Source organism: Marmota monax, unplaced genomic scaffold (genome assembly GCF_021218885.2).
Source record: "Marmota monax isolate L192 unplaced genomic scaffold, Marmota_monax_Labrador192_F-V1.1 WCK01_AAM20220418_F8-fsc00202, whole genome shotgun sequence".
Taxonomy (NCBI): Eukaryota; Metazoa; Chordata; class Mammalia; order Rodentia; family Sciuridae; genus Marmota; species Marmota monax.
Genome location: NW_026695005.1, coordinates 1953022 through 2097200, shown reverse-complemented (window position 1 = coordinate 2097200; position 144179 = coordinate 1953022).

The following is a 144179-nucleotide window of genomic DNA, read 5'->3' as shown; positions in this document are numbered from 1 at the left end:
CTGCTTCACCTCCTGGGAGATTTCATTCCTGGCCTCCACTTCCTCCTCTACTCCTTAAAGCATGTCACATGTTGTAGGAACAGTTTTTGCAGAACACTGTGGTTTTGGCTGGTCGAGAACAATTTTCAGTTGAGTAACTAAAATAGGCTACCCTGCTGTTCTAAAGAAGTTTTCTTTGTTAATAACATGTTTTTACTGTTAACTACCTCCTAACATCCACAAACCCTGAGGACTTTCCATTTAAGTTCTTCATGTTTATTTATGCACTGACTCTAGTAAGCACAAACTCTATGTCTTTATCCTTTTAATGATTTACTTAATATTTAACCTAAGGGATAGAAGCTCTCTGATTTTTATGGGAATGATAGAATTAAACTGCCTCCCACAGAGTCCCTACAGGTGTAAGAGATAAAAGATGCACTTGGAGAATGCGTCTCAGAAGGATACATTGTTATGTCCTATGGAAAATAATATACAGAGCCCAGACTAATTGGGATTAAAATGCCCACTGTTATTGTGAGAGATAAGCACCAAAAGTACATTCCCAGGATAAAATATAGAGAATAAAAAGAACAATATTGAAAAATAAAGAAGTTAAATGATGAAATTTTAAGCATCTGGACAAAATCAAATATCACTTTTTATCATGAGCATCTTCTATAATTAAAATTGAAAAACCCTGTTAATATTGAAGCTTGAATGCTTTTTACAAGTTCTTTTGTTGAATCATGTTTTGTTAGATAGATATTTAAGTATCTGATTAATCAAATATTTGCTTCATATATTAAAATAAATGTATAATGAGAAAAATTTTTTACAATAACATAGTATTCTATATTAATTTATCTATGATTATACACAAGAAATTTATAAACTTTAAAGGCATTAAACAGTAAATATTATTTTATTTTAGGAAAGCAATATTCTAATAAAATACTAAATGAATTCACAAAGTGATAATGCTATCTTATAAAATATAAAGACTCTTAACACATTTTTAAACTTGACAAAATGCATTTGGTCAAAAACTTTCTCTAATCTGAAGCTTATATTACATTTGTGATTCAGTTGATTTACATTGATATAAAATGTTGACTTCAGTTAGAGTGCTTAAATAGTATGCGGAAGACCCTGAACACAATTCCTACCACTGGAAAAAAAAATGCAAGTTTATCAATCAATATGAAAATTCTCTTTATAGTAGTATTTTTTCAACATGAGAGATGCAAATGCTCATATTGCACTTATCAGCACACTTAATTTCAGAAAATTGTAGTGCTTTAGTTAAACTCTGAAGGGGTAGAAGATCTTTCTAGAATAAGATAACCTTGATGATTTTAAGTTTCAAATGTAAATTCAATACATATTTTTTAATTGGTAATTATAAAAATGCAGAATTTTGTATTATGTGATTGTTTCCTTATAACTATTTAACCTGGGACAATTCAAAGTTTTGTGTTTTTATGTATCTCTAAATACCAGAGTTTTCATCTGAACTAAAATTTTCATGGAGCTAAATTGAGCAGTTTTACTGTTCATCTGGATCATAAAAAGCTTCAATTTACTATGAATGTCTCAATAATGCCCCTCAAAAGATCCAGGCCCATAAATGTAATTATGCATTTCTAATTATTTTATAGTGTAATTTTTAGGAGGAGACAATGCTCCACTAATATTTTCATGTTTCTAGACAATTAGGGCTGACCAAAATGTATAGTAGTAAGAGGTTTAAAGAAAATGTGTTGGAAGTAAAATGCAGCAAATTTTTCCAGAGAGCATTAAATTATTATCTCTTCTACTTTCTGGAAAGGTTAAAAAACAAAAACAAAAAAAAAATGAGGGAATTTCTCATATTTTCTCTAGAGGATTTATTTATGTTTAAATCTGAGGTCCCTTTCTCTCTAAACAGAAGAAGAGACACTCTGACAGCTTCTCTAAATAATCCTTCAGTCTCCTAACCTTGGGATACTTCCTCTGGGGTTTAGCCTCAGTGCATCTGTAGTTTAGCACCAGGCATTTTTTTTTTCTTTTTTCTTTTTTTTTTTTAATTTTTTATTGTTGGCTGTTCAAAACATTACATAGTTCTTGATATATCATATTTCACACTTTGATTCAAGTGGGTTATGAGCTCCCATTTTTACCCCATATACAGATTGCAGAATCACATCAGTTACACATCCATTGATTTACATATTGCCATACTAGTGTCTGTTGTATTCTGCTGCCTTTCCTATCCTCTACTATCCCCCCTCCCCTCCCCTCCCCTCCCCTCCCCTCTTCTCTCTCTGCTCCCTCTACTGACATTCGTTTGTCCCCCTTATATTATTTTTCCCCTTCCCCTCACTTCCTCTTGTATGTACTTTTGTATAACTCTGAGGGTCTCCTTCCATTTCCATGCATTTTCCCTTCTCTCTCCTTTTCCCTCCCACCTCTCATCCCTGTTTAATGTTAATCTTCTTCTCATGCTCTTCGACCCTACTCTGTTCTTAGTTACTCTCCTTATATCAAAGAAGACATTTGGCATTTGTTTTTTAGGGATTGGCTAGCTTCACTTAGCATAATCTGCTCTAATGCCATCCATTTCCCTGTAAATGCTATGATTTTGTCATTTTTTAATGCAGAGTAATACTCCATTGTGTATAAATGCCACATTTTTTTTTATCCATTCATCCATTGAAGGGCATCTAGGTTGGTTCCACAGTCTAGCTATTGTGAATTGTGCTGCTATGAACATCGATGTAGCAGTGTCCCTGTAGCATGCTCTTTTTAGGTCTTTAGGGAATAGACCGAGAAGGGGAATAGCTGGGTCAAATGGTGGCTCCATTCCCAGCTTTCCAAGAAATCTCCATACTGCTTTCCAAATTGGCTGCACCAATTTGCAGTCCCACCAGCAATGTACAAGTGTACCCTTTTCCCCACATCCTCGCCAGCACTTGTTGTTGTTTGACTTCATAATGGCTGCCAATCTAACTGGAGTGAGATGGTATCTTAGGATGGTTTTGATTTGCATTTCTCTGACTGCTAGAGACGGTGAGCATTTTTTCATGTACTTGTTGATTGATTGTATGTCCTCTGAGAAGTGTCTGTTCAGGTCCTTGGCCCATTTGTTGATTGGGTTGTTTGTTCTCTTATTGTCTAATTTTTTGAGTTCTTTGTATACTCTGGATATTAGGGCTCTATCTGAAGTGTGAGGAGTAAAGATTTGTTCCCAGGATGTAGGCTCTCTATTTACCTCTCTTATTGTATCTTTTGCTGAGAAAAAACTTTTTAGTTTGAGTAAGTCCCATTTGTTGATTCTAGTTATTAACTTTTGTGCTATGGGTGTCCTATTGAGGAATTTGGAGCCCGACCCCACAGTATGTAGATCTTAGCCAACTTTTTCTTCTATCAGACGGCATGTCTCTGATTTGATATCAAGCTCCTTGATCCATTTTGAGTTAACTTTTGTGCATGGCGAGAGAAAGGGATTCAGTTTCATTTTGTTGCATATGGATTTCCAGTTTTCCCAGCACCATTTGTTGAAGATGCTATCATTCCTCCATTGCATGCTTTTAGCCCCTTTATCAAATATAAGGTAGTTGTAGTTTTTTGGATTGGTTTCTGTGTCCTCTATTCTGTACCATTGGTCCACACGCCTGTTTTGGTACCAGTACCATGCTGTTTTTGTTACTATTGCTCTGTAGTATAGTTTGAAGTCTGGTATCGCTATACCGCCTGATTCACACTTCCTGCTTAGCATTGTTTTTGCTATTCTGGGTCTTTTGTTTTTCCATATGAATTTCATGATTGCTTTCTCTATTTCTACAAGAAATGATGGATGGCATTAGAGCAGATTATGCTAAGTGAAGCTAGCCAATCCCTAAAAAACAAATGCCAAATGTCTTCTTTGATATAAGGAGAGTAACTAAGAACAGAGTAGGGTCGAAGAGCATGAGAAGAAGATTAACATTAAACAGGGATGAGAGGTGGGAGGGAAAGGGAGAGAGAAGGGAAAACGCATGGAAATGGAAGGAGACCCTCAGAGTTATACAAAAGTACATACAAGAGGAAGTGAGGGGAAGGGGAAAAATAATATAAGGGGGACAAACGAATGTCAGTAGAGGGAGCAGAGAGAGAAGAGGGGAGGGGAGGGGAGGGGAGGGGAGGGGAGGGGAGGGGGGATAGTAGAGGATAGGAAAGGCAGCAGAATATAACAGACACTAGTATGGCAATATGTAAATCAATGGATGTGTAACTGATGTGATTCTGCAATCTGTATATGGGGTAAAAATGGGAGCTCATAACCCACTTGACTCAAAGTGTGAAATATGATATATCAAGAACTATGTAATGTTTTGAACAGCCAACAATAAAAAATTTAAAAAAAAAAAGAAGTCTTGTGTACTATCTCAGTAAATAAGTAAATACAAATATAAAATCTAAATACTAAATAAGAATTATTTAATAGGTCTTTGATCTCTTTCTTTTTTGAACTATCATGAATTGAATATTTGACTTTTACAGAACATTCTTGAGTTCCTATATGTTCTTGGAATTATGCTAAATATTTTTATATGTGTTCCCTTAATTATTTTGAAATTATATTAGTGAATTTACTATAAGAGTCAAGGCCCATATTAAAATAAGGCAGTAAAATGCATACAATTTGTGCTTGTTCTGGAATAACCAATCCCTAATGCATAGCAAACAGGTTTGTGGTGCTGTGATACTAAAAAAAAAAAAAAAAAAGAGAGAGGCAGAGAAATCTGGGATTGCACAGAGTACAAGTCATCAGGGGACTCAATGACAGAAGAGGGGCGTGACAGTTACAATTTTAGATTGTTACAGTCATGTGAAGCTGAGTCCATATGATACAGGTTAGGAATAAATTTCAGAAACCATAAACATGATTATCACAAAACCCTCATGTTTAAAATGTATTATTTATATGTCTGTACCCATCTTTAAATCCTCTGTCTTCTACTAAGTAACACATCAAAGAGTTCTTTCTTTCTTTTTATCTGTACCTAAGCTAAACCCATAAAAGTATGCCAGAAACATTTTAGCTAAGAAATGTCAGGGGCCCATACACTGAATAACCAACAGAAGAGATAGTCAGTTTGTGGAAAACAAACATTAATTTGCAAGCTAGTGAGCTTCACTGAAAAGTTAGCATGAATGCATTATTAGATTGAAGCCCTGACAATATTTACATAGTGAAGCATACCTTTTCATGAACTCAATATTATTATGTTATATAAAGAATTCTAAGTTATTTGATCCTGAGTAAAGTATGTCTTAGTTGCTAGAAATATGCAAATAGTTTTAGGGATAAATACTTTAAGATAGACTTTATCCACTTTCTGAATTTGAGTGATAATGATCAATTTAATGTGAGGAGCATTCAGTGAGATGATTTTACATTTTACTTTCCCTATTTCAAGATGAAACATGTCAGTCACAGAGAGAAAACAGCCATCAGGATTCACATGCCAATCCAGTTCAAGAAACACAATTTTGATATGAAGTTATTAGGTATTAATTTTTATAGCTAATTTATCATATTGAAAATAAAAGCTGAAAATTTCAAAAAGTCACTAATACCTGAGTCCACATTCCATTTGCCTTTGAAGAAATGAAGTACTCACATGGCTTGTACTTAAAAACCATTCTATTATATGTTTACTAGAAGATGAGCGACAAAAGCCTAATGATATCCATAAGAATTATCAAGAAAATAGTTCTCTTTTCTCTTATGAACACCTGGAAAAGATCTCAGGAAATCTACAGAGGGTCCCAGGCCACAAGATGAGAGGTGCTAATTTGAAACATAATTATGATTTGTCCGTTTGCATTTCTTCACAGTATTTTCCCTCAAATCATTGATTCTTTCTACTCATGAATGCATATTTGGGTGTTTTCAATTTTTTGCTCATATGAACAAGCCTACTTATAATGACATTTTAATTCCAGGTACTTATTTCAAGTTGTCTGCAATATATGGCTAGCTGTAGAATTGGTGGGTCACACAATTATAGTAATAAAATTAGCCTTCAATTTTTCAGAGTAAAGGAAGTCTCTTTCCTAAAATGGTCTTAGTGATTTAAACACCAGCCTACAGATGAAGAGAATATCATCCTTTTCTTTAGAGCCTCAAAAACATTTTCAGAATTTTAAATTTTGTTACTAGGTGTGAGAGAAAATTAGAAACCTCTAAATTGTGGTGGCAATTTACATTTTTGTTACTCATGAGCTTGAAAATGTGTGTATCAGTGTGTGTGTGTGTGTGTGTGTTTCATGTATTTGTTATCTATTTTCAATGCCTATTTTATGAAGTATAGATTTTTTTTCTAGTTTGGATTAATTGTAAGCTATTTTATTTTGTTTTATATTATTAAATCTATGCCAATTTTTTTATGGCTAGTGCTTTTGCATGACACCCTATTTCTTTTTTGCATGACGCCCTATTTCTCCTCACATCAACTCCTCTCTGGCCTTAAGAATTAGGTGTGTGTTCATGTAGACAACTCAGTTGGATTTTCATTAGCATGGACATTTAGGCTTTTAACTAGATCTCTAGTCCTTCAATAGTTATTTAAATAGATGTTTGGGGGTCACATCTACCAAATTTGTTTTTGACTTTACACTTGTATCACATGTTTTATTTAACTATCCCTATTTTCTTGATATTTTCAAGGATCAAATAAATTTCTTCTCTTTATCCTTCTCCTTTTTACTGTCTGGAATATTTATACTCTGTTTCTGTCCTAATGATGAAAACAGGAATGACAACATTCTTATATAACATAACATGGTATCAATGAATCAATTTAATCAATATCATTTCACGTCCTCCTCAACAATCAGTTTCTTACACTTTACTTTTGTATCTATTACCTTATGTAATTTTATTGTGTAATATAATTCTATTTTTTAAAGCAAAAACACAGTATTACTTTTTATGCTGGCAGTAGTCAGTAGCCATAAAATACACAAGCATTTTTACCACAGACTTTGCTCTCTATTCCATCTTTTACCTTTGAATTTTCATCTAGAATTTTCTTTGCCTCCTCCCTACATGTGGCCCCATGTGACATGTCTGAACTTTGATAGATAACTATAAAACATGCCAAAAGGCAAGAAAAGCGAACAAATCTCTGTCTGAAAAGAGAAAGCAATTATTATAATCAGACTCAAGAATGATACAAATGTTGGAATGATAAGCCTGAGAGTTTGAAATATCTCTCTTTAGTATGTTAAATACTGATAGAAGAGGTAAGCCACATGTAAGATCAAAGAGACTTAAGCAAAGAGATGGAAGCTATCAGATTGAATAAATGGAAATACCAGATATAAAAATACATTTTTACATAAGAAGTAAAGAACACTTTCAACAGTTTCATGGTGAGATTAGGCAAAACTGAAGAAAATCAACAAATCCAAAGACAGGTCAGTAGAAATTTTTCAAACTAAAATTCAAGGAGACCAGAGTAAAGCTATGAAAAGAAAAAAAAAGTCATTATCATTGATAATATTAAATGTGAAAACATTTGAGTAATTACAGTCCCAGAAAGAAAAGAAGAATAAAGCACAGGAAATGTAATAGTAAAAATGACTAAAATTTCACCAAAATTAGCTACAGATGCCAAAGCACAGATTCAAGGATCTCCAAGAACATAAATTAGGATAAGCAGGATAAAAAATTTTTTCAACTTTAATAAGATAGAATGGGAACTTATCTACACATGGTCAAAAATAAGAATTATGGTAGATTTCCTATTAGCAATTGCGGCAGTCTGGCTGGCTGGGCAAACTAGCTGGGGGGTGACGAAGAACTTGTGCACCTTGATACTGCAGGAGTGGAAGCCGTTTATTGCAGGACAGGAGCAGTATTTATACATTCCACACAGCTTATCTAATTAGCATAAACTAGATACATCAGTCAACCAATAAGAAATCTCCATACTTAGTGGCTCCCTGGCATTACTTTACAAACCACTCCCTCTGGCATTTTGCCAGGTGCCATCCAGACTTGTTTACAAACCTTAACATTTTCCAGGCACCATCCTGACTTGTTTACAGACTCTAACAATTCCCCCTTTTGTTTAATTTAAATAACGACCATAGTGGTTTTTACATAAACACCATAAATAATCTGCTATAAGCAGAAGGGGAAGATACAAAATGTCACAATACCAAGCCACTTGATGGCTCCATGTAAGAAGCCCTTGGAAAAATTATACCAGCAATGACACTATTAGCAAAGATACCGAGTTACAATTTGTTGTAGATTACAGTTTGTTGTCTCAGTCCAGGTAAAGCAGTGTCTCAATAGATTAACTCACAGTCCAGGTAAATCACAGTCCAGGTAAGTTCTGCAGGCAGCTAGCTTAAATCACAGTTCAGGTAAGTTCTGCAGGCAGCTAGCTTAAGCTGTAGCAGCAGAAACAGCAACAGCTCCGAAGTCTTGTCCGTTTCTCAGCCGAAGTTTTGTCCAGTCCTCAGCAACACTGGAAATATTTCCAATTGTTAGAGTCTGTAAACAAGTCTGGATGGCGCCTGGCAAAATGCCAGAGGGAGTAGTTTGTGAAGTAACACCAGAGAGCCATTAAGTGTGGAGATTCCTTATTGGTTGACTGATGTATCTAGTTTATGCTAATTAGATAAGCTGTGTGAAATGTATAAATACTGCTCCTGTCCTACAATAAACCGCTCCTACTCCTGCTGTAGCAACGTACACAAGTTGTTCGTCACCCCCCAATTATTTTGCTGCAGCCGGACTGCGGCAAGCAATCACACTAGAAAGAAAAACATAGATTGCTAAAGGAACAAACAAAAATTTATCAACCCAGAGATTTATAACTAGAGAAAATATCTTTCAAAAGTAGAGAACTAAATATGTTCTCATTTAAAAAAGTGGTAATTTCCAACAGATGGGCCTTGTAAAATATGTTAAAGCTCTGCTGACAAAATGATTGTTATGGCTTTAGAAAGGATCTTTACAAAGAAATAAAAAACATTTAGAATGGAATAAGTAAAAGTTTGAAGGGTATATATGATTTTTGTGTCTATATATATATATATATATATAGTGTGTGTATATATGTATGAGTACACACCCATATATACATACAAGCAAACATATTTTTCTATATGTATCTATTTATTATATGTATGTAATATTACTTTAAAAATAACAAACTTTTTATTGATTTTTTTATATATGATAGGAGAATGCATTACAATTCATATTACACATATAGAGCACATTTTTTTCATATCTCTGGTTGTATATAAGGCATATTCACACCAATTCATGTCTTCATACATGTACTTTGGATAATGATGTTCATCAAATTCCATCATCATTTCTAACCCTCTGTCCCCTCCCTTCCCCTCCCACCCCTCTGCCCTATCTAGAGTTCATCCATTCCTCCAATGCTTCCCATCCCTACCCCACTATGAATCAGACTCCTTATATCAGTGAAAACATTCAGCATTTAGTTTTTTGGGGATTGGCTAACTTTACTTAGCACTAACTTCTCCAACGCCCATCCATTTACCTGCAAATGCCATGATTTTATTCTCTTTTGTTGCTGAGTAATATTCATCTTACTACTGTCAGAATGGCAGCTATTATGAAGACAAACCACAATAAGTGTTAGTGAGGATGTGGGGAAAAAAGGTACACTAAAACATTTCTGGTGGAACTGCAAATTGGTGCAGCCAACATGAAAAGCAGTATGGAGATTCCTTGGAAAACTGGGAATGGAACCACCATTTGAATCAGTATGCCTCTCCTCTTTCTATACCCAAAGGACTTAAAAACAGGATATTACAGGGACACAGCCACATCAATGTTTATAGCAGCACAATTCACAAAAGCTAAACTGTGGAACCAACCTAGATGCCCTTCCGTAGGTGAATGGATTAAAAATGTGGCATATATACCCAATGGAAGATAACCAACTTTAATTTTCAAAATTACTTAAAGATACTGCTTTTGAGGCACACTAATGGTAATGCTATTAATTGAGGGAATTGAATAATGAGGTAATAATAGTAATGATAATAATGATAGTAATAACAGTAATTGGCTAGTCTCTTATAATATATAAATTATAATTACATTTAAAATGAGATAGATGATACAATTTAAGAGATTAGTCATCATTCATATTAAATAGAAAAGTGGCAACTTCTATTTCCTTGTCCCATTTTCTTAAATGACATCCAGGAGATTGTAGGAAGAAGGGAAACCAAGGAGTCTGTAAACATGTGAGTACTGACATGCACTTATTTCAATTTATTTAATGTGAATTGTAAAGACTGTTCCATGTTATAAACTTAGAAACTCCCCCAGCACCAAGATATTTTAACCTTCTGGGACCCTCTACTCATCCTTTTTTAAAAAATCATATAATTATGCAAAAAATAAATTCTCAGATACAGTTTTCAGGAGTTTTTAGTTTTTTATATCTGGTTAAATGGTCACTGTTGTAAAGAAAAGAGTCATGTACAATGGTTTTATTAAATGATGGAAATAAATTCTTTGGACAACTATGCTGCATATTTTTTCTTTAATGCAAAGTTACCTAACAAAAGTTATAAAGTTAACATGAACATAAAATCTTAAAAAAATCTTAAGTATAATGCATATCATGTACACATAAATATTTAACCTCGGCTATTATTTAAGCATTCAATCTGACATGTTAGTCATTTACAAAGGCAAACCTAAGTCATAACTATACTTTAATATAAAACTAAAGGAAAATGTACAGTCAATAATAGGTTTCATTTCTCTGGGTAATTATATTCACCGTCTTTATAAAATAAAACTCCAGAAAAATTATCCTTGTCAAAATTTCTTTTTTTCTTTCACTGTAGTGACTTGCTGCTAACAACTAAACATTGTTATTTTCCTTCATCTAATTTAATAAGGAACATTAATCATCCATTAGTTGGTTCTTTAGCTTAACATTATTTGCTCTAGACCACAAATAAGACAGCTATGGCTTGAAGTTGTTAGCATTGGAATTCTATTAGGATATAGCATTTATCTTGTCCCTTCATATTAGTTCAGTTAATTGCATTTGATTTTTTATTATTATATTTAATGAAAAATATACACTGCTACATGCAGGACCAGCCCCAAGCAAAATACTTAAACTAATTAATGTATGTCTTCAATTTTTCTCTGTTCATTGCTCTTTCATATTTTGGAAGACTCCTATATAAAAGTTATTAAATTAAATGATTGATTAGACTGTTGGCTTTTCAATCATCATTGCAAGCAACCTGAGAGTATGGAAGAGCTGAACCTTTTATAAGACTTTTGTCAAAGTATCTTTACACTAAATGATCACAAATATAAATAATCTGGATGAACTAAACATGCTGATAATATGATTCAAGACAAAACCTGATGCACCTAGTCAGTATTTGAGAAGCTAAAGACAATGGAGGAAACCAAAGGTTTCTATCATGCATTAGCTAATCCCACAGTTTATATGAGATTGAATTACCCATTAATTAGTGACCATATGGTTGAAAATAAGTCATGAACAAACATAGGGATTATGGAAATATACAGGGAAGCATTCCTCTGGTGAGCAAACTCCCTGCGGGTAACTGCACCCTATTTCCCATGCTTGGAAGGCACTTCAGTTTTCCTAGAAGCTATTAAGATAACTAATACAGCTACAGTATCTAGTTACTATAGTAATGTTCGTTGTGAAGAGGCTCTGTGCTAGAGTCTTATCAGCCTGGACCTTGATTTCAGTCATTCAGCTCCTGGGAATAAAGGAACACCAAACAATAATGTAGTTATTGCACTAATGACCTAAAGTAACATATATATATATATGAAAGGCTTGGCAGTTTGACCTCTCTGCTATTCTGCCATCTTTCCTGACTCTGCATCTTGTCTCTGTGCCTCTTTTTATTTTCCTTACAAACAACCCTTCTTTGAGAACATTTAGACACAAAGTTTATGTTGTCATAAAGAAGGAATTTGCAGAGGCTAGTGGGAGGTAAACAATCAATAGACAACTTTTACCAGAGACTTCTTACAGATGCTATGTCTTAGTTCAAGTTGCTAGAACAAAGCTGAGGAGTAGCTTAAATAGCAAAAATTAATTTTGAGTTGTTTGCCTTGATGTGTGTGTGTGGGGGGGGGGTGGATTTTTTTTTCTCTTTAGTGTAAGTTGTTTCTGCTAAGTGACACTAAAGATTGAATTTTCCAATTTTACAATGTAGATGCCTAAATGATTTGTCTGCAGACTCACAGTAATCACTGGCCTTCTGTGAATAGATGCCTGTAATCATAGTCATGGCTACAATCTTCTTCTAGAAAATGTCTCAACACTCCAAATACTGTCTAACAATTCATCCAAATGGATTTTTCTATTCTCACATGGAAATCACAAAATTGTTTCATTTTTATAATGTTGTCTTCATATCCACAAGTAAACAGATCACTTTTCCTTCCTTTCTGTAAATGCAGTTCTGTGTGATATGCTAAGGCAATATGTCCCTTTTTTCAGATTAAGAAGCTGATGGGAATTATTTTCACTTACTTTGTTTGTTTCTTTATACAGACCATTGTTTTATATGTTATTTTACACTGAGTAAAGTATATGATTTCCAGAAAAAACTTAGCATATCTACTTGTCATAACAGTTTTCATTCTTTATAAAGACATAAAATTTATTCAGATAGTATTATGTAATTTCAGGCAGTAGACTTTGCATATTTATTTAGTTGATTTGTATTTCAAATTTTACACATATATACATACATTCACGTGTGTATAAAGGAGGGAAGATTGGTATTTGATACATGTATTATACAAATTACCTTAAATTTAAATTTCAAATTTCTTCTTTGATTTTTAAATTTATGGGTTTCTTTGTTCTTTCAGTTTTTCAAATATAGTTCTGTAAGATGTGGTTCTCAGAAATAAATATAAAAATGTATTTAAAATGTATTGAATTAACAAGATGGTAATTTTAATTTTCTTGTTTATCTTTTTTTCAGATACATTTATCATCCCTCTCTGTAGTGTTTCTCAATTTTCTTTTTCACTATTGTTCTGAGAAAGAGCTTTCTTAGTTCCTAATCACACTCCCTTAGTTACATTCATCTGTCTGTCCCATTTATTCTGTTAATATATAGTGTCCCTATGGAGGAACAGGAAGCACAGTAATATCAAAATATTTTCCCTTTTTCCAAAACCAGTTGTCACCTGCTTTTGATTTTCACCCCCACTGCCAAAGAGTGCCTGAGACAGAGTCTAATGTTTATCTGAGAATTATTTCGACTAGGGCCCTTTCAAGATCTTCACAGAAGACTTATTTACTAGAGGCCTTTTCACTAATTTTTTTCATGACTCTCTTGTTTTAACAATAATCATGTGTTTTGACTATAGTTCACCATATACATATAATAATAATGAATTGTTCTATTTAATTATATCCCAGGACATCAAATTTTAAAAGTAGTATAATGAAGATATGGAATGATATCTAAAAGTTGCAATAAATACATATTCTTCACATATACATCTGGGAAAAAAGAGGTAAACACAGATACACACAATAGATACATTGCTTTTTAATTTTATATAAAATTATTACCTTTTTTTTTACAATCACATCTTATTCACATAATTACCTTTCTGATACTTCTGTTAAGGGCAAGTTTTTCATGCAATTTTTGCAATAGGAATTTATGAGGATACTAAACTTTATAATATATGTTCTTAATCATATTTCCCAAATTCATTTATAAAATTTGACAGTGTAGAGAAGTGTGGGATTCCTTTAACTTAACTATAATTATGGTAATCAATCTATTTCTGTGAAACTACTTGGTTTTTCATTATGAGATTCTTTTTCCTCTCTTCTTTCTAAATAATTGTTTATTCATGTTATATCTACATGGCCTTAAATTTTCACATCTTTAAATTTAATCTAGCTGAAAGTTATTTTAACTAATTACATAATTATAGGATCATTTAATTTTGTCATCTGTGGTCATTACAACAATGGTAGGAAAATTAAAAAATCAAAATTTCTTGTGCTATCATGTAAGAGACTACATTTTCAACATTGAGTGGAGTCAGTTAACTTAACCAATGTCTTTGTATAAAAAATCATTCTACTTCACATGTACTTGAATTAATTAATTCATATAGTTATATTTATTTATACACCAAACATTTATCAACTATTTATTTGGTTAGAAAGTGTTTAGGTTGTAGAGATACAGGCTTGAGTTTAGTACAGCACTGACTCTTTAGGTTGACACAGCTTAGTTGGAGGGATAGATATGTGCATATTTAAAGCAATACAACCAAATAGTTGTCTTTGAATTACTCTGCACAGGCCAACAAATATCAAAGTACAATATACAAGGCACAAATTTCACACAAAAATTCTGATTGTGACAATGAAAAATTATTTAAATATTTTTCAAATACTTAGAAATGCTAATCTATTAATTTTCATTATCAAATATGACAATATGTATTTTCAACAGATTTTTAGAAAATTTTTTACTATCTAGAAATATCCTCAAGTATAATCTGATCACAATATTATATGTTCATGTCTTTAAATCAAGCTTAAACAAGGAGTGTCATGAATTAAATTTTTGGAAGCATAATCTCTTTAATTTTAGTTATATTTCTTCCAGGTCATCTTCAGATACTCTTAATTTTATTTTATTTTCTTAAGAACTGAGACCATTAAATATTTTTAGTTGTAAAAAAAATCTTGAAAAGCAAAACTGTTTTAGCTTCATAAGCATTGACTTTGATATTTATTTATTTTAAAATAATATGAGAAAAATCTCATTGCAATAGCAAGGTAGTCTCAATATATCCAACCAAGGGAAATTTTAGGTTATAATTTTGTTGGTGATATTGCAGGAAACATCCTTTAGTATATTTTATATTATAGAATATTACAAATAGTAGGTAGAGTGTTCCACTTTTTTAATGTATGTACTTAGAAAGACTTTACATTTCAAATATAACCTGATGTTAGATTAAAATTAAATGTGGTAATAAGGGGCACTCAATGCCTATAAGGGATGGACTATAACATTTCAATGAATGTTACAAATGCAAAGACTAGAACTGAGGAACACACCAGAGGCTATTTTTGTTATTCATGTTACCAGCTCATATTTGGAGATGTAATCTCAATCTCACTTTCTTCATTATTCCATAGCACTTTCTATTTATACCCTGTTGTGAGAACTAATGAGACTAAATCACCTCCTAAAACCTTATAAAGCAGAGACATTTTATAACTCACTGATACATAACTTGTAAATGTTTTTGACAAATGCACTATGGAAGAAAGCAGAAACTTAGCTTTAGACAACACCATGGTCAGAGACAACCGAAGCACCCAAATCCAGAAACCAGCATCCAAATCAAGAAGCTAAACATCATCAGCAGTCAGATAAACTGACCGTTTCTTTTTAACTCAGAATTTACCACCCCCAAGATGAACTGTCCTGTCATTTAACAGTACAGTTTAAACTTACCTGCTTTAGTATTTTATATAAATGGGATCATTCTGTAGTGGTGTCCTTTGGGTGATGCAGTTGTTTTTCAATCATTCTCATCACTGTATAATTTCCCCTAATGTGAATAACCACAATTAATTATTTATTATACTATTGATGGGCATTTGTTTGTTCTCCTTTGAGGGGCTGTTGCATGTCCTGCTGCTCTGCTATGATTATTTTCTTATATATCCTTTGGCAAAGTTACGAATGCATTTCTCTGGGAGAGGGACCTACAGATGGAATTATTGGGTTGTACACTTTGCTCATACTCAGTTCTGGTAGACAATGCCTAGAGGTTTGCCAAATGACCTTCCTACTTATGCTCCCACCAACGGCGAATGAGAACTCTGGCGGTTCCTTATACTTTGAAACTTTGTATCCTTTGAAAACATCCTTTGATATTTTCCTGCTTTTAATATTTGCTATAGTACTATAATGTTACAGTTCTTAGAACTTAAGTTTTCATGAAATATGATGAAACTTTTTAAAAAGTATATTCACATTTTTAGAAAGAAATATCTATATCAATGTTTTAATTATTATGCTTAATTTTTTTAAACAGGACAGGTCTTTTCCTATCATGTTCCATCACTGCCACAGTTAGTGAGTTAGGGAATTGTAGAGTTATGTCTGACAGTTTCTTGAGATTAAATGTGACTACTTTGTTTCTTACAGTACAAAACCTAATTCTAAAATTTCACGACTAGAGTAACTAGAGTTTTTTCAACTTAATCTAGCTCTCATTTTTCAATTTTAAAATAATGAATTCTGGGGGATCCTACAACTAGTTCTGTATAAGTTTCAAATGCTGGCATCAGGAAGAACAGAGTGATACAGTCTTCATATTTAAATGTATTATTTGCATAATTTATCAACTAAAGTTCAGAATTTGGAGATCTAAGCACTAATATTAGAATATATGTTTTTGTGTACACACAAAATCTTCTTGTTGAATATTAGGTGAATGACAAAAATTCTGATGTACAGTAGACCATAACTACATTTGCTACTAACATAAACTTCTGTTTGATAATTAAGTGTAAATAAATACAAAGTAAAATAAAAACGTGTAGTAAAACAAGAATGAATACAACTCATTTAACTTACATTTCCAGTGCTACTTTTCTTTGCTCTATTTTAGTAGTGCTGACATAAAATCAATCAAATGTAATATTAAGACCAAATTTGCATGGCCTTCAGATTTGCTAACGTATTATATATTACAAAATAGAAATTGTCTTCATTTTAAAAATTGTTTTATCTCTTTTTGCCAGAAGAGGTAAGAATATGTTCAGGTATTCATCTGCATGGATAACAGGGAGGAACCTTATCGTAACTAAAAAAAATCATATTCTTGATTTTGTTGTATAGTAGCAAACCTGACTCATTGGTTCCCCATAGCTTTACTGTACTGATTGTGAACATGCCTGTGTAGTCATGAAGATGGTTGTGTGCTAATTTTTTTCCTTTAGTTCAAATAAAATATTTCTCATAGTATCTGAGAAGGCATTGTAACTCACATGGAAGACGCAGAAAGTGATAGAAGGAAAAACAGGGGGATTGAAAGTTTCAGGGAGAGTGTCATCCCTGATATTCTATTTAACAAAGGGAATGAGAAATGTGTGAAATCATGGAAGAAAAACAGGGTAAAATAGCAAAGAAAGAAAAAAGTAAAAGAAGGGATAAGAAGAGATGAGAAGGCAAGGGAAGGGAATAGAAGTTTGGGAAAGAAGAGATGAAATAATGGGAATTCTGAACGCTTATGGGACTTCTACCAAGCCTATAATTATCTTCACATATCCAAAACTCTTTCTCCCCTCTCTGATAAAAACAATGAAATGTGTTCACCAAAGTACCACATGAAGTGCCAGGGCTTGGTCGTATTTTTCTAGATATTTTAATGTTATGAATTAATTTCTATGAGACCCAGTCATAAACAATACAGCAAGAACTGCAGTATTAATTGCTTAGGAGACTTGAAGTCCTATTCCATTACTCTTATCCATTAACTTCATTAACAGTAAATGAAGACTATATTCACCAAGTTGAAAGATTCGTTCAAATAAATATAATCAGGAATTAAATACTATACCAAGAACATCAGTAATTTTGTGAAATAAAATGGTTTCGTTTGTATTTTACCTTCTTTGATCTTTCAGCAAGGTTCAGTGAAATCTTCAACCATCTATATCTTCAAAGACTTTCTTCTTCTGGTTTCTATGGTGGCTCACTCTGCTACGTTTTCTCTTACTTTATTGACTAGTCACTCTCTCATAATTTCCGTTTCTTAAGAATTTTCTTTAAGCTCTGTCTGTTACAGACCAGAGAACAGTTTCTTGGTACTCCCCTCTTCTCTATCAAAATAGGGTAAGTAAGTGATTTTACTAATCTTTTGAATTTAAACAGAATATACTAACAACTCCCAAATCTTTATCTCTGTAATGACTACAGGGGCATATCTACGTCTAGAGATGTAGGAAAGTTTTCATACACTGTTTTCATTGTTAAGGACTTATCCCAAATAGTTAAGAAAATAATAGGATTCTTACTGAACATATTTTATGGAGGAGTGAATTCAAGTCACTTCTCATGTTTCTTAAAGAAAAAGGAAAAAATAGTGGAGTACAGAGTTTGTTTGTAATGTTTATAAATTGGCAACCACATTATTTAAAGTAGGGAAAAATTAAAGAAAACTTAAGTTAAAAAAAGGGAAAGCAGGATGGAATTCCCTTTATTAATATTAATGTCTTTGAAGAATATTTAATGGTATTCTACATCTATTAATGTAATATTACATTACAAAAACAGGAAAACTGCAAAAATTATTTTCTTCAGCTGAACATGTTCTAATGTTCTAACAATAGATCAGAAATTAGAATTGCTCTTGGGTAAATATGCCAAAATAGTTTTGAAATGTTCCATATAATTTATAGAATATGTGTGAAATATATTTTAACTTTTGCATATAAAATAGTGAAAACATAGTCATGCTCTGAAGAATGATACTTTGGTCAAGGGATTACTATGTAAACAATGATGATTCTGTGAGATTATATCACCTAGCTATGTCTTGGTCATTGTATTCTATGAAAGTGCACTTTGTCATATGCTAAATAATGAAACTATCTAACAATGCATTTCTCAGACAGTGTTTCCACCATTATGTGGTGCATGGTCCTAAGTGTGTTGAACACCAAATACATTGGTTGACATAGAAAAAATGTATTATGAACATCATTTCATCCTGTTTTATGTAAAAATCCATTCATTCATATTCTATGTTTTCATGACTTCTCACCATGAAGACATCAATACATACATACTAAGTTGAATATGTCTTCCTTTTTGATGTCATTTGATCACATATTGAGAGAAAAACACAGATTTTTAAATCTAAATTATGTGGGTTAAAAATAATCAAGAGCACTATTAACTGACCTGAAGATAGGCTCAGGCTACAAATTACTTTTAATATAGGTGTGGAAGTGGGGTTAGAATTGCCAGGTGGAATGGCCACATGGGTCATTCTAGAATGTGTTGGAAGGAGGTTGTCCAAGTGAGACTTACCCCAAATGGCTAGGAGATAAAAGTAAAAAGAATACCCAAATTTCCTTCTAATCCTGTCATAATGACTATAGAAAATATGCTTCCAATAATTTTTATGTGTGCCTGGGACAGGTAGTGAAGGATTTGCATTTACATTTGGTTCTATATTGCATTTTTTTGGGGGGGGGTATTTCTTTGTTTTCCTGAGGAACTTATATTTCTTCTCTAAGGTACGAATACTTTCCAAGTATTAGGAGAAGAATCGCAGTGCACTAAACTAAACATCAGGTGCACCTTTCAGTGAAGGTCTTAAAAATAGCATGAAGGAAACTAGTGCATCTAGAAAGTGAGAGCACAACAGGAGCTCCATGGAGGAGCAGAAGTAGTACTAGGGGATTAGACAGCATCACAGGAAGAAAGCATGGGTATAAAGGGAATTCAATGAGAGGCCTTAGAGAAATAACAAGAAAGCAGAGTAAAGCCATCTGCAGAGCAGAAAATAAAATGTACCTCAACACATAAAAGAGAATGGCACACGTTAAGAGAAAATTCGTGAAAACAACTGAAAGGGTCTATGAGACTTTTTAGTGGGGTTATTAAAGGTCAAAAGAAATAATGATTGCTGAACCCTGAGAAACTACAAAATGATAATGGAAGAAAATAGAAGAAAACAGAACAAAGTGGTCAAGAGATCAAGAAAAGCTGCCTGTGTTGAAGTTTGCGCTATCTCTGGCTATGGAACATATGACCTCAGAAAACAATGCACTAGTCTTGTAAGTCATAAGATGAATGTGCACCATATCTGCCCATATTTAATTCTTTTCACCTACCTTATGCATTTATAATATGATATAGTTAACTTGAGTAAATATGTTGATGAAATTAAATTTTAGTTTAAAATCCAAATCCTGACAAAAATATAGATCAGGGTTATTTAGCTATTTTGTCTTCTTGCTTACTTATAAAATATATTTAAAGGAAGAAATCCTCTGTACAGAAAAGGTTATATTTGGCTCAGCAACTTGCATGAAAGTTAAGCCTTTAGTTGGTTTCTACTATTTATTTTTTGTAACCATCTTAATTTTCTACATTAATATTTTCAATTGTCTCTTTTTATGTCTTACTTTTCTGTATTTTATCTTGATGCATAGATAATTTATATTTTTATTCGTACATTATAATTATACAAAATGATGGCGTTCATTGTGACACGTGAGAGAAAAGATACTTCATAAGTCAGTACAACCACTATAGATATCAGTACGTAGATTCCTCAAAAGACTAGGAATAGAACCACCATATATCCCAGTTATTCCACTCCTTGGTATTTATCCAAAGGAAATGAAATCAGCATACTGTACTCATAATTGCATTCCAATTTATAGCAGCATAATTCCTGATAGCCATGTTATGGAATCAGCCTAGGTTTCTTTCAACAGATGAACAAATACAGAAAATGTGGCATATGTATACAATGGAGTTCTATTCATCTATAACGAATGAGATTATGTCATTTGCTAATATATGGAGGAACTGGAAACATCATGACCAGTAATATAGGTCAGTCTCAGAAAGTCAAGGGTCAAATGTTTTCTCTCATATGTAGAAGCTTAAGTGAAGAAAAGAATTTAAAAGGGGGATCTACTACTTATTTTGATGACAGAAAATATCCAAGTCTCTGAGTAGATATGTAATAGTATCCAGAATTATTCATTGTATGGCTTACTTTTGCAAGGAAAGAGTGATTTGTGTCAATCAAGATTGAAGTTAATCTAGGTTCTTTACAATCTCCTCTGCCCAGTAAAGCCACCATGTCAAGTTGAGCATCATAGAGCTTATATTTATCAGCATTTAAATGACTGTGAATGAATGTCTAAATATTAAGATTATCTGAGCAGGTCATTTGCCTACATTTCATCTTTATTCTATTAGTTAAATCTTTCATTATTCTTCTCAAAATACTTTAATTCTGTATTGCATTACACAATTAACTATCTACAATAGTTTTATCAATTAGGCTACATACCTCAGGGATTTAGTCATATATTTTGGTAAAACAAAAGTTTATGATGTGTGTTTTCTTTCCCATAATTAGTGAGATTCATTGATTAAATACCTTTGGGGCTTAATTTATAATTAAATTGTCTTCCCATATTTAAAAAAAAATTCCTTATGGTACAGATCCAGCTATGTATGGAAATGATTCCACTGAGTAATAGAGTCTTATCTGCAAAGTCTTTCATTTTAGAGATGTACTTTACAGAAAAAGCCCTAGTATACACACTAATCAAGCTGAAGATATTAGAAGCTCAATATTTCTTTTCTTTATTAATCAGTATAAACTTTTGGCATATTCAGAAATCTATGTTAAAACTTCCTCATTGCCACTTTCATTTCAAGTCTTAAACAGATAATTTTAGAATTTATAAGATTATAGCACAGTATAATTTTATTATAAGTAATTATATTTTTATCAAAAATGCATAAAAATATTTATTTAATTCTACTCTCATTAATTTAGAGAAAATAATTATTGTATTTTTAAATGTAGACAAGGTCAAAAATATATTCAGATGGTTACCTTCCACTTAGATGTTTATAGATTTCCCAGTGTGGAGGTCAATTTCCCAGGAAATCTTCAAGAAAATATCTCTTCCTTATTTTTGTGACACTGGCTACCAAAAGCTTTGTATTTTATGCTTTCAATTTAATTTTCTGAAAAATAAGAAAGTTTTCCGATGTGTACGTTCTATGAAGTCTATGAGATACATAAATGATTTTCTTGAGAATGATTGTTCTGATCTGTAGCTATTTATACATATTTAGTATGGATAATGTCATGTCATCCAACTGTCTCTCACCTTTCACTTTATCAGTAATTATCTATCTAATCATTCCCTTACATATTTATTGATCCATATCATTCTCTATGTTTATTATTGTGATTCCAGGTAAATGAACTTTTAGAATTTTTGTTGAAAGTATAATGCTTGTTTGTTTTAGGACATATTTTTTTTAAAGCAGAAGCAATAACTAAAGCAGACCCAAGATTAAAAGGTAGTCATTTCTTGGAAACAAAACCAAGCAGACTAAAATAAAAGCAAAAACACTATTATAGATGCAGTATTTTTCAATATTTCATTGAATACATTTTACTTAATTTTCAGATAAGATTTTAATATTGAGGCTTGCATATGATTTGTTTCTCCCCAAAGGTCCATACTTGGGACTTGGTCCCCAGGGTTGTTGGGAGATTGTGAGGACCTTTAAGTGATGGGGCATGGTGGGAGGTCCCTAAGTCATTGTGGTATGAGTGGTTTTCGTTTGCTCTGCCCCTCCTGTCTTCTGTTTGCTCCTGTAAAAGACATATCATTTGCCTGCTTTCACATGTTCTCTGGTCCTTGCTATCTGGGCCATGAGGTGATGCAGTCACAGGGTGATCCTCACTGCAGAGCTGGCACTATGCTGTTTGGACTTTGAAATTCCAGAACTTTGAGCTAAATAAACTTCTTTCTTTTCATAAGTAGCCTACATCAGGTATTTCATTATAGTGACAACAAGATGACAGAAACAGAGTGTGTAACTCATCAAGCAAAGAAATTTTCAAATCAAACACTCAGAACTTGAATTGTAAAACAATTATGTTAATTAGACTCCATGTGTTGAAAAAAAGAAGACTTATCTAAATTTCTTTAAGTACAGGGGATTGAATACCATATGTCATTGAGTTGTCATGTCCCTATAGGCTTCACTCTTGTATAACAATTTCTTTGACTTTCCTTGTGTTTGGTGATCTTAACAATTTTGAAGAAGTATTGGTTAGATGTTTTGTAAAACCCTAACCCTAATCCATCAGATAATGGCAAAACCAGTGGTGGGGAGGTAGGCATTACAGAAGGCTTTGAGGAGGGAGACAATTACTTTTTCTGTCAATTTACTCTGTGTCTGACATCAGGTTTTATATCAAGAGCTACTGAGCTTTAATCTCTGTTCCGGTGGTTTTTTTTTTGTTTGTTTTTTTAAATATATTTGTTCATCATTAGATAATTGCATATAGCTGTTTACACTAAAAAAGATATCAAAGGAAAAAAAAAGGTTTTTATATAGGAAACTTCTCCACCTCTGAATATAAATCAAAATTGGGAAAATATATTATCAAAAACTTGTACGTTCATTTGCCAAATAAAATGACAGAAGCACTGACTCTTGCATATCAGAAGTATGAGTTGGCTTCTCTTACCTGTTTTCACTTCCCATATTTCCTAATATTATTTTATTCATCTGTAGAATGATTTTTTATTCAGCAGGTCTTTTATTTTCTACCAGCCTACTTCTTATGTATTATTTTTAAGATATTAAGCTATTTTTTGTTCAAATATTTCAACACTGCTCATTACTTATTATCCACATCTCACATAGCTCCTGGAACATGACAGAATGTCAACAAAAAACATATTAAATAAATAAGTGTAATGCCATTACATATTTAAAAATAGACACAAGGTGACAAACAGTATTACTAAAATAGTACCCCAACACAGACATGTCCACATAGCAGGAAACCTACTTTCTTATTGTTCTAACACTTTAAAAGTATGTATGAACAGTTGAAATAATGCTATCATTTCATCGAAAACTTATTGTGTAGGTACCAAAGGATTCACACTAAAGTGATACTCCATCGTAAAGATACTAAACCTCGATTATACCATATTAAAATGTTTAAAGAAAAACTGAAATAGTATTTAATGACAGCAGAAGTCTTTCCAAATAGAAGCTGCATTTGGAATAAATCAATACTGTAGGAGGGAAATAGAAAGGGAAGCCTGTTTTTTTTCATTGAAGAAATATATATTTTCTACTTTCCTATTAAAGCATTCTGTCAGAGTTATGAGGAGCATGTAATAAAATGTTAAACAACACACACACACACACACACACACACACACACACACTCCTAATCCCTCAATGATTCAAGAAAGAAGACTACAAAAGGAAAGAAGACTGGTAAAAAAGCAATGTGGGTATTTTAGTCTGAGCAGCTGGTAAGACCTAGGAGAAAGTGCTAATCTTTGCTTCCAGTCTTGGGTTAAATTGAAGTGTGAAACAGATTTATTTGGAAGACCTTAAACTCGTGGAAAACCTCTGGAGAAGACAATATTTTATTTTGAGCCTAACAAATTAAAGATCAATCTGGGCCATCTGGGTCTGTAATAAGAACAAATACCAAAATCATGGTTAGCAAATATCATAGCATGGTTAAAAGATGTTGCAAACATAGCTGACTATAGATGCCATGATTTACAGACATTTTCTGTTTCCTTGGATAATACTTGTGATTTATTCCTTTGATTCTTTATTTTAGATAATTTTTCTCTCACTTCATCAATATATTTTTCAATGCTAGATTTATCATGATTCATTGCTTTTCGTGTGTATGGGTATGGTGCTGAGGATTGAACCCAGGGCCTTGTGCATGTGAGGGAAGTACTCTAGCAACTGAGCTATATCTCCAGCCCCAACAAATAAAAGCTTAAGTAAATTGTAAATTTAATGTTTTTCGTTTATCCATTATCTGTTAGGTTAGCTTGGAAGGATTTTTTTCACAGGATCACAGGTAATTTTCATGAGACAACACTAACCATATGAAATATTTCAAGAAAAACAACCTATTTTATGTTACATCATAGGATCACATTTTCTTTAACATAGCTTTTTAATCTACCAGTATTTTATTTTTCTCTTTTCAGTCAAATATTTCATTCTTATTAGAAATTCAATCTAATGTGTAAATCTTAGGATAAGAATGTAATGCAAAAACCCCCATAAATTAACAACAGCAAATTGGTAATGAATAGCTCATGCTCTATGGAAACTAGCATCTTCTTTCACAGGGATTTTCAACTCCAATGGTATTTGGAAATTGATAAGGATATTTTCTGTAGCTTAACAGTGCTACTTGCAAGTTCTGTATGAATGCCAGAGACTTTAAAAGTCCCACATTTGTGGGGGAGTAAAGTGTCAAAAAATGAAGAATATTTCCAACAAAATTTTAAATTCTATCCACTTTTAAAAATTGTTTTGTTTAACTGTTCTAGAAAGGCCAGCTTCATATTTCTTCTGTTGTCAAATCCTAAATATCATATATTTTCTTGTTGTCAAATTCCTAAAACATTTGATTTATTTGAATGAAGCAGCTTTATTTTAGTGATATGAGGATCAGTGATTTAGTTTATGAACTGCTGCATCAAAAAATATTTAGTATCTAGGCAATTTTATTTAAAAAAAACTATTTAATTTACAGGTAAATTGCATATACTCAAGATGTAAATATGATATTTTGGTATATATATGCATTCTATATTGATTACCACAATCAAAGTAAATAGTGTATCAATCCCCACCCATTGTTATAATTTGTGTGTGTGTGTGTGTGTGTGTGTGTGAGAGAGAGAGTGTGTTAAAGGTGATAATAACACATCTTTTCTCATCAAATTTTAATATTTCAGTCACCATACTATACATGAGATTCCCAGAACATACCCCCCTTTTATGTACATATATATAATGATATATATGCTTATTCACGTTGACCACTGTGTTCTTTCTTTCACAGGTAATAAACATTCTACTTTCTTGTTTTTAAGTTTCACCTATTTGCAAGCATCTCAGTCAGGTAAAGTGTGTACCTAAAGGTACACTGAGAGGCCTAGCGCTATAATCCTTACCTCCTTCTCTATCTAGAGGTAAAGAAACAGTATACAAATATAATTGAATATAGCTGAGATTAGGAAAAGAATTATTGATATTATGTGAGTTTATAAGTAGGGCACTGAATATGATCATCTATACCATGCCTCTTATTTGTTTCAGGTTTTTCTTGAATTTTTATTCTGTATAATCCCCTATTAAGCATATTTTTTGAGTAAATTAATATCCAATGTAATTAATTTTCTAATCCATATATTAAAATAATAGCAGCTTTCTAACCTTTTTGATTTGAGGGCTGTAAGGGAACATAACTTGTAAGAAACAAGTGAGAAACAAGCTTTCAGTGTCCGACAAATGAACTGTCATTCGATGTATCTTCTTCACACTATGCCTTAAAATTTTCCTTTATGTTATCTAATGTATTTGTTGAAAGAGAGAGACAAAATCCCATGCCACTAATTTTATTTCCATGATGTGAAAACTCACATATTATTCTTTCAATGTCAAAACATCAACATTTTTTAAATAGTGATATTTCCATATATATACATATGTTATATGGAAAAATATTGTAAAATGTATAAAGCATTTAGAATAGGGCCTAGGAGAGAGAAACATTCACTGTCTGCCTACTATGATTTCAATGTATTAGTATATGTGTATTGTTATAGTTTTAAGAATATGACAGAATTTAAGAATTCTATAAAAATTTATGCAAATGTATATTGATATAATGTGTTCTAATAAGAACAAAGAAATATTTAAACCTCCCCCCAGTATTCTTTCTGTATTCAAATTATTATTTTAACATCTAACCATAATGCTGTATTAGTTTCTTAAGACTCTCATAAGAAAGAACCACAACATGGTGACTTAAAAATGATAGAAATTTATTCAGTTATATTTCTGGAAGGTAGAAAGCAAGGGATTGATGCTATCTATGCTTTCTGAAGGTTCTAAGGGAGGATGCTTATTTGGAACTTCCTAGATTTGATTGGCTGCCAGTAATTACTTGCATTCTTTGTTTATTGCTACATTATTCTGCCTTGATTGTCACAAGGCCTTTGTTCTATGTCTTCTGTATTTTCACAATATGCTCCTCTATCTGCATGAATTTGGTTCTGTCAAAATTTCCTCTTCTTATCAAGGAAATAGTGTTTGAATTTTGCTAATCAATGATGGTCTTGTTACATATAACTCGATTATATCTGGCATACAGTTCCAGTAACTGGCATCTCTTTATTCCTGGGGTTTTCTTCCCAGTTTTGACTGCATCTTCATAGATTCATGAATTGTCTTCTCAGAGGCATCCCACAGGTATTCTGAACCTGCTACACTTTGTCCCCTCAAGGTCTTCCTTTGGAATGTCAGTGGAAGCCTTCATAAGATCCCTTAATGGGAGCATCCCCAGAATCTCTATCAAAGGAGTTTGGTTCTACTCCTTGGCACCTGCAATGGGTGTGGTTTTACAAATTCCTGAGGTAGCCTAAATGCATATTTCCTATTGTCTCCTTGGCAAGTACTTAGCATCTCTTTTGTGACTGTGATCTCTTCAGAAAGTACAGCTTCCTTGGACCCAGCTTTGCATGTACTTATCTGGCCAAACAGAGTTTATAAATTCCTTCTTTTCATGCTCTTGGTTCTTACAGTAAACCTGACCAAATACTGCCAGCAATATTCCTGCACTGACTGAATGCTGTACTGATTTGAAATTCCTTCGCAAGCTTAATTTGCTCATAATTTTAAAATTCAGCCCACAGGAAGTCTCAGGATGTAGGCAAAGTGTAGCCAATTTCTTTGCCAGAATAGCATGAGTGACTTCCAGTTTGAAATAAAGTGATCCTTTCCCTCTGACTCTTCAAGACCACAGTTCACATTTCCATCTCCATTCTAGTTTTCTTAGCTTCCATCAGAATTGTCCATTAAGCAATGCTTACAGTATTCTAAAACTTTTCCAGCTTGTGTCCCTAAACTTTTCAAAATTCCTGTTGCAACTAGCTCCAAAGGCATCTGTACTATATGGTCAGGACAGTCTTAACAATGAACCCACTTCTTGATACCAGTTTCTCTTTTAGTTAGCTTTTTAATCACCGAATTTAGAATACTGACAAGAACAATTTAGAGGGAGTAAAATTTATTGGGGGCTTACAGATTCAGAAATCTGAATTCACAGATGGCTGATTCCATTGTTCTGGATCCAGATTGACACAGCACATCATGGGGGAAATGTACAATGAAAGAAAGCTGCTCAGATCATGAAGGGGTCAGGAATCAGAGAGAGAGAGAGAGAGAGAGAGCATGGGAAAAGGGCTTCAGGGAAGATACATGCTTCCACAGCAAGTCCCAAGTGACCTATATCCACCAGCTATGCACCATCTACCTAAAGATACCACCCAATCTATTCAAAGTAGGATGAACTTGTTAGTTTACAGCAGCCATGATCCAATTATTTGACTCTTAACATTCCTGCATTAATACAGGAGCTTTGGGGATAAAACTCATTTCTAAACCATAGTACTGTGACTACCAAAATATTGTAATTTGCAAAAATTGGCATGTCTACCAAATTGGAAATTATGGTCTTCCCTGATACAACAAATTTTCAGAATATTCAACAATGATGGACAAACCTAGAATTCATTAGACCACCACCATCATAAACAGCTTTTTGATAGCTATCACTGTCATAATGCAAAAAGCATGATCCTACTATTTTAAATTTTAAAAATAATTATTCATTATTTTTCAGAAAAGTAATACTTAATTTTCCTTAAATGTAAATTAGAGAAACAAAATATGCTGATAGTTGATGGTTTTACAGCATTGATTTTTAAAGATGACCTTGTTATCTTTGTTATTTCTATTATTTAATATTTTTGTTGAGCCAAACATTTGGTTAAGAAAGTATAACATTAAAGATGAACTAGATTTTGAGGAATTTTCATTTCCAAAGTAAAAATTCTCCCTGATTACACAGGTTACTCTGTATTAGTGAATAATTTACTTTCATTTCAAAAATTTTTTAAAGTCTTTTTTTTAATGAACTTGCTTTTAGTTCATATGCAAAACATGAGAGTAGAATAGACCATCATGTCAGAATGACCTAGAAATAAAGAAGGATTTTTTTTTTTGTACTTTTTGTATTTAGTTCTATTGAATAACAGATGGTCTGGAAAGGTAAGATAATGTTAATGAGTCTCAAGATATTGCGTGAGAATTAGTGCAACAACCAAGGTCAAACTGCTATCCTTCGGCTGTATAAAGCAGTTTGATTTATAAATAAGTTTATTTTCCTAGAAAAGGAGAAGGTTGTAAAATATCACTAAGCAAGTTTTCTGGAATAGTCCACACTATTTTGTGTCCTCTGTTGGTCAGGAAAAGATTAACTAAGCAAGTTTGGGTTAACTAAATATTGCACATTACAAGGAAGTTTTTATCATTGTAAGGGTCCTGAATATAATCTCATAGCTCTTGAACTTCCTGAATATTAACAGAGTCTTTTTACCTGAGGCCATAGGCAAAGTCAGTAAATGTATGGCAATAATGGGATTTATGGAATGTTTCTTTGGCAGTGTTAGTTTATGTTAGCTGTGTGATCAGTAATGGGACCTTGGATATGAGGTATCAGTTCAACCTTGGGAGAGGCTAGAAACTGAAGATGAATAACTTGAGAAATCAACCATATCTCTGAAACTGAATCCAATATATCCTTGGACTTCAAGATTTGGGTGAACTTCCTTGGTTGGCAATGGTCCATCATGTTCACACTCAACTGCTTCACTTAGCACTATCTGTGTGACTCCAGTTGGAGAGGACAATTGGAAGCCTGTGGCAGGCATCTCACAAATCCTAAGGACATTTCATTGTAGTAGACCATAAGCCTGAATTTCACAGCTTTTCTGAGTGATGTGAATGTTTATAGAAAAATCATTGATTATAAATGTGGTCTTGGGAACTCTAAATCACCCCTATCTATTAATCTGTTCTTTTTCTTTTCTTGACACTGGTGAGAATAAGATAGCATTTTATATGTACATGTTATAATTATTTGTTAAAGAATGAAATTATTTTTTTCAAGAATAACAATTGTTTGATCTATGCTGTACAGTAAATATTATTAGAATTGATACTGAAAAGGAAACACCAAAATAGTTCTCAGTAACATGTTATCTTTTGTCATTGAATGTAAGATACCAGCTCTAGGTATTTTTACAATGTAGATATCCTTAATCTTGATGAGAAATATACCTCATACTCCTATATTAACAATTTTTTAAGCACTTTACCATAGTTGACTTATAGACAATGATCTTGGGTCATTAAATTTTCTGGTGTGAACTACCCTAGATCACCTTTAGAAACTGTTTCATGTGTTCCTGTGTAGTGAATATATGAAATTGCCCAACAAGCTTTATAGCACTTTTGTATCTCATATAAATCAGGTATATTCTATTATTTTCAAGATAAAATAATATTAATTAATTTAAGTGTCAACATCATCCTCATGCTAGATTATAAATTTTAAGTAATTTTACATGAATCATAATGGTTACATACCTTGATAATTGATGGAGCTAAGACTAACAATCAGGAGTCTATTTGAATGCATCTATACTATTTAAAATACTAGATCAAATTGCATAAGAGATGTCAGGATAAATATACTCAGTTCTTTCTATTAAGGAAGATATATCACAGTAAGTAAGAATAAAGATGTAACAGGGAGTGGTGGCACACACCTGTAATCCCAGCAGCTTGGGAGACTGAGGGAGGAGGATCACAATTTCAAAGCCAGCCTCAGCAATTTAGTGAAGCCCTTAGCAACTTAGCAAGACCCTGTGTCAAAATAAAAAGTAAAAAAAAAAAAAAAAAAAACAAACTTAGGGACCAGTTTCAGTGGTTAAGCGCCCCTGGGTTAATCCCTGATGTGAAAAAAAAAAATTAAAGATATAAAAAAAATAATTTTATATGGAATGTGTCAAGTTTCAACAATGTGGTATAAAGACAGTGTTAGTGACTGAGTTTGAGAATTACCTGTTGTAGTAATCAATTTCCTGTCAACTTAGCTAGGCTACGGTGCTCAGACATCTGGTTAGGCACTATTCTGTATTTTCTTTGCAGCATTTTTGAATGAGACTTATATTGAAACAGGTAGACTTTGAGGAAAGAAGCAGATTGCCCTTCATAACATGGATAAACCTCAGCAACTCAGCGTGAAGTCCTGAATGGAACAAAAGAGTAACCTTCCCAAACAAGAGGGGATTCTGCAGCACATGGCCTTTGGGCATGAACTTCAACATAGTTTCTTTCCTGTGTCCTTAACCTGCTGACCTGTTCTTCAGAATTTTTCCGTGCCTGCTTCCATAATTATATTAACCAACTCCTTAAAATAAATCTCTTCATATATATCTAAAATCTGATTCTAAAATATCTATATATTTAATATATCTGTATGTAGATGCAGATACCATTTTCTCTGAAGAAAACTAAAATACATATTTTAGTTTAATGCTTTACTTATATATTTCAATCATTTGGCCTGGATTTTTATTTCATTTGCCTAAATTCTAATATCATCACTGATTATTTTTTCTTTTTCTTTTTTTTTTTTTTGATACTATAGATTGAAATTGTTCAGGGTGTTGCTAAATTGCTGAGACTGGCCTTGAACTTGCAGTCCTCCTGCCTCAGCCTCCCAAGCCACTGGGATTAGAGGTATAAACCATCATGCCTGGCTCTGTCACTGTTCTCTATAAATCAACACTTATTTTTCCTCAATCAAGACAATAACTGTATTAGTTTCCTTTTTGTTGCTTCAAAATCAAGAAATAAATAAAACACAAAGATCACGGGTTAAAAATGATAGAAGTTTTTTTTCTCACAGTTCTTGAGGCCCTGAATTTGAAATGAATCTTACAGGGCTACACACTCAAGGTTTCAGAAGAGCTAGCTCCTCTGGAAGCCTCCAGGTGAGGATTTCTTTCACTTTTTCCTGATTCTGTGGCTGCCTCATTCCTTCACTTGTGTTCCATCCCTCCAATTGTTATACTCTTTACATCCTTCATTGTTACACTCTTTTTTCCTCTTCAATGTCCCTCTTGTAAGGACGCTTGTGGCTACATTTAGGACACATCCAGATAGCCAACACAATATCCCTAAGATTCTTTATATCTACAAAGTCTTTTTTTCCCCTGTGTAATTAACATTCATAGATTCCAGGAATTAGAATCCAAATATCTTTAGGAATGTCCATTGCTTAAGGTATTCTAACCCCCCAAACTGTCATCCATCCATGTTGATAAACATAAATAAGTTTTATCCATTAAAATAAAGGTCTAATACAAAGATTATATTTTTACGCTATGAGCGAGTATTTTAAACATAAGTTGTTTGAAAAATATATTTCCTATATTGCTACTATGACTATTATTTTTAACTCTGATTGAATTAGTATTTTATTTTTTACAATCTTAAGGAGTCCTTTAGACAATGAACAATTAAAAAATAGTGGAAATACCTACATTTACCTAATCTCTTTTTAAAGTGCAAAAAAATTGAAATGATTTTTCATAATTTATCTCTGATAAGTGGGTACAAGATGAAACATTTTTATATCCAGCCAAAATGAGATGCTGCTCATCACTCAGATCTTTAGGTAACCTTGATTACCTATTAGTGTCTTCTTGATTTATAGGAGTTATTTGACAAAAAAAAAACATTTTATTGAAATAGAAAACATGAAAAATTGAATCCTAAAGAAATGTGTATTTCAAAATATTTAATTATAATCTATCTTGACAGAAATAATGATTATAAATTATCTATTATTCTTAAAAATAGCTAAAGCATAGGCAATGAATAAATATAGCTTTGCTGTATTTAGAATCCCAAAAGATTTCTTTTTTGTATTTGCTTTCTATTTCAAATTTCTGTTCTTGTGTCAAATTTTATATAGTTTTCTCCTCCCTCGCATTATTTAATTTAAAATTCAGAGTAGATATGCTCCTGGAAATGATAGATTGGTGTTTTGGTTCATTTTTCTCACACAGAACTACTGTGAAAGCTACACAAATATTAAAATACTGATTTATTAATGAAACTAAGAATGGTCAAGTCAAAGAAAAATTATGGAAATCTGTGGATTTCTCTTGGCTCTTTTTTGATTGTTTAAACAGTTATTGAATCTCCAGTGTTTTCAAATAAATGCAGCAACACCAGGAAAGTTAGAATACTCTTAAATTTCAAGAAAAGACTTTCCCAGAAGCACCTTAAATAACTTCCCCTCAAATCCCATTGAACACAATCTTTTATTGGAGAAGAGGTTGGGAATTTAGTATAAAAAACATGAACTATTAGGTTAATCATGTGTCATACCCCAGGGAATGGCTCATTGAGTAATGAACAAAATAGTGAATCTTCTTGTAGGCCACGTAGGATGGGATGGTAGGCAATTTATGTGGCTAAGAGCATATGGGTAGAGGTTTTCTTTAATATTTATTTTTATATTTAAGGTTGTATAGAATTGGTGCAGGGCAAGACATAATGAACTTTGTGTTTTCTGAAAATATTTTAGCCATGTTTTATATCTACATTTATTTATACCTACAAAAATATAACAATGCTTATGAATTGAAAATCTAGACACATTCTTTTAAAGACAGGAAGAAGAAAATGCTATCAGTATTGTGTGGTGTTATGATTTTAGGCAAGATAAATGAAAGCTATACAAATGGACAGAAGTTGATGAGATTATTATTTTTGATGATTATTTTTACATTATATATATGCTAAAACCCTCTGAGCATTAATAATTATAATTCAATTTATCACATATATTGTACATGATTTCATTGGCTTCTAAATAAATACAACCAACTGAAAAACAAATGCTTACAAGAAGGAAGTTAAAATACGACTTCCTCGAAAGTCTTAATTTACCAAAATATCTGACCTCTAGCTATAACAGAAATCTTATTATAAAAGAAAGCACAAAAAACAACACATAATTCTAGCACATTATTGCCATTGGTAATAAATAAAGGTCTATAATAATTTGTAAAAATTAACTATAGTTACTAAAGAATACCAAAAATAAGTTAGAAATTATTTTAAATAAAGTTATATAAAATTTGAAAATGCATATATTCTTTTACCAAAAATATTTACTTCTATGAAATATTCTATAGCTACATTTGAGTGTAAAGATAAAGTGCTAGGCAATGAAATTGTCTGTTTAACAGTGTGTCTGTGTGAATAAATATAAAAACTAATATCTGCTTATCCGGAGATCTAACATAGAATATTACATAGTTGTTACATTGTATGTGATAAACTTCTGTAAAAACACATATGGATATTTCCATGATATATTTTGGGGATGAAAATAACCACATAAAATTGTAAGGAAATATAATTGTCTTTTGCATCATATTTGTGTTTATTTCATTTTAAATTTCTCATGTTTTGTGATTGCCCCAAAAGATACACTAAGGTTTTAATGAATAAAACCATGTTTTGGATCTCTTTGTATTGCCTAGATAAATGACTTCTCAACAATTTTTTGCAAGTTTTACAGATTACTTTGTTTATCCACTTCAAATATCAAATAAAAATTACAAAATATAGTGCAGCTTAAAGTTATGGCAACTTTTCAAGTTGAAGTGCATCATTTACTTTGCTAAATCTCAATTTAATTTTATGCACAAGCAATTGTTGCTCTAAGCATTTGTTCAATAAAATAAATACTTTAAGCATCACAAGTCACTACTGCATGAATAATTTTTATATCACTATCTAAAAGTGGTGAAAAAGCAAGTATAATGAATGTTATATCAGCAAACTCTATACCAGTAAACTATAACTTATTTAACATCATTTTGAAGGCAAGTTTATCAAAACTTCTATTCTAACATGATTTTCTTCAAATTATCACTGTATAATTGTAATCGTCATGTTGTGTTTTTAATTTGCCAGCAAAATACTACTGTGCAATATTGTTTTCAAATGCCAAGATACTGTGATAGAAACTAATATCATAGAGAAACCCATTTATTTGATAGTGTCAATATCCTCAATGGGTTCAACTGAATTATATTTTCATTTTACCATTTTATTTGTATATATAAAAATGTATATCTTTGCATCTCCTGGCCAAGTTGAAATTTGTGTTTTTTTTCATTATAAGTTGAAATTTTAAATTTATTTTAGTAACATGAGATTTAAATTCACAGTGTGATTTATTTTTCATTGTTAATATTATCTCTATGTAGTTCAATTATATCCTTGAATAGTAATATCCTTTGAAACTGAATAAATGAAAATAAATGTTATATAACATTTTTAATAAAGCAGTTTTTATAAAGAACCAGATTAAATTAACCTAAATCAACCTGAGTTGAGTTTAGTGAAAAGGGACCTCCACATATTGTGATCTATAACTTAGCTTGATGTACATGCAGAATGTAATCAAACAAAAGTATGCTCTTTAAGCTGAGCAACTGAGTCTCCGCTAATCACAATGGTCAATCCTTCAGCCAGTTGGCTAAAGGCAGGCAAACAATGGCTAATATGTCAATGCCAAGGTGAGCCAGCCAAGAAATTTCTCTATCTTCTCCTGCATTTCTGGTTATAAAGGTAGCTCACACAACAGTAAGAGAGGCCTTCTGAAACTGATTCTGGAAACATTTTTTTTTCCTTACTTAAGTACTTAAGTTTGTTAAATTAATTCAGTCTCAGTTTCTGTTTTAACACCCTTGGCTTGCAATGTCATTAAAGAGGTTAGTTTTGTAATGTAAACATTTCTACTTTTGTGAAAATAAAACCAAATGTTGAATATAAAGATATTGCCAACAATATTTTCAGTTAGCATTTTATTAACAATTAGAATTTACTAAATTATTTTTATGTTATCAAAAACATAATTAGTTCTTACTCCACATTTATGAAAAAAGAGTTAATATTAATCTATAAAGTAAGATTGTTATCATTTGTCCCCTTTTTTTGTATATGTAGAGTTTTGTATCCCTTCTTTTTTTTCCCCAAGGAAGTGGCTGATAACAACTAGAAATACTGTAAACTAAGCTATATACTGTGCTTTTGTCAGTCATATAGACAATTTCTCCAAATATACAAGCAAATAATTATAATAATTAATAAGACTCAAAGTAAGCTGTTTCACTGTAATGCTAATGTGTGTGTGTGCGCGCGCACACACACTCACACACACACACACACACACACACACACACATATATATATATATATATATATTTTTTTTTTTTCTTTTGTACCTGAAATTGAATCCAGGTTCAATTAACCACTAAGCCCCAACCCTATTTTTATTTTTATTTTGAGATAAGGTCTCACTAATTTTCTGAGGTCCTTGCTCACTTGCTGAGTCTGGCGTTGAACTTGTGATCCATCCGTCTCAGCCTCCAGAGCCTCTGAAGATATACAGACCGATGCCACTGGGCCTGGCCTGATATACACTTTTTTAAAATGACATCAGACCAACCTGTTTCTGACAGTCTCTGACTCTTGGATCTAGATAAATTGAAAGACATTTCTTTATTTTTCTTTAAAATTTTTTTTGTCTTTTTAGATATACATGACAGTAGAGTGTATTTTGACATATTATCCATACAGGGAGTGTAACTTATTCTAATTAGAATCCCATTCCTGTGGTTGTACATGATGTGGAGTTTTAATGGTTGTGTATTCATATATGAACGTAGAAAAGTTATGTCTACTTCATTCTATCGTTTTTCTTATCCCCATGTCTTTCCGTTTCCTTCATTCCCCTTTGTCTAATCCAATGAACTTTCTATCTTTCCCTCCACTACCACTTATTGGGTGTTAGTATCCACATATTAGAAAGAACATTTGACTTCAGGATTTGGGGAACTGGCTTATTTTATTTAGCATGATAGTCTCCAGTTCTATCCATTTAATGGCAAATGTCATGCTTTCATTTTTTTTTTTTTTTATGGCTAAGTAATATCCCATCAGTCATCTTTTGAAAGTCACCTATATTGGTTCCATAGCTTTGCTATTGTGAATTGAGTTTCTATAAACATTGATGTGACTGCATCACTGTGGTATGTTAATTTTAAGTCTTTTGGTTATATACTGAAGAGTAGGATAACTGGTTCAAATGGTGGTTCCATTCCAAATTTTTTGAGGACTCTCCATACTGCTTTCCCGAGTAGCTGCACTGATTTGCAGTCCCACCAGCAATGTATAAGTAAACCTTTTCCCCACATCCTCAAAAACACTTATTTTTACTTGTATTCTTGATAATTGTCATTTTGCCTGGAGTCAGATGGACTCTCCGTATGGTTTTAATTTGCATTTTTATAATGGCTACAGATGTTGAACATTTTTTTTTCATCTTTTTTTTTTTGACTGACCACATTTCTTCTGTGAAGTAACTGTTCAGTTTCTTTTTACAATTTATTGACTGGATTATTTGTTTTTTTGTATTAATTTTTTTTTGAGTTCTTTGTATGTCCTGGATATTAATGCTGTATGTGAGGTACAGGTGGCAAAGATTTTATCCCATTCTGTAGACTGTCTACATATTTGATTGTTGCTTTTTCTGTTAAGAAGCTTTGTAGTAGCTGGTCGCAGTGGCGCATGCCTGTAATCACAGAGGCTGGGGAGGCTGAGACAATAGGATTGTGATTTCAAAGTCAGCTTCAGCAATGGTGACATGTTAAGCAACCCAGTAAGACCCTGTCTCTAAATAAAATACAAAATAGGGCTGGGGATGCGGCTCAGTGGTTGAGTGCCCCTGAGTTTAATCCCTGGTACCAAAAAAAAAATAGTGTGGAACCATCCCATTTATTGATTTTTTATTTTACTTCTTGTGCTTTAGGAGTCTTAGTGAGGAAGTCAGTTCCTAAGATGACATGTTGAAGAGTTAGACCTATATTTTCTTCTAGTAGGCACAGGATCTCTGGTCTAATGTCTAGATCACTGATCTCCTTTGAGTTGATTTTTGTGCGGGTTGAGAGACAGGAATTCAATTTCATTCTATACATATGGATTTCCAATTTTCCTAGAACAATTTGTTGAAGAGGCTATCTTTTCTCCAATGTAAGTTTATGGTGCCTTTATCTAGTATAGATTAACTGCATATATGTGGGTTTGTCCCTGTGTCTTCTATTCTGTTCCATTAGTCTTCATGTGTGTTTTGGTGCCAATACCATGCCATTTTGTTACTACGGCACTGTAGTATAATTTAAGGTTTGGTATTGTGATGCTTTCTGCTTCACTTTTCTCGATAATGACTGCTTTGGCTTTCCTGGGCCTCTTATTTTTCTCATATATCTTATATTATTGGTAAATTTTTTCTACACTGTCTCACAAAAATTTAAAAAATAATAATTATCACTCAGATTTTTACTGTTCTTTTAACTCTTAGACTATTTTTTACTGCTGTTCATCTAAATGTTAGCCTACTTTAAATTCCAGTTAGGTATCAAGCTTCTATATTAATTTTCCTTAAATTTGTTAACTATTGTTGATTTTACATACTTGTCAAATTCAATTAAAGTTCTCTAGCTTTGCTATTTTATTGTACTATTTATTATTGGAATTTTAATCTTTGTAGGTATTTTCAATTTTCTTTGAAAGTTCATTGTCTAATGTGCATTAGGTATATTAATATTACATTAAAAAGTACAAAAAATAAGTAAACAATCATTAAGGTAGTTTATGTTTAGATAAAACAGTTATAGGTTGGTTTGTGTATTAGTTTGTTGGAAAAAATAAACTGACATATCACAGATATTTGAAGCTCAATAAAATTTTATTATGTATTTACTAAAATATAGTAAAACCATTTCTAGGGGAATATAACAAGCATTCTGTCTGTTTAGAGGCATTATGTGTAAAAACATTATATTATGAATTTTGATAGCACATATCTACTAAATATACTATCAGTATGTAGTCACTGAAATTGTATGTAGTATATATGTAGTCAAATTAGATACTTTATTTTACCAAGGAAAAATGTTTCTCATATAAAAGGATAACAGTACAGTAATCATTATAAAGGTCATGACTATTATACTAGATGAGAGATTAGAATAAGAATATGCATGGCAGAGAAATGAATATGGATTGACAATATCCCTGGTCAACACTTTAAAAAGAAAATAAAGCTTAATTTTATAATCATGAACAGGGAAGAGTTTTGCCAAAAAAATTAGATAGATCAAATCAGCCTTTTTCATGGTATTGGATTTTGACCAATCCCTCATGAATGCATTATATTTTTCAGGTCCAGCTAAAATGTTAGGTCACAATTTGAGCTAACCATTAATTGTGAATGTTTTTATTTTCCATTTTTGAGAACATAGCAAACTTGATTTTTATGTTTTACTGAAATAAAGTCATTGGATAAGTATAGAAAGACTTAAGTTTCTTAATATATGTAAGCATATATACATATGTTTATCCATACACTTCAGTTAATTATATAAAACTTTTATTATATCATTCAGATACTCTGGTTCAAAAGACCAGCTTGATTTTACATTTTAGGTACCTCTCTTATTTATTAATTATTTTTAATATGTAAAATTATCTACATTAAATCTCTTTTTCTACATATTCTTCTTAAATAGAACAGTTGATATATACACTATTGCTTTTTTTGCAATATAATTCTTATATTTCTTATAGTACAATAGGAAGCCCATGTCACAAGGGGATTCAGCAAATTTAGAGAATATGGACAATGGGACTACAGTAATTTCACTGTGGTTAAAATTAGTTGTGTTAGGTTACCAACATTTATATGCATTAAACATGTACTTACTTTGTTTTAAAGTAACTTGTTCAATTATAGTTTTGTATAAATCCTTCCAGTACATTTTAATTCCCCAGATAGAACATGATACAGAATAAATATTCAATATTTTTGATTAATGAATTAATAATATGCTTTTCCCAATATAAGATCATTTTAAAGCACTAATCTGAATTTATAATCACAAGGTTTGCTGTGAATATAAGTGAGACCCTGTTGCCAATAAGGGTACTTAATCAAGATTTCAGCTGTGGACTAGTCTAATTGTCTTAGTAGGAACAGTGTAGAGACATAGAGTATAATTTGCAAAAGGCATATATTTTTTGAAATCACAGGAATAATTCAGTATTTTGTATTATCAATTTATAATTTAAAAATTTTTTTCTGTATTTGGCTTTCAGTCATTTATAATCATCATCATCATTCTCTATGTAGTTTTCTCTTCAAACTGAGTCAGATTAAGTTACTTATTGACACTGGAGTAAGATGGGGTGAGTTATGTTTAAGAATTTCAAAGTTAATGGCATGTAAATATGAGAGTCTGATATACCTACATACTTCATAGAAATTAATCAATAAAAACCTCAACCTTATTAAACAACCTGGAAGCATTTGCAATGAAAATTGGGGATACTTTCTTAGTCTATATTTTCTTACTTAATGTTACCTCTATTATCTAATTTATCAGTAAACATTTAGTCAAAGAAGGTGAACCAATAGGATACTATCTTGACACTATCTTGTCAGGAGTTGGCTACACAACTCTAGAACTAAGGAAACCCAAATTATGTAAAGGAAATATTTCTGGAAAGGAAGGATGCCAACTAGGCTGGAATTCCATTGATGGGGCTCAATATGGTTGTCCACTAGTGGAATTTTCTTGCTTTTATGCCTTGAGGAAACCTCAGCTTGGCTTATAAAACCTCTCACATGGTTAAGTTAGGCACATTCAGAATAATTTTCCTGATTTAAACTCACCTAAAACTTGAACTATAAATATTAAATTATTTTTACAACAGCACTTAGATTATACAACTGAGGAAGACAAGCTAACCAAATGGACCATTAAAAACCATCATATCTATCCATCAGTTTGTTTCTATTACTGCAGTCCTACATTGTAAAATCATGTTTTTGTTTGGCTTATTAATGCAATTATTTTTCAAGTATAATATAATTTGTAATGTCTCAATAAACATCATATGGATAGACCATTATTTGGTTAACCATTTGTTTTACATTGTATCAAAGTAGTAGTTTTAATTTTTCACTATCATAAATAATATCATTCTGAATATGTTTTTGTATGAAACTTGATCAGCTTTCTCATTGTTCAATAAAATATGTATCTAGAATGGCATTATGGGGCAAAGATTATGGGCATGCTAATTTTGTATTTCATATTTTGCTACCAATTTTGAATCTGTACTCAATATTCTGTAGAAACTCAAGGCTTTCTCTTCCCCACATCTTTGTCTCTTTTCTTAAAAATGTCCTACAGCAAGGGCTACAGTTATATGCTCTATTGGGATGAAGAGTACAATTTTGTTTGGGAAGATCTAAGTGGGTGTAACCTTTTACATATGTTGGACTATTAAAGGATTTGTTCTTCTGTGACCTCTGTACTTTTATTGCTCTTCGTGCTTTGTGTTTTTCTATTTCCTCTTTGAGCCACAAAGAAACAAAGCAAGTATTGTAGAAAATTAGCTGAAGGCTCACATTTTGGGGAAGGGTCTTAGCCTTTCTAGTTTCCTAGAAAGTCAGGAAGGATTGGAGTAGCTTTTAGGACTTGTTTTTGATGATTAACACAGTTTTAATCTTGCTTTGGAAAATGCCATTTTTCTATTTGTTGTTTTTATCATACTTATAAGAATTAAAACAAACAATTTTTAAGAGTCAAATTTTAATCAAGTTCCCTTAGTTCAAGAGAACCACTGAGGCTAGAGTACTTGTCTCTATAGTTCATACAAGGCCCAAACATTTCCAAATAAGGAAACTATTTGGAATTTAATTGGAATTAAGCATGCAGATAAGATTAAAGAATATTTGTATGACTAAAATGTGTTCTGTTCATATATCTAATAGGGTTTTTTGGCTCATGGTATGCAAGTGCCTGGATACAGAGATACAAGAACCCTACTGCACTTGTTATGAGCAATATCAATGTAATTAGTTATTGAAAATTTATTAATACTAGACTCCTAAAAGAGTGAATGAGAACTTCCAATTAAAGTAAATGTTAAAAATTTTAATCCATGTCCCATATAAAGACTTAGTTAAAAACATATGATAAGGAGGAATGAGAAAGAGTAGAAAATTTCTTAATTAAAAAACAAGCACAAATTTCAAATAAACATGTAGACAAGTGTTTGTATTAATAATCACATGCAATAAAGATTAAACACAAGGATATCCTTACAGGTATGACAAAAATTAATGATATCACATGGAATGAGATTGGATTCCATGTTGTACATTTATAATATGAGTAAATATTGCTAAACCATTTTAGAAACTATTTAGTAAACATTACTAATGTTGAGCTACCCCTGGCCTATGTATGATACAACAATTTCATTTATACATATATATCCAACTGAAATCTTCATACATATATATTAGAAGACATATGCAAGAATATTCATGACAATATTATTTAAAAGAACTACAAAGTTCAAAAACAGGTAAAACTAAAGTCCAGTTTCATAGATGCATATTTATGTGAATTAACCCTAAAAATGTAGACGCATAGTCAACATAAATTAGTAAAATAGTTAAATTCAGTGAGGAAAGGATCCTGCTAAGAGGAAGGATCCTGCTAAGAGGAAACAAACGGAAAATTCTTCATTGTTAACCATATTTGATACTTTTCTTAGAGTGAAGATTTTATGAATGCTCACATTTAAAAAATTTAACGTATACAATTGTCTTGATAGGTTTTCTATATGTGTGCTGCATTTTACAACAAAAAGTTATATATCGAGCAAAACTTTCCTTAAAAGTCATTTATATTAAGTATATTATTCAATTTAAATAAGTCTCATTTATTTTCCATGTAATTATTTGCTGAGGAGTGTTAGCTTATGATGAGGAATTCTTTCTACATCCGTTAATGTAACACTTATTTTAAAGTTTGCTATGATGATCAAGTGTGGTTGTAGGTAATCAAGATTTAACACTGAAGAGTTAATCTCTATGCTCATGGAGTTTATGACTATTCTTTCTACCTAACTTGGTCTTTAAAAAGTACATTGTTTGATGATATGTTATTTTGCCTGTTGAGAATAACATTATTAAACTTGTACTGGTAAAAATAATAAAATGATTTGTGTTGACTGATTTTTTTTTCAGATTCAATACATTGAAAAACTAGGAAATATTACTATTATCTATATGTTAATTTTTCAATCTTTTAACTGGTGATTGGAAAAAGCTCCTTACCCTACCAAAAGATCTAAAGAAAGGCATATCTATTTTTCTCATGCATTTTATTTTCTCTGCAAGGAAAGAAATCTTTATATAGCAAAATTATCATATCTATGTGATATGTTTTTGGTGTAATCATTTATAAAAAGTCTCTGAATAAATTAGGACAAAGTGGAGGACACTAGGAAATCAAATTGCCTATATGATGAATTTCAAGTGACTTAATAGTAATACCTTTTATTTTTTATTTTTTATTTATTTTTATGTGGTGTGAGGATCAAACCCAGGGCCTTGCACATGCGCGAGCACTGTACCGCAGAGCCATAACCTCAGCCCTGGTAATATCCTTTCGACTTTTTCTTTATCCTTGTAAAGCAATGTAGACCTGTGAAAATGAACATTTTATGTTACTTGTCAATGGTGTATATTTTATAACAAGATAGATAACTTGCTCTTTAAAACTTTTTTCAAAAGTTTGGATTTCCATTGGAGCTCTAATGCAGAAGATAAAATTTTGATCACTAAATTGTAATAATAAAACTATTATTTTGAAATAAAAAATTTTGTTCATATAAACCCATTGAAAAGGACTATTTTTTGAAAAAGCTTAATAAATGACAGATAATACACCAATTACACCAATTACTCTAAACCCTCTTTAAAGTAGACAGAGGAATATCACCTTGTTATGTAATGAGATGCACTATATATTGATTATTAAAATATCATGCTGCTCATTTTTGACTGATAATAAAACTCATAGTATTTAAAAAAAAACAAAGGTTTCTATGATGGTGTGAGTATAATTTTTTAAAAAACCTATTTCCTTCTACTATTTCTTATAAAATTAACCCCAGGGTGGTAAGAGAGGTTTTTTTTTTTTTTTTTTTTTTTTTTTACAAAACTTGTAGAAGATGTCTGCACATCTAAAACCTTAAGATTTTTTTCCACATTATGTAGTGCCTATTTCAGAATTACCTTCGCCTATCTCATCTTCACTGTTTATCAACTCACCTCAATTACTATGGAGATATGCTATAACACCATTCACCGGCTCAGAGGAGCTAGGCCTTTATCAGAAAAAGTAGCAGGCATGTTTTATGTTTTGGCATGATGCTATGCTTGGGGAACTTTCTTGCTCAAATGAGCGTGTGGCCAGTCTTGCCGAGAGTGACTTGAGGAGAGATCTAAGGACATCTAAAAAGGATAGATTATCCCTAAGAAAGAAACCTACAACTTCCAGCCATCCTCTGGATACTGTTATATAGGGATGTAAACTGTTCAACTATCTGGAAACCATAAAAAAGAGATTGCCTTGAATGAATGTTTGTCAATGATAAGCATCATATCAACTGCTTTAATCTTCAACTAGTTTGTCCAATGATCTTACTCTTTAAACTTGTCTTTTACATATACTTCTTATATTTTTATTGTACTTTTCAATTTATAAATTTCTTAAGCTGACATGAATAATTATTTTTAAGTTTTATTGCAAGAGAAATTGAGGCACATTTAATTTTTATTCCTTTATATAAAAAAATATTTATCGAGTGTCTGTGGTTTGCCAAGAACTCTTCTAGACAAAAGAAACAGAAGAGAACAAAGTATACATGAAAATCAGTTAGGAAAAATATCAAGCCAATAAAAAATAATACATTTTTATGCAAAGTACGAAAATCTGAAATATTAAGTGACATTACTGTCATTTAAAGCATTATATTTCATATTAGAGCATTATGGCAATAAAGTAACATTTATACTTCTAATATATATTAATCTTTCTTTCTTTATGACAAATCAAAATTGTTGGGCAAAACATAGAATAAGAATTCAGCTGGAATTCAGTCCAGAAAGTAGACTAACTAAAAACAGGTTTTGAAATTTAAGTAAGAATAATCAATAAGAGAAGAATGATCTGGAGCATTTTAATGAGACACTATAAATAATATTTTAAAATTCACTGAACCAAAAATAGGAACATCTGATTTTCTTTCTGACATAGTAGATTTTCTCCAACTGTTTGATATCATAATGATTTTATCTCATATAAAATATTTATTTCAGAATGTTAGGAAAATAAGTTTGCAGAATAAGGAAATTCTTTGAAAACTGTATAAAATAGTGTAAGTATAAGGTATCATTAAGAAAACCATCAGAAGGACAAGAGGCACTGATTTAGAGCTAGTTAAAAGGGAATAAGTAAGAAAAATGTTAAATACATTCACCTATGAAGGTGACAATTTTCATGCCTCATTAAAATCACTCATATCCTACAAGGAAAAAAAATCCCATCTGGCTACCACTTTCCATGGTCTACTTAAGGTTTGTGTACTCAGGTGATAAAATGGGAGAGAGGGTTCTGTGGCTGCTACAGAGAGCTGGCTGTGTTGCTGATGTAACATGTGCCCCTTGCTCAATCTACTGAGGTGTGTGAAAATGTATTCACAATTATGTAATTTATATCACTGTAAATAATCTCATTTACACATCTCCAAGCCATCTTTCATTTCATTTGTTTCTGATATTATTTTTTCACACACAGTGGTGCAGAGTGTAATAAGATAATCAAACAAGAAACTTCCAAATGAGATCAGTAATAGAATTAGAGAGGACAAAATGATATTGTAGCAATGCCAAAAGTTGGAATACAGGAAGGAAGCCAAGGTCAATTAACAACAAAAACACCAAGAGCCGAGTAAGAATCAATGATCAAAAACCCAGGCAGACAGAGGAAGCAAGGAAGGAGAGTGGACAGGAGCGGGGAGAAAATGTTGGCCTAGTATGATTAATTTTGCTAAAGTGAATTTATTTTGGCTTGAGGCTAATTTAAGAGTTCTGGAGTACATTTACATCCCTGGTGGTTCATAGTTTTTGTTTCTCTAATGTATGCGTCCCATGAAGACACACATCTATGAATATACAAACCCTAACACTAGAGTTCTTTCAATAGTCAGCTAATCAGTAAAATTGCTTTTTGTTCCATATTAATCCCTTTAGTGTCAATTGTTTAAAAAAATATAAATAATGTGAAGCATTTTAAATATATATTATAATAAAATTTTGGACCAAATCAATTACTATGTAGCTCATAATCTTGTTGGTATATTTTTAAACCAACCAAATACATTTTGAACACTTTTTTATGTATTAAAATATTGTATTTTCAGCTTATAAAAATAAAGATTGAAAATGTAATGTTTAGTTGTGTTAGCTCAGACAAGGAAAATAATAGGATGGATGCTATATTATTTTAGCAGAACAATATAAAAGAAATGTATAGGCAATAGAGTATAAGAATACAAGAAAATAAGATAACAACCATTTATTTAAGATTAATATAATTTCCCTATTGGTCATTGACATAATCAAAAAAGGATAGATGACACATAGGGATATGGAAATAATAAGTCCGAATTTAGAAATGGTGATTGTTGAATGGATGCGTAGGTAATCAGAAATTGTGACCAAATTACAAGGCTTATAGCAAAATATACACTTGGGGATTATTTGTTCTACAAATGTTGATTTCATGATTCTTTCTCAATTTTCTTTTGCATATTAATATTAGATGGTATCAAGGAGATAACAAGGCAAATGAGATATAAGGAAATTGAAGACATGATAATCTAAAATGGTATGTCAGGATTTTATCTGAATTTATTTTACAATATCTCTGTATCTTCAATTTCCATGGATTAAAAACGTTGACTGGACTATCTATATACAGGTTTTCATTTCCTCTTGCTTACTCTAATGAGTCGCAAGGGCATCCTTGGGTTATTAGTTTCCCAGCTATTAGAGACTTGATTACTTCCTTTTCCATTTATTTTATTTTCCTCCTTAGTCCTACTGGAATACAGCTCTTTAAACAATTTTCCATTTACATGGTGCCTCTTCCCTCCAGATTTGATTATTTTTAGAGTAGTCAGATAGATGTTTGGCAAACAATGTGTTACCTGAATTTAAAAAAAAAAAAATCAGTTTTGTTCTCATTTTAACTTTCTGCTAGAAGGATGTATCAATTGCAGAATCTCCGATGCTTATCCTTATGGTAATTTACTGAATTCCTTTATGGGTATGTTATTAATGATGTCACTTACACAGTTCAAAAACAAGTACCCTATTAACATAATGTCCCAATCTCTTTCACTTTATGTCTAGCTGTTTCTATCTCCTGCATCTATAGATTTGATTTAGTAGTTTTGTTAGCCTTTAGCTATTCTTTAGTTGAACTACAGATTATTTTGGCCCTTATTGTCTCTTTAAAGAAGCATATTTGTATATGTGAAAAATTCCTCTTACCAAATTTTTATGCTTTAAAGAGATATAAAAACATTTCAATTTTAAAATATTATATCATTTTTCTCATGCTATATTGAAGTTATTATTTTCAATAATATTAGTGACTCGTGGGGATATGGAAATAATAATTCCAATATTTCAGATTCACAGCGAGAAGGGGAACACATGTAGAAAAAAATAAGTGTACCACTTAGTGATTAAGATATACATTTACACACATCTGCATGTGTATTCATACATAATCTTCATACCACTTTCAATCATCAACAATATAGGTAATGAATTTTAATATTTAGTGTGAAGCATCTATGTGACATTTCTAGGCTAGCACTTATGAAACACACATTTTTGCACATTCTGCTAGGTTCACATGAGAAATAGCACAATATAATTTGTAGGGGAAAAAAAAAGCTTTCTCTTAAACAGAACTTTCCACATAAAATTTAAACACATTTAAGAAAAAGTTTAATGATTTAAAATCATTTAACAATTTCCTTTGGGTATTTGAAGTTTTCTTGTTTAGTTTCCATCTTTTTAAAAGATAGGATATTTCTTTCACATCAAAATTATATATAAATAAAAAATCCTTTGCTTTCTAGAATTGTTTACTAAAGATAAATAATATGGCAATAATTACATCATAGCCTCTGGACCTTTGCAAAACAAAAATACATACAGGAACCCGTGTATAAAATACTAATAGTTTTATTTGCTATTTATTTTCCACTACAGATTCTTTGAGAAATAGCTTACTCTTTGGCATAATTTAGACATTGTGTAAAACTATGAATATATGCTACTCTCAAACAATGGTAGAATCATAACTTGATATAGTGTTGTTTAATAAAAACATCATTGTCTTTGTGGATAAGGATGTGTATGATACAGTATTTGCAAAGAAATGGCAAACAAGACTATGTCCCAAAACTCTATAGCATTCCTTATATTTTTTTTGAAAATTAACCAAGATTTTATTGACAATCAGATGCTGTACTGTAATTGTTAATGTGAGTTATATTGTTTACAATAAAAATAATTTTACTTTATACCCAAGAATGTGCTTTAGCAAAACTATTTAATATTTAAATTCCTATGACCTGAAAACAGGTTAAACAAATAATTACAAACATATGAATGCACAGATATCATAGCATAACAATATTACATCCACAAACTTCACACTGGATTTGCTACATATTGACAATGATTTTATCTGCCTTTTAACAGAATCCATATGATAATATTTCCCATAAACGTGGCAATAGTATTGAGCACAATCTCTAATCTTTCATCAATGCCTCATATATATAGAATTGATGTAAATCATGTTGAAGGGTGAGATGTTAAACAGGCAGTATACGTCAATTTATTATCATCATTACAAGATGCTTATTTATTATCCTAGTTTGTGGGGTAATCTATAGTACAATGAATTGACAGAGAGCAAAATCTGCTGGGTAGAGGATCTCTTCCTGTTCTTTACAGATACTCAAATCTTATTACTTTTTTGTGAAGTTTTCCATGGTCATTTTTCTTCCATTTTCAAGAATACTCTTTTGCAGATATCTTTCCATAACTTACTCCATTTGCTTAAAATAGGCAATCCCCTAAGTCTCTATCCTCTTGTACGTTTCTATGTTTTTATTTATTTTTTTAGTTATACTTGATAGTAGAATCCATTTTGACATAATTATACAAACATGAACTACATCTTGTTCCAACTCAGACCCTCTCTTTCCCCGCACCCCACTCCCTTTGTTGTCTTTAGGGAACCCCACATTTCAGAATGTAGATAAGGAAGAGAAGGACGTGTCAGTAATGGAGCATGCGGATGTAAACATGGGAAGAACTTACATTCTAATTATGCTAGTTTAGGCTGAAGAGTATATCACAGTTAAAAAAAAAAATGAAAGCCAAAAAAAATATTAAGTAGGATTATAACACTGTCAATTTACAATGCTGTGCCGGAAAGTTACATAGAAGACAATAGGTTGTGCAAATGGAGGCCGAGGATTACTGAACATAGCATTGAACACTTGAAGAAAGATTTTATGAAAACCTAAAGTATGAACTGAATGATGGAATGGAAAGCAAATGCAAGCATTTCTGAATGGCAGCAGCATAAGCACATAGATATATCCCCCTGTACCTCTCACCTGTCTATAGGGAAGCAACCCACAGTTTGAAGGGACTTTTGGAACATTAAAGAGAAACAGGTTTACCTAGAATATTCAGATCTCATATTGTGAGATGAAATCAAAGAATATAAAGTACCAGTCATCTCAGGAAAATTATTCTCTTCCTGCAGAAGAATATAAGGCAAAAGATCCTCATTGGAATGATGAGGTTAATGGTTAACTTTATACCAAAAGTTTATGGAAGGTAGAAGACATTAGAATAAGTATTCAAAGTGCTGAGGAAAAAAAAAATTCAAGAATTCTGTGTCAAGCCATATTTTCATTTAAAAACATTGAATTGAAAAGGATTTTTTCAAATGAATAAGAACCGAGTTCCTATGAACTAGAAGAAATGAAAAATGGATTTCAGACAGAGGTTTTCCAGTTCTATATTGAATAAAAGTGGTAAACATGAGCATCTTTTGACACAAAGCAAGTTAGTGTTTGAGTCCTCCCAGGGAGGAAGCCAGGAAGGGAAGATCAAAGGCTTGAGGACATTTTCTGGGGGTTGTAAATGCCATACACACTGACTGAGGTGGTTGTTTCATGGTTGTATAAGTCTTCCAGAACTAATTGCATTATGAACTCTATACGGATGCAGCTTGATGTACATAAGACTGATGAAAATTGCATCAAGAAAAATAGAATTCTGCAGGAGTGTGTTTTCACATAATATGTTTTTAGAGATGTATATTAAGTTAGCCTTCATTTATAAATTAGATGTTTGCTTCAAATTTCTGTATTCATCTTTATTACTGGATAAAGTAGAAAGATATAAAGCTATTTAATTTAAAAAATGATTTTGATTATTTCACCAGTTAAATCAGCCTTATTTTCAATAAAGTCCCACTCTTGCTTAAAAATAATAGATTTATTTATTTCAAAAAACTACATATCCAAAACAAGTGTAAGAGAAAATAATATTATTTACACACACACTTACAAAGACACACACAAAAAATATAGATAAAGTGCATGCCCTAATAAGAGAGTAGTCTTTGCCTCTTTTGATACTTGCATATGCCTTAAAATATTTATAAAAATATTATTAGCTTTAGTAACTTTTTTCATAGTGGATGCAACACACTGACCTTCAAGTAGATGAAAGGTAGAATTCTTTGTTACTTACAGCCCAAAAGAGAGAAGGCAGGGTCATGGAATGGGTTGTACCAGGGGGACAGGTCAACAGTAACTGGGGCAATTAGGGAGCAGCTTATGTATCGCAAGCAGGATGGGGTTAGCAAGCTTTCTTGGGATCCCTGTGTATTAATTTTAATGAGGTCATAGGCTCTGAGGTATAGGAACCATTCCTGGTTGCCTAGTACCAACCCCAGGACTATTAGGGTAAATGCATAATGGCTCAGAGTATCACAGTAGAACAAGGAAAGTGGGTTTATTTAACTGCTCAAAAAGAGCAACTGACCAGCTTCTAACCAGGGCCTCAAAACTGGGTCAAGAGAACATCTTTTTTTTAAAAAAAGTTCTAACTAATAATTACCTATCCAAAAAATCTAAATTATGAAGTTCAGGTATAATAAGCAGAAAATTTCAAATAACAACCCAAACTAGTATAAACAAAATAAGTCAAAGCTGTGTTTATTAGAGAAAATATTTTCTACCAATAAGCTATCCAATGTGAGATTCATGGAGCTGGAACATCATTTAATATTCATGATTTTATATGCACCTCTAAAGGTATTATTTATAGCATTGTTTTCAGTGAGTACAGCAAATAGTACATAAAACATTTTGCAGATCATTTTGTTGACTACTTAGTAATATTTGGAAATAAAACCCAGCCATTTGCCTGGATCACCTCTGGCTAAGCTGTTTATACTCTGGCTCAACACAGACCATGCCAGGGACCACCGGATTTATCCCTGTGTGGGAGAGAGACTTTGTGCTTAGCAAGGGGCCTATTTCATCAAAGTTTTTATCCTCCACTTCTTCCAAAGAATTTTATGCAGCTATACTCAGATACCAAGTATAAAATATCTATAGCACAATATTTTTGTCTTTATTGAACATTTCTACTCTAAAAGTATTATAATTTGGAATATAATACTTTTATTTTTCTAAGACCATTTGGTTCTGTGTTAACCATTTATAAACTGTTAATAAAATTTGATATATTATTATTGGTTAACTGTATACCTTACAACTATAATATGCATAGTATAATGTATAATAATTTTGATAAGTAGCTATTAAACATTAAAATAAAATTTATTGGAGAGAGATATCAAAAAATATGTGGGAGTTATTATTTTCAATTAATTCATGAATCTCTAGATGACCATTACTTATTGGTAAAATAAGGGATTATTAGCAATTCTGTTCCTTTTTGTATTAGCTTAATTACTGTGAAACTTTCATAAATTTAAATAGATATAAATTAGTTTTTCTAGAGAGACACCAATTACTTGCAACCTTTCTAATTTATATGCTGAAGTTCACATAATTACTCCTCATCAAATTCTTTATGTGCTGACAACTTGAGTTAATGCTTCTTTTGTTGATGTCATGAAATTCAACAGGATTTAACTTGAACAATTTTTTAACTTAATTATTGGAAAATTCACATTCTAAATTATTAGGAAGTACACAAACAAAGCTTTATCGGAAGTTGACAATAACTGAAGTTCTCTGATACTTTTTAACTTAGAGTTTAATTGAGATAAAATTATCTGAAACAGTGTAAAGCTATTTTTAGAAACTGAAAGCTGCACAATTTCATATTTTTATACAAGCATGATAAAAATCTATGCATTCACCTCAATTTCAATTTTATTTTATGGATCTTCCTTTTCTCAGCCATCACCTAAAATATTCATTGAGTCCTCCATTTTTCTTAATCCCTGTATCTGTGCATCAACAAATCCCGAGAGTCCTGTCTTCAAATTATATCCAGAAACCAACCAGTTTCTTCCATTTACTGTTGAAACACAGACCCAGTCACCATCATTTCCTTCCTAGCTTGCAGCAAAGGTTTTCTAAAGAGTCATTCTCCTGTTGTCTTGCAGTTTGCATTAGGAATATCTCAAGGTCAGAATTATTCTGTTTAACTCAGAACCAGTCACTGCTCTGCTCAAAATCCTCTAGTATCTACTCATCTCAGAGTAAATGTCAATCCTGCTGTCACTTTGGTCTCTTGACTTTCTTCTCTAAACACAACATATATATTCCAATTATACTCCAATAACAGCACATGAGTTTATTGTGGAATTATTATGTAATACTAATTGGTGATATTGGTATCAGATGTCTATCTTATTACTCCTTTGATGACATTGTTCTCTATCTTAATGTTCTGTCATCACTTTTAAAAATTTACTACTGACATATCTATCAGGTTAGGTTTTTTCTGTATTTATCTTCCTTGGAATTTGTGGAAGTTCTTGAATATGTAATTAGATGTCTTTAATCAGTTTGGGGAAACTCGTAGTCATTATTTTTTTAGATATTTCTTCTTTCTCATTCCCTTTGTGTTATTACTTTTCATACTCTAATTATATGTACATGAAAACTTTCCATAAGGTCCCATTTATCTCTTAATCCTTTCTATATCCTCATTTGTTTATCTGGTTTTTCAATCTTAGTATTTTTACCTACCTCACCCCCAGATCATTAGTCTCTGATTTACTGTACCTAATATTTTAAAAAGTCATATACTGAGTTCTTAATTATAGTTTTAAAACACATTAGCCCTGAAATTTATATATTATTCTTTTGGATTCATTTCACTTTTTTGGAAATTTTTAAAATTTCGTTAAACGTATTTATACTAGAATTTTGAAGTTCATGACTTAGAGCTTTGATATTTGAATCCACTATAGATCCTTTTCTGTTGTCTGTTTTAATCTTGTCTTTAGCAACATGGTTCTCATTTTTGGTGTCTTAAAGCTTTTAATTGAGTGCCATATATTTCTCATTAAAACTTGGAGACATTTTACGAACTCAAGGAAATATTGTTCAGAAAACATAGATTCAATGAAGTTTCCTCCTTCCTGGGTTTTAGGTCCTCAACTCCGACCAGTTTTGTCATCCCTAAAGTCTGAACTGCCTCCTCAAGCCCAGGTAAATATTACTTCTTTTGGATTTTGTTCAGAGTTGGTGACTGTCCTCCTTGAAAGCGCCTGGTGACTATATTGTTTACAGTATCTGTTCTCAAGTCCTGCTTATTTTAGTTACCCTTGAGTGTCATCAGAGGTTCTGTGTTTTTTGTTTGTATTTTTATACAGGTCTAGCTTATAATGTTTGGGAGTTCATTTTTTGGTTTTAGATGAGGAAATATTTTGGCCAGAGACAAATATTTATCAATTTTATTTGTAAGCAAAGAAAAGATTTTGAGGAATGTACCAGAGGAGAAAGATTTAACATGAAATTTTACTGTAACAAGTCTTCATGGAAAGGAGCTTTCAGAAACCAACAAATACTTGAACACTGGCTTATAAAATATGCAAGTGGAGTTTTTAAAGTAAAGATCTCCAGTTTACTACACTGTCATATATATTTTTTATTTCAACAAAATTAGATTTTTTAGTACAAGATATGCATTGACTACCTTGTTAATATAGTGTATAGTAGCATTTTTAAAGATGGAGATAAAAAGAATTAGAGAGAATAGTTCAACACAAATAGGATAAGAATGTTTTAGTTAGGAAGAAATGCTCAAACATTAGCTAGACAAAATGGAAATAAAAAGTATTTAATATTCTATATTTAAAGCTTGAAGAGTGATACATACATTTTTACCTCGGAATCATCCTTTGAAAGTATAAATGTACATGTATAATTTAATAAATCATTTAAAAGAAAAGATAGGCCAGTCACTATGTCACAAGCCTATAATTCCAGTGATGTTGGAGACTGAGGCAGGAGAATCACAAGTTTGAGGCCAGCATAAGCAACTTAATAAGGTCCTAAGCAACATATTGAGACCCTATTTCAAAATAAAAAAATGAAGAGGGCTGGTGATGTAGCTCGGTGGTATAATGCCCTGGGTTCTATCTCCAGTACCAAAAATAAACAAATAAATAATAGAACAATAAAAGCAAAGATAAAATAAATTGGCAATATGAAGTATTATTTTAGTTGTTTAAGCATTTAAAATATGATTATTACCTGATATAGGACATGCATGCTATAATTTAACATTATTTAGCTTCTACATAACGTGTATTATATAGCTTCTACATAATGTGTATTCAGTTATAATTATTTTAGCTTTTAATTCACTATAGAAAAAAATAAAAGATTTCTATGATAACTTAAAGACAGGCTTTCTAAAGATGAGAAAATTATATTAATCAGATTCAGTAATTTTTTCCAAAGAAGTCTGACAAGTTATAAAAGTATAATTTCATTTTACAGAAGACTTATACCTCATTCTAACTAGTCTGTGTTTGCCCAGAAGCAATAAAACTCAGCTTCAATTAAATATCTTCCTCCAATTTCCCTGATTAATATCTCAGTCCTTCAATGTTTTATTAACATATTTTCCTGAGCACTCTTTTTATAAATTTGTCTAGTTTGAAATACATTGTGTTAAACCATATTTTGATGTTTTACACAGCCAGATAACCTAAAAGTTGTGGTGAGTACTTGTAGTAAACCTAAGTTTTTACTGTGCTGATTATTAATATAATAAAAAACAAGCATTCACTGAAGATAATAAATCCAGTATTGGTGGTAAAAATAAAAATTGAAGCAGAACAGGTTAAACACATGACATGCGAAACTTCTACTATCAGGAAGTCAAATGAGCATTTTCATGATTGTGTCTCAGGAATGTACATTGAAAAATAATATTAAATTCTTTGCATAAAAACAGACTACAGCATTTTCTCCAGAACTAAGAACAACAAAAATCTCTCTGGAAGTCCCAGGAGTAGTTAAGCTCTGTGTTTATATTACAAGTCAAAAAAAAAAAAAAAAACTTGTCACACAGGTGTCAAAATAGATCAAAAACCCAGATTCATATACTGCATCAATATATAAATGCTGTTCATGGTCTGTGTCTCTCTTCTACCCAATTTCTAGAAAAAAAAAAAGACATGTTCATTAACAGTTCTGAAATATGACTAGAATGTCAAGAAATTAAGAGAAAAGACAAAGAGTATGGGTAGTTTGAATTGGCTGGGAGAACTAATACATAGCCCCAGGAAGATAAGCAAAGTATTGCTACAAAGGCTCATGGAATGGAAGGACACCACGTTTCACTTTTAGGAAACATTCTGGGAATTTCCCAATGAGGAGAAAAAGACTGAGTATTCAGAAAAATATTTGGTCTTCCCCATGGTTCTTCTTTCATATGGTAGGTCTTTTCTATATCCTTTCTTTTCTTTCTCTTCTCCTCCTCCTTCTCCTTCCTTTCCCCCACTTTTTTACTCCTCTCTTTCTCTTCTATCTCCTTCTTTGTTGTTCGTTTTTTTTTTAATTCCAAGTTGAAGAAACCACTTTGATTGTTCAAGCCTCCAATCCAAGGATGATATATATGTGTGTATATATATATATATATATATATATATATATATATATATATATATATATATAGGCTTCACAAATTATTAAGTAGGATGTGGGATCCTTCTAAAGAGGGGAAGGATTCTCCATGCACAAACAACTACCCTGAAGAAATCCCTCTAATATGAACCACATTCTGTTAGATATTGATTGTAGCATGGATTGTAATACAGGATGCAAAAACAGAAGAGGGAGTAAAGTGGGTAGAGGGGGAAAGAAAATAGGGAAAAAAGACAGAAAGACAGGAGAGGGAGGAAAGAGAGAAAGAATAAAACAAAGAAGCCTAGATAATCACTAATAGATTGCTAAATAAATCATGATACAGCCATAGTGTAGAATTGCTATGTTACAATTCAGATCAGACCTACTATGGAAAAATTTTTCAGAAATTTATAGAATAACAAATAGGTTTTTAAAATGTAATAGATTTTACATTCAAAACATTTAGTTTTCAAGTTAATGTATTTAAAATATTATATACCTATCTATACATTTCACTTTAATGCAAATTATCCTCTATTATATACCTCACTTTATTATGAGTACACAGGAGAGAGAAAAATAATTGATGAAAATGTAATATCTGATGTGGCTTTCAAGTAGAGCAAGATCAGCAAAATTTCTCTGTAAAAGTCAAGATGTAGTTAATATTTCTGGTTCTTTTTTGATAAATACTCTCTGGTTACAACTTCTGAAATTTTTCCTTGAAGCAAAAAAAAAAAATAGCCACAGACAATAAGTAAATGAATGACTGAGTTTGTTTCTATAAAACTTTATCTATAAAAGAAGGTAACAGTCTGGGTTCGGTTGCGAACTTTTACTTACTGAGCTCTCAAGTGCAGTCTTAAACAAACTAAAAAGGAAAAGTTCTAAGGATAAAATACTGGGTCACTTTACCGAAAATGATCCAAAAAAATCCATATTTCAATATAAATTCCTTCTGTAAGTAAAATTGCTAAGCAGGATGATAGTACATCTAAAGGTTATTTATGTTTTTGAAATGTTCAGCAAATGTAAAGAAAAGTAATTCAAAGTGTTTAAGATCACAGACTTTACTTTTTTTCTGGTAATACAAAGTTTTAATTTTTTTCTCTGAGTTAATATGTTTTTAAAGTCAATATGCTTGTGGGGTGTAGCTCAAATGGTAGTGTGCTTGCCTAGCATGCGTGAGGCACTGGGTTCAATCCTCAGCACCACATACAAATAAAATAAAGATATTGGGTCCACCTTAAAAAAAACACTAAAAAATAAATATTTAAAATAAAATGACACAGTGCTTATTTAAAAAAAAATAAAGTCAATATGCATATCTTGTGAAAAATAAGATATAATATTTATGTTTATCTAAAACAGTGTTAAATACTAGAATCCCTACTTTACATAGGTACTTGTTGTCAAGAACTGTCCATGGGTTGCATGTGGGTCACCACATATGGAAGCCTAGTGGATAGAAACATCTGGTGTCTGGGAGTGGCCAGTGTACATTTTCTCTGGTCAATTGCCCAGGAATAATGTGAGTTTGTTTCCCGTTCTGCCATAGCCCATACAGCAACTGAGATGGGTGTGACCTGCCAAGATGTCAATCAATTTGCTGACTGCAGAACATCATGAAGCAAGACTCCACCCTTGAAACCATATCCCTGCCTTAGATGTATCCCCTTAAATCAACCACCGAAGCCATCTTTTGTCTAGTTCCAGTACCCACATGGACTAGATCCATCAGGGGCTTTGCTTTTGTAAATGTATTTCTGAATATTTGTGTTTTGTTATTCAATAATTATTTCAGACTTTAGGTTTTAGGGTGGCTTATATCCTCCTGGGCAGGAAGAAGAACCCCCCCAATGAGATGCTGACCATCACTCCCATTAACTAGTTGCTATACATTACATAATTCTCTCCTTTATATCTGTTAAATTATATAAAAGCACCTTAAAGAGGTTCCTTGGGATGGTTCCAGGTTGCCATAAGTGTTTTAATTTTAGCTAAATAAGTTATCTCACACTTTTTATTGTGAATTCAGCTGCTTACAGTGATAAGTGACAAATAACTGGTCCTTTAGAAGGATCCCACATCCTACTTAATTGTCAAAAAAATGGTATTCAAAATTCATGTGTAATTGAATGGACATTTCAGAAAAATACTTAATATTTAAGTTGACATATGTATAACTCAGTATAGATTTTAAAGCTTCTTAAATTATAGTCCCCATTTAATGCTGAATTCCATGTGGCAGAGTTTGGCTAGCTGTTCACAGTCTACTTCATCTTGTTTAGGGGAAGCTGGATTTCACTTTCTTTTTTTTAATATTTGTTTTTAGTTGCAGTTTTCTTTTTTGTTGTTGTTTTTCATTTTACAGCCTCTTTTGTACTTAGTTGTGGTCAAATGACTAAATTTTCACCAATGGGACATATATGCAGAAGGAATGTACATTGAGACCAGTTCTAATAAAGGTCACCCTTCTGCCACATGGAATTCAGCATCAAATGCTGACTATAATCTAAGCAGCTTTAAGGTGAAGTCATTATATACTTAAAAATATCAGAATGATAATTTTCTAATAGGGAGCAGACAGAAGTAGTAAAGTCATGAGGTTAGAGGATGGTTCTGTAGATCGAGCTTGCTGGGCTGACCCCCGACACATGCTTTCTTTTGTAAAGCTCTTTACCTAGGCCCTGGCCTGGCTTAATTAAATCAATAGGATGTGCTACATCCCTCAGCAAACAACTTAAATCTGTGGGTAGAAGGAGTGCAGGATTAAAGATCCTCCTTGCCAATAAGAAGAGCAGGAGCAGGAGACCCTTGGGGAACTTTTTCTGGCCTCTATACAGACCAAAGATTCCAGGACTCAGGGAGACAGGATTATTAGAAACAAAGCCCACTAACCATAAAATCTATATGAACAATGCACTGGTCAAGGGGACCCAAGTAACTTTTGGATCTTTAGCATATCATTATAATAGTACCCAAATGGACACCATGGGTTGTACTTTGGTACCTCCGACTGCGATCACGGGCAGTGGGTACATGGAAGTCTGATGCAATCCTGTCAAAAGTTAAGAGGTGGACGGGGGTGGTACTCTCTAAACATCTCTGGAACCCTCAATACAACAGGAAGGTGGGGATGGGGTAGTCCCTTTCTTCTCTGAGAGGGCCCACTCTCTCGCTTTCTCCCTAAAGACGGTACCTTTACCTCCTTCCCCTTTCCATCTAATAAACTCTTGCCTGCCACTATGTGTGACTTGCTGGAAATCCTTCCTACAGGGACCAAAGAACTGGTGGCTTGTAGATTCCCCCAATCACTACAGCTCTGAGGGTCTCCTCCTTTGCATCAGTAATCTTTAATATTGTATGTATATACTTAAATACACAAAACAGTGTGAGCCACTATTTAGAACTTAGTGCTGGATATCGTGCTTCCTTCCTATACTTAAAACAAAAAAAAATGTGACTTCAGAAAAAAAATGAACTCAGTGAAAATGAACTTTTATAAAAAACTATTTTTTGGTCTTTAGCTTTCTAACATTCTATGTTCTGATTCAGTTTTCTGCATATTGTAATAATGGCCTGAGTTATAACAACATAATTTCAGGTTTGTTAGATAAAAGTGAACATTTATGTAATGACAACAATCCATGAACATATTTCTATTTTTTAATTAACCAATATTGCTGCTTTTGTTCAAAGAACTGTGACCAATTAAGTTGATTATGGAGAAGTGTCACGGGTCTTCAGTCATAAAGGCAGATGAAATCTGGGGTGTTTATCATAATATGCAGTTTCAACCTCAGGCTATTCAAGCCAACATAAAAAAAAGAAACAAATAAAAGACAGGGAAATTATATTATACACTAAGCGATATTAGCTTTGATACTGATGAGATGTCAGGGAGAATGGACATAGTCCCAGAGACTTGGATAATACTGCTTTATTGTTTGATTCCTTACTGGAGGTGTTCTGAGACCCACACAGGGATTGTTCTGTCAATCTTCTAGCAATTTCCATTATTGCAATGATTGAAGGGCCTGGTTGTAGTGGTAGAGGAGATACAACAGTGAGACAGTGAGTCTCAGTGCAATCTAATAATCGTACAAAATACTGTCTCATCTCACTCCAAATTAGTAACAAGTTCTGTTGATGCCGCCCTCGTATGTGCAGAACAGAATGTTTCCTCAAACTCCAGAGGAAAAATGTGTTTTTCTACCCAATTTCCTGACATAGTTTTTTTTTTCTTATATTATATATGGATGAATTAGAGGAAGAGGGAGAGAGCAGAAGGAAGAAAGATCATGTGTGCGTACTTCACTCCACAGTCTGGTAAGTCAGTTGACCAGTATATATTTAATAATGTGTTCTCTGACTCAGAAAATACATTAACCCTAGCAAAGCACACGGACTCAAAAAGCTTTTATTCTAATGAAGGATATCATCAAAAAAACATACAAAACCCAGACATTATCAAGCGTCCCAAAGAAAATAAAGCAGCACAAAATAGGACAGTGTGAGGAGCGAGGTCTCAGCCGATGCCTAGATACTCACACAGTGTCTACTTCTGAGCCCACGCTCCACATAACTAATAGCAAGGTGATCATACTTTTGGCTGTTCTCTAGAATGGAAAGAATGACTCGAAAATTAGGTATATAGAAAATAATTATGTGCACATGTAACAATCTGAGTAGTTAGGAAAATATGATTGAGTGCTTTCAAATAGTCCTTCATGCTCTTCTGATTTTTAGGAATGGGCTGTGGTGTAATAACCTTCCTGTCTTATCAGCTCCACCAGCAGAAATCAGTGACCTCTTCCTTCCACCACTCAGCTGTCCTTTGCCCCTTGCATCTCACTGCTTGATGCACACTCCATCACTGCTTCTTTGCTCTTATGTCTTTATCTCTTTCTAGGCTCTTCTAGTTCTTCCTGTAATACCTTTCCATTCTTAGTACGTCCCTTCTCTTCTACTCAATGCTATGATTGGATGAAAAGATTAGTTCTTAGAGAAAAGCAGCAGGAAGGGACATTAGGGTTGATTTTTTTCTTTCTCAAAACATGGAAATCTATGTAGATTGGGCACTTGGCCCACAACTCCTGCCCATCAAGCAAGGTTAGGTTTTGGAAGCATAATAATTTGAGAGTGAAAGAGAGAGGAAAAAAAGATTGATTGATTGATGTGTATAAAATGGTTGTGGTAGGAAAACAGGAATGCAAGAGGAGATTTGTAACCCTTCCTGTGATCTCAGTGAATGATTCCAGGAATCAAGTGTAAACAACTTGCCAGGTACAAGCTGTCTGAGGATATTGTACCTGTTATGTAAGAGTTGGGAATTCTAGGTGAGGGTGATGATGAACATTTTTCATTTCTCTCATTTCTCCAAAACTTGAAATCCATCCAGAAATAGCATATCTTGCTCCTAATTAGAACATCATGACACATTGCCTCCCAGGAAAAGATGCAATTTGTAGGGTAAATATTGCAAAGCCAGCTAAGAAATGCGAAAAACTGACTAAAAATCACGAGGTAGGTATAATAATATCTGTGTTACAGACAAGGGAAATGAGACTCAATGAAGTAAAATATGTTTTCTTAGCTATTTAAGTCCCAAGAACCAGAATTCCAAACCCCAGACTGTATGCATTAAAATTACATACTTTCTTTAAAGCAGTATAATATAATCTTTGAGCCGATCTGCCCCAGCTTTAAATTCTGACTTTCTCACTTACTAGTTATTTGCCTGTGGGCAAGAAACTTAACCCTTCCACACCTCAATTCCCTTGCCTTTGTGTATCAATGATTATAAAATTTAATATAAGCCTTCATGTTTTGTCTTTGGGGATTATGTGCGTTAGGTGGTAGTTAACATGTTAACTGTTTAGCATATGTAATAGTGAAAATACCTGTTTTGTGATTTTTTTGTTTAAATTAGAAGTCTAGATATAAATTAGACATCTAACGTAATTTATACATTTTGTATAAATTAGATGCCAAGATAGAATTATTGTAAAAGCTACTAGTGATCAATCAAAATTTGCCAACAGCTTCCTATCAAAATCTATGGAAAAAAACTGGACTTATTTTTTAAAATTTTTGTAATGATCCTTTCAAGTTGCATATGAAAGAATTTTTTCCAGTCATCTTTGCTGTATTACTGAGTAGATTTGATAAATACTACTTTACTTTACGGTAGCTCTTGAATCCATGCTCAGCTAGGAGCTAGATGAGATGCCTAGGCATGGATGTTTTCAGCTGAGCTCATTCACCCAAGGTTTGGGGCTTTGCTCTAGGTTAGACTTGACTGGGGAACCTTCACTGGAGCGGCTCTGCTGTATAAGAATCTCATCCTCTTCTGGGATTGGTTGACCCCCATAAGGATGTCCTTTTTATGGCTGTGCAGGGATGTAAAAGAGCACATCAAATGGAACATTTAAATTTTCAAATCTCTGCTTTATCAATAAGATAACCCCTACTGTTACTTTATTGGACAGAGCACATGATTCAGGCAAACAGACTCTAGGGTCATGGAGATGTTTTCTACTTCCGAAAGAAAGGAACTAACAAAAGCAGTGTGACATAGTGGCACAGGGAACACTAATAAACACAGCTAATAAACACTAAAAAAAAAAAATATCTAAGAAATTCCCTGTTTGTGGTTTGAGGATGGATTCCCTTCCCCTTGAAAGAACAGAAATGGAATGTATTATTGATTATGTGCTGTATTACCTTGGGCAAACCACTTGACCTTCCTGTGGTTCAGTGAAATGGAATAACAATAAGACATAAGGCAGAGAATTTCCTTAAGAATTAAACTAAAAGTGTTAAAGTACATAATTTACAAAGAAATTCTGGAAAACAAATGCCTGAATGATCAATAAATGCTTATCTCTATTTGGACCTGATCAATGAAAATAGCTTTACATAAGGTCTAGGAACCACTGAGAACAAGGGGAATCCAGGACTCCAGGTTCTCAAACATAGGGTTTCAGGTTTTAACCTTTTTCAGATCTTTCCTATGCCAAGATCTACAGGTTCATTAGTTCACAAATATGATAATGTTTTTGTCAGAGGATGCTATGATAATCTGAAGTGGAATAATTAGAACCCTAAACATAGAATTTTTATGTCCTAAGATGATTAAGAGTTTAGGGGAATCTTCCTCACAATAATGTTATGTTCAAGGTAGTTTCCTCATTACAATTTGTGATTGAAAATCTCTTAAAATATTTTTACTGATGCAATAAAATTATAATTGCTAGTGGGATTCAATGTAGTGTGTTCATATATGTACATACTTGTACATAGTTTTTCATTCCCAGTATCTTCTTTATCCCTTCCCTTTTTTCCCCTACTTTCTTCTACATTACTGGTCTCTCTTCTTTTTTCATGAGGTTGTTTTTTTTTTCTCGTTTCTTCTCTCTAGCTTCTGCATATGAGGGAATGCATACCATATAAATTAGTATGAACACTATTAGGATCATTCAAAAGAGTAGGAATGGAAACACCATATTACCCAGCTATACCATGCCTTGGTATCTGTCCAGAAGAATTAAGGTCACCATAATATAGTAATACATGCATACACCCGTGACTTAAAATTTTTAATAAGGCACTTGTTAAAGCCAGATGAATGTTGTACTGTGATTAAATAGCTTTCCTCACCCTTTAGACTCTAGAACATTATACCAGACCAAATTTAGGGCCATTGCAGAAGTAGACAGGGATGCTATTAGAATTCAGTTAGCAGGTAAGTGGAGCTTGTTTTTAGTCTGGGTAAATATAATAGCTCACTCTCTTGTGGACATTTAGGAGCAGGACTAAACTGTCTTAATTGAGGAAACTTTCATGCTTCTGGGACAATTAATGAGGAAAGATAACTCAGAGATACTAAATCTAATCCATGATCATGGAGGGTTTATGTGATTAATTTATTTGTTGAAATAATTCTTTAATATTATCATTATTACTATTATTGTAATATATCACCAAAATCTCTATTAATTCAGAAGATATTCAAAATTTATTTTGTTTATGAATGAAGAATCCCTAGAAATATTTTTACTGGAAGTTAGAAATTTTTGGATGGAACAAATTAGGTAATTTGATGAGTAACTGTAATAAACAAGTTGATGGACTCCATTAATCTCATTGTGGAACAGTAAGCAGTGTCTTTGTTCCATTTCAATCTTTCTCCTTAGTGTCAGTGCTGGGAATCACTCTCATTATATATTACTTTGCTTTTTCTAAAATTTAATATAATAAAATTGTAATTAATATAATGAAATTTTAATTCTCAATCATTTTAGTTTCAGGAATGTTTATGTTAAAAAATGGTTTGGATTGTCATTCCCATTAGTATTTTTAGATTAATCTAGGCTCTAGCCTAATGGAAATGTTATTAGAAAATTAGTAAGATTCTAGCTATGTTTAAAAGAGAAAACATGCTTTCTATCTTTGGATAAAACAAACTAAGAAGGACAGCAACAGACATTTTGCATTATAAAACTGGTAATGTTAAAATAAGATATGGAGATCCCATGGAATCAAACATGGTAAAAAAATAAGATAGACATGAAGTGTTGCCTTTAAGTTTGAAAAACAATATTTGAAGGAAAAATAACTTAGGCAGCCATATGAACATATGAACCAACACTAGTGGTGTTGTTGGCCTTATAGGCATAACTTTGCTGTCAACAATGCTAATGCAATTTAATCTGAAATAATATAAAGATACTATATACTGAAGCCAAGCTAATTTTACTACTTTAATTGGAAGTAATCAAAAGAATAGTGTTTAATTTTGGAATTCTTATTTTAAGAAATCCAAAGATGAGTCATATTGTTTCCATAAGATTTTGATCCGGTTGAAGAGAAGTCTAGAAAATGAAACATATCATATCAGAGTTTTAGAAGGAAATGTGAATTTTTGCTTGATTTAGACATGAGTATTTGAAAAACTTCCATGCAAAAAAGGGTTGAGAATTTTTATAATGAAAAAAAATTACGGACAAGGTTGTCTAAAAATGGAATGATTTTTCTAAACCATTAACTTGTGCAAAAAAGAAGTTAAAGAAACTTTAAAAAGAATTTTAAAGATGAGATTGAAGAATCTGATTAGATACTGAAATAGGAAATGAGGTAACTTTTAACCTTGATGGGAGAAATCAAGAATTCTTTGGCTTTTACAAACAAACTAGACAATTCACTATTGTCTTCAAAAAATATTCTCATTTTTCTCCTATTCTCAATGATACCCGCATTTACCATACCCTTTACATTTCATATATTCTTTTTATATTTATGTACATTTATAAATATCCAATTTATAACTCAATATAATCTTATATGGTAAATTAACTTAACCTTATTCTAATGACTTTATTTTAGAATCAATTTTCTTAAAAAAATCACTGTTCGAAACATTTCCAAGGTAATAGTGACTCTTTTTGGCTCTAAGGAACGGAAGTGCTGTTATTAGTTACTACTTGTATTAGAACCCCAGGACTGCCATAATACATTATTACAAACCTAGAGGCTTAAAACAATAAGAATATATTCCCTTCCACAACTGGAGGTTCAAAGTCTGAAATCAGTATCAGCAGAGCCATGCTCCCTCAGAGAACTCTAGGGGGAATCACTGCTTGCCTCCTCCATCCTTTGGGGTTCCAGGTGTACCTTTGCTTGTGGGAACCACATCCCAATTTCTGCCTCTGTCTTCACATTCCCTTTCTCTCCTGCTGTGTCTCTGTGTTTTTTTTTTTATTTGTTTGTTTGTTTTATTTTGTTTTATCTCTTATAAGAACACTCATTGTGGTTAGGATCTACCCTAACCCATTATCATTTCATTCAAATCTTTACCTAAATGGCATCTGTGAAAGACATTATTTTCAAATAAGATCACAGGATGATCCATTCTCAACATGGATCTGAGTGAACCTGAATTGTGGGGGTATAGTATTATACTCACTATTCTACTTTCACAAGAAACATTCATGCTTTGCATTCCAGTGGGGGCTGTGTTTTTGTTGTTGTTGTTTTTTATCTTCAAATAGGATAAATATCATGCACCTTTACTCATGACCTAATACAGGACTTCTAACTTTCATGAAACAGCAGCAGAGGCTTTGCTCTATTTTAATATAAACATAGAGCAGTGATTTGTTTGCAATAGCGTGATGTAATTAATTTCAAAAATATTTATTTTTAAATTTAGAAAAAAACACTCTCCTGTATGTGCAATTAAAGGTAAACCATTCAAAGCATTAAGAAGTATAGGATCTTTATAACTCCCTCATAGTGCTTTTGTAAGCAATGTTTCCACAGTCTGTTACCAGAATACTGATTTTCTTTCCATCTTAGATGATCTAATTTTAGCTTATTGATCCCAGAAGCTAAAAAATAATATCATTGAATTTCACACAAAGCATATAGATAGAAGATATCAGATCAGTTATAGAATGAAGGTGCTTGAAACAAATTACAAACAAATCAAATTATTTTTGGATTTGTCTTTAGCACTGCTAATGGCATGTATTATAAGCACCTTAAATTATTTTTGTCTTCAGAGGAGAAATTTTAATCTAATCATAGTTAATTCTTAGAAGCCACATGTGACATGAATAAATAGTGACTGGGGACTAATATATTACTTTTTATCATTAATCATTTTATCACCCATTTGTAGGACACTAAGAAATTGCATTTTAGAGCTTAAGTCCTTCAGACATTCTTCAACTGGCAGTAACTTCACTTATTATGCATCCAAGTGTATTTGCGCATTGTTAAACACACCGTAGTCTTATATTGTGTTGCTTGAATGGAGAATATCTTAATAATTGGGATAACAAATTAATATCTCAAAATGTTAATTCAGGAAATATACAATTAATAGCCTGCATCTAAACTGTGAATCCAGTAATAACCCAGAAGCTGAAATAGAGTAACACTAGTTGTGCTCTTAGAATAAAAATGGGGCACTAGAGTCACAGTTTTGTCCCTGTTGCCCTTTTAATAAATCAATGGGAGTCTGAAGGGGTGGGTTTGGAATACAGCAAGGGAGGGGGTCATATGGTTGTACACTATGGGTATTAACTGAAGAGTAACTAAAGATCCATTCTTAATAAGGTATGGTTCATCTATTTCCCTCCTCAGAGAAAGTGACCCTCTCTATGGTGAATCTCAGTCCATATTGAGACTACTGCCTTCCAAATGCTATCCCCTTTCCTTTAGTTTCAATAGATAGCAGAAACTGAGGGGTGCTATTTTCTTTTCTTTGGTTTTACACATGATACGTTAAATAGCTGACATTGTGATTCTTTTGCTAACCACTTAGAATCAAGCCTTGGTCTAAAACCAGAAACAAAACAATTTTGATCTTTCAGGAAATCAATGAGATATAGATGTTTTAGAGACAGAATATCAAGTGTTAGTGAGATAGTTTAGGGATTGCAAATTTAGTCTTTGATTTATGTAGCTTAAACTTAAATAAGTCTAAAAACTACTTCACTTCCACTTTTTAATTTCTCCATGATCTCTTGAGAAGTGAAAAATGACACTACTTTAACTGCCTTTTAATTACTTTCTGATATCTTGATGGAGCATGATGCTTTAAAAACTCTTGTTTAACATCAACTTGTGGACTAAGATAATTAAATATTATGTCACAAATTTGAGTACCATTATTTTCTGCCCCTGGTTGATTGCATTTAAGGTTTTTCTTAATGAGCACCTAATAACCTTCAGGGTGCCCTACCCTTCTTGTGGAACTAATGAGAAAAGAGCAAATTAGAATATTAATAGAGGAGCCCCAACCTATAATATAATTTTGAAATATTTGTTTCTTTTTTAAAGTCTGAGAGTGGGAGTATGGGTGACAGTCACTCCTCAGAACAGATCTACAGATTAGCTACCTGCAAAGTTCCCTCTCTCCATGGCTTTTGAGACCAGACACCTCACCCTGCCTTCTGTTAATGAGTGTGAGGGCATAGGCAACTGCAATGCGCCATAGCCTTTTTTTTTTAATTTTTACATTGCATTTATTTGTTTATTTATTTTTTAAATTTTTTATTGTTGGCTGTTCAAAACATTACGTAGTTCTTGATATATCATATTTCACACTTTGATTCAAGTGGGTTATGAGCTCCCATTTTTACCCCATATACAGTTTGCAGAATTACATCAGTTACACACAATGGAGTATTACTCTGCATTAAAAAATGACAAAATCATAGAATTTACAGGGAAATGGATGGCATTAGAGCAGATTATGCTAAGTGAAGCTAGCCAATCCCTAAAAAACAAATGCCAAATGTCTTCTTTGATATAAGGAGAGTAACTAAGAACAGAGTAGGGTCGAAGAGCATGAGAAGAAGATTAATATTAAACAGGGATGAAAGGTGGGAGGGAAAGGGAGAGAGAAGGGAAATTGCATGGAAATGGAAGGAGACCCTCAGAGTTATACAAAAGTACATACAAGAGGAAGTGAGGGGAAAGGGAAAAATAATACAAGGGGGACAAATGAATGTCAGTAGAGGGGGCAGAGAGAGAAGAGGGGAGGGGAGGGGAGGGGAGGGGGGTAGTAGAGGATAGGAAAGGCAGCAGAACACAACAGACACTAGTATCGCCATAGCCTTTTGATCATGTTGTGTTTGTCTGTCTGTCTTAAGTCCGTGACACAAAACAATCTTCTTTTCTGTAGACAGAAACTACTGGTGGATAAAATAGCTTCAGGTTGTTATTGGAAAGAATGAAAATTTCATGCAGACACATTAAGAAAGAAGCTAAGCATTGTGGATCCTTAACTAATCTGGAGGTTTATGATATCCATGAAATTAGTTTGGAGTCTAACAAAAACACATTATTTTGTTAATAACAGGTATTTAGAAAAGCAGCTAGAACATCAACTAATGTCAAGACCAAAATAAAAGACTCTACAAGAGAAATCTGAAGGTTGTTCTTTACAAATAGTTTAACACAACAATCAGGTACAGCAGAGCTCTTACATGTAACATAAATACAATGGGTGAGAAATTCTCAGATTACTTGGAAAAAAAGATAATTTTATAAGATAATTCTTAGTGTATCTGGAATCTGACATGATTAAAGGTTTGGAGTTGAGGAACTTATCAAGTAAGGGAGCATTCTTTTTCCCTCACACTATAATGCATATTACAGATTTTTTTTTTAATTTGGATGTTATTTTTCAATTTATTTTCCATTTTAAAAAGTTTGCCCAAACTCTTGATCTATTCTGACTCCAGCTGTGTTGGTTCTAATATTAAAAAGTGTTAAATAACATAATAAATTACAACACTTAAAAAATATATTTGAAAACTGCAAGCCAGCTAGCACTACAGAGAATGGCCTAACATTTTCCTGATACTTGGTTACATAACCGTAAATTTCTTTAGCCTTCAGTCTCCCCACAGTGTTGTCCACTAAACCTTTTTTATTGGTTACCATCTCATGAATCTATAACTGCAGCCCCTTTTCTAAGGTTTCCATAGCTTCATCATATCTTGTAGATGTTAGGTTTGTTCCTTTCAGAGTGGCCTCGTGAACAGAACAAATTCACTCCTCCTTTTACTGGATGTATGGTATTGTTGATTCATGAACCGAGCTTTTGGCCAACAGTGCTATAACTCATGTACAGAGGAGTCTTATCTAACATATGTTATTTTCTTGTTAAGGTACATAGCAGCCTTGTGCTTAGGGACCCTAGACAGCACTTTAACACCGTGTTTGAGGGCCATTTTAAACAGTGAAATGACAAAAAGGAAAAAAAAAAAGGAGGCAGAAAATGTGAAAGATGTGGCACTAAATAGATTGCAAATAGGACACTTTCTTTATAGTAAAACAAATGAAAAAATAAATAGACAAGGCATATTGTGGCCTTGAGTAGGGAATGCTTGACTCAAGTTTTTTGCTAGTCTCTGCTTACTACAAAGGACAACAAAAGTACTCATGTATTTATTTTCAGTTTTTGTTTGTTTTATGGTATAGCACATAGACTACTTTTTTATGGATACTCCCTGTATATTCTTTTGTTGGTTGAGTTTCTATAAACATCAAATATCTGAAGTAACTCGTAAAAGGTACATTTGTGTTATGCTTTGCATACGGTGTCCCGTAAAATCTCATGTGTGAGACAATGCAAGTAGATTCAAAGAACAGACTGGGTTAGTAGGGTCTTCACCCAATCAGTGAAGTAATCATCTGATGGGATTGATTGAGTGACAACTGAAGGCAGGTGGGGTGTGGCTTTAGGGTGTGTATTTGTATCTGGCAAGTGAAGATCCTTCTCTCAGCTTCCTGATCATCACATGAACTGCTTCCCTCCACCACACTCTTCCTCCATGATGTTCAGCCTCACCTCTGTCCCTGAGGAAAGGAGCCAGTGGTCTATGGACTGAGACCTCTGAAACCATGAGTTCCGCAAATAAACATTTTCTCCTCTACAATGTTTCTGGTCAGATCTTTTAGTCATAGCAGAGAAAACGTTGACTAAAACAGTATGTCTTCTGTGCTGGTGCTAATTCGATCTCATTTCTTCCATCAGTCACTTAAGATGTGAACTCTGAAGTCTGCAACAGTGACTCTGGCTTTGTTTCTTGTGGCTTTGTCTTTTCTGTTCTATCAGTTTTGGCTTTACATATTTTGAAGATCTGTTATGGATTCTCTGTGATTCTAATTGCCAATATAGCCCTCTTTTTTTCAGATTTTTACACATTTAAAATTTTTCTGTTTTATTATATTGAATTATTTCCTGAAAATATTTATAATTTATGCTATTTGAGTGTGTGCGTATGTCTGTCTGTCTCCATGAGGATAGTAAGCATACGTAATTTGTTTTCTATGTCTTATTATCCCTGAGTATATGAATATGTATAAGTCTGTTTCTACACTGTGTGGATGATTGCATGCAGTACTTTCTTTCCGTTTTTTTTTGTAATTTCAAGTATATGCTCTCTCAGAAAATTATTTTGAGGATCTTCATCTTTAAGTTGTAATTTTAAGATAATTCTCACCAGAAAAGATTACCCATTGCCATGCTAGGCATCAGAGCAGCGACCATTCCCTGTCTGGTATTTTTATATTTAATTCAAAATTTGGACTTTTAACATTTGGGTTACATATACTTGACGTGTAAATGCAGGCACAAGGGATGCTTTTGTTGTAACGTCTCAGATATCCTTTTATTCTTGAGATTTCCTCACAGCAGAGATAGCTTTTATTTTAGTCCTGTTGGTACAGGGACTAGAGAAAATATATTTCAGTCTTTGTCAGACACTGAGTGCTTGATCCTGCTCTCTGGTTTATTTGGAAGGGTCACCTCCATTGTAGTGCCATATCTATGTTCTTCTCCAATTTTCCACAGAGCCATGAAAACTGAAGTTCAAGTTTTATAAGTCTTACCCAGTGTCATCAAAACAAAGCCTACTTGTCTAAATCCCTGTTTCATTGAGATTTCAGACATATAGTTTCTACTATTTTTCAAAAATTTTGGTATGCTTAAAGATACTTCCAGCATTTGGAGGAGATACCTAAATAATCATAGTACCAAAAATGCATTTCCTTTCTGTGAAATTGATCAATTATGATGTAAGCATGTATAAATATTTTCAAAGATTTTCATTGTCACCTTTTTTACCTGAATACCTAAAAATATATGCTTCTACTAATATTTCCCAGATTCTTATCTCCAAGGGTTTTGTTTGAAGATGTTATCTCTGATTTCTCTGCCTTCCTGTGCTATAACATCCTGGTATTTCTTGTTAATGATACTCCTTATATCCTCAGTTTCTTATCCACCATTTGTTACCCTTCTTTTTATATGATGTCAAAATATATTCTCTCAGGCAATAATACTTTTAGTATTACTTACCTAATAAAAGTTTTAGTGGCATGCAAGTTCCTGTTTTCTCCAAATGTATTTTTTAGTCTATTCTCAAATATGTGTTGAGAGTATCATTGCATATAAATTCTAGATGCAAAGTATTTTACTCATTTACTACATTGCAATGTGAGTATGTTTTCCGACATTGCTTGTAAGAGTATGATACCATTTAAGACAGATTTTATTCTATTTTGCATATTAATCTGTAACACTAGCTTATTTTTCCTGTATCAATCAGATTATGAACCTAGTGTAAAGAGGTTTTGTTCCTTACTTTCACCATACTCCAAAGTTTTTATTCCTTTCTTTTTGTTCAATTCTCTAGGATTTTTGCCTCATAACTGCAAGGAGATTGACTTGTCATTCCATTTCTAGTTTCTGAGTTAGAAGGTTAGTTTTTGTATTTATGTATTTATTTATTAGTTTTTATTCTAATTTGTTATATATGACAGCAAATGCATTACAATTCATATTATACATATAGAACAGAATTTTTCATATCTCTGGTTGTACACAAATTAGTCACACCATTAGTGTCTTCATACATAAACTTAGGGAAATGATGTCCATCTCATTCCACTGTCTTTTCTCCCCCAATGCCTCCTCACTTCCCCTCCCTCCCCATTGCTATATCTAGAGTTTGTCTAATAGAGGCTCCCCCCTCAATCCCATTATGAATCAGCATCCTTATATCAGAGAAAACAGTCGGCATTTGTTTTATCGGGGTTGGATAACTTCACTTAGCATTATATTCTCCAACTCCACTCATTTACCTGCAAATGCCATGATGTTATGCTCTTTTACTACTGAATAATATTGCATTGTGCATATATAGCACATTTTCTTCATTCGTTCATCAACTGAAGTACATCTAGGTTGGTTTTATAGCTTAGCTGTTATGAATTGTGCTGCTATAAACATTCATGTGGCTATGTCCCTGTAGTATGTTGCTTTTAAGTCATTTGGGTATACACCGAGGAGTGGTCAAATGATGGTTCCAGTCCCAGTTTTCATGGAATCTCCATATTTCTTTCCATATTGGCTGCACCAATTTGTAATCCCACCAGTAATGTATGAATGTGCCTTTTCCCCCACATCCTCGCCAACACTTATTGTTTGCATTCTTATCACTGCCGTTATGACTGGAATGAGATGCAATCTTAGAGTAGTTTTGATTTATATTTCTCTAATTGCTAGAGATGTTGAACAGATCTGTTTATTGATTGTATATCACCTTCTGAGAAGTGTCTGTTTAGTTCCTTGGTCCATTTATAGATTGGGTTATTTGTGGGGGTTTGTCGGTGTTAAAATTTTTGAGTTCTTTATATATCCTAGAGATTAGTGTTCTATCTGATGTGTGCGTGGTCAAAATTTGCTCCCAAAATGTAGGCTCTCTCTATTTACTTAACTGATTGTTTCTTTTGCCAAGAAGAAGCTTTTTAGTTTGACTCCATCCAATTTATTGCTTCTTGACTTTAATTCTTGTGCTATAGGAATCTTATTAAGGAAGTAGGGGCCTAGTCTGGACACTATGGAGATTTGGGCCTACTGTTTTCTTCTGATAGGCACAGTGTCTCTGGTTTAATTCCAAGAGTTGAGTTTTGTGCATGGTGAGAGATAGGGTTTTAATTACATTTTGTTGCATATTGGCTTTCCAATTTTGCCAGCACCATTTGTTGAAGAGGCTACCCTATTCTTCAATGTATGTTTTTGACAACTTTGTCTAATATAAGATAACTGTGGTTATGTGGGTTTGGCTCTGTGTGTCCTCTATTCTATACCACTGATCTACAAGTCTATTTTGGTGCTAATACCATACTGTTTTGTTACTATTGCTCTGTAATATAGTTTGCTATCTGGTCTGGTGATGCCACCTACTTTGCTCTTCTTGCTAAGGATCGCTTTGGCTATTTGGGGTCTCTTTATTTTTCCAAAATAAATTTCATGATGGCTTTTCTATTTCTATGAGGAATGTTATTGGGATTTTGATTGGAATTGCCTTTAATCTGTATAGTGTTTTGGGTAGTATGATCATTTTCACAATATTATTTCTGCCTATCCAAGAAGAAGGTAGATCTTTTCATCTTCTAAGGTTTCCTTTAATTTCTTCCTTTAGCATTCTGTAGTTTCATTGTTGAGGTCTTTCACCTCTTTCATTGATTTTTAATTCTCTCTCTCTCTCTTTTCTAAGGCTATTTTAAATGGGGTAATTTTCCTGTTTCACTTTCAGAGGATTTGTCACTGATGTACAGAAATGCCTTGATTTATGGGGGTTGATGTTATATCCTGCTACATTGCTGAATTCATTTATTAGTTCTAGAAGTTTTCTGGTGGCATTTTTTGATTCTTCTAGGAATAGAATCATATTAGCAAATAGTGCTAATTTGAGTACATCTTTTCCTATCTGTATCCCTTTAATTTCTTTCATTTGTCTAGTTGGTCTGGCCAGTGTTTCAAGAACTATGTTAAATAGAAGTGGTGAAAGATGGCATTTCCTGTCTTGTTCCCGATTTTAGAGGAAATGCTTTCAATTTTTTTTTTTCCATTTAAAATGATGTTGGCCTGAGGTTTAGCATAGATAGCTTTTACGATGTTGAGATACGATCCTGTTATCCCTAGTTTTTCTAGTGTTTTGAACATGAAGAGGTGCTGTATTTTGTCAAATGCTTTTTCTGTGTCTATTGAGATGATCATATGATTCTTCTCTTTAAGTCTATTGATGTGATGAATTAAATTTATTGATTTCTGTGTGTTAAACCAACTTTGCATCCCTGGGATGAATCCCACTTTTTGATATGTGCAAAATCTTTTTGATATATTTTTATATTCAATTGGCCAGAATTTTATTGAGAATTTTTGCATCTATGTTCATTAGAGATATTGGTTTAAAGTTTTCTTTTTTCGCTGTATCTTTGCCTGGTTTTGGAATCAGGGTGATATTGTTCCCTTAGAATGAGTTTGGACATGCTCCCTTTTTTTCTATTTCATGAAATAATTTGAAGAGTATTGATAATAGTTCTTCATTAAAAGTCTTATAGAACTCAGCTGTGTATTCATCCAGTCCTGGGCTTTTCTTAGTTGGTAGGCTTCTAATAGCATCTTCTATTTCATTGCTTGAAATTGATCTGTTTAAATTGTGTATATCATCTTGATTCAATTTGTGTAAATCATAAGACTCTTGAAATTTGTCAATGCCTTCGATATTTCTATTTTATTGGAGTACAAGTTTTCAAAATAATTTCTAATTATCTTCTGTATTTCTGTAGTGTCTATTGTGATAGTTCCTTTTTTATCACGTACGTTAGTAATTTGAGGGTTTTTTTTCTCCTTCTCTTTGTTAGCATGGCTAAGCGTTTGTCAATTTTATTTATGTTTTCAAAAAAACAACTTTTGTTTTGTCTTTTTTTTCCAATTCTTTGTTTTGTTTCAATTTATTTGATTTCAGCTCTGATTTTATTTATTTTCTGTCTTCTACTAATTTTGGTGTTGGTTTGTTTTTCTAGGGTTTTAAGATGTAATGTAGATCATTAATTTGTTTACTTTTTCCTCTTTTAAGGAATGAACTCCATGCCATGAACTTTCCTCTTAGTACTGCCTTCATAATGTCCCAGAGATTTTGATATGTTGTATCAGTGTTCTCATTTACCTCTGAGAATTTTTTAATCTTCTCTTTGATGTCTTTTACAACTCACTGTTCATTCAGTAGCATATTATGTAGTTTCCAGGTGTTGGAGTAGCTTTTATTTTTTATTTTATCATTCATTTCTAATTTAATTCCATTATGATCTTATAGAATGCAGAGTAGTATCTCTACTTTTGTGTATTTGCTAAGAGTTGCTTTGTGGAATAGTATATGGTATATGTAAGAGAAGGATTCATGTACTGCTGAGAAGGATGTGCATTCATTCTTTGTTGGATGAAATATTCTATATATGTCAGTTAAGTCTAAGTTATTATTGATTTCTCTGATTTCTTTGTTCAGCCTTAGAAGCTCCATTGTTTGGGGCATATATATTTATAATTGTTATGTCTTGTTGGTGTATGGTTCCCTTGAGAAGTATATCGTGTCTGTGGATGTCTTTTCCTATGAGTCTCTTGGAGGCAGCATATTGTTGGGTCTTTTTCTTTTGATCCAATCTGCTAGTCTATGTCTTTTGATTGGTGAGATTAGGCCATTCACATTCAGAATTATTATTAATTCATGATTTGTTACCACAGCCCTTGTTGTCTATTTTTGGTATTATCTTAACTTGGTTTCTCTTTAATTAGTTTTTCCTTTAGTGTAATACCTCCCTCTGCTGATTTTCATTGTTGTTTTTCTTTTCCTCTTCATGGAATATTTTGCCAAGAATGTCTCTAGTGCAGGCTTTCTAGTTATATTTTTTTTAAACTTTTATTTATCATGGAAGGTTTTATTTCATTATCAAATCTAAAGCTTCATTTTGCTAGATATAATATTATTGGTTGTCATCCATTTTCTTTCAAAGCTTGTTATATGTCGTTCCATGATCTCCTGGCTTTGAGGGTCTGAATTGAAAAATCTGCTAAGATACAAATTGGTCTCCCCATATGTGTGATCTGATTCCTCTCTCTTGTGGCCTTTAAGATTCTATCCTTTTTCTATATGTTAGGCATTTTTATGATAATGTACCTTGGTGAGATATGTTGTGATTTTGTACATTTGGTGTCTTGTAAGCCTCTTGTATTTAATTTTTCAATTCATTCTTCATGTTTGGGAAATTTTCTGATATTATCTCATGGAAGAGATTGTGCATGCCTTTGGTTTGAAACTCTGCACCTTCCTCTTAGATATGGCCTTTTGATGTTATCCCATAATTCTTGGATGTTTGGTTCATGGTGTCTTACTATCTTTACTGTGTGGTCAACTCTATTTTCCAGATTGTATACTTTGTCTTTATTATCTGAAGTTCTGTCTTCCAAGTGATCTAGTCTTTTGGTGATGTTTTCTATTGAGTTTTTTATTTGGTTTATTGTTTTCTTCATTTCAAGGATTTCTGATTTTTTTTCAGAGTCTTTATCTTTTTCTTGAAGTAATCTTTTGCTACCTGTATTTGCTCTCTTATCTCTTTGTTGTTGTGAACAACTAATGCCTGTATTTGCTCTCTCATCTCTTTGTTGGAGTGACCAATTTTTGCCTGTATTTGCTCATTTAGGTCATTCTTGAATTCACAGATCATTTTTATTATGAACATTCTGAACTCCTTCTCTGAGATTGTTATTAACCTTGCTGTCCATGAGTTCTGTTATTGTAGTATCCTGGTTTGTTTGGAGCACTTTCTTCCCTTGTTTATTCATGTTGTCTATGTGTCTTCCTTTCTTGCAGCATAGATCTGAGATATTACAGTTTCTACCCTATAATCTTGTAGTATCCTTGCAAATTATCTGTACCTCCATTGATGTTGACCTTCCATACCCTGCTGGTGTCCCACGATAGATGCTACTGCAGCTAAAATTGATGGTGGCAATAACAGAGGTAACTGGAGATAGAAATGGAAGTGCCCTATGATGGATGAAACGTCTTTCAGAGATGGGGCTATGAAAGGGTGGGACTTGCACTGGCTTTGGGATACCTGCTCCAAGATGCAACTGCTTCTAAGCCCTGTCTGTTGTCTCAAAGTAGAGGCTACTGTGGGGAAGGCTATGGCGAAGTCTGCAGTGTCCCAAGATGGAAGTAGGTTAAGCCTGGGCTCCGGGTTTAGGGGAAGACAGACCTGGGTCTATCGTGAGCCTGGATTCCCGCACAGGTCTGCAAAGGCAGTCTTGGCCTGGGGTATAAGCTCTAGACAGGGTCATCGGGTGGTGGGATGGACCCTGGCCTCAGATTATGTATTTTAATTTGTATTATTTTATAACATATACATTTAAAGTATAATTGCATTTTAAATTCTGCTTTAGCTACATCACAAAGTTTGATGTTACAATTTTATTTTCATTTCATACAAAATATGTTCTAAAATATATTTTCCCTTTCATGGTTTATCTTGAAGGATTTTGCTTAATTTTCCTTTTGTTTTGTATTTTTCAATAATTGTTCCATTCTTTATACTACTTTTTATATCATCACAATCATCTGAAATGTGTAAGGACTTATTTTTCTGCTCAGATCACAATCAATTTTAGAAAATGTTTGATTGCACTTAAGAATAATGAGTATTCTGAATAGTGGAAAAATAAGTAAGTCTTATTTTTAAAAATAAGTAAGTCTTGTGATACAGACTTGAGTTTTCTTCCTGGAAGATACAGAGAACATTGGTGGAGCTTAATTTTCTCAAGAATTTTGAGACCTAGATCTTAATCTTGATTTGTTTCCTGATGCTTTGGGCATGTCCCTTCTTGTGCTTTCTCAAAGTTGATCAAGAATCTTCCATCTTGACTCTCAAGAAGAAAACTTTTTCTCTCCAGTCCTAAAGACCTATTATAATATCTGATGTAGCCACACAGATGATGTTCTCTTTTAGGGTTTTTGAAGTTTACATCATGTGCATTCACTGTTTAGCAAGAAGCCAATGACTTGAAGTTTAATTCTTTTTTTTTATTAGTTGCTCAAGACAATACAATGATGTTGACATATCATACATTTGATTCAAATAGGGTATGAATTCTCATTTCTCCACGTGTACAGATTGCAGGATCACATTGGTTATACATCCATGTGTATACATTCAGCAATCCTAGTGTCAGTTGTATTCTGCTGCCCTCCCTATCCCCCCTCCCCTCCCCTCCCCTCCCATCACTATTCTCTACTCATTCTACTGTTTTGTGATCACATTTTGTGGTGCCTTCATATCCATCCCTTGATTCTGACCTTCTGTCCCATACTTATTCTGCAAGCATATATCTTTCTGCTAAATATTCTGCTTTCTGATGATGCTTATCAGAGATTATCGCTTAGGGGAAAAATAAAAATAGGTTGCATCTAATACCTTTTAGTTATTTTCTCTATTCTTTGGAATCATGGATCTTCAAACACCACCTGAACAGATAGGATAGCATTTAAGTCCTTTCCAGAGAGATATTTACTCTGTCCCCCAGTTATCTTTTTTTTTTTTTTTTTTTTGGCAGCTCCTCAAAATCTGGCAGCCTTTTGCTGTTTGTTTCATATATGACTGTGCTTTGAGCAATATTTATGGAGTTCTTACTACATTTCAAGCCCCCTGTGATCCCTGTAAATCTGATCTCTCTTTACAAATGCCTTCTAAATTTGATACTATTAAATACTTACTGTAAGAATAAAGAGACTGAGATGAAAAGAAAGTAAGCAATCTGCCCAATATCAAAGAACTGTAACTGAAGGAAGCCTAGACTTGAACCTGCAAGTCTGTGTCAGTGTGCTCACTCTTAACTACTGTATTTACAGACCTACTATGTGTCCTGATAAATATTTTATGAATTAATAAACAACTGAGTGACATCTATATGCCCGGGTAGCTGAAATGACAAAATAATCTCTTCCATGCTTAAATCAAAGAAAAGAGACTCTGATGTTTATTACAGTTTTATGTTTACTACTGATTGTAGGTTGAATTTGGTTCTGCTCAAAGCCCATAACACAGACTTTACCTTGATGTGAAAGTAGTCATGGCAGATACAATTAGTTAACATTAGGGTGGACCCTAATCCAAAAACTGATATTCCAATAAAAAGATGGCCATAGAAAGTCCAACACAAGGTTAAAATTATGTGAGAGTAAATACAAGGACTGAAGTTATGTGGATGCCAACTGAGGAATCCCAACACTGTCATCAAACCACTAGAATCTAATAAGAGTCAAAGAAGTATTCTCTAACAGGTTACAAAGCAAACATGATTAGGCTAACACTTTGATTTTGGACTCTTAGCACTCAGGACTGTGTATTGTTTTATACATTTATCTTATTTTAATCTACTCAGTTTATGGCACTTTTTAAGGGAAGCTCTGGAAAATTAATAAGCCACTAATGGATTTATTAAATCTTACACAAAGAATACATAACTGAACATCTGAACAACTGTTCAATATCTGCATTTTTATGAATCATTTTAACATCTAGATGGAATGTTTTAAATTGTAAACAAGAAGTGTACTGAGAGCAAATTTCTCAAATTAACACTAATGAAAACCAAAGCCTAATAATTTTCTAGAGAAATAACATTAGGAAAAAAACTACTTTAGTATTGAAATGATTAATTTTTCTCTATTCATATTGAATGTTGAGGAAAACAAGAATGGTGTAGCTTGGATTCTAAAAATGCATTTATTAAAACAAATTGTGGCTGTTATATATTATAAATAAGAAACCCTAAATGCTTTATTGAGGAAGTCTGTTCAGTGGAAACTGTAGATTTATGATTACACTTTATCAACTATTTAGAGATGCTTCCATTTTAAAACTTCTGTTTTAACACATACTTATGTATAGTTATTTTTTAAAACATGCCACATAGAAATACACACAATATATTCATTGAGAAAAAAATCTCATATAAAAATGCATTAGTTAGAATTTAACATCTTCTCAGAATTTTAAGACAAAAGAATACAAAATGAGACTTTTATATATCTAGTATATTAAGATGAGATATAAAATTCTGGTGTGCACAGTTGTTGTTTTTTTTTTTGAGTTATGATTCCATAAACCATGCATACACATCCACCATGGCAAAGAACTAGCAATGAGCTATGACATGTATCTCCTTCAACCACGATATTTAATTTATCACTAAGTTCTCTCTGCTTTTCTTCATTGAAACTACTTCTCTCTTTTTCTGTCCTCTAGTTCAAAGCAACAGCTCCCCTTGGGACATTTACATCATGCTTCCAGTGTTCTGCTGATATTCACTTTACCATCTGCTCTTGACATAACAGGTCCAATCATCATTTTTTTCCTCCAAATTATCTGATTATCTAAGCTTCTCCAAATGCTTTAAATATCTCAAAATATTTTAATCTTTCTCTGAATAAATACAAATCTTTGTAACATATCTTACAATTTCTTAGCTTCATTTTGATGCATTTAATTTTTTTCTACTCTAGCCATTCTGAGCTTTCTTCAGTTCTCTGTTGTATAAAACTGCATATGATTTTTCCTCTTCTTGAAACACCTAATTTGAATTTCTCAGAAACATTTCAGTTCAAAACTTTACAGCAGAAGTTTTTCCTACACTCCTGAGGAAATTAAATCACCTACTTTTTCATATCTTATTAAACATTAGAAATCCCGGGTTAAACATTTATCTTAATTGTGTTGTAGTGTGTGTATTTTGAAATTGTATATCCAAAATGTATTTCCCCACCAGACCACAATCTCCTGTAAATCGTAACCATGTTTTTTATCCTTTGTCATGTGTATTGTCTTTACATAATGCCCAGTATTCTATGAGTATTCTCAAAAATTCATATACTTCTTATAAAATAATTTACTGGACATTTTTTGAGGTCACAAATAGGCTACAGAGATTATTTGAAGGCAAATACCAATGATCATTTCTGTAGGTGCTGGTGATAAAACTAAATAAACAACAACAACAACAAAAATCTTGTCCTTTTAAAACTTCATTTAAAAAAGATGAGACAAAAATGAGTTCATGCATATTAAATATCAGTCCTGAAAAGAAAAATCCTAAAGAATGGCATATCCTTGTTTGACTAGACTTCTATTTTAAGTAGCTGGGCAAAAACAATAACAACAAAAATCAGCCTTGTGCAAAACAGTGATGAATAAGAAGAGGCATGAAATAAAGAAAGTAGCAAGTCATGTGAAGATCTGAGAAAGGCAGCTTACGGTTGGAGCACAGGACTGGTGCAAAAGCTCAGTATTAGGGTTGACAAATCAAAGATGGAACACAGTTATGGTTGACTTTCAGAAAAACAGCATTTTTTTAAGTTTAAATACATCCTAAATATAGTACTGCAAATAATTACACTAAAGAGGTATTCATTGTTTGTCCTGAATGACAAGTGCAACAAGGAGAACTGTTTGTCCTGATTCAATCTGGCAATGCTATGCTGAAGTGACCTGCACCTTGTGTATGTGAAGTTTAACTCTGTGAAGTCTAAGGCCGAGAGGTACCAGAAAAGGGAAGTAAGAAAACTGGAAAGGAGTACAGTGAATACAATGGGGTGGACCCCAAGGACAATTTTAAGGCATTTGATTTTCATTTAAAAGTGAAGAAAAGCCATTGAAATTTTTTTTGAGCTTGAGAGTAACACTATCTCATTATGATCTCATTAATTTCTAAATATTTTATTGTCGTGTTTTAATCATTCAAGATAGTTGGATTTGTTGAGACATATTCATCCATCCTCATAACATAATTTGATTAATTTTATTCCCCAGATCTTTCTCTCTTTCTCCCTTCTTCCATTCCCTGATTCCTTCTCTTAGTCCTACTGATCTCTCTTCTTTTTTTTTGTAATTATACATAAAAGTGGGATTGATTGTGATATATTTATACATGCACATATAATAATTTGGTTGATATTATTCATGTTTTTTAAAATAATTTCTATATTTGTTGAATGAAACCTCATGAATAGTCACTTGGAATGGAAAAGCTAGAGAAGTTTGATTTGTAGAAAAAATAAATATCCTGAAAGAGTATATACTTAGAAGAGATTTTTAGAAACAAGTTACATGTTAGTAAAGAATGTACTGATTAAATCAAGTTAAGAAAGATAAATTTACAGAAGTGATCATAGAGCGGTAGACATTAGAAGATAAATATTTATGAAGGTAAGCCAAAAAATGATAGAAAGCAATCACAATTCAACATGAATTAAATTGATAGATGATAGATAAACTTTAACAATGTACATAAATTCAAAATAAGGTTAGTTTTTCTCTACGGGGAGAGATCATAAATTTGCAATAGACACTGTATTAGTTTAGTAGAATTGCCAAAACAATTTACCACAAATTCGGTGGTTAATTAGTGTGTTTTTCTTTATAATAATGAAATATCCCCAAATGGGTAACTTCATAAATAAAAAAGGTTTGTTTGCTCACAGTTGTGGAAGTTGAAAGGCCAAGATCCTGAAGCTCTTTAGGATTGGCCTTTGATGAGGGCCTAAAGGCAGATGGAATCATGGCAGCAGTTTATTTGGTAAGGAGAGATCTTATCACAAGATAGGAAGACAGAGAATGATTTGGGGATCTGACTCACTTTTATAACTCTAGCTAGAACTAACTCAGGGTCCCATAAGAAGTACCTAATCAGCCAAGGACTTCACACTATGCCCCACCTCTTAAAGGTCTGCACCACATCACCATAAGAACCATGCTTCCAACACCCAAACCCTGGGGGGAATAAACCATCATCAAACCAGCGCAGTGGCATAAACAGCAGAAATTTATTATATCATAGTTCTGGGGTTAAGAAACCCAAAGTGGAGCTCTTGGTAATGCTGATACTTTCTGAGGGTTGTGAGAGAAAATCTGTCCCATTCACCATTCGTAGGTTTTGATGGCTTACTGAAAATCACTGGTGTCCCTTGACTCATAGAAGTCTCACTCAGATATCTTATGCCATCAGATAGCATTCTTCATGTATGTGTATCCAAATGTCCCCTTTTAATGAGGCTGCTAATCCTAGTGCATTAGGTCCTGCCTTACTCCAGTACAGCATCATATTGACCAAATCCACCTACAACAACCCTCTGGCTAAATAAGATCTCATTCAGTGGTACCAGGGAATAGGACATCAAAATGTGAATTTGGGGTGGGGATGGGACACAATTTAACCTATCACAGGTATTCACACGAAATAACAGGTAGGATGTTTTACAATTGACTATATTTTTTAAATCTTATAATCAATCTGTATTTTATTGTTTTTTTTCACATGATATTTATTCTAACTCCATCTATAATTTTAACAGATCAAGTATTTTTTATATAAAATTTCATAAGGCCCACATTTCACTTTTATGTATGTTGTTCTCTATTTTAAATTTAAGCTGAAACTTAAAATGAGAAAATAATTTTGGCCAGTGTTTCTACCCAGTGAATGACAGAGTCTTTATTTTAATGTTAAATTGCCAGCATCCAAAAGCCATTTGAAGCACTAAGTAAACATGTTATGGAAAAAGAAGGGTAGTTCAGCAAGAATAAAGTATATGATGTTTTTAATTGTGGGAATATTAAAAAATACCACAATTTGCCACATCAGAGTCTTTTAAACAAAAATTTTTATAATTTTAATAATTCTACTTTAATAATATTATATTTATTTGAAATTCTACACAGTGGTTTCTTTCCTTTGTCTAGCTATCCAACATTTTATTCAGAATATTTAAATAATAGGTTTTTTTTAACTGTAATTTTCAGTCGCAACAAGTAGTGCTTATCTGTGAACTCATTTCCACTTTTCCCATTTTAAGGCCATTCAGCAATTTCTTTCACTGCTGTCTTGAAATTCTATACTTTATTTTCTATTCCAGCAGTGCTGGAATGAAAGAATACTGAAGGAAGCTGTCAAATATTCCCTCCTAGTGACAGGCAATGACCTTGTTATGGCTACATCTTCCTGCTTTGTAAGAAGATACATAAAGGGAAGAAAAAGTTTTATTTTCTCTGTCTGTAACCCTTTTCTTATAAAGGTAAAGCCTTTCAGTGTTAATTCTATAGTCAGAACCTAAGTTCAATTGGATATCACTGGAAAACTCCATCAGCTTAATTGTCTGCAGAATATCTCCACAAATCTGGCAGGTAGTACAAACTCAAGAGTGAAAACTTTAAGATCTGCACCCAGTGCAGCAATTAAACCTAAATAAGACCATAAGGTACTTATATTTTTGTCATTTGGGGAAAAAAATTGACAAATTATGTTATTTAATAAGAGAAAGGAAATGAATTTTTTGGACAGTTAACTAAAAAGACAAAATAAAATTTTAAAAATGATGAATCTAAATTTGATTGTTATATATCTTTTGTATAATTTTTAAATAAATTTAAAGGCTTGTTTTTCTATACAGATTTACATATTGACACGATTTGTTGACTCTGTTCTTTTAATAGATATGGGTATTCTTCATAATACTGTTTGATAATTGTTTTAAAATCTTTAAAAATTATGGCTCCAAGATATTTTTAAGTGAATGGATAATGCAAAGTTACCTGGAAATGAAAACTGTGTATGTACAAATGAAAACATATTTAAAAATAAAGTTCATTACATTAATAAGATACCAATGAAAAGTGGTCAGAAAATAAAATTCTAGAAGAAAAAAAACTCAGAAATAAAATTTTTAAAAAATAATAAAAGAATACATACATACAGGATAACAGTATGTTCTTGTTTTCCCAGAATTATAATGATTTATTCCTGTTCTCTTGCTATCCCTTCCAGTTTAATATTTGTCTTGAATATTTCAGTAGGATATTATTTATACCACTATTAATTATTGTACTAAAATGAATGAGGAGAGTTTGAAAAGACTGACACTTGTTCTCCTGCAATGTTGTTTCTTCTAAACTGACAGGGCACAGAAATATGTGCATGTATACTCACCAGTGGATATACGTGTTTATTAATAGTTCTATCTGATGGTAAAAAAAATGTCTGTAGTGAAATCTCCAGTTTAATCCATTACTACAAAGAGAGTGCATCCATTGCTTCTATATAAATTCCCACTCCAAAAGCAGAAGTAGGGCTCCAGAGAGTAAAAAATCTGGTATCAGTTTACTTAATTTTTTCAGTTGTACTATCCATGTATAGCAGTTACAAAACTCTTAACACCACACCTGTGTAATACAACTTTATCTAATAAAGGATGGTGCTTCTGTGAGTTTGATTTTGTCTTTACTCTTATAGGTTCCTGTCTAATAAATCTAATAACATTAGATTCTCTTCTTACAGTCTGAATTTGGTTCTAGGACCCCTGAGCTCCTAAATAATTCCTATTTAATTGTATACATTAAGATTCGCTCATCATGCATTAAGTTATGTAGGTTATGACATGTGCACAGTACTGTCTATCTATGATTATGGTATCATTCAGATTTTATAAAGCATAAAATTCCCTGCTGTCCCTATATCTTTCTCCTGTCAATCTTTACCCCTCCCACCTCAACCCATGACAATCACAAAATTTCTATACGGCCTCTACAGTATTGGCTTTTCAAAGAATTATTGTACCTGAAAAACTACATTAGGTAGCTATTGCAGATTAGATTCTTTAACTTTACAATTTTGCTGTTAATATTCATTTCTGTCTTTCATGGCTCCGTGGCTCATTATTTTTATCACTGAATAATGTTCCATTGTAAAGATGCACCACATTCTGTTTATCCATTCACCTGTTGAAGAACATCTTCATTATTTTCAAGTTTTGACAGTTATAAGTGAAGCCACTGCAAACAATTAAGTTTTTTTGTGTGGATGTAGTTTTCAAATCAGTTTGGTGAATAATAAAAAATAATAACAATGTATTGCCTAACTTTCAAGAACACCGGTATGCATGCTGAAAATATTTTCAACTTTGTAAGAGATGCTAAACGTTTCTATCGTGACTATACCCTTTTTCATTTTTCCCCAGTAATGATGAAAGTTTCTGTTGATCCACATCCTTGCCAAAGTGAGGCACTGTTTTTTGTATTTTAAACATTCTAATAAATATGATGTACCCCATTATTGTTTTGGTTTGGAATTGTTTAGTGGCCAATATTGTGTGCATATTTTTTTACTCTAACTTGCAATTTGCATATCTTCTTTGGTGAGGTGTTTATTTTGATACTTTGTCCATATTTTTCAATTGAATTGTTTATTTTCTTATTGTATAATCTCAAGTATTTTTAAATATTTTGCATATAATCCTTTATCAGATATGCATTTTGCCAATAATTTCTCCCAGTCTGCAGTTTGTTTTTTATTCTTAATTATAGCCAAAAGGGTGACAATTGATTGCCTTTTTGTTCTTTATCACTATTTTTCACAAAGTAGTACTTTCCAATTAAAAAAATAATATCTATTTTTTAATGAATTTTGCATCTGGTGTTTTATCTAAGAATTCATAACCAAGCCCTAAGTCACTTAGATTTTTATCTTGTGTTTCCTTCTAGAATCTTGTGCTTTTCTGTATTGTGTTTAGATTTATAATCAATTTTTAATTATTTTCAGATGAAAATGTAAGGTTTGTTTCTTGCTTTGTTTAAAAAAAAATAAAGACACATTTATTTCAGACTGACTCATTGAATAAACCCTTTCTCCTTGAATTGGCTTTGACTCTGGGCTACTGTCAAATTTCAGTTGCTTTATTTGTGGAGTCTATTTAAGTTCTATCTATTGCACTCCATTGATCTGTGTTCCTATTTTTTCTCTAGCACTATGCTGTCTTGATTATTGTAGTTTTATAGTAAGTCATGAAGTGAGTTAAACCCATAACTTTTTTTTCAGTGTATTTCTAGGTGTATTAGGTATTCTATCTTTCCTGTAAGTTTAGAATGAGCTTATTAATATATACCAAATAACCTTGGAATTTTGTTGGAATTGAGTTGAATGTTGAGAACAAATTAAAAATTCACATCTCAACAATATGAAATATTCCAATTTGTGAATGGGATATCCTTTTATGTAGTTAGTTCTTCCTTGATATCTTTAGCCAAAATTTGGTACTTTTTCCCATGTAGATTCATTTCCATATTTTGTTAGACTTATATGTTAAAGGTGTTTTCAATTTTTGTTGCTATAATAATTGGCAATACATCTTAAATTTTAAATTAAAGTCAATTGCATTTGTAATTTCAATTTATAATAGTTTATTACTGTAATATGTAAAAGCAATTAACTTTAGTTTATTATCTTGCATCCTGACATCTTCCCATAATTGCTTATTAATACCAAATATTTTGTTACTGGTGTCAATTCTTCATGATTTCCTGCCTAATGATATTGCTTTCAGAGAAAATGGACTTCAGGACAAAAAAAAATTATCAGAGAGAAGGGCATTACATAATAATATAAATCACTATAGGATCAAAACTCCAAGAAGAAATTAATATACTTAACATATAGATATCTAAAAACAGATGAAGTGGACAAATTATTATAAACTATCAAAATTAATGGAAAGAGAAATTGATACATGGCATAAGCCTATGTTTATTAAAAATCAATTTTATGAATAATATATTTCCCCAAAAGGAAGTTCCAGACCAGGATTATTTCACTGGTGAATTCTCCCAAACTTTTAAGAAGCAATGATACTAATCTATACAGTCTATTCCAAAAAATAGAAGCAGAGGGGAAGACTTCCTAAATCATTTCTGTGGGTACAGCATTACACTTACACCAAAATCACATTACGACAAAAATAACTACAGACCAATGTCTGCTATGAACACTTATTAAAAGTCTACAACAAAATATTAGCAGATGTTTCTAGTAATACATAAAAGGAATTGTAAACTGGAAGTCTCTTTATATTGTTATTCTTCCTGAGAGTGTATATTTAGGCAATCATGCATTAGAAAAATAATGTAAAACATTGAACATTTAAATATTAAAATAGAATCTAAACAAGGGATTAGTGAATTATAGAATAGGAGGGGAAATAAAAATATGAATTAATTCAAATTGAACAAGGAGAATAACCCACTTTCAGCTAAAACCCTATAATGGAAAAATTATATATTAATGACCAAGTCAAATTGAAACCAATAACATGAGTCAGAAATGATTAATTAACATCCTTTCACAATCGTAATAGCTTATGATGTTGGCAATGTTGGGTGAATATGTCAATATTTAGCTCTAACAAAGGAATAAAAGCATATAGTATTATCAGAACATTACTTGTTTATCAGGAGTATCTCCTGGAGGATTTCTATCTATAACCATGATTTCCTATAGGTAGGTACAGCCTTCTGAAGTTTTAATAATATATTAAGGTAAAGGTAGAGTATATTGTAAATTCACACAGCAAGGCACTTGCTCAACTGGTCTTTTTTATAAACAAAGATATAATGTAATATGTAATTTTAATAAAATTTTAACCACAAAGTTAAATGTATTCATGACCTCACTTTAAACAATATGATGTTTTTATCTAAAAATCTCATATTAACTTCATCTAAAGGTAAACACATAGTATATTAAGAAAAAAAGTTATTTTAGGCCTAATTAATGCACTTGTGAGACATATGTAGAGGTATTCTGACAAATCCTAACATAAATTTAGTTTCATGCACATTAAATGTATTCTGAAAATATAAGAGTAGCCTAGTTTTACAGATCTGTTACTATGCTTCTACATGACTCAAACTTCACTTTGAAAATCACTTGATTTTTGTACTCCCAGCACAAATTTTATTCTTTTCAGGGTAGTATTTTTCAAACCACTTTCTAATGGTATGATTGACATGCAAAAAGCTATACTACATGCTATGTAACTAATAAGTAAAACTTGATGAATTTGAAGATAAATAGGAACCCATGAAACCACCTCTTAAAAATCCTGATTTCAGCTTTTTTGGATATATACTCAAAATTGGGATTGCTACACTAAAGGTAGTTCTATTTTTAATTTTTGGAAGCATCTCCATTCTGTTTTCTATATTAATTTCACTAGTTTACATTCCTACTAACAATGTATAGGATTTTCTGTTCTTAATATCCTAACCAATACTTGTTACCTCTTGGTTTTACTTTATTGTTGTTGTTGTTATTGTTACTGCTAGTGACCCCTCTAACAGGTATGAGATTATGTCTCCTTAAATTTTTGGTCTGCGTTTACCTGATGATTAATGATGTTGAGTTTTTATTCATATAACTGTTGATCACTGTACATGGTGTTTAGGAAAATATTAGTTCTGGTCTTTAGCCCATTTTTAGTTGAATTATTTAAATTTAGTTTTGGTGTGTTTTTTGTTATTGAGTTGTATGAATTCCTGACATATTTTGTATATCAAGCCCTTATCACATATATAATTTGCAAATATTTTGATATTATTGTATGGCTGTCTTTGTATTCTGTGGATTATTTCCTTTGCTGTGCAGAAGCATTTTAATTTGATGCAATTCCTTGTGCCTATTTTTATTTTTGTTCCCCATGCTTTTGGTGTCATATCTAAGAACATGGCCAAGTCTAATCTTTTTTTAATAGCTTCTTTTTTAATCTTTATTTTATTTATTTATTTTTATGTTGTGCTGAGGATTGAACTCAAGGCTTCGCACATGCTAGGCGAGCACTCTACCACTAAGCCACAATTCCAGCCCCAAGTGTAAACTTTAAAGAGTTTTCCCCTAAGTTTTATTCTAAGAATTTTATGGCTTCAGATTTTAAGTCTTCAATGTTCTTTGAATTAACTTGCATATGATATGAGATGATGGTCCATTTTCATTCCTTTGTGTGTGGGGACCAGTTTTTTAAAAGACTACATGTTAGGGCTGGGGATGCGTGCAGCCCGGGTTCAATCCTCAGCACCACATGCAAACAAAGATGTTGTGTCCGCCAAAAACTAAAAAATAAATATTAAAACACTCTCTCTCTCTCTCTCTCTCTCTCTCTCTCTCTCTCTCTTAAAAAACAAACAAACAAAAAAAAAACTACATGTTCCCAATTATATACACCTGGCTTATTTCTGAGCTGTTTATTCTCTTACATTTGTCTGTATGTTTGTATTTATGTCAGGGCCATACCATTTTCATTCTGATAGATGTTAAGATATTTTAAATAAGAAATTATTATATCAGAAGTTTTATTCTTCTCTTCAAATTTTCTTTGGTATTCAGGGTCTTTTGTGATTGCTAATGAACTTCAGTGTAGTTTTTTAAATTATTTTTTTTCCAATAAAAAATCCCTCAGGCTTTTGGTAGTGATTGCAGTGAATCTGTAGATTGTTGTGAACGGTCTAGACATTTTAATAATATTTATCCTTCCAAATCATGAAAAAAGAATGTCTTTCCATGTATTTACATTTTTTATTTTACATGTCTTTTATTTCTTTGGTTAAGTTTATTCCTAAATATTTGATTCATTTTTATATTAGTATAAATATGATCATTTTCTCCATTTCCTTTTCAGATGGGTTGTTGTTGGTAGGTAAGAAACCAATTGATATATGTATGTAGATTTTCTGTCTCTTGGGGTGTCATTGAAGATTTTCTGGGCAGTGGCTGCCAAGAGCCCCCATCCTTTTCTTTGTAGTTAAGTATTCTCTGAAATTCTACGATGCTAATTTCACCTGTGCTCTGGAAAGCCCAACAGATAAATATCTCTTGGGAAGTACCTTGAAAAGCTTAGAAGTGGGGAGTCCATTCATGCCTCCTTTCTGAACATGAGAAATCTTGCCTCAAAGGGATAACTATCAGCATTTTCTCATGTGGCCTGGGAAGGATGATACAGGCAAAAGGCAACTGTTCTTCAACCATTTTTAATGTGTCTGTTCTTTATTTCTGTTCTACATTATAGGCTATAATCCCTCTCTTGGATTTCAGAACTGTCTTTTTTTTATCTGCGGATGGTTGATAAATAAAAGGCTGAGGACCTTCTCTCGTGAAGACTTTCTCCACTCTCAAAACATTAATCTTAACCAAATTGTTCTCAGGGAAAAAATAAAATATAAATGCATAATATATGTGTATATATATATATTTTTTTTAAAAAAATATTTGCATCAGTTAATATTTATTTCAAATAAATTAGGTTCTTTTCTATTGTGATTCAGCTCAGATATAAACTTCTCACCAAACTCTCTAACCTCTTAGAATGAATCAGATCATTCTCAGTGTTCTTTCACTTCTTTAAGTGTACTCACAATTATTCTAACACAAAGTACATTATATCATACTTTTGTCTGTATTGCAGATTCTCTTCACCGAAATGTAATTTTCTTAAGGACAATCATGCTTTATTGCTTGTAGTTTATTTTCAGTGTCTAGCATATATTAAATTCAACTAAGATCTTCTTTGTATGAATGATTGAAGGGATGAACAGAAATAAAATGGAATGCACTCAATATCTTTTAGAATTTTTCTTATGTAGGAAATTATTTTATATGTAGCATTAACATATATACCTCTGGCTAAAGAACTGTATAAAAAAGGTCACATTTGAACTGAATTTATAATTTGATTTCTAAATATTATATTTCAATTTCATGCATATGTATTCATGTACATATATGTAATCAAGGAATATAATATCTAGAGATAACATAATAGTGATTGTGAATCTCAGTTTGAAATTCTATTGAGTTTGAGAATATTTTCCTATCCAAAGTATTAGAAAATTGATAAAATTTATCTAGATTTTAGCCTGGGTTTGTTAGGAGTATATTCATATATGATTCCATTCTTTATTGTTGAAATAGCCTTTCTGCAGTGTTACCAGTAGTTAAGAAGAAGTCGGAGGAGGAGGAAGAGGAGGAGGAGGTGGTGGGGAACAACTATTTTTATTTGTTTTGGACTAAAGAGGAGAACTAAAAAAAACAGGATCAGGAATTGGAGTTTCTTGACTTCTGTGTGGTCTTAGCATTTGAAAAGATATTTTCTATCCTTCTTCATCTCCTATATCACATTAGAAATGTTGTGTACCCCTACAAATATTGAAAGATGCCCTCTCCAAAGGGGGCACATATGTGAGGAACCTATTACCTATGTTGAATTGGAAGAAATGTACGTTTTAAAACCAGACAGACAAATATCTGACTGGCCTCCACCATACAAGCAGGTATTGGTTACAATATCCAACTCATAGATTTAGTATAAAATTAAATAAGGCCACATGAGTGGATACAGAATTCCATCAGCAATTTATCAATTGTGCATTCTATTCCTCACTTGACAATATCAAGTAGTCATCGTGCATCAAGTGATTTAGAGTTAGGGTTGGGTATATAAAATATGAAAGTAAAATTTATATTTTTGTTATCAAATCACTTGACTCATAATATTCAGAAAAGGACATTTAAAAAAACAAAGAACAACCTTGAGGGAACCATGGCAGAATCATTGGGGATCTAGAAACTTACCTTAGGAAAAAAAGTATTTGGTAATTCTTATGAATGTTAAGTAAATGAATTTAATTTTTAGCTCTAAGTTTAATTGTGTTTATTGTGTTTATTCTATAAAAAAATTAATTTCATGGCTTGTTATACAACAAATATTTAAATAATTACTAACATTCATTCCTTCTATGTACTAGATGAGACTAAATTACTTTTTTCCACATTTAATCTTTGTAATAATAGTATTTAAAGCCTGCACTTGTGATAACTTTACATATAATTTATTTTCCTTATAATATATAGAGTTTAGACTCACTTTTTCCTGGTGAAGCCAAGAAAACCTGATGGAGTCACTTTTTTAGAAAAATATATAGAGAATTATGATAAAATTAAACAATTATGTATGAGAAACTACTTTTAAATTACAGAAGCCCTTTGTAATTATAGATACTTTGATTTTTCTTTTTTTTAAGAGAGAGAGAGAATTTTTTAATATTTATTTTTTAGTTTTCGGTGGACACACATCTTTATTTTTTAATTTTTTTTTAATGTGGTGCTGAGGATCCAACACAGCACCCCGCGCATGCCAGATGAGTGTGCTACCGCTTGAGCCACATCCCCAGGCAACCCATAACTGTATGTCATTTCAAACATTCTGCTACAAATGTTATAAATGAATGTTAATTTTAATTTCAGTATTTTTTTTCAAATTTTAGTATGTTACCTGGTAATGCCTCTTCTTTGGGGAATAATTACTTTTTTTCTAACACAATCTTTACATCTGTTATTATGCAAATTGAAATATCTCAAAAATTCTTTGATTCTATTATAGATTAAGCTTGAAACAAGTAGGGGTGTTTCCTATTCTACCAGTTTCAGATACCTTATAGCATAAGTAATCTTGTCTCTTAGCTTCTGTAATGAGTAATATGTAGATGGAAAGGATTTGTTAAAGTAAAATCTGTCCATCTCGACTTCCTTGTTCAATGCTAGGGATGTAAGCCACCCTCCAGTCTCAGTTGTTCAGTATTTTGCCTCCATCTGGTCTGAGGGAAAAAAAAATCTTTCGTGTTCCTACTTCTGGAGGCTCTACACAAAGAAGGCTAAATGACATCAGATAAAATATAGAGGTAGATGCATGTTTGAGTTTTACACTCTACTGCTTAACGAAATTCAAATTTCATAAGAATGAATTCAATCTTTTTTGGATATGGACAGAAGGTTCTGTGCAATATGGTCTTTAGTGGTATTTAATCACAATATATGAACCACACTGTTTTATATATATATATATATATATATATATATATATATAGTTTTCTCTGCTTTGAATATCTCTCTCCAAATGGCCATATCTTTCGTATCCTTTACACTTCAATGGGAAAATAAAGGGAATCTTTTGAAAGATTTTTTTCTCATCCACCAAAATTAAGAAGATTCTTTCTAGTTTATGTATCAACTGTATTTGTTAAGTTTGTCATTATTTATTACATATTTTTATTTTCCTTACTCCACGAAGCCAGAAATCACAGATGGTTACTTCCTTGGTGAATATATACAATAAAGAGTTTAACAAATATTAGCTTCTCAATATATATTTATCTCACAAATTAATAAATAAGTGAATGAATAATAACCAGTGTATTACATTGAAAAAGGTAAAGCATTGTTATGAAGAATTAGAGACTTGACTTTTTTTTCTAAACAATGCAAAATACTCATTTTTTATTTAAAGACAAAAATAAAATTAGATCACTTGGATTTTTAAATAGACTAATATAATTTAAATAGACTAATATATATATATATATATATGTATATATATATATATATATATATATATATATATATATATGAAATAGAAGTTTACTCTAGTGTTTGATGGCAAGAATAACACAGGTATTTTGTAATTTATAATCATCCTCCTCTATACTTTTCCCTCCAAAATTCTATTAAAATCCAATTTTAATAAATGAATCCAGTTGAATAGCAATATTATTGTATTGTGAAGCTACAGGGTGTCTATTAATTAGAATCTGAATAACATGTAAACTTTTTCACCAGCTATTCAGAACATTAGCTATACACAGTGTTTCTTTCCTTTAGATGTATAAATCCTATCAGGTCACAAAATATGCAATAATGGAGTAACCAAAGTAATATGGCATTCTGAGACAAAAATGCATAACAATTTCATCGTACTTATTTTATATTTATTTGACATATTTGAAGAATAATTTTCAGCATATGTGTCTATAGGAACCATTTTATCATTTGTGTACTATTGTTCCTATTTTTGGTCAAATTATCAGGAGAAGTTAGGGCAATGAAAAGGAATAAAAATATTTCATTGCAATAACTTTCTTTTTTGGTGTTCAGGGTGGAACCCAGGGCCTCCATCCTGATAGGCAAACATTCTACAACTGAATTATACTTCCACCATTAAACTTTTTTTTAAGAGAACTAGAATAATATTCTAAGATTTTTCTGAAGATAATTTAATTTTTTAGTAATTTCATTAAAAAACTGACAAACTTTATGTTTCATTTCTACCCCAAAGACCCTAAATTATAGAATAACATTATAGAAATATTAGAATATTTCTTCTAATCCTCCTTTCATTTTAGAGATATCCAAAAGTTGGCACTAACATAACATGGAAGCAATATGATAGAATACATTCATAGTAACATTTTATTTAAGAGGACAAGACAACTCAAAAATCAACATGGCATTTCAACCCGAACTTCCCCTTTTCTAAGTCCGTGGAACCTAATCAATGTTACCTTCTCTGTTTCCCCTTGTGGCACATGTGAATTTAATTAGTGTATCTCCCATCCACCTAGGAGGGTACTCCCCATCATTATTGGGAGAATTCAGAACTTTAGAACCACATGTGTCTATTTCTTTCAGCCTTAATTCTGCATATCTCTGAGAAATTTCCAATTCACCTCCACAAAGTAAGGTTCTTGAACCAGCAGCATTTCCATTTCCGGAGGATGAAAGAAAGCAGAATTTGAGGCCCTGGTCCAGATCTACTGGATTGGAATCTGCATTTTACCAAGATACCAAGAGATTCATATGGACACAACATTTAAGAATCACTGATATTTTTAATTAAAACACTGAATATTTTGTTATCATTTTTTATTATCTTTCCTTTCATTAATATTTATCTCAAAATTTAGATTCTGCAGGACAGACTTACAAACGGGCCCACCAAGAATGTCATTGGTCAGTTCTACAACCTCTGAAGACACTTCTAGGAAGACTAAGTGCCGAGGACAAAACCTTCTGAAGGTGTCTCTTATTACATTACTGGCAGTTGATGGTGGCTATTAGCTGAGAAACATTAAAAGTCATTAAGTTCGTGTTCCTGTATGTTTAGCAGTTCTTTCTTTAGCTGGTATTTCTTCTCTCAGGAATAGCGTCAAATTTTGTCTGCTCCTGATTCTTCTTACTGAAGGAAAACAGAGGATCCTTTTCATTTTTTTCCTATACAAATGTGTTTATTTAGTTCCTTCTGTTCCTTATATATGTATTCTGCTTCTCACATGAGCACAAGAACAGCTTTACTGAACTCTCTTGTTTCATAACAAAGCTCCTCTTTCCTTCACAGGGCTTTGTGTCTTCCAAAGGACTTCTTGTTTAGTCCCTAAGCCAGTGATATTCACTGAAGGTGTTTTGCCATTTGTTTATTTCTGATGGCATCTTTCAGCAACCAAGTAATAAATTTGTTTCACATGTGGTTGCAGTAAAATTTACTCACAAATATTTGAATTAGATCAATCATATTATGATGCTTGTGGTTTTGGGGGGGTCAAAAATGTGGAAGGGGACAAATAGGACCGATTTGTCTCTGAATCTAGATGTTTGCAGTTCTATTGTGAAGACTCATTCCTTGGGCACCAAAATATTCTTACATGTAATTATCACTTACATATCCAAGAGTGGGTTCCCAGTGGGATTTTCCTTGGGACTGTGGGATAGAAAATCCAACATATGGCCTCTCCCTGTGACCTGATTTCCTCATAATATGAAATCTTGGGACTTTGTAGATGGTCATTCAAATGTCCCAGTCCAGAAGTAATAATTTTCATCATTTAAAACTAAGTCTTAGATTTTTGTTTTCCTTTTTGACTCTTTTATTATTTTTTGTTTTGTTTTAATCTAATTTGTTATATATGACAGCACAATGCATTGCAGTTCATATTATACATGTAGAGCACAATTTTTCATATCTCTGGTTGTATACAAAGTATATTCACACCATTCAGGTCTTCATACATGTACTTAGGGTAATGATGTCCATCTCATTCCACCATCTTTTTTCACCCCTTGTCCCCTCCTTTCCCCTCTGTCCCCTTTGCCCTATCTAGAGTTTGTCTAATCTTCCCATGCTTCCCCTCCCAACCTCACTCTGGAATATTACTCAGCAATAAAAGAGAATAAAATCATGATATTTGCAGGTAAATAGATGGAGCTGGATAATATAATGCTAAGTGACATTAGCCAGTCCCCCAAAAAACAAATGCCGAATGTTTTCTCTGATATAAGGAAACTGATTCAAGTCTTGGATTTTGTACAGTTTAATTTCTACCACATTCATTGGTTAAAATGTAATCACATATTCTGCCACAATTCAAGGAGAGGAAAATTTGACTTCACCTGTTGATGGAAGAGTGACAGTGTCCCAAAAGAGCATGCCATGTTCTTTGTAAAACAAAATGCAGTCTACTCAAACTAGTTAACTCAGTGCATTTAAATATTTACTTATATGATAACTTCAACCAGTGCAGTTTTAGCTTTTATTTTTGTGTCTGACTGTGTGTGTCTTGAGAAGAAGGACAAGAATTACGAGTTAATTATACTTAAAGAATCCATAGCACAGGATGAAATGTGTACTATGTGCTTCATAAATACTTACCAACTGTAATGGCTCTGTGGTGTTTGCAAGTATAACCATTTGATTGACAGAAATATTTTATGAAATATTTAGTAAAAGTGAACTTCCAAAACAGGACTTTCATATCTATTTATCTTCTTAGGTGTTTTTTGTTTTATTTTGTTTGGTTTTGTCTGGATAAGTGTAATATTACAAGAGAAACATTGGTCTTCAAGTGTATGAAGATTTATTATACATAAGATGATAAATGGCTCTTCCTGATTTATAATAAGGGTTGATCTAGGAAAACATGGGCTTAAGCTATAATATCAATAATCTAGATTGGATCTAATATATATTTTACTGGGTATGAATAAAATTAAACATTAGAAAGAATAGCTTGGAGCAATAGTATCATTGCATCCGTAGATCATTTTAAAATAGTATAAACTTAAAACAACAACAAAAAGAAAATACCCCAGGGATCTTTTATATTTTCATGTCTAAAAATAGATATTTATGAAATTTGCCTCTATGCCAAATATTTTTTGGAAAATGGAAGAATTTTGTTTCAGTGTTTATGAGTTAAATATGCAATTCGTGTTGCATTAGTTGAGTAACAGTAGTGACACAAAATTTTAATACTTTGTTTTGATGAATTATTTATTTGGATAATATGAATTTATAAAATCTGAAAATCAGAATATAACAATTTGCTTAATTTTTATCTTTTTAGCTTCAGATGAACCTTTGCTTAAAATCATAGAGGCAATCTTAATATTTTTTATAACTTCTCTTGCAACATATATAATCTACTATATAACTTAATTCTCTCTGATTATAATTGAAATGTATATCTTTGGCTTACCTTGACTAGAAAGTAAGCTGCTTCTCTATATTTAAAGTGAGTTTGTGACCAAAAACTAAATGAAAATAATTCTTTTTTGAGAAAAGAAGCTTGTTCTGAGTGCTGTTTTTATGTTTATTTTTCTAGTTTGGTGTAAAAGAATATAATTGGTAATAGCTAACTTGATAACTAATATCTATTTATAAACACTACTTGACAGGGTATATAAGATACTATTATACAAGGTAGAATGATCAGAATATTTCCTAACCTTCTACTTACATAATAGATTTCTACATGTTACATTACATTGTAAGAATAAAAACCCAGCATACCTCAACATTTGTTTGGAAGGGAAGGGTGCTTGAGATATGTAATGAAATTTCATTTATAGTCTAAGAAAATGCCCAGGAAATATGGATTATTTAATTCCCAAGATAAGACAATTATACATATTTATGAAAATCTGGTTTTAGAAATGAATACCAAAAAGTTGAGACAGAAGTTTTCCAGAGGTAGAAAAGATGCATGATCTACTTTCCAGACTCAGCTAATGTGAGACATTAGAAATATGAGAAATCGACTGGTTTTCATAGATATTTCAAGGAGGACACATTTGCTTAGATCTCCGAGGAGACACTTTGTATTTCTCTTCCAACCTCCCCTGTTCTCACCCATTCACTGAATTCCCATGATTATGGCACATTTCTAGCCTTTCTCAGAATACTGTATGTGCCATGATAATTTTGCCCTTCTCTGAGAACTGCATCAAAAGCCACAATTCCATCAGTGCCTCTGATTTCTTATAGACCCTATAATGAGGCAGAGAGTAGAACCTTTTTGGTGTACTTTAAAGTGAATTGCCTCACATAGCTAATGCCTCTGGTAGTAGTGAGAAACACTTCATAGTCCCATATAAAGAATTTTAAACAATCTATTTCATCTCTAATTGCTCCTTATTAGCACATGAATTTTCTAGAAAGTGCTCCTAATCCCTTGCCTACCAGTGGAGTTGATTATTTCCCTTTTGTCCTTGCCAGGATTTTTTAGCGGCAGTGTTTCTGTGGCTCCTCATGATCCATACTCAGAGGCTCAGACACACAATACCTTCCCCACCTCTCCATTTTGTCTCCAATGTGTTAACAATGCCACTAACTTTTCACATCATTGGTGATATTTTTCTGCTGTGTAGGTTAACAAAAAAAAAGTGTTATTTGGAGATCTCAATATTTTACAGCCAGTTTAGTTGTTATTCTTTAATACTTCTTTCTGATGGAAAGGTGAGGAAGAAATTGCGCAGCCTTATCTTCCAGAATAAAATAATCCTTTTACTCTGAGGTGAACCAATTACTCTGGTTCTTAATTGTTCGGTTCTACTCTTTCTTCCCTTGGTGTATCTTCTTTCCCATTAACGGTCTTTTAATATAGCAGCAATTAAGCTGTGGTATATTGATCCCCAAAGTACTTCAGATACAAGTGGTATTATACAAAGCTCATGTCAGACCTCTGAAAACCTACAGTAACTATTAAATATAAATAGATAACACTTTGATTTTTCAAGGGGAAAATTTTTTCCTAATATAAAATGTTTTCCTATGATATATTAGTCTGGAAAAATGTTTACTAAATCATCTCTGAGTGGATAGTTTCCAAACTTGGCTCAACTTCAGAATCCAGTTTGATTATTTCAATGAACATTTGCTAAATTTTACCTCCAAACAATTCTATTATTATTATTAGGAAGAATCATGGAAAAAAAAAATCATATAGAGTATAGAGAGGGGAAATGCAGCTTGGCCTTAACAGTGAATGAACTGGTAACTTGAAAGCAGTCAGGTTGAAGCCATTACTAGGGCTCTCTGATGCCAGAGGACCCCCTCATCCCCTCTGTGCATCTGTATCATGTCTGTGCTTTATTCTGTCTGGTGTCTCTACTCTGACATCATGACTGCTCCAAAGGAGCATTCTCATTATCTAAGTTTTATTTTCTTCTAGTTTTCCTGACACAACAACCAGCTTTGCTTATACCCTATTTCCTGGTTCTAAATTTTTGAGAGAAAAAGTGTTATGGAGTCAGCATATGTCAGGTGTTCACCAATAAAATGACTGGAAATTGTTGCATCTGTTTTCTTCTTTTCAGTCTATGGAGTATATGCATTACTATCTAAGCTTTATGAACTTTTATTTATTAAATTTTTACATTATATGCTTTAAAATAGATTTTACAATCCACTTTCAAATTTCACAAATGAGCATATCATTATTGTTTCAATACTTTTAAATAATTTGGGGTGATGATTTATGTCAGATTAAAAATATGAATTGTTGAACAAATAGCATTTGTCACACATTCAGGGAAGGAGTCCCATTGAGTAGAGGATAGCTAAGACTGTAAGGATATCTCCCATCAAGACCAGCAGGCTCAGGATGTCAACCCATTGTATAGTTTACAGGTGTTGGGGTCATCAAGAAAGATTCCAATTGCACAGGCTTTGGATGGCACAAGACTTTTATCACATGGAGGAGACAAAGCAAGATCACCTTGCTATGGTCAGCATAGATTTTTTTTGTGGAAATGCTTTGCATGCATACCTCTTCTGCTGCAGGTAAAGAGCTCTGTTCCTTCCTTGCCAGAAGTGGATATAGTGGCATAGATGGTCAGGTTCTGTGTAATGCACGTATTTTAAGCAGAGCAAGGAACTATTAAGTCCAAAACAGTATTCCCCAATACTACAATAAACTCAGCACAGACTATGATCGATCTTCTCCTATAAGTAGGAATTGTTTGGGCCCAAGGCACATTCTTAAGAGAATCTGGGTATCAGCAGGATGAACATGACTGTTTTTCCTAGCAAACATGTAATATTTACATTATAAGTAGTTTCTTTCCCTGTATTCTGTTACATGTTTAAAACTTGTTTTCAATTGTTATTTTTCCCTAATTTTATAATTATTTCTAAATTTAAATTAAACAGCCAAAGACTTGTATTGACAGTTTATATTAACATCTCTGTATATTAAAAAGTCTAGTTTACATAGTCTTGGGAAAAATAGGTTCATATTAAATTAATAATCTCAGCTTCAACATGTTCAAACATATCATATTTGCTATGTTAATAGATTTCTGTAATCTATTTTGTTTATCTCTTCATGATCTGACATCTGAGGGAAACATTCTCTTGAGGCACTTCAATTCACTTGTGTTAAAACAAATATAATCAATTTGTGATTTATCATACTAAAGTGAAACAAAATTGGGAAAAGAAAGCAAAGAGTAACAAAATCTAGTTAGAATAAAATTATTCAACATATAATGTAGGAAAATATATCCTTTATCTTGAGTAAACGATTTCTCTGCATTCAGCACATTAAAGCTTATTTATCATTTTACAGATTCGTTCAGGTAACAAAAACATAGCAGGTTAAATTTATTTAAAATACAACAAGAAATTCTATTGAAAAATTAATTTACACTTGGTATTTAACAACAATGGAGAGGAAGGTATGAGTTTTCTCCCATTCTAAGTTGTCAGGTAGTTATTTCGTTCATTCAATGACTTTTACATTCTCTTTTTCCACGAGCTCCAACATTCTCAAGAGACTTCACTAACTGTAGCATTTAATTTTGGGATGTTCCTCAAGTATGAAGTCCCAGGCACCTTAGTCCTCCCTAATCCTTCCCACTTCCACACAGCTTGGGTAAGGATAAGGTTTTTTTCTTACCCAGTTTATAATACCTAAAATATTAATTATTTGTAGTAATATTTTGTAGTAATATTAATTACTACAAACAATTTAATGTTAAGACTACTTTTATGTGTTTGAACACAAAAGTAAATATTGAGTTAGTGGTACGTGTTATATGAACAAAAGTGTCATTTTCACCTTCCAATTATGATGTTTCATTTATCGCAATAGTTAGTAAACACTTTTACTAAAGTAATGTGGGCAAATTTGAAATTGGAGTTTGCTAAGCTCATTTTATTTGGTAAGTGAAAGTTTGGTATTTAATTCCATGATTCCTCATAAAACTTTTAAATCTTTATCCTCCACACAAGTTATACCAAGAGGCAATTAGGATGACTCAAATGTAACAAAGTACTTATCTTAGTTGGTTTTAATAAAAAGAGAAACATTGTTTCATATAATAAACCACCTCTAAGAAAAACAAGCTTCAAGCAATGCACTTTGGACTCTTGACTCTGCTTCTCTGTGGATTTTAGCTGCCCTTGAAGTACTCTCTTTATTTTAAGGCAGCTAGATGGCTGGAACATTTCACATGAATACAACCACAGCCTGTTATATCCAGAGGCAGAAATGCAAAAATGCCTGTTTTTAATATCAAGGACATATTTCACAAAGGGCCTCCAAATGACTTAGCATCACATTTGATTGGGCCAGAAATGCATATAATTTGCTATAATGCTCAAACCCACAAAGTCACATTTCCAACACCTAGATACCTCACTTTGCTTCATTGTTCCTTGCCTCATGGGTTTTAATAAGGAATAAATAGACTGGGCACAGTGGTGCAGGCCTGTAATTCCAACAGTGCAGGAGGGTTGCAAGTTTGATGCCAGCTGGGAAATTTAGCCATACTGTATCTCAAAAATTAAATGAATGAATGAATGAATGAGAAATAGAAGATGATTTTTTTTAAAAAATTGTTTTTTAATATTCTTGTTAAAAATGTTCACATAACAATGATTTTGTTAACTGTTCAAGAAGAAAAAAGATTAGAGAAGAAAAAAAAAGATTTTCAGTGACTGGAAAGGGGAAGGGAACAAAGTTCATTCAGATTGATGATTAATAACAACTCATTCTGTGGTACCACTCAGAGGGCACAAATGTGTAGTATAAGCATGGAAGCTGGTAGATATGCAGGAGAAATCTTGGTTTTGGCAAAGTCAATCATGGAACATCTGTGGCTATCCAAGGAACCACACAAATTGAGAGAACATCTCTTCTTGGGAAGTAATAATTTTAATTTTTAACTTTGTATAGAGTCACATATGACCTTCATCACTCTAAAGAGTGATGAAGACAATTATATAAATCATCTAAAGATGATTATATTAAAAAATCCTTAATCTTGTACAAAAATACATCACAGAAAATGATATGATATACATGCGTATATATGTATATATACATATATATGTATATTTAGTGAGTATACAAGTACAAATTTTGATGCATTTTTAGTCTTCCCTAAAATTGCTTTATGTTCATGAACACATGGAACTTTCTTTTTGTGTATTCAGAATAGACTGTCATTAATAAGGAATTCATCTATGCATTCCTTGAATGATCATTGAAACTTAACTTGTGTCATTACTGTTCAAGTACCAGTGAAACAAAGCATGCCTTTGTTATTGGGACCTTCATTGCAGTGGTTGATGAAGTTGAGGAAAACTGAACAAAAATAAATTAAATATGAATGTAAATATAAACTTCAAAGAAAATAAGAGATATAAGAAGATAGCCAAAGAGCTGTTTAATAAAATGTGATCTATGGAAATCCTGTTAATGAGGACACACGTTGAGTTTCTGTTGGGAATAGAAGAAACAGATCCTGAGTGCAGCACATTTCTTCATTTACTAATAGAGGCATCAATTTCTAAGATCTTGAGAAGGAGAATTTATAGAATATTGACTAATTACTCCATTGCCACATACCTTTCAAAAGAAAAGCAATGAAACTTTGGATCTCCGTGTATTGAGGAAGAAAGGTACCTAGATTTCTTGCTTTCTATAGTTTTATGTATGAACATTTTAAAATATAAAAATATGTAAAATATATACTGAAAATGCAACATATATTATATATTTAAACAAATTTTAATGACATTATCTAATTTATTAATCCCAATATAAAAATATATATACATATATATTAAACACACATATAATTACAAATAATAAAATAGATAATAATTAAGGTTCTTTATGTATCATTTTTAGAATTCCTCCAGCTTCATCACTGCAAATTCAATCTTCCACAAAACACTAGAACACGAACACAATTCAGCCTTGCTTTTTTTGCTCCTTTCTAACAAAGACTATTGTTTCTCCATTATCAAATAATGCATTCTCCAATTCTGTCCAATAATACATCAGAATCAGTTTTACTGTCTATATTTCAACTTGACATTGTGTATATGATTACTTATGTATTTATATGCATTGCACTCCTTATGTATTTTTACACGATAAGGAATTTTTACCTCAAGCTATTTTTTTTTTTTTTTTGAGCCCTCAACCAGAATCACCTTCCTGGCAATATTGGCTTTTTCTAACATCCATTACACAACTCTTTCAGCCTCTACTCAGTTCCAAAGACACTTCCACATGTTCAGGGTTTATTACAGCAGCATCTCATTTCTCAGCATTGATATCTGTCTTAGTCAATTTGGGCTACTGTAACTGAATACCATAGACTGGGGGGGGCTTCATCAACAGAAACTATTTCTCACAGTTCCTGAGGATTGAAAATTTGAGATAAGCTTTCTCTTTTAGGATCTTCCTCTATGTTTTTAGATACATTTTTGCTATATCTTCACATGGCAGAGAGACAAAGCTCTAATCCCATCATGAGAGATCCATCCCCATTATCTAATCTAAACCTAATCTCCTCCCTAAACCCCCTAATCCCCTACCTCCTAATGCTACCTCATTGGAGTTTAAAGTTTCAACACATGAATTTGAAGGGCAGAGCCAAGAAAAACTATGCAGTCCATAACAATTACATACAGAAAATTTTATGTGCCTGAAGCATCAATGATATTTGTAAGCAACCAATAGATAAATGTGCATTAATTGGAAGGCTTTAGGGTGTTTTGTTTTGTTTTGTTTTGTGGTGCTGGGGGGTAGAGCTCAGGGCTCTGTGCATATAAGGTAAGCACTCCACCAACTGAGCTATATCTCCAGCCTTGGAAGGCTTTAGGGAGACCCAAAGAAACAAATGTTCAAGTCCAACAAGATACTTGTCATGTATCTTGCCCATGGCCCTTTAGGTAAGGAGAAAGAACACTCTGGATGGTCCACCTTAAGAAAACAAAGCTTTGCCAAATGAAATGAAGGATAACTTTTTAGGAGAAAGAAAAGGTAAACCTTGGCATCCCAACATGAAAATTTGTGCTATCATTCCAGTCTTTTCCTCTATTTATTATATTTCACACATTTTTCAAGAACTTTTGAAGGTATCCATGGACCCTTCTTCCCAAAAGGAATAAATGATCATGCAAAATGTAAAAATGAACATATGAAAGGGCATAGCAATAGATGATACAAGCATTGTAGCTGGAATAATACAGAGCTGAGCTTTAATTATAAATGTGCTAATTCCTAGTTTGGGGACTCTGGACAAGTTAATTAGCCCCTTTCTGCCTCATTTTTTTTTTCATCTAGAAAACTAGCATTGATATTGGCAGTGCTATAGTAGTAAAATAATGTAAATTAAAATTTGATATGGACTGCATGCTCCAAATCACATGCTACAAAAAAAATATATTATTCACATAACAGAATATTCAAATATTTTAAGATAAATACTCTTCTTTCAAGAAACATTAATAAATAATATATTTGCTCTTTTTAATTAGGGATAGTCTGTGTATAGCTCTCTGTACCCTACTTCTCTCTGATCTTTCTTAATAGCACTATGATACCTTCATGAAACATTTAGTTTCAAAGAAACACAATATAAAATACACAGACCTCTTCCCTTGTTAATTTACAAATGAAAGGACTAAGATATAGAAAGACTATATACCTTGTCTCCTACTCATATAGATAGTGGAGGTAAAAATAAAGCTAAAGTATGTTGCTTTTTTCTTATCACAGAAAGTATCTGCTTATCCTCATATAGTTCATACTTTATCTTTGCCTTTGTCAGATAGAAATATGAAAGTAGCATTTTAAGTCTTATACTGCAAGTGCAAGGTTTAGTAATTCTCTTTCCCTTAGAGGATTACTTGAACTACAAAAAATCTAGTTTCTTTTACAATTGCTTTTTCTATTTAAATTGCTATTTGGTGATTGGAACAAAGAGCATTTGTGAATTTCCTAAGCACTAAGGAAAGATCTTACATGGATTATGTTTCAATGATCATTCTATTCTTTGAAATTTGATCAAAAACACTACTCTACCTTTAAGTTTTTGAAAGGAAGCTCATTGAAATTTAAAACTTTTTTTCTGAGATCAGAGAAGAGAATGTTTAAAATCCAAAGGAATCTTTGTATGTCCACGTTTTAATTATTTAAAACTATAATTATGGAAACAAATTTATGTTATAAACATACATTAAAAAATTATTGACATAAAACTATAATATTGTACACATTGTTCACAAGTATCTTAAATTGGGACACTGAAATACATTTTTTAAGCATGCAAAATCCTCCTTTCTCTATCTTGATTTCTCTCCATGTATATTAGTTTATATCATATTTTATTAAAGTGTGTTATTCTATATTATATCTTCTTTCATCTCACATGAACCTGCTTCATATTTGAAATTCATATATAACCTTAGATATATGGGGCATCTCTTTCATTGAAGTTATCTACCGAATCTGTCAAAAGAGTTGAAGGGTGGGTAGCAATCTGCTAGATGCTAGTATGAATAAAATTTGAAAGCTTCAGTTTTCTTAACTATAAAGTAGAAAAAAAAATAATATCTATCCTTTCTCTTTTAAGAAAGTAAAAATTATAGGTCAAAATAACCAAAAAAGACTAAATGAACTCATAAACTATTTATCTTCTACATGTATTATTATGGTTTGGAGGTGAGGTATCCCCCCAAAGCTCTCGAGTGAGACAATGCAAAAATATTCAGAGAAGAAATTATTGGGTTGTGAGAGTCTTAGCCTAATCAGGGAACAAATCTCTGATTGGATTAACTGGGTGGTAACTAGAGGCAGGTGGGGTGTGGCTAATTGGGGGTGTGGCTTTGGGGTATATATATCTGGTCGGGTCCTTTAATCCAAGCAGCTAAAAAGCTGATCAAGACATGTATAGTGCTATCAAATCAGATTGGCTACCTTGTTTGTTTATTTGCATCCATTTTAGTTTTTCTTACATTCAGAGAGTTTCTCTTCAGCAAGACTTATATACTAATTTCTTCTTTTTTAATAATAGATAATTAAATAATTTATAATATAAAAACTTATAATTAAATAATTTATGTTGAATTGTGTACTGCATTTCCTATTTATTTCTACCTTATTTCCTGGGCATCTCTTAGTTGTGTATCATGAATAAACCTACTCATAAATTTTCATGGAACAATATGTTTAGACATATTGTTAATAAGCCTTTTAAAAATCATACCCCGTATTATAACTACTGATCTATTCACAAATATAAAATAATTTCTAAGTAATATAAATTAAAGACATTACCAACATGCTCACAAAAGGTCCCATACAGTCTTAGAGATTATGAACTTTAATATCTAGTTTCTAACAAACGTTATTTCCATAGCTCTCAACTGTATTTACTGAGAATATTTTAAAATATTTGATGTCTATTGTTTAATGGGATTCCTTAAATCATTTTGGAATAAAAAGACAAGCATGCATACATATACAATTTAGTGATATCATTTTCCTTGCTTCTAAGATCAGATCATTAGTCACATAAATTTTATGTCAAAAAATTTTCCACAGTCAGGAAAAAAAATGAAATAAAAATATGGGTTGCTGACAAAAGAATAAATACCACAAGTATGTTGTCAAGAATAGCTTAATTTAAAATGTCTGCAGTTTATAAGAAATTTTCTGTAATAGTTTTATATTGATTATCTGAAGTTGGAAAATATTACTACTTTCCATATTATAACTATTCCATGTCCTTGATACTCTTTTGAGTTTTAATAATCAGTATTTGTGATATATGGTAGCACAATCATGAATTACTGGGAAGAAGGATTTAGTATTTCTTTCACTGAAGAATTTTACAAAGTTATGGTTTGTTGTTTGTAAAACATGGTGTAGTATATGTGGTATGTGCATCCTGTAAAAATAAATTTTCTCTAATTTCTTGAAATTATATAAAACAAACTGTTTTCCCAAGAGAACATTATGCTTTGCATAATGTTATGCAAAAACACATTGTAGGAAATAAAGATTTCTACTAAGTATGTTTTGTTCTTTGAAGCACAAATTCGTTTTATAATTTTGTAACTTAAGGAAACATTTTATTTAAATTACTAAGGAATGAAATTTGCCTTGTGAACACCAAAAATGTATTATATAACACTGGGCAAAGGTTAAAATATAAAAACAAATATTTCTTAATCTACAGAAGGAAACTAAATGTTGTTTGGCTTGAATCCATATACTAATGACCAGCTAGTCCCTGCATTGGATCACAAATATAAACTGCTGGGGCATATGAGGAGGATTTCATAATACTGATAGATGACCTTTACAAGTCTTTCAATTGTAGGGCTGAAAAATATTTCTGATTACTTACATATTCTTTTAAATTTTATTTTTACTTAGAAAATATAACTGAGAATAATACTATTTGAACCCTTCATTGAAGAATTATCATAGCAGATAGAAATATAATGTCTTCATGTGATATCGATCACCAACTAGCTACATTTGAATATGTTTAAGTATTTAAAAATCAATTAAAGCACTGTGGCAGGTTATTATACCTCAATGATGTAGTTGCTTATATAAATTTGTCAGTACTCCACAAATAAAAATGAAACAAAATGAAATTCTGCATATGCCCAATTAAACTTGCAAAATGTGTATATAAAGTCAATGTCATTTTATTTTATTTTATTCACACAATTTGCAACTAATTTTGGAAGGTGAAAAATAATTTATTATTAAACTAATTATTTTTGAAGTTGTAAACCCTATTTTTAGTTTTCATCTTCCGAATTTCTGGCCTGATGATACTTGATATAAGGGAAGGAAATCATGCCTACTGAAAAAAAAATAGTATACTTCTACAGAATTTAAGGAATAATCCTAGACCAAGGAAAAACCCACATGCGTTAGGTATAACTTCACCCTGTTCATGTATGTATTTGGAATTTTGTTTTAGTCTCATATAAAATACAATCAGAAGTTGGCAAGATAATCCCCATTAAGTTTAACAGCCCAAAGGACTTTATTTTTCTTGACAAAGAACCTGTTTGGTTCTTTAGTTGCTTTCTACAAAATATTCAACAGCAGTCTTTTTGGTTGGCTCATCCAAGACAATACCATTTGTTCTCATCTAATTGCATATTATATGACTTGGTTTTATGATTTCAGTGTATTAAAACTATATATGAAATATTTTTCTAGAATCCATATTAGGAAAAATGTACTTTCTTCAGCACTGCTAGCCAAATGATGGCTTATTTTACTTTTGTTTATTCTTCAGTCTATGAGTTTCTTTTTCTTCATTTCTGCAATATAAATTTTGAATTATCTGTTAAAATGCTTCAAACAAGGCCCTAGCATATTTTCTGCTACCAGCTACAATTGTATCTGTGCACTGTTTTCTCTCTTGGAAGATAATGTTTTTTCTCTTAGGTGATAGTCTATGTTCCATTATTCTCTTTCTCTTTCTTTATAAGGAAGTAAAGCATTTCTTTTTCTTATCACATCTACAGAAAATATTGCATTATCAATGCAGAATGACAGGGAAGAGATTTAATTTCCTGATCCTCAACCTATTGAGAAACAAATAATTCATTGACTACTTCTACTAGAGGACTTTGCAATCATGAATTTACCAGTAGATTTTAGATATATAAAAGACTTTCCCCCCTGTATTTTGTGGAAAAAAAAATAGTTCCAGCTTCCCTTGTATATATGTTGCTAATGAACTCTACATAAATAAACATAATCACTGCTCTTTGGGGAAGGTGGCGAAAAGGTATGGAAGTTGCATTTGTATAAAAAGAGTACAAGTAAATTAGACTAAGAAATTTTCTCCTACTTCTATATATTCTGGTCCTCTATCAAGTAGATCTGTGATAGGGACATAGTTTTTCTAAACTTGAGTGTAAAATAAGTATGGTAACTTACATATTCTATTCTAAGGGCATCTGTGATGGGGAAAAATAATCCTTTATGTAGAAATTCTTTGTTGTTAATATTGTTCATATTGAACATTGCTTAGCAAATTTGTGCAATTTAATGTGGAACAAAAAAGTAAAATTATCCCATAAATAAGAAGGTAATGATCATTTAAAAGCAATTTAATTTTGAACATTTCTAACCTGGTAAACATTTCCAGTGTTCTCCCATTGGCTGAAACTGGATATCACAAATTACAAAGGAAACACATTAAAAAGGACATAGTTATATGCACACTTTATATAAAACCACTGAAAGCATGCCATGAGAATCAAAATAGTCTGTATTGAAAAGTTGATTTCAGAAGTTATAAATATGGATTTCTCTATCTATTAATTCAGAAATATGATTTTCCTATTGGTCCTCTGTCACCTTGATGTGGCACAACACATGTGATTATATATTCCTTGAGGACAGAAAACTTTTGGACAATGTTTGTTATTGACAAGGTGATAATAGGCAATCAATTCATATTTGGATTGAACCACATACCATATGCATGAGGAATACAAATGAAAATATGTGTATAAGCATTATTTTACCCCAAAATCAATTCATAAAGGTAATTCATATCTTAATTTCTTAATTATTATACCTATGCATCAATACTATATATAGAGATAAAGTAGCACTTTTGATTTAGTACATTATTTAAAAATATTTTTGTTTTACCATATAGTAATTTTCACTTATCATAGATAGACCTTAGTTGTTTTTTCTTCAATTAATTTTGTCAAACTCTAATCAATTACTTTAATGTAGAATAATCAGTTCTTAAAGATGCTTAGTAATTGTCCATTTACTGTGTCAAGACTTACCAAGTGGTTCCTGAATTAGAGATCTCTGCAGTGACATTACTGTCATCATCAGTTTTCTGGTTTGTTTATTTGTTGTTGTCATCTCTGTCTGATTACTTCCAAACTCTCACCAATCTCTAATCTTCTGAATAAGAAATAATCAATAATTCCCTAAAAAAATTGTATGGTAGTTGCTAACTCTTCCACCATCTCACAAATGCCATAAATGGCTCATCTTACTTATATCATAATAAATATGCAAAGTATTTACTAGATTTTGAGACTTAATCTATATGACAAGTAGAAAAACATCATGTCATATATACATATAAATGAGTAAAATGATACAAATGTGAAATTATTACTAAAAATAATTTGATGAGAATCAAGGAAAAGCTCCTGTTATAGAGGATGTTGAAACCTCACTTGCCCAACTTCACATAGCTAATTAAGGTCTTGAGTGTATTACAAGGCACTACATTGCAGACAGAAAGCAGTGATATTTTCATTATCCTGCCAATTACATGAACATTGGAACAAATTCTCAAATTGTAAATTTCAGCAGTTTTTACTAGGTAATCTCCTGATAAATACTTGTGTCTGTGATTTGACTATTGATATCATTGGTTTTGTGTAGCACACTGAATATTATCCACCCAATAAGTCTCTCAATCCAATCCCTAGAATGTGTGAATACTCTCTTACATGGCAAAAGGTGTAATTAAGTTAAGGATTGTGAATTTTCCATGTGGATTCTAAATCCAATGACGAATGTCCTTGTGAGAATAAGGCAGAAAAGAAAAGGCAATGTGGCCAGAAAGGCAAAGAGAGGAGCAATAAGGCTGTAAGCCAAGGCAACTAGCAGGTTGTAACCAGGGGGCTTGTAGACTTGTAGGCAGTGACTGAACAGACATGTAGCCTCTCAAGCTATGACTTGATGTGATATCAAGTCAACATTGAGTGGGGTATAAAAAAATTATGTTGTTATACTAAGAAGTGGACCCCATATTTATTGTGTGAAGAACTAATCAATTGTTTTTATTGATTTCATTTTCCTCCATAATTAGACATTATGCCCATTTCATGGAGTAGAAAAACTATAGTGAGAATTTTGACAAAGTGAATAATGACCAAAGTAACAAGCCATATGGAACAACATTCACAGAAGCAATTTAGGGGATCTAACTTTCAGTGAGAAAGCTATATCCTGAAGTTCACACACAAAAAATGGTAGAGCCTCAAATAAATGAAGGAATTCTTGTATGGTCTAAATTAATCACTGTACTAAAGTTAAAAATAGTAAGAAGACAATATTAAAAAGTAGAAAATTGCTAAACCATATACAAAAACTCTGAGAAACTCTATAAGACAGAATAAATATATATCAGAGAAAAGATTAAATCAGTTGAGGAAAAACTAACACTGTGTTCTGATGAACTTGAATCAACAGTATTGAATGAAGAGAACAATGATTGGAAGGAAGAGTGCAAGACCATGTGATTAATCAACTATAACTTCCAAATGTTAGTCATCAAAAAGTATCTGTGCAAGAGCATATTGAGGGAATCTTTTGTTATCCTGAAATCTACAGTGTACTTGAATAGAGCTTCACAATTTTCTTGCTTATTACACTTCAAACAAATTTTGATTGACAATCATAAGATGACAATGTATTCTACATAAGTGAGGCACATTGGGGCACATTTACTTGCATGGATGCCATTCTACTCTCTTGGCAGAATGAGAAAGCAAAACTGTTTAAATAGAGTAAATTTGCTTCCCACTTAAGAATAAGATGAAAATGAGATGAGGGAATGAGATCCTGTTACTCCATCAAGAAATCAGTTTTCATGTGCCTCTCATAGCATAAACATCCCTTTGTACTGTGCATGACTCTCATATTTAAACAAATAACTTTTTCTTATAATATGTGCTCTAAACAAACTTCATCTGAATCTGAATGATAACATCAGGCGAGGAAAGTATCTGAAGATAGGCTATTGAGAAGAATTATATTAAGTTCCAAGAGCAATATTAATAAGCATTTTAAGGAAAATTTGATTATTTGCCAATTTTTCACCATGATATATATTTTAAAAATTATTAAGAAATTGCAGTTCAGACTGTAAAGTAATATGGTTTTGTAATCTGAAACCTGTATTTACCTCTGAAGCGCTGTATGTTATGTCTATTTGAATATGCCAGGCTACTGCGCGGCACATACATACAGTGATTTGGAGAGCTGGAAACAGGTTCCACTTATTGATCAAGACTTAACAAAATGACTTAGTTACACTTTTAACACTTTCATTTCACCTAGTTTGTTGTGCTAAAATTAAATGAAATGAGGAAAATTCTCACCATGTAATGGTGCCATTTTAGATCTGGCTGAATATATCCATCAAGTATGATAAAATCTATATCTAGACCTCGGCCATTTTTTATATATTTTTTAACCCATCCAGGATGTCATGACCCAGACTTGCCAGTTTCCACCTGGAATGCTGAACACTGGAATAGAGCATCCCTTCCACATGTAACAACAACAAAGACATAGATCACCTGCAAACTGGCAAGTTAAATGCTTCAGAGAGCCAAGGTTACAGGACAACAAAATGACATTCAGGGCTAAGGAAAGACTAGATCCAACGACGGCCTTCCCTGGCTAGAACACAGCAAGCCACTGAGAATGCAGCTAAAATTGTTGACTAAACACTTAAGGCCAATGTGAGTGAAAGTGAGAGTACACACCACCTAGCACTGCCAGCACAATGTGGCCACCCTTAGCCCCTCCTTCACTGGCCTCCCGGAATCCTTAGGGGAAAGACTGAGGGCTCTTCAAGGACCCTAAGAAAGTCTCCCTCAAATGGCAGGCCCCGGGTAGGGTAGAACAACTGCAGAGGCACCATGCAAAGCCGCGCCCACACCTCGCTCAGTTTATTGTGGCTTTTACCCTTAGATCTGCAATCTACTTCAACTGAATGTCCTCCCATGTAAGAACGGGTTCACTATTGGTGTTTGGTTTTGTTTTTTTCTCCATACAGATATCTTTTTGTCTTGAAATCAATTGTTCTTTTCCTCTGGACTTATTTTGGTGGATGTACAGAAAATCAATTAATATATATGTACATACAAATTTATAAATTTCTGGCTTTCTGTTCCATTCCATTGATGTCCATGCCTATCTCGACACCTTTACCACATAATAATATTTACTGTGGTTTTACAGTAAGTTACAAAATAGATCAGGTAGCATATATTATTGAACTTTATTTTTATTATAAATAAATGGTTGTGACTATACTAGATCTTTTGCATTTCCACGTAACTTTTTATAGAATCCATTTTTTTTAAGTATACCAAAACACAATGCTTTCTAGGATCTTGATTAGAATTAGATTAAATCTGCAGATCAGTTTTGGGATAATGGACAGTTCTAAATTATTGATTTATCCCATTTCTGTTCATAACATTTCTTTTTTATTCCTTCCATCCTCAATTTTCACAGCAGTTTTTGGAGATTTTGAAAGAGGTCTTATAAACATATTATTCAATTAGTTTCTAAGATGTTTCATTATTTTTTAATATTTAAAAATTTTGGTAAAATATAATTGTAAATTTATTATTTTAATTATTTTAAGTGCATAACCAAATATAATTTAAACAAATGACATTAAATAAATAGATATTACTGTGTATTGATCACCCCTCTCTCTCCAGAACTTTTCAGTATCCCAAGGTGGAACTTTACCAGTTAGCAACAGTTCTCCTCTTCTTCATCTATTAAGTCCCTGGTAGTTACTATTCTACTTTCTGCATTTATTATTTTTATTTTTCTTATTAACTCATATAAGCAAAATCATATAGTCATTAAATATTGATATGTTATCTCTTATCTAAATTACAATGAAGTGTTCCAAATTGTATTGCAACATATGTCAGAACTTCTTTCCTTTTTAAGGTTATATAATATTTCGTTGTTTTATATTTCATACCCTATTTTGGTTCTCTGTTCTTCTGTCATTGAGAATTTGGATTATTTCTACCTTCTGCCAATTATGAATAATGCTACCTTCAACATCAATGGAAAAATATCTGATTTGTTCCTTGATTTTTATTATTTTGACTATATACCTGTAAGTGGAATTGCTGGACATTGTTGTAATTCTATTGTTAATATTTTGTGGAACCACCACAATGTTTTTCACAGAAGTTGCACTATTTTATATTCCTTATGGCAACACACAAATCTTATTTCTCCATATCTTACCAAGATTTCTTATTTTTTTGAAAGAAAAACTGTACTAATGGATATATAGGACTATCCCATTGTGGTTTTGATTTGCATTTTCCAAAACATTTGCAATGTTTAACATCTTTTTGTGTACTTAGTAACCATTTGTATATCTTTTTTTAGAGAAATATCTATAACTAATCTGGAGTGATGAAGCTTAACTGTGATCCCAGCAACTCAGGAAGCTGACAGAAAAATTACAAGGTCCGCCTCAGCAACTTAGCAAGAGACTAAGCAGGTTAGTGAGAACTTGTCTCAAAATAAAAATAAAAAGGGCTGGAGATCTCTCCCATTGGCAAAACACCAATGAGGTCAATTCCCTGTTAAAAAAAAAAAGGAGGGGGGTGTCTATTCCTGACATTTGCCTGTTTTTAATCAGATCATCTATTTTTGAGTTGTAATAATCCCTTATCAGATGTGGTCTTACCTCAGTATCTGTGGAGGATTGGGTTCCGGACCTCTGTGGGTACTAAAATTTGTGTGTACTCACATCCCTTTCAGAAAGTCATGTAGTATTTGCATATATTCTACATGCATTCTCCTGTGCATTTAAAACATCTCTAAATTATCTGTATTACCTAATACAATGTAAATTTGATTAAAACATTTATTATACTATGTTGCTTAGAATACAATGGCAAGAAAACAAAAATGTCTATTTATGTTCAGTACAGACACAAGATTTCCTCGTATTTTCAATTTGGTTGAATTATGGTTGAATTCACAGATGTCAAACCCAGATAGACTGACTGTATATGCTTGCAAATATTATCTTTCATGCTGGGAGTTCCTTTTTCATCCCAAAGCTACTGTCTTCAATTTTTTTTGAAATGGGATTGTAAGTGGCAATTTCAATATTTGAATTTCCACCCCTTAGGATCATGTCGTGCTGACTTTTGTCCACTGCCTACAGAGGTTGTCCTATCCATGTTATGATGCGATCTTTAAATTAAATTCATCATCATTCTTTTCATTGTTCTCTACAATATATCTGAATTTCCAGCATGGACCAAAATATCTTTTTCTACCTCCACTCTTCACTTTCAACGCAAATGTGTCTAAATCAAGGGAAGAACCACCATGATTTATGGTGAATTTAATAATCAAGGAAAGCTTCACTACCACTCATTTCAAATTGTGTCTTTGGTGGCCTGGAGACAGAAGCAAATGACCTTGAAGCAAATGAACCTTGAGTTTCAGAGCTACTTCCTAAAACAGATTTGTATTATTGCTTGGAGTTACTGTTAGTTGTAGACTGCTCTGGGAGAAAAAATGAAGACAAATCACAAATAGGGAACATTTCTATGTAGCAGTTCTGGTAAATCGCTTAAAACAATTTCACAAGAAATCGACCTAGATTTCACAAGAAATCTAATGCTGAAGCATTAGAATTTATGATTTCCTTTTTTTATTCCAAGTAAATATTATATTCATGCCTGATTTTGAACTTTCATGCTTGTAATTTTGTATTCTCCCCCTTTTTATTTCAAACATTTTTTAGTTGTAGATGGACTCAATACCTTTATTTATTTATCTTTACGTGGTGCTGAGGATTGAACCCAGGGCCTCATATATGCTAGGTGAGCACTCTACAACTGAGCCACAACCGGAGCCCCCTATGTTTCCTTTCTTAAAGCCTAGATATTTCTTATTTTATTTTATTTATTTTTGAGAGGAGATTATGCTATTACTCAAGGGTGTTTTGAATTCATGCCTCTGCCTAACAAGTAACTGGGTTTATGGGTATGTACCACCACACCTAGCTAGTCCTTACCTTTTATAACCTTCAGTTTTCTCAAAATTGTGATCTGCCTATGTGTAGGGAATTTTGAACCTTGTACCAATACACATCTGTAAAATTTGGAATGAGCCAAAATCCATCTTCATTTTTTGATAGTTTAGATAAGAAAGAAAAGATGAACCACATGACATAATTCCTCAACAAAAGGCATTCTCTCAGGTCAGGCAGCATACACTCAGTATATATAAAATGTCAGTAAATGACATATTATTTCCCTTGAATAGCCTTGCTGGTTTAGTTAACTTCCACATGTGTGCACCCCTATTTGAAGTCTGATGACTTGCACAACTTTGGTGTTTAAAATCAGTTTCATTTGGTTATTGGAGTGATCTATTCATTTAATTTTATTTTTAAAAAACCTGTACACAAGTCAGATGTTAACTTTTCGTTTTGTCACATAGAGTCTATGTCACATAGAGTCCTTTATAAACTCTAAATTTTTCACTGATACAACATTTTCTGTGTTTTGGTTTTGTTTTTGATGAGCAGAGTTATATATATATATATATTTTACTTTTTTATGTCTTTATTTCTCAATGGAAAATGCTTAGTATGATGTAGATGACAAATCACTGAATGTATAATGAAGCAAACCAAGGTTTGTTACTCAATTCTACCCATTACTGTGTTACATTAGAATAAATACATTTCCTGAGTTTCTATTCAACAGGAAGCTATTGGTATTGCTTTGGGACAGAGTCCGCTCATATGTAGTCATCATTATTTTCTTATGAGATGCTGGATAGTGTACAAAGGTTTCAATTAATACATTGAACTAAGAAAGAAGCCATCTTTCCTCGTGTTTTTTAAAAAGCATTTTCCTCTATGTAGGATATGAATTCAATTTTCAAAAAGGAATGGTACCTCAAGGTTTAAGTAGTTACCTGTTCAACCTCTTCTCAATCCCAGTTATTTAGAGAAAGAATCATATTCAAATCTCTCATGATATCTTGAGTACTGAACTTTAGAGGTTTTTTAATCATTTTGTGGCATAATTTAACTAGGCTCCTATACTTTTCCCTCATTGCAAACATATTTGTTTCAGCCTTTTCCACTTTGCTGACTTAGCTACAATTAATCTATTTGTGTTTCTTCTTCCAAATATTTGTTTCTTTTCTTTTTTTATTTCTCTCTTTCCTTCTCTCTCTTTTTTTATAATACTCATATAGTCATCCTCTTTTCCTCAATTTGGATTCCTTACTTTTATACATTTTTCTATTCTTAATATCACATTATTTGAGCTTCAGTAAGAAGTGAATATAATGTTTGTTTTTAAGCCATTATTTTACATCAGGGACTTCTCAGTTACACAGGGTCATCTGCATTCTACTGCACTCCTTTATAAAAGCCCAAGAGTGGAAGCTGACTTTAAAAGACATTTGATAAATGTAAGTCTCCATTTTTTCCTTCCTTTCTAGTCCCAACTAGAGATATAAGTATCTATTAGGTTTGATGAAGCATCTAGTAATGGACACTGCATTTCTCTATTGACCCTTTGCCTGGCAAGAAAAATTTAATGAGATAATATAAAGCACAAACTATTTTCTCTAGATTTTAGGTTGTTATAGGAAAGACATGCACAGCTGATATGTACCTCATTTGTTTTAAATTCCCCAAAATAAGGCCCTGTGTCAGTTCAGATAAACACTTGATTGTATCTTATTTTTATACTGAAATCACAATATCCCATAAATTTTCTAACCAAATTGTTTTTGTGTATGGCACGAAGTATGACATTTCTATAATAGGATGATAACAGGTCAACAAGAGCCTAACATATTAAAGTTTGAAATTTTCTGGAAAGCCTCATAAATTTTATGGCTCAAAAGTACACTTAAAAGCTCACAAAGCATTTCACAATTCTGTCTGTGCTTCTCCAGTGCTGTATGTTTATTTCTTCCTGAATAAAATAAATAAGGATTAAAATTCCATACCTAATTTCCACAGAGGCATGTATTCCTGCATATTTTTCTTCCATTTTTTTTCAAAACAAAATCCAACTTTGATTATTTATTATAATATTGAAGAAATATAAAACTGTCAGGAACCATCAAGGAGCAGACCTTGAAGAGTAACTCAAATTTGTCTTGATACCCGTAGCTGAAATTGCAAGCCTTCAACTACCTCTGTAATCATGTTCCTCTGGATTGAAACAGGGGTTATAAAATGTAGGAAATGTGAAAATCTTATTATGTCAGAAGAATGATCTCTTTATATTGATAATCTCTAATGAAGGTTAAAGTATAAGATTATTCCCAATTTTTAGACATTTGAGGTTGCACATTGTGTCATATATTTTTATTTTCACTCAGGCATTATTTTTAAGATAGTCTTTAGCTGGCATCCATGATGCAAATACTTTCAAAAGGCAAATAAAATCATTGACTTTCAGTATGAAAATACTATGCACAATGGAGTTTTATGTTCTTTAAACTTTCTTATAAACACAATAAATATTTAAGAATTTCTGTGAGCAATAAACATAAAATGATCACTTGAGATGTCTTTATTATTGATTAGTGTTATTAATAATATTATCCAATGATAGAAATTACTTTGCTCTCTATAAAAAAGGATTTTCCTTAAAAATCAGCAGTTGTTATGGTTGATTTTTGCAAATTGCCTAATTATATTTGAACTATATATTCAATTGATATGTAACATAAATTGAACTTTTTATTCAGGTTTATGTTTATAATATTAGGGTTTTTAAAAATAAATACAAGTTTATGTGTATAATATTTAGATTATAATATATAAAATAAGTATATATACAAGAGTAAGAAATACAGCAGAGTTTGAGAAGGACCTGTCCTGCTTTATCATAACATTACTAAAACTCTACAAACAGAAAGAGAGATAAGAGGTCCTAATGAGCAGTTATGATTTCCTCAGGCTGAGAACATATCCAGTTTCCATTAATTTTCTATTGCCATGGTGTATCTCTAGTTTATGTAAGAAACAACTTGAAATAAGAAAGATATTTATTTGACTGTCATATACTACAGCATTCATGGTGATAAATCACTTCCTTGGCTAACATCAGAGAAGAAAGAGGTACAAGTGAGTAGAAAGGTGTCTCAGATATAATGGAGACTAACAACTTCTGCAGGAAGAGAGCTTTGACAGTCTTTCCCTGAGTGGCTGCTGCACTATAAAACATGCAGGCAACCATGTATAGCCATCAGAATAGAATAGGACATTGGCAGGAATTCTTGGAAGAACTTAACATGGGTCCTGTAGAGTTTGGGGGTAATTTATTTATAAAGACTGGTTCTAGGATTATTCTGTCAGAGCACTTGAAAGGACCATGATATAGTACTCCTGGGTAGAATATGGATACCATGTCAATGATTCCATTTCTCTTAAAATCCTCAGAACATGAAGCAGAGGGACCCATATGATCCCCTCTTTCAATAGAAAGAATGAGGAAACTAGAGAACTTTTACATTATCAAGAGTGGGGACACAGAGCACTGAGATGGTTTTGGTGGGTAAACTTCTACTGGGATCCAAAGGAGTTAAGGCTGGACATATCTACATCCTTTATAAATATCCTCGAGTCTACTTTTAACCAGTGTTCCTCTTTGAAAGGTAAAGAATTTGTGTTTAAGCTTTTAAACTTCACTGTGCTAATTTTTTTGAAATATACTTTTTGAACCACAAATTACATATATTACAGTGTCTATATCTTAAGGTTACATATGTGTGATGATAATCTTAATTGTCAAGTGGATTAGATGTAGAGACATGTAAGGTTAAGAGACTTCTGGGTGTCTCAATGAGGGTATTTTTAAGAATGATTGGCATGTGGGGCAGCAAAATGAGGCAGAAATCCATCCTAAGTGTGGGCAGTACAGAATCATGTTGATTCTGTTCCTCTAGAAAAACCTTGATTAGTATTCTATGGTTAAGTCACTAATATGACAATCAAGGCATAATAAATCCAAGCCTTGTCTTGGACTAGTGGGAAAATTGAGGGTCAACCTGAATAGAGGTTATGAGAAAGTTTAGACTCAAGGGCTAATCAATAGCACTGGTAGTTTTCCAAAACTTAATTAGCATAAGTTTTAAATAATAGCATCAGTAATTTCTCAAGACCTGATTAGCATTAATCTCACCAATAGCAATGGTCTGAGAGCTTTATATAAACACCTAAACTTGTACACGTAAGCAGCAACCCCTCTCTAGTCCCCCCCACACACCCCTATGGGAGCTCTGTCTCTTTCCATCTCACTTAAATGAATGCTACCCTTTTCACTCTTGCCTTTAGTGTAGTCTGTGGATTTCATTCTTTGAATTTTAAAAACAAGAACCAGAAAGATTGGAAGTGAGCTGTTGGGGTTCACTGCAACACTGGATAGCATAGCCCACCATTGAGAGCTACAACACACCACTGGATAGTAGTAAAGAATTGAGCTTTGCAGGCTGCAACCCTCAGAGCTGACACCAGTAGGCACTCCCTACTGTGAATTGCTGATACACTTACTGGGCTACAGAAGCCTGCAGCTTACACAGACCCCAACCACATATCCATATGCAGAAGCAGGGGATCAAGTTTTATCTCATCTCTGTTTTCAGTAGGACATACAAATATTCAAATTCTTGCCTATCAAGTTGCTGTCAAACCCTTTCATCTATATCCACACCGAGACTCAGGGAACTAATTCTGGGTTTTCTATGACCACAGATGAGCTTTGCTTTTGTTTAAACAACTGCATAAAAATGGAATTATTCTGTAGGTTCATTTTAATCAGCAAATGTTCACATAGGAGAATTCCTGATTCCTCCACTTTGTTTCATTTATTTGTAGCTGTCCCCTTCGTTGAAATGATTCATCATAAATTATTTAGGTATTCACATTTTGATGGACATTTGGGTTGTTTCCATATTCAACTTGTTATTAATAATACTATTAAAAGGATTTGTGTTTAACTTGTTATGTAGGCATACATTTCAATATATTTTGAGTAAATGCCATGGAGTAAATTAGTGGGTCACACAATAAATATTTAATTTTTTTTCAAATTGATTTCATCATTTTGTACTCTAATAATCAAGGCATAGGGGTTCCACTAGTTTCATATCCTTAAACCTTGTATTGTTTTGTTTCCAATATTTTAGTCTCTGTATATCTTCATACTGCTTATCAATTCTGTGAAGACTACAGATCCAGATACAGAGAAGCTTTTCACATGCTTATTTGGCATTCAGATATAGAGTTGTTTCACCACTATCTATTAAAAAAAATTTTCTTCCACTATTAAATTGATAACTTTGCTGAACAGCATTTAAACAGTATGTGCATTATTTTTCTTTTCAACTCTGTATTCCTATACAGAGGAATATTAGCATGAGGATAGACATTGCAGAATTAATAATTAACATTAAATAATAACTAATATTAAACAGCTTCGTTGTAGCTTTATATAGTAAGTCTGAAGATAAGGCAGTGTAAGTCTTCCAAATTTATTTTTCTCCTCCTGCATTGATTTGTACGTATCAGGTCTTTGAGCTTGGAATACATTTTAGGAAAACATCTGTCTCTGAAAAAAAAATGGAAAAATAAATGGAAAAATAAATAAAAACCTTGATGTATCACTAGAATTAGATTAAACTTATAGATTAATTTGAAGTTAAAAATCTTAACAATAGAGGTATTCCATTTCATGAAGTATATCTAATTATTTTCATGCCTTTTAATTTTATCAGAATTTTGACAGTTCTGACACATCCTTTGTTAGATTTATTCCTTAGTATGTTATATACAATGATGTAAAGTGAATAGAATTATTTATTTATTTATTTATTATTTGTTTATCCTAATATTTGGTCCCTTCATGTAAAATACATGGAAAGTGTGTGTTCACTTTTTCTTCTTCATGTGCATGATAAATTATTAGTTCTCATAGTTAACTTGTAAATATCTCAGAATTTTCTAGATAAATATTTATCATATCTGCAAGAAAGTATGTTTTTCCTTATCTTCCAAAAATTCTTTTAATTCTTTTTGTTGCCTTAGCTAAAAATATTGTCTGATTTAGTGCTTAAAATTATTTGAAATGACTCTAACTTTCTTGAGTTTATTGATGGAAAAAATAAAGGATAAGGAAATTATGTTTTTGCCTAATTGAGTAAGAAAAACAGACAAAAATTAAATTTGAACATTTTTTATTTGTGTAATCATTGTTTCAATATGCTTCTCTGCAATTTCTACTCATTTTTATTACATTGCATTTTTGTTTAGTTTTCTGCCTTTTTAAATAGTTTCCCTTATTCAGAGACTAGGCATTATTTCTACTTGACTACTCAATATTTCTGTGATGGCTTTTTGGTTATTGTTGCAAATTAAACCATCTGAGCCCTGAAAGACTGAAATAAAATGAATTTATTATTATACAAATGACAAAATTTCACCACTTTAATCAATTGTGCAAATAGTTGCAGAAAAAAGGTATCAAATTATTTATACTTTCCAGGTGTACCTGGAAATCCTGATGATCAATATATGTTGTATGACTGTATGAATAGACCACAATGAAACCCATTAATCTATATATCTTATATGAATTAATAAACATGTTTGTGCTATTTGCATCAGAATCAAAAGCAAGGTCCAAACCAAGAAAACAGAATAGTTAAAACCCTTAATGATACATATTTGAATCCATATTGTAACTTTATCTGTTTTAGTGATAGTTTCTGTCATCCTTTTTGATATAATGTTCATTTGTTGAATTGATTTATTTTATTCACTGACCTGGCTATAAAGGTTTTATACTTTATCAGATACTGGGTCTCACTAAGCCAGTCCTAGAAAAATGCTTCCAGCCACCGGAAGCTTGCTTCTGGCTGTCTGTTTGAGGTTGGTAGGAAGGGTGATAGAAGCAATCCTTCAATCACCTGGCTAAAGAGACCCAAAGCTCAGTTTGAGGGCATTAACCTGTGGTCGGGAACTTTGGGACCTTGTTTGACCCTGAGTTTTAAGGCCACAGTCTGGCCTTAATTCCCTTTCCCTCCCCTAGGCAGAACATCTCTGTCCATACTATGCTGCTTAGAGGCGGAGAAGGGCTTATCCTGACAAATCTTTCCTTCCTGCCTTAATCCATGCATCTTGCCTTATTTTTATGCTAAACTAGGCATGGCTTCCTGCCTGGCTTCCTTACCTCTTGTTCAAGTGTTTTAGTGTGTGGATATCTGTGTTAATTGGTGTCTCTGTGGGGCAACAATCACTGGGGTGTTATTCAGCCATCATGCTTCCCTGCTCTCTGTATATATTGCTTTTTATTTGTTTGAGTTTTACTGCTGGGTTTGAAGTTCTTTACATAATCTGTATAGAATTATTTACCAAAAATATTAAACTTTAAATATAACATTTTTATTATATTAAAATATTTAAAATTCATTATACATCAAAGCAAATATTTTTCCCAATTGTTGCTTTTATTTATATTTTCTTAATAGTTCCTTTCAAAGAGCAGATGTTCTCACTTTTTCTTAAATCAGATTTGTCGGTTTTGGGGGGATATGAGGGATGGAACTTAGGGGCACTCAGCCACTGAGCCACATCCCCAGCCCTATTTTGTATTTTATTTAGAGACAGGGTCTCACTGAGTTGCTCAGTGCCTTGCTTTTGCTGAGGCTGGCTTTGAACTTCCTCTCTTCCTACCTCAGCCTCCCCAGCCACTAGGATTACAGGTGTGCATGCACCACCACCGCCCAGCAGACTTATCAATTTTTTTGTTTTATGGATTATGCTATTATTCTTATACAGAATAAATATTTTAGGGGGTTGCATGATCAAAATATTTTTATATGTTTTATCTTGGAAATTGTGTATTTTTTAGGATTTACATTGAAGACTTTAATAAATTCTGAAATACTTTTAATACACAGTTCCAGGTATGGATCAAAGTTCTTTTCAAAATTTTTAAAATGTATTTCCACTATTTCCTATACTATGTGTTAAAAAGGTATATGTTTCAGGATTTATGACTTCAAGATGAGAATCATTTTTCATTTAAATGATAGCAAAAAATACACACACACAAACACATACATAACCCTTCCCATCAAATCTCTTATACTGAATTTAATTTAATGATGTTAACTCGGGGAATGTTTTGTAGGAAAAAATACAATGCAGCCAGAATACCCAGTGTCAAAAGTGCTGTGGCGGTTGCAGATGCTAAGCACTATGTTTTCAGGGATGGCAGAGGTTGGAAATTTATCTTGTGCCTAGGTGATTGAGAAGGCTCCAGGAAGACAGGAACACATGTGTTCAGCTTTCAAAAAAGAGTAGGAATCCATCAATTGAGATAATCATGACAGCGTTGTCATTTTAAAGGGTAAAAAAGAAAGACACTCCTTGAATAGTATTGTGTAATGATATGCAAAACTATGAAGGAGTGTTGCAAAACTGGAAAAAAAAAAGTGCTGTGTAAGAGAAAGCTAGAGTTTATTGGGGCTCTGGTGTAAAAAGGAGTGAAAAGTCAGGTAGGGACCTCAGCTGTTAGACATTAGGGAGTTTGGTTTTACTTCATGGCTCCAATGAGAGTTATTAAACATTACATAAAGATATCATTTCAGAAATATGTTTTTCTTGTGAAACACAAACTATTGTATATTCCTTTGTACTTTAAAATTATTTAAGTTGTCTTTAATCTTGTCTTTATCTAGATGACAAAAGCATTTAGAAATAAAGTAATTGCTGATTTCCTGAAAGTAATGTTGATTTTAGTTTCATAAATTTCTATTTAGTCAGTTTTGTAGAATCTGTGACAAATCACGGATTTGCTATTCTCCTATGTACTATGAAGCAGTAATGTAATTTGTTTCAATTAACATTATATTAATAAGAATTGACAACTAGATTTAACCTCCTGAAAATGAAGCAAATTCTCTAAGATTGATTCTTAAACTTACTTCAGACCAATTTTCATTAATTATGAGTTTTTTTTTATTAGCTTTAGCTTCTTATTAACTCAGGATTTAAGAAAATGTTGATACAGAGAAAACATTTTAGTTGAGTTGTAGACTCAGTAAATCTAATCCTTATACTACCCACATTAACTTGTTTATAACTTCAAACATATCACTTTACTACTTCTAACTTCAATTCTCTCTTATTAAAATTGTGCACCTTGATAGACTTTGAGATCAACTGAGAAAAATAGAAAACAAACAAAATCAGAACTATCAACTAAGTAAATATTTTTCTTAACAGTAAGAATGTTCTTTAAAATCCATAAAGACTCCAATATTCAATAGTAATGTCAAAATGAACATGACATGAACATATTTATATGTTTTTGTTAGTTACCCAGAGGAATTTTAGAACATTCACCTGTTCTTTGATTGGAAGGGAGCTGTCATTTTGCTAGGTTAGAAAATAAACCACTTTGTATCTTATTAAGAAAGGTGACATTTTGTTATGATTCTTTCTCTTTTAAACAAACTCTTCATTCATTGCCCCAAAGCCCAGATATTATATTACACATTGCAAAATATATTAATAGTACCATTCACTCTGATACATTATTCATTAAGATAGAACCATTATTTATTTATGCCTCTGGTGATACAAATATGACAGAATACTACATCAATCTACAATAGTTACAATTTTACAATTGTCATTCCTCAAATGGATTATGATAATTGCTTTATTATGAACCCAACCTTAACTATGCAAATACAATGTCAAGTTTATGATAGTTGTAGTTAAAAAATAAATACGTAGAATATTAATCTCTCCAATTTAATTTTTGATACTGTTAAGATATCTTAAAGTTATCTTTTCCTAATCAATACATCTGTGAAAGTTAATTTTTAAAAGAAATCTTCTGTTGTAGAAAGAAATAGAAAATCTTAAGGCAGACTGAACTCTGTGGCACTACTGAGAATATTCAGTTTGTAGATAGGTCTTTCACAAAGTTATCCCTGCACACCTTTGAACATCAATCTGGACTGAGACTTAAGTCACAGGGGATTTTAAGACATTAAAAGTCAGGGTTTCTAGAAGAACTAGCAAACGAATGTTTCAAAGTTTACTAAGAAAGATAAATTCATCTCATGTCCAACATGAAGATCTGAAAATCCTCAGGCTTCCACATAAGAAATTGTATCATTTGCCAATGTTAAAATTAGAGGTTTCCAAATTTGGCTGTATAATGTTGTTCACGATAACATAAAATTGTAAAAGCATTAATTATGCAAAAGGCCTGAACATAAACTTGTAGATTTCAATCAATTAAGAAAGTAATAACATTTCCTCAAAAAAGGCATAACTTTCTTTGTAAAAATTGATACCTTTTGCTAGGGAAGAATGAATGTTTGAGGAAAATCATAAAAATAAAATAAATACATATAACTCAAGTATCCAATATATTTACCTCATCCTATAAACTGTAAAAATCAGAAACTTCTCCACTAACCAGCTAACTGAAACTTTAGAATGCTATGTCATAGCATGAAATGTTGAAAATTCATATACCCTTCTTGTATACCTTATATAAATTTCTCATAAATTATGCCAATTTCAAACTAGAAACTGAAATATTTGAAGTACGTAATATGTGAAATACCAAAACTGTAATTAGCAATGATCTGCTATAGAGTTTAAATTCCATAAATGTTTTCTTAAAACTACTTGAGATCTGTAAGTATGAAATCAGGTATGCCTAAAGAATGAGCATATAAAACTCAAAGAAACACAATTTGAACCATGTAATAGTGTTCATTCATATAAAATAATACTCCTTAAATCTCAAAAAAAAAGGGTTTTAAAAATTTTTCTTCAATCAGGACCAGATAGTGAAAATACCAAGAAAAAGTATTAGATACCTGGAATGCTCTTTTCCTGAAATTAAGCTTTTTTTATTTCTTGTCAATGATTAACAATTTATTTCTTCTTCTTCTTTTTTTTTTTTACATAAAAGAGCTTAAAGGTAGCTTAAAATAAAGTTATCACTATTATAGAAGGTAGGCACTTAATATCCCTGCCTCTTCAAAGATTCTGATGTTCTTTTTATTGTCTTACATAGAAATATATGGATTTTTAAGATTATCAACTAATAAATTATTAATATAATATATAATCTTCATTCTAACATATACTCAGTTTTAGCCTGCACTTTTAAGAACTGAACTTAGTAGTTTCAAAGAAAAATAGGTCTTTTCCAACAAAATTTATAATATAATTGATAAATGACTGTTGATTTCTAAAATAGACTCCTTTTTTAAGTCATTTTGTTATTGCAGTTGATTTCTCCCTTGTCCACTGTGCCTACATTTTCTGACTCTTCAGCATTTGTCACATTAAAACTTTATTTTTCTCTACTCATACTTTTATCTGATCATACTTTCTTCTTCACAAACTTAATATTTTCATTTATTCTGAATCACATTAACTCAAATGTCCTTTATCTTTATTCTGCATAGTAAGTGTATAGGAAGAGTAGCTTAGCCTTTCTAATTTTTTTGAACCCACAGCTCAATTTTTGTAAGAAATTTTAAATAGTCGTGTGTTTTTTAAGAGTGTGCACTATTGAAGGAGATTTTGTCAATTTGTTGATTAAAATCTTGTTTTTATGACACTTGCACCAATGGGTAGGTAAGACTCTGAAGGTTCACATTGACAATTCTGGGAGAAAACTGATTGCTGCTAAAGTAAGAGGCACTCGGCCCTTGATGCATTGATGCCAGTTTGCAAGCGTGGCTAAGAGTGAACACAGACTGGAGTAACTTGTACAGGTGTCAATGTATTTAGGTCTGGGAACTAGAGTGAAATCTGGAGCATCTATTCAATTTATGTAGTAGCCACAGGAATAGTTCCTTGACAAAACCCAGTGAGCTTGGAAAAAGGCTTTGCAAGTATATATCATAGCATTTTCCTCATTAACAATATTAATCTCCTGAAACCCAAATTGCATTGCGTAATTCAACTCAGTGTTTCCAAGCAAAGTTTCAGACCATTCTCCATTTGTAATATCTACCCACCCCACTTCCATTATTCCTTATACTGCTAAGAATACAGCAATAGACGTGTGGATCTGGACCTCTTATTGGGGAAGGAGTTCTTTTACAGATTTTCCATGTCAGAGCCAGAATTATGCAACCTGGATCACACAGGGAGGAGGCATGAAAATGGAAAACAAGATGGCGTTTCTGAGGTTTCAGGAATAGTGGGTAGTGGAAAGGTATTGGACGTGAAGGGAGGTGAGGGAAAGATCACAGGTCCAGACCCTCATTTCTGCTGTGCTAGTGACTTGATAACTTCCCTTTCATTGCATCAGAACTGCACACATTACTAACCCTTTCACAATTCTGATAGGATTCTTTCCTATCCTTTTTCCCACAGCCCAGACATCCATCGGTCATTTTCAAAACACATATTTTTATTCCTTTTTTTAAATTCTTTTCCTTTATTTAAGTCAAGTTCATTTCACCTGAAAATTCTACATTACCCTACTATTTCTGTATGCTTTTAACTCTGTCTCAAATATTTTTGAACTTACGTGGCTTTCAACGGATAGGAAATTAGTGGAATTCAGACAGAGAATGAATTTTTCAAGACAAAGAATGTGAAAGCAATTGTGTCAGATGAACACACTGCTCACTCTTTGTTCTCTTACACTTCTACATTTATGGGCATATGGCATATTCACATAAAGCCAGTCTTTACTCTAGGGTGACTCTAAGGCTAGATATAAACATGAAATTCCAAGGCACAAATACAGACACAAACCTGAAAGAAAAAACAATTAGGTTTATAAAATGGAATTTAATATTTTGATTCTTAGAAAAGTGAACTGATAAAAGACTCAGTCACCCAATACTTTTGAGGAATTTAACAATATTGAGTTGTTACATGGTCATCTTCCAGAGCAATTTAGAAAGACTTAAAGGCACATATATGTGGATCAGAGGGTTTATATGGGAAAGAGAAATCTATAGCACCCACTTTTAAACCACTCTAGTCTGTATAAAGAAGAGACTATTATTGTGCTATTTAAACCACAGAAGACTTTTATGAAGTTTTTATTATTTGTTTCTCTTATGGGCAACATTTATTTCTTATGTTTATTAATATTGAAATCAGAAACATTTATCTTATGATGCCTTATATATAATATTACCCCTTCTGGCATGAAGATCAAACTATAATCTTTAATTCCACTTTTATTACATGATTTGGATCTTAAATGACCTTTAGATGCCATGTGCTAAAGGTCTGGTCACCTGTCTGTTGTACTAGTGGGAAACAGTAGGTGGGCACTAGTGGAAAGAAATTAGGTCACTGGGGACTTTCCTTTAAAGGGGATATGAGACCCCTGCCCCTTCATTCCTCTCTCTTTCACTTCTTGGCTACCATGAAGTGAACTGATTTACTCTGTCACTTGTTCCCAACATAACGTTATGTCTTACCACAGGTCCAAAAGACACAGGGTCAATCAACAATGGACTCAAACTTCTGAAATCTGAAGCCCAAATAATCTTTTTCTCCATAACAGTTGTATAGTGCAGGCTTTTGTCACAGCAACTGAAAACTGGCATATTCACGCATGCAGAAAAAAAATATTTTAGCAGATCATATATGTCATGCACACACTTAAAAGCAAATAAAATTATTCTTAATTTATATTATATTTGTCAATCTTCTTATTCTGACTCAAACCCATCTAATCTGAGATATTCAGCTAGTATACTGGGGCTTTAAAAAGCAAATTCATACCCATTTTCCATGAGAAACTGTACAGAGCTGGTGCTAACTGCTGCCACCTTCTCTTAATCAGTAGAAAAAAGCACAGTCAGGTAGTTCAACCAGGAGAGAAACCTGAAAACCACTCAAGATGGGAAGTACCAGCTGGCCTTGTGGAAAAGCTATTTCCTGGGACCCAAGAAGATAATGAACAGGTACCTTTTCTATATTCCTGAGAAAACCTTAGGAAACATGGATCCAGGGAAGTTTTCTCCTTAAATTTAAGAGGGAACTGATAACCTGATGACATATAAACCCCTAGTCCATACAAGTACTGAACAGGACACCTAATGGGACACATCAGTCAGAGATGAGGATCAGATGACAAACATCTATCAAACACATCTAGGTCTATGCATGTGTATGCATGCGTGTGTGTCTGTCCATTCTTACATATGCACCTATCTGTGTGAGTAATTTGAAAACAATCTTAAAAAATTATCTTTTTTTTTATAAAAAGCATTCATGAAATGAAGGTGAAGGTCATTGCTATGTCAATTTGTGCCTTAAAGATCTGAAAGGCCTCTCTCAAAGCAAAATCGAAAATTTGAAAGAAAAGACTTTGTTAAGAAAAACAGAAGGTACATAGGAAATATCCCAGGGAATATGAAATGTAAATTGGAGAAAAACCAAAAGGAGAAAATAGAATAAATGGAGACAGGACTGTTATGTTGCACTACGGCAGAAAGCTGTGTTTGGTGATTCTGAATGGAGCAGAGGCAACATTAAGGATAAAATAACTTTTTCAAACTGCAGAAAAATCTGATTTTTCATGTTAAATCTGTTTCTTACTAAATTCCTGTGAAAATTGACTATAAAACAGATAATCATAGTTATATCTAGTAAGATGGCTGAATTCCTAAGGAAAAGAAAAATAATGCTATTTTTGGACAAAAAGAACATATAAGATACAAAGCAAAATGATCCAGGTCTATAGAGGATACCTCATCTGCTGGAAATTGGTGGTAAAAGAGCAAGACTATTAAAAGAAAGGAGCACTAGTAGCTCTATAATCCTACATGTAGGTGGATTGGAAGGAAGAGGTGAAGATCCTCAGACTGCATCAACCATGCACCATCTGAGAAATACACTTGAGGAAAGCACTCAAAGGCCATGGGATGCCTGGGAAAAGACAGTAGTAGCAATGGGCAAATGTGGATGAATGCCTGTCTCTCTTTCTAGATCTATTTATTTCCAAAAGAAAAGTCAGAGCAGAGTAGTTTGCATTACAATGCAAATAAATATTCCTAAATCATGAGGATTTTATAATATCAAGGAGTTAAAATACCCTTCTTGGGTACCTCTCTATAGAGGTATCCTATAAGATCTACACCTCCTTTTGAACACATAAACTCAGAGATTGCTCCTGGTCCCCAATTTAAAAGCTGCTGTGACATAAACTCCCAACATAGTCACACCTTACAGTTTTGATCTACACACTTCTCTATTTCATTTTTCTCTGCTTCCTACAAAGGTTTATGCAGGCATCAAGAGCACATCTTCTTTTCTACTTATTTCTTCAATCGATGTAAATGCTAGAGCTATTGTGTAATACCGAGTCAACAAAGTGGTTTCAATTTTACACGTTCTATGAATCTATAGGGGAAATCTGTGTCTATCATCAAAAAAATTTGCATTCATGTTGTACTTTTTTGAGATTTTTTTTTAAACGAATGCAACTTGGATTATATTAAATGCACGGTAATGGTTATTTTCTCATAGTGAGGCACTAAACATAATGAAAATCTTGGGGAAGAGACTTTTCTTCTTTTCCTTTTATTTTTATAATACTATTATTTCTGAATGTTTATCCTGTTTACTATACTTGTGCTGAGAATGCTTTTAAATAGAAAGCATGAGAAAAACATATAAGCTTATTTTTCTATTTGTTGTTTTTAGTTACATATGACAGTAGAATGTATTTTGATATATCATACATACATGGAGTATAACTTCCCATGATGTGGACTTATACTGGTCGTGTATTCGTATATGAACACAGGAAAGTTATGTCTAATTCATTCTACTGTCGTTTCTTCCCCCAACTTCCCCCATTCAATCAGGTGAATCCCCACTTGTCCCTCCCTGCCTCCTATTGTGAATTAGCATCTGCATATCAGAGAGAACATTCTGCTTTTGTTTGGGGGGGGGATTGGTTTATATCACAGCATGATATCATCCAGATCCAACTATTTACTGTAAAATGCCATAATTTAATTCTTTTTTATAGCTGAGTAATATTCCATTGTGTATATGTACCACATTGTTTTCATCCATTTATCTTTTGAAGGCACCAACATTGGTTCCATAGGTTAGCTATTGTGAATTGAGCTGCTATAACATTGATGTGGTCATCTCCATAGTATGATGATTTTGAGTCCTTTGGGTATATGTGGAGGAGTGGGATAATTGGATCAAATTATTGTTCCATTCTGGATTTTCTGAGGATTCTCCATACTGCTTTCCAGAGTGGTTGCTCCAATTTGCAGCCCCACGAGAAATGTATGAGTGTGCCTTTTTCCCCACATCCACACCAACATTTATCGTGGCTTGTACTGTTAATTGCCATTCTGATTGGAGTGAGATGAAATGTCAGTGTAGTTTTAACTTGCAATTCTCTAATTCCTGGTAATGTTGAACACTTTTTCATGTATTTGTTGGCCATATTTTTCTTCTTTGAAATGTCTGTTCAGTTCCTTTGCCCATTTGTTGATTATGTTCTTTGTTTCATTGATGTTAAGTTTTTTGAGTTCTTTATATATCCTGGAGATTAATGCTCTATCTGAGGTGCAGGTGGCAAAGATTTTCTCTCATTCTGTAGGCTGTCTCTTTATGTTCTTGATTATTTCCTTTGCTGTTAAGGAGCTTTTTAGTTTGATATAATCCAGTTTATTGATTCTTCAATTTACTTTAGGTGTCTTGTTGAGGAAGCAGTTCGTAAGCTGACATGATGGAGATTTTGGGCTACTTTTTCTTCTAGTGGGCACAGGGTCTAATGCCTATATTCTCCATCTATTTTGAGTTGACTTTTGTGCAGGGTGAGAGATAGAGGTCTATTTTCTTTCTTTCTTTTTTTTTAACAAATGGATTTCCAGTTTTGCCAGCAGCATTTACTGAAGAGGTTATCTTTTCTCCAATGTATGTTTATGGCACCTTTGCCTAGTAGGAGAATTGTATTTATGTGGGTTTCTCTCTGTGTTTTCTATTCTGTACTATTGGTCTTCTTGTCTCTTTAGGTGCCAAAACCATGCCGATTTTGTTAGTATAGCTCTATAGTATAGTTTAGGGAGTGGTATTGTGGTGCCTCCTGCTTAACTTTTCTTGCTAAAGATTGCTTTGGCTATTCTGGATCTCTTGTTTTTACAAATAAATTTCATGGCTGCTTTTTCTATTTCTATGGAGAACATCATTGGAATGAATACCTTGAATGTAAGAGTGAGTGGATCAGTTAAAACATGACATGGAATTCTCTTCCTAACACTAATCTACGCATGTCTCACTAATTCTCCTAGATCAGATGGAGCCACTCTCACATGTCACATGGATAATTTCCCCTATTATCCTTCCTATTGTCTTCTTGTCTTTCCCTTCTGTGGAATGTAAGAAGTATGGAGTAAAATTTTATGATATTATTATTATTACTGATATATCATAAGCACTATAAACACTCAGCAGATGGCTGAGCAGGGAATTGAATAAATAAAATTAATGAATGAATATGCAAACAGCTTTTTTTATAGTTACTGACTTGGAATGTAAGTATAAAATACTTAAAAAATGATTGGATGGTAAATAAAGGCCTGGAGAGATATTGAATTATATAATCAAGCAATGAAAGCACTTTTAAGTATCTTATTCGGTTCTGTGTTTTTGAGTAGATATCCTTAAAAAAAAAAACATGATATACCATTGAGTATTATTTATTTGTGAATGGCAAGACTGTTGATACTAAATACAGAGGAGACCTCTTTTTCATATATTTGAGGGGTTATTGCTTTTATTTGTATATACTAAACCAGAATTATTTGAAAAATTATACTTTGGCACTTAAGGTTGAAAAAAATAAAAATATCATGCTGGGTTCACCTCCTGTTCTTTAAAAGATGAACAATGGGAGAGGGATTCACTAAAGCTGCCTAGGCAATCATGCTGTGGGTTTTGACTTTTGGCAGTACGCTTAACCCTATTAAATGTGGTAATTTTTAGGCCAGAATAACATGCTGTTGATGAGACCTGATGAGAAAACTCTTGAACTGGTCTTCCAATATTTGTTGTCCCTATCTTATAGGGTAGTAAAACTTTGCCTTCTCAACTCTTTCAGCCAGTGTTGACACATGAGGCAGACCATTGTAACAGGATTATGACAAGCTGAACTCTTAGAAAAACCTCATTCATTTTTGTGACCCACTGATTAATATTAAGAACCAGAAAATCAAAACTCTAGCAAGCACAAAAAAGTAGTGTTCTTTCAGAAAAGTAAAAGCAAAAATATTAAAGATGTTTAAAAATGTTTACACATCTTTGAGAATGTATAAAAAGGTTTGTTGTTCCTTCAAATAGGAAGGAACAATTTGTCGAAATTCCAAGTGTAATTATTTAAAAAATAATGTCTTACCATGAAAGATCCTTTTGATTCATTATTTTTTTTCTAACAGCTTATCTAACTTTATAACTATTTATTTTTAATGAGCTATGCAATGGTTCACTTCATATATGAATTCACCATTAGCTACTGCTAATGGCATTTTCATCAAAAGATTAGGTTTTAGAAAAATCAAATTATGATTTAATTAACATACATTAACAAAAACAGAAAAAAAAACTCAAAGCAAATGTGATTTGATACAATTTCTGAGCCATTATTTACAAAGATGTACTGGAAAGACTTTGTTAAGATTTCTTTTCCTAGAACAGTTTTTTGTATATTTTTGCAAAGTTAAGTGGAAATTTGACCGTAAATTTTCTTAGAGATTTATTATAATACACATATTTAGGGAAAAAAAAACATGGTAAAAGAAATTGAGATATTGAATAAGTTTGGTTCCTAATGAATAACTGACCTTGCTAATGACACATTTAAATTTTGTGGAATGGGCAATGTTCTTTTATAATAGGTTATGTATATATGTATATATACATACATATGTAGTTTATATGTATGTGTCTGTGTGTGTTAACCATTTTATTTATTAGGTTCCAAAAGAGTTTTGTTTCCAATATTATATTTCAATATTACTACAATGCACCTTCACTAAGCCATTCCATGCCAAGTATAATTCCTGAAATACAACTGTTGCAATTTTATGATTGTTAAGTGAGTTTCTTTTTATGTCTCACCTCATTATGACATGGACTTTTGTGCCTAAGACCAGGTTATAATCGGCTTTATGCATACAGGAAGAAATACAAGTTTGTAATAAAGTTAACAATTGGTAAAATTTAACTGAACAGATAACAAATATTAATTTATAAATTTATTTCACTTGGAATTTTAAAATCCCTTCATAGCAATACACTCCACTCTATAGCAATTCTCCAGTACATTTGATATCTTAAAATTACAAGCAGTTGCTTTTCATTTCAAGTAAACTAAGCATACACAAAAAACAATCGATCCTCAGACTTATTCTCATAAAATAAAGAAGTTTTAAGAGGTTTTGTCAGTTTTCTGTTTTATAAAGCTAAAATTTATCTATGGGCAAAACAAATAACATTTTCTTAGAATAATGTGTACATTTTTCATAGATAAGTAGTTAAATACTTTGTTTTCCTTTTGGTATCCAGTCTTTTTCAAATGGTGCCACTATATTGAGATTGCACATCTTATATTCTGAAAATACTTTTAAAGCATTTGGCTTTAATGGTAATTTAGCTGCATGTGGATTTCGTGAAAAAGGGGGAAAACATGTTTCTCTTCCAGATAGATGCTCCTTATTCAGTAAATCCCATTATGCACTGAAAAACTACTTATGTTGTAAGACTATTTGTTTTATTTAAGTGATTTTTTATAGATTTTTAAATATTGTACTGACATTTTGTTTATTTTCATTGCCAATTCTTTGAGATTAAAGGAAGTTATTACATACTTAGAAGCTAATTCTGATTATTCTAGAGCTATTGTAATAAATAATCAGCAGAACCAGTTTCATACTATTAACAACTCACCTCAGTGCACATAGTTTTCTAGTTGAACAATCAGTGTTAGTCTATCCACTCCTGCCCTGTTACCACTTTTAAAAATCAACAAATCAGGGATGGACTCGTTCCAATAAGCATGTTATTGAATAACAACTCTTCAAGAACACTGTCATTCATATGACCTAAATTCTACCAGATGATGTCAATCTATTATGCCTCTGATGGTCTTTTTAATAATCCTAGATAGCAATGCTATCCAAAACAGCTTTCTGCCTATGGTGGAAAGTAACAAAATGTCAATGTTAAGTGTGAGACTTACTAGCTACATGTGACTGTTGATTATTTAAAAATGTGACTACTGTGGTCATATTAGCAACTGAAGTTTAAAATATATTTTAAAAATGACCATAGCCATATTCGCCAGTAGATAGCATATTGAACATACCAGCCTGTAAGAGCCATAATGTGTTCTACTTAAAGAGACCATTCATAACCATAGACTTTCTGTAGTATAAAAAGCAATAAATACAAGTTTATCCTTTTATACTGCATCATTCAATGAGAATTGGGGAAATTGCACTGAAAGTGATTTCATCACACGGTTTTGGCAGGATTTCAGGAGATCATTGGTCCAACAGGCTTCTTGTCCTCAATGGGTCCCTTATGCCCAAACTACTTCTGTTCTTTAAACAGGCTGCCTGATGAGTCAATCTAAGCAAGGATCTAAACAGTGGTCAGTTTAACTCTAAATGATGAATTTGCTTTGTTATCCTAGCAGTTGTAATAAAATGGGTCTTTCTAAAAATTTTATTATATATACAATTTTTATGAGATAATAATTCCTATATTTCTATAATTGAGAATTTTTCTTGAATGAGGTCATTAGACATTTTTTCCATTAAGCTGCTTATTTTCTTCAGTTTTGCTTTGTATTTTGGTACAGAAATGCACATGTGCTTTGTTACAGTTTGTCTAAAAAACTCATACAAATTTTCACAATATTGTTTGTAGGTAAACTTTATATTAGAAATCATAATGATTTTTTTAAAAGCTGGACATTCATTATTAGTGAAGTAAAATAAAAAATCCTATCCCAAATACCTATCCCAAACTCAAATGGTTCAAATGAATGGATTGTAACCTTTTCTAGGGAACAAAAAGTACTTAAAAAATCATGTAAATATATGTATAGGTCTATACAGATATGTATTATAAAGGTGTACGCATGCAAATATTTGTGCATATACATATATATCAACTTTTAAAATAATTCACTGATTCCAAACTCTATAAAACTTTTTATCAAAGTTACAATTTTATTGTAGATCCATTTTATAATTCTTAATTGTTTTGCAATTATTTGATATCTGTCGCTGAGAGTTGTGAATGCTTTGACATAATCATAGTCCCAACAAGCAATTTAAAAACAATTTTCAAATGTCAAAATGGACCATGATTCATGATGATTAATATGAGACTAATTTGTGACATAAAAATAACACATTCACAGATGAAGCTTAATTTAAAATGAAAATGAATTATGGGAGGGAAGGTGGGGACAAACTTTGATGTTCTCTCCTACATTGTTGACTAATGTGTACAAAAAGTATTCTCAAACATTGAGAAGGATTCATTGGTCTGCACCCATAGAAACAGTCATCAGAATCAGATTTAAACCTATCATCTGGTCAGTGCACCTTAATGAATTCAATTCTGCAAATGACCAATCAGTGTTAAGCACTCACCTCTGAAACTTAGTCAATCAGGACATTTTACTCCAGAAAGCACTCTTCTGAGGGCCACTTATTCCATGCCCTCTACAGATATTGTTAGATCCATTTATAACTCAAAGCATACACCAGGTTTTTAATTTGATGCTTCCCAAATATCCACTTCAGAATGAACATACTTACCTTCTAAGGTAGCCAAAGCCTGACCACCATATCTCACCCTTAGTATTATTGAGGATTCAGATTTCATTTCATTGTGAGTATTGACTGATGATCTTATTACCTGTTATTGTAGAGTATATTTTTAATATTTCATAAAGGAAATCTCCCTAGATATTACTTTTTTTTAAATTGCCTATTAGAAAATTATAGTTAAATGATTCTAATTGTAATTTAAATTAAATTCTAATTGAAAATTGTAGTATATATTGTGATTTCAGAAGAAATGAACATCTTGCATATCATTTTGCTCTTCTACACAAAAACAGAGTATTTCCATTTATGGTCTAATTTTAAATTCTCTAATGAGATTTTATATACATTTTTATATATTTTTTGTCTCCTTAAATTTATATTTAATTATTTTGTTTGTTCAGTGGTAAATGGACTATCATTTTGGGCTCATTCTAATATGGCTTTTTAAATCTGTATTTTAGTACAAATTATAAATTCCTTCTAGATTTACAAACGTGCTATCCAGATTGTATGTAAACCTTTAAACTGTGATTTTTTGACACATCTATTATTCATGTACTGTTATTTTTATATTATTCCTTTCTGTGATAAATATTGTAATCCGTTTATAATTCTATAAAATAAACAACTTTAGACATATTTATGATTTATACCTTTTATTTTGTTTTTTGTTAATTTTCCCTCTTTCTATTTTTTTGTGGTCCAGAATTATAAATTTAAATTTTTTTCTACTTATAATATATTAGAAAACTTTTTGTCACTTTATATAACATTCTGTCTTCCTTGGAGAAAAGGAAGAGTGTAAAACGCCGTGTTCCCGAATTGCCCCTCTTATTCCCAATTACCTAGCCCAGCTAAGGAACAGTGAAAGCAAGTAGGGGCTGAAATGTTCAGATAAACATTATCTTGAAGAACACTGGCTTTTCTCCTGAATGCTGGGAATTAGGGCAGCATACAGTGTTATCTATGGAAAGCTGCTTTCTTGCATGCATGCCAAGTTCCTTGGGATGCCCGTCATACAAAAGGAAAAGCAAGCAGAGCTAGTGATGTCGCTGCTTCTGTTGCCCATCTTATAAAATCCCTTTCCCTGTGGTAACTGGTGTGGATCAGAGCACTGTGGAGAGGAGAGTGCTCTTCCTTATGGTGGCCACTGTACAAAGCCTTGTGGGAAGGGAGGCACTATTTTCTGTTGAAGCACTGGAGGCACCATGTGAAATGGAGGTGCATCTGTCTAAAAACTGTCTAAAACATCGCCACTGAGTTTTCTGTAAACATTTTGCAATAGACCTGTCTTACATCCCATCTCAGGGTATCTTCTTCCTCTTGGCATTATTCCACTGTCCTGAAATGAATGGACTGTGGACAGCACAGACATTGTTAAAAGAAAATAAAAAAATGTGTCCTATAACATCTCTACTATAAAAATATTTATTATGAGCTGGACTATAGTTGAGTGGTTGAGAGTTCACCTAGCATGTGTGAGGCCTTGTTTTGATCCCCAACACTGACTGTCTTATCCTTTTAGCTAAACATAATGATTACATGACAATATGGAGAAATTTAATTCTGTACTTTAGGACTAAAATGATCTACATACCTCTCCCTTTTAAACTTATTTTTCTTGGATTAAGGATTAAACACATGTCCTCATACATGCTAGGTAATCACATTACCACTGAGCTATACCCTAGTGCTTTTTATTTTGAGACAGGTCTCATTAAATTGCTCAGGCTGGCCTTGAACTTGTGATCTCTTGCATCAGTCTCCTGAGAAGCACCTGGATTTATAGATACTAGCCACCATACCAGTCTATCTCTTAAATGGAATTTGTTATAATATTTTAAAATATTTCTGTTTATATATTCCTTTTGTTCTACTATAGACTGATTCTTTTAAAATAATGCATAAAATATTTTCACTCTAGGATTTTTTTAATAATCTGACCAAGTCTGCTTTTAATAACAGATTAAATGAACGATTCGCATTAGTGTAAAAGTAGATAACTTGATTCTTTCCTTTCATCTTACCAGTGTTTACTACTCATTATCCTTCCAAGTTTTAGCCAATATTTTGCTGGTTTAATCAAATCACTATTTATTCATATGTCCTGGTTATTAATCTGGGAGTTCATCTTTAATTCCCTGCTTTTCATATTAATTTTTCTTTTGCTGTGTTCATAATAAACATTCATTTCTCTACCAATATGTGAAAACAGACATTATATTACCACCAACATTCTGTGTTATACCTGGTTTTCCATTCCAAATAATGTATTTGGAAAGGCTTATTTCTTTCTTTCATATAACTGTGTTCTCCCTAAATTTATTATTTTCTTAATTCATAACAGGAATTTCAATTAATTTTTTCTTAAAATATATCATTGTTTCCAAAAGACTCCTTCTTTAGGTCTCAAATGATATATCACAAAGCACACCGTTATTATCTGTTCTGAATATTTCCCTTCTTTGTTGTTCTTTATTAAGCTCTATCTATAAATAATTTTCTATTTAGTTAGATTGATTTACATTTTCTTTAAAATTCTCATGTGAATAATATATATTCTCATTGTATTCACTTTATTCTGACAAATTGATTTTTTACTTGAACGTAGCATTTATCCCACAGAGTAGCATTAAACATTAAATCAATTTTTATTTGTAAGGAACTTAGAACTTAGAGTTTGGAATAAAAATGCTTATGTTGTTGTTGCTGTTCTTTTATTACTTTAAAGTTATTTTCATGTTCCTTTATTAATATTTTCAGAGTTCAGTCCTTTCTATTTATATACATATTTACAAACTTTATTAGAGACACTTGTACACATGTGTGTATGCACTTTATACATATATGTATATACATACATAGAGAGAGAGAGAGAGAGAGATAGAAAGAGAGAGAGAGAGAGCACCATTTATGACTCATATATATTACATATACATGTGTATATTTCTAATAGTAGATAATGGGTTTATAGATACCTTAATATTTTTTACTATTCTATAATTTCTGTTTTATTAGTAATAAGCATTTATTAAATTCATAAACAAGAATTTACTTTACACAACATATTGTTTTATACAATATAGAAAAATAATGCAGAAAGCTGTTTTTAAATTATGTAGTTTGGGATTATAGGTCTCAAGAGGAATAATAAACTCCAATAAAACAAGAGGCACAAAAGTGCAATAGACCTTTACATTTATAAATAAGGGTATAATTTCCAACTTAACTTTAATATGCTTAGACACATTTACTTACTTTAAAGAAAAGAAAAAATTAAGTAGCAACCTTTGAGTGCAAATTACTAAATAGGAAAAAAAAAGTAAAGAGGTTGTCATAAAACAAAATAATACAAAAGATCCCACAAATACAATGCTGACAGAATATTTTTTCTTAAAAAAGTAAGTTAGAATAATTCATGTGTTCTTAATGATAATGTGTATCTAGTATGCACAAGAGAAATTTCTCCAACTTACTTTTTGCAATTTTGTACAGAGAAGTTATGGGAAAACATAGTAGTAATGTTATAAAACCCAGAAGCTGAGGTTTCCATATAGACTACATTCTAATTCTTGTCATATGGGATATTTTGACTGTCTCTTCTAAAGTGGAAACCAACTTTTGTCCAGCTTACCGTCTTACTATTAAAAGGGAACTATGGCATTTTAGGTGGAAAGGAGAACAAGAGAAGGGTCCTCCCTGGTATAGGAAGTGGCCCAAGTGTATGTCTCAGGTGGCTCTTAGGAACTTCATCAAGCAGTATATAAAGAGTCTCTGGTAAATGAAATGTAATACATAGAACTCATGGGAAGCTTGTATTGGAGGATCATTTCTAAGGATCTTGGGGTTTGGGAACACTTTCTTTTTTTAGAAGTTGAATGTTTTTAATTTGAGGAATAGGTCTTGGCTTACTTCTAAGCCCTTGAAAAAACTATAAACTTGAATATGGAAAACTGACTGACTAAGTGATCTAAGGTGCTGCTACAGGGAATGGTTTGGATGAGTCCCCAAGAGGTATGCTCTGGAAGACTGGTCCTTAGGTGACGCTGTTAAAAGGTGGTGAGACTTTTGGGAAGTGAAGTCTAGTGGAAGATCATTAGATTATTAGGGGTGCTGCCATCATGACAGATTAAGTTGTTTTCTTGTAATTCCTATTAGTTCTCATCAGAATGAGTACTATTAAAAGAGCAAGACTGACTCCTCTCCCTTCTCTCCCTGAGTTCTTGTCTTACCAAGTGATCTTCTCTCTTGCAGGAACTTTGGTCATGATGCCATTAACCATGAAGTAATGAAATTAGGGGACCTTTCCTAGAATCAATACCATGCTGTTTTTCAGCCTTCAAAACTGTGCGCTAAATTAACCTATTTTCTTTATAAGGTTCACAGTCTCAGATACTTTATTCTAAAAACATAAAACAGACTGATACAGGTATTACCATGAATTAGGTATTTTTAATCCATAAAGTCATAAATTTAGAGTAGTCAGTGTTACTCAAAATTTCTTGGTAGTCCATATTCCGATTGCCAAACAACCACCCTCTTTAGATGACATATCTTTATTTCTCTCAGGAACAGATGAAGAATTCTCCTAGCAGTAGAAATCTAACAATCACATCACCTTTTTTTTCCCTAGAATGATATACATGTTTAGCTGTTGCTCCACAAAAGTCTTATTTAATGCTATAATTTGGGGCTAGGAGAGACAAACCAAAACAAAATAATATGAAACTAGAAAAATA